General features: G+C 47.2%; 1 protein-coding gene across 1 annotated transcript; it reads right to left on the bottom strand.

The window, feature by feature from the left end:
- Positions 1-57,222: 57,222 nt before the first annotated feature.
- On the bottom strand, positions 57,223-141,316 carry LOC116972970 (xanthine dehydrogenase/oxidase-like). Its single transcript, XM_033020574.1, has 39 exons — positions 141,130-141,316; positions 139,376-139,448; positions 138,083-138,168; positions 136,910-136,967; positions 133,422-133,518; positions 131,328-131,436; positions 123,416-123,542; positions 122,061-122,122; positions 118,478-118,540; positions 116,759-116,836; positions 114,955-115,096; positions 113,441-113,533; positions 112,630-112,781; positions 111,423-111,516; positions 111,219-111,328; positions 108,995-109,179; positions 108,455-108,626; positions 99,712-99,801; positions 98,859-99,028; positions 96,983-97,109; positions 95,961-96,080; positions 93,883-93,979; positions 92,389-92,513; positions 89,862-89,995; positions 81,860-81,947; positions 81,313-81,399; positions 78,945-79,136; positions 76,366-76,511; positions 75,758-75,839; positions 74,391-74,486; positions 72,151-72,279; positions 71,025-71,099; positions 67,265-67,317; positions 65,870-65,984; positions 61,895-61,960; positions 60,251-60,439; positions 59,461-59,628; positions 58,131-58,374; positions 57,223-57,745 (listed from the first exon to the last, which is right to left on the bottom strand). The coding sequence occupies exons 3-38, from the start codon at positions 138,152-138,154 to the stop codon at positions 58,324-58,326; spliced, it is 4,014 nt and encodes a 1,337-aa protein (XP_032876465.1). The 5' UTR covers positions 138,155-138,168; positions 139,376-139,448; positions 141,130-141,316; the 3' UTR covers positions 57,223-57,745; positions 58,131-58,323.
- Positions 141,317-144,179: the final 2,863 nt, after the last annotated feature.

Below are 144,179 nucleotides of genomic sequence, written 5' to 3'. Positions count from 1 at the left end.
TAAGATTTTTAAGTTCCTCCTTAAGAAACGTTTTTAATTCTTCCAACTCAGTCTTTTGCTTCTTCTTCGAGATGTCTTCTCAGGATGCTGTTAAACCTGAGGCCGAGGCTTCAGTTGGGCCTACCTATTTAGTCTTGCCGTTTTTTGTCTTGTGGGGGGGAGTATGCTGAGTCGACTTACTGCCGGTGTCGCGCGCCTGATGACGTCACGGGCTTACTCCAAAACAATCGGTGCCGTTTTCTGCAGGTAGGATCTGTCTTTTCCCCCCGTTTTTTCGGTTTTTTAACGGAGCTAGTTGGCGCGAGTCTCTCCTACTCCATAGCGCCACCGGAAGTTCCACATGGCCATTGTTCTTAACCGGATCATAGATCCAATTGACTTTGAGTTGGACAATAACTCATGCAACACTGTGCAGAGTTCTATCTGCAAATATTGAGACATATTCAACCAAATTTATAATTTATTAACATGCACTATGTAGGCCTCTTGCTGTATGATGAAAGGGAACTATCCATTCTATTGGCTGCTAATGAGCCATCAGCAATATCTTGAGACTATTGAAGATAGCTCAGTGCACTTGTATACCTAATGACACCCCCAATCTCTGCTCTGGTGGGTATGTTGTCAACTTCAAATGTACGCAATCATACCCATGTCAAACTACCCTAATGTCAGTTATGACCCCGAGACCAAGCCAGAGATAAAGTAAAGACTGTGCTGAGATCAGTTACTGAAACATAATCATCTTAAAAATACTGCTCCCATTAGGAATACAGTAGAAGAATATTTGCATAATAATTTACTAATATACATCACACACTATAATGAGTATAGGCTATTAGAGTGGCCATATAAAAGACACCCTGCATAACGTTAGTGAACAGCGGGTAAATAACCAATCATTTATTGCCCCACTTATGGTACTATAGAGAATGACAAAGCAGCACAAGCAATGTCAATTGTGCTATCACATAAACGCTTCTCTAGGCTCAAACTAAAAGCCACACAAAACTTCTGTTACTTCAGTTTAAAAAATAACTCACATATTTTGTTCACAAATTTCCCATACAATCTTGCAGAGCTAGCTGCCCGAGAAGACAGGCTGCCCCAGCGTAAGCGTGTACATAGAATTTGCTTCAGTCACCTTACCATGGCCTGAATGAATAGACAAAATGGCACTATTAAATTTCATGTTGCCTCAAACCTAATATCACAAGAGGTATCTACTGATAACCCTCAAGTTTTATCAGCTGCAAAATTTTGCATATTATCTAAAACTCGATGCCACAATGCCCTTAGGTCTGAGTAGGGCTGCATTGGCTTCCACCACTTTCTTTGTTATCAAACACCAAATAATCTGTGCCTCATGTGAATAGATATGGCAAATTATGCATCTTCAAGATCGATTCTCTGAATCAGTTAAATTGCAGAAATGCAATCATCCATTTAAACTGGGTAACTAAACACATGATCAGATTAGCCAACTGCTAACCTGATTCGGCATGCTCCATGTTTTTGTAATCTTGAGAAGATCAGAAATATACCCCTCTAGTTCTTGGCCAGACCACTCATCCTCCGATGAGATGTCACTGATTCCCCCTCGGAACCACTGTTCCTCTGTTGACTATACGGACGGAAATTTTCTGGCTTCTCTTGCTGCGGAAGACGCATTATCTAGTTATTGATACATTTCGCTGATAATATATAATCAGAACCTTATGACTAGATCTGAAACACAGTCTCCCCTTGATGTGGGAATAAAAGTACCCTGTCAACTCTTGACTATAAGAGTCACCACGAATTCTCAGCGTTCTACCTCTGAGTGGAATTTAGCATAATGCAAACCTGAATCAGGAATTGCTTCGCAGTCCTCTGACTGAAACTACTTGTCTGAGTCACCAGAGTGCACAACCCAATCTCTTCGACCCGCCACTCAATCAGGAATACCGGTATTATTATAATTACATTGTTGATTCACAACACGAACCTGCAGGTCAGATAAAAATATTATATGTAGCTACCTATCCCAGAGAGGATGGCAATGATGATTCCAATGTACCGGCAACTCTACTAACTGAGTAGAAAATTAACCATGTGTTGAGGAAGACTTCACCTACTGAGCAGCCTGATAACCTCAATCACAGATGATGAGGCAGTGCTTCCCTGGCCAATATGACTCATATGGCCATCCAGTTCCATGATAGTCTACCCTGAACCAGAGTAACCAAGCTGTTCTTAAGTTACTTAAGTTATTCACAGAACATACCAGGAGAAAACTGAAGACTATGAGCGTCTCGCCAATGAATTCAAGAATGACTTGGAAAATGATCAGCGTTCCTTTTACAGCAACCGTGTCTATCTGGGAAGGTTCAACAATCGTGGGCTATTTCAGATTGGGTTCCAAAAAAAGTAACAACAGAATTTTTCTCAGATGTTCGGTTACATTTGCAGATTTAAAAACAGTGAGATGTGCTAAACTCTATTCTTTACTTTAACAAGGCTCTCCCAACCACTACAAGTAGGTGGGTATTTATAAGGCAGAGATTCACAGATTCTTGATCAGTACGGGTGTCAGAGGTTATGGGGAGAAGGCAGGAGAATGGGGTTAGGATGGAGAGGTAGATCAGACATGATTTAATGGCGGAGTAGTTTGAAGGACTGAATGACCTAATTCTGCTATGAGGATTTATGAACACGAATAAATTGTGGAGAGTGTAATCCCTGGGTGATGTAGGAAAAGCAACTCATTGACTGGAGGAGCTACTAGTGGGCCATTGCTCCTGTTAACACCAATCCATTCTCAGCTGTCCTTGCGGCATTAATAAGCCGTTGTCTTTAGATTATTTGCGTGTGTTTTGTTTTCCAAACTGCTGGGAATGTATTCTCACTGTGAAATAAAGAGGGTGATGTATCACAACACTGGGTCTCCGGGTCGATTCTTACTCAGAAACTGAACTGGTCACTGATCACATCTCCAGTCCCACAGTGACTCCTTGGCTCAGCACACAGTTGGGGAGACGCACGATATGTTGCCCTTCACTGAAGGAGGACAAAACCCACTTGCTCCAATTATACACAACTTTGTTGACAACACGATTCCTTGGACTCCAGTCAGAAGGAAACAAGCCTGTCCTCAAAATCACATCTCCTAATTTTAGTCTGCAGTTAATCAAACGGTACATTTAAACAAACAGTATAGATTTAATAAACAAGGAACTGCAGATGCTGGTTTAGTTTAAATAAAGACACAAAGTGCTGGAGTAATCAGCGGGTCAGGCATCATCTCTGGAGTTGACATTTCGAGTCAGGATTATATTTCAGTCTGATTGTGGGGAGGAGGGGGGGGGGGGAGCTGGAAGAGTGGAGGGGCAGGTAATGGATGAACACTGGTGAGGGGAGGGGGTTTGAGAGGCCGATGTTTGGAACAAAGGCCAGAAATGAGGGGGGTAAAAACAGAAGGCATGAGCCAAAGGGATTGAAGAGTTGAGAATTGTGAAGCCAGTGGATGTGAGTGGAGGGGGAGGGGAGAAATAGGCGTGAGTCCAGGTGGGGAACAGGAGGATGCAACGGGTCAGCTATCATCTCTGGAGGTCATGCATGGGCATTGATTCAGGTCAGGACCCTTCTTCAGGCAGTTTGTCCATTCCCTCCACAGACGCTTTCTGACGTGCTGAGTTCCTCCAGCACTTTGTGTCTTACTCAAGATTCCAGCATCTGCACTTCCTTCTTTCTCCAATTGCACCTCATGTGTAATTCTTAGCTTCGATTTACTAAAGCTTGTTTGGCTTCTAGTCATAAACAAGATATATATAAACATTGCAAAACATAGAACATAGAAGAGTACCGTGGGTGGCACGGTGGCGCAGCGGTAGAGTTGCTGCCTCACGGCGCCAGAGACCTCTACGGGTGCTGTCTGTACGGAATTTGTACGTTCTCCCTGTGCATTGTACATTCTCCTTGAGTTTTCTCCGGGATCTCCGGTTTCCACACACACTCCAAAGACGTAAATGTTTGCAGGCTAATTGGCTTGGTAAATTATCCCTAGTGTGTGTAGGATAGTGAGAGTATGCGGGGATTGCCGCTCGGCATGGACTCGGTGGGCCAAAGGGCCTGTTTCTGTGCTGTATCTCTGAACTAAACTAAAGAACAATAACAGCCCTTCGGCCCCCAGAGTCTGTGCCAAGGCCATCTTTTATCTCCCTGCACATGGTCTACATCCCTCCATTCCCTGCATATCCATGTTCCTATCCAAAAGGCTCTTAAACACCACTAACGAACCTGCCTCCACCACCACCCCTGGCAGCGTGTTCCACCTGGATGTTAAATACTTACCCCGCACATCTCCTTTAAACTTTGACCCTCCCGATTTAAAACTATGCCGTCTAGTCTTAGATTTTTTCCATCCTAGATTTTATATGCTTCTATCAGGTCAACCCTACTTATGAATCACATTAGAACTGATCCTAAGTTGATAAGTTTAGGGTCATCATTGTCACGCACTGGGCTGCAGTGGAAACATAGAAACATAGACAATAGGTACAGGAGTAGGCTATTCGGCCCTTCGAGCCAACACCACCATTCAATATGATCAAGGCTGATTATCCTAATCTGTACCCCCTTCCTGCTTGATTCTACCCCATATCCCTTGATTCTGTTAGCCATTGGAGCTCAATCTAACTCTCTCTTGAAAACATTCAATGAATTAGCCTCCACTGCCTTCTGTGGCAGAGGATTCCACAGATTCACAACTCTGGGTGAACATTTTTTTCCTCATCTCAGTCCTAAATGGTCAACCCCTTATTCTTAAACTGTGACTCCTGGCTCCGGACTCTCCCAACATCGGGAACATTTTTCCTGCATCTAGCCTGTCCAATCCGTTAAGAATTGTACATGTTTCTGTAAGATGCCCTCTCATCCTTGAAACTCCAGTGAATACAAGCCCATTCGCTCCATTCTTTCATTATCTGATGGTCCCGCCATCCCGGGAATTAACCTTATAAACCTCCGCTGCACTCATTCAATAGCAAGAATGTCCTTCCTCAAATTAGGGGACCAAAACTGCACACAATAATCCAGGTGTGGTCTCACTAGGGCCCTGTATAGAAACATAGAAATATAGAAAATAGGTGCAGGAGAAGGCCATTCAGCCCTTCGAGCCAGCACTGCCATTCATTGTGATCATGTCTGATCGTCCCCAATCAATAACCCGTGCCTGCATTCTCCCCATATCCCTTGATTCCACTAGCCCCTAGAGTTCTATCCAATGCCCCTGTCCCACTTAGGAAACCTGAACGGAAACCTCTGGAGACTTTGCGCCCCACCCAAGGTTTCCGTGCGGTTCCCGGTGGTTCCCGGAGGTGTTTGTCAGTCTCCCTACCGGCTTCCACTACCTCCAACCTCCGGCAACCACCTGCAACCTCCGGGAATCGCACGGAAACCTTGGGTGGGGCGCAAAGTCTCCAGAGGTTTCCTAAGTGGGACAGGGGCATAACTCTCTTAAATCCATCCAGTGATTTGGCCTCCACTGCCCTGTGTCGCAGGGAATTCCACAAATTCACAACTCTCTGTGTGAAAAAGTTTTTTCTCACCTCAGTCATAAATGGCCTCCTCTTTATTCTAAGACTGTGGCCCCTGGTTCTGGACTTGCCCAACATTGGGAACATTTTTCCTGCATCTAGCTTGTCCAGTCCTTTTATAATTTTATATGTTTCTATAAGATTCACCCTCATCCTTCTAAACTCTATTGAATACATGCCCAGTCTTTTCAATCTTTCCTCATATGACAGTCCCGCCATCCCAGGGATCAATCTTGTGAACCTACGCTGCACTGCCTCAATCACAAGGATGTCCTTCCTCAAATTAGGAGACCAAAACTGTACGCAATACTCCAGATGTGATCTTACCAGAGCCCTATACAACCGCAGAAGAACCTTTCTATTCCTATACTGAAATCCTCTTGTTATGAAGGCCAATATTCCATTAGCTTTCTTCACTGCCTGCTGTACCTGCACGCCAACTTTCAGTGACCTGTGTTTATAGAGCCAGACTTTTCTCTGTCTCATTGCTCAGACAACCAATGTTGAAACACAGATAGGGGACAAGTTTTGCATTGCACTGTTATTGAGGTCATTTGGGATTTTAATACTGGAAAATAAGGTGCCACGTATAACGAACACCTGCCAGGACATCGAGACTAATTTCCAGACAGGTTATGTCACTTTAATCCAGGTTAAACAAATTTAGCATCTTTGTGAAGATGTTTTTGATCCAGTGTTCTTCTGGCAGGGTTGAACAATGCCAATGAAATGGCAGCTGATACATTATGGAAATGCTGCTGGATTCTATCCCTGTGATGGACTTGGTGACATTAATTCTCTGTGTGCTGTTTCCATGGATGTCTGGACAATTGTATCAGGAAGTTGAGCATGGAAAGACCAATTATATTTAATAATCCCACTCCCTTTGAGGTATTCTGGCTTCCCTTATCTCATGTATGTAAAATGGAGGGGGGGGTAGGTGAGGGGGGTGTAGGGGAGGGGGTCCCCATCTACACTAGTCCCACCTGCCTGCATTTGGCTCTTATCCCTCTAAACCTCTCCTTTCCATGCACGTCTAACTTTCTTAAAATATGTGATAGTCCCTGCCTCAACAACCTCATCTGACAATTTGTTCCATACACCCACCACCCTTTGTATGAAAAAATGACCTCTCAGATTCCTATTAAATCTTTCCCCCTTCACCTTAAACCTCCGTCCTCTGGTCCTGGATTCCCCTATAATTTGATCGGGTGTTTTGAGGAGGTGGGTGAGGTGATCGATGAGGAGATAGCGGTGGATGTTGTCTACATGGATTTTATGAAGGCATTTGATCAAGTTCCCCATGGTTGGCTGATCCAGAAGATTAAGATGCATGGAATTAAAAGTGACTTGGTCATATGGATTAGAACTGGCTTACTGTTAGAAGACAGAGAGCTATGGTGAAAGGACTATGTTCAGGCTGGAGCTCTGTGACTGGTGGAGGTCTGTAGGGATCTGTGCTGGCACTTCTGCAGTTTGTGATATATGTAAATGATTTGGACATAAGTGTAGATGGGCTGGTTGGTATGTTTGAGGGAGACATTATGCAGCCCATCTACAGGTGCTGCTGCCATACATTTAAGCAGCCCTATTACAAGGCGCTGCTGGCGCGGCCTAGATCAATAGGCCGTTTATTGTGCAGAAACTACAGAGGGCTATAATAAAGGTACAAGAGTGGTCATATAAATGGGGATTCAAATTTTCTGTGGAAAAGACAAAGATAATGTTTTTTACTAGGAAGAAAATTGGTAGTGAGGTTAAACTAAAATTATATAACCAGGAATTGGAGAGAGTAAAATACTATAAATGTTTAGGTTTATGGTTTGATGAGAGGATTACATGGATGGTTCATATTCAGAAAGTAGTGGACAAATGTAAGAAGATACTTAATGTAATGAGATGTTTAGTTGGATGTGATTGGGGGGCAGGTAGAACAGCTTTGAAGGCTATATACACTGGGTTAATTAGATCTGTGTTAGATTATGGTTGTGTGGTGTATGGGTCCGCATCAAGTACTTCTCTTAAGAAAATAGACAACATTCAATATCAGGCATTGAGAATATGTACAGGTGCAATAAAAACAACAACAACAACAGCAGCATTACAGGTTGAAATGGGGGAGATGCCTCTAGAGATGAGAAGGATACAGCTTTCATTGAATTACTGGATTAACATACAGGGCCACAGTCAAGAACACCCAGCACAAGTTACTGTCAAACCATGCTGGGAAAAGGAGAGAAGGGAAACAAAAAGTTTTGGATGGACAGTGACCCAGAGAGCATTACAAATCAGCATAGCACAATTAAATGTGGTTCCAACGGTTCCATTACCTTCAATTCCACCTTGGATACTTCCAGATGCAACAGTAGACTTTACAATATTAGAACAGAAAAACAAGGATAAACATCATATGTATAATTCAGTCATCATACAGGAATACATTGACAGATACTACAGTTTTGTCCAAACTTATACAGATGCATCAAAAGATTCAGTAGATAAAGTAGGAGTAGCATTTATTGTACCAGAATTTCACATCAAAGTAGGGAAGAGGATCAATAATGAGGTCTCAGTATACACAGGTGAAATGATTGCAATATTGTTAGCGGTACAGTGGGTCGAGGATACTAGGCCTTTAAGGACAGTTATTTGTTCAGATTCAAGTTTAGCAATAAAGAGTTTACAGCACAGCCATTCAGACAGTAGACCAGACATTTTGATTGAAATACAACAAACACTATTCAGAATTCAAATGATGGGGCTTAGTCTTATTTTTATGGGTACCAGCACACATTGGCATTAGAGGAAACGAAATGGCAGATAAGGTAGCAAAAGAGGTAACAAAAAGAAGTAAGATTGATTTAAGTATTAACATAGGTAAAACTGAAATCAAAGACATTATTAAGCAAAGACTGAAGGAAAGATGGCAAAAGCAATGGGAGGAAGAGTGGAAAGGACGGTGGTTCTACAGAGTCCAGAGGAAAGTGGGAGAAATGAGATGTGCAGGAAAAAACAGAAAAGAGGAGACAGTAATTTCAAGAATTAGATTTGGACACACTGGTCTGAACAGTACACTTTTTATAATAGGCAAGCATAATACAGGCAGATGTGAATACTGTGGGCAAGAAGAGACAATAGAGCATGTCATTGTACATTGTGAGAGGTATGAGGAGGAGAGAGGACGGATGAGTGAGCAGTTCAAAAAAGAAAGAGTACAATTTGATTTGGTAGATATTTTGCAAGGGAGTTCATATAAGTGCTATCAAATCCTGTTGCTTTTTCTTAGGGTAACCAATTTGTTCGGAAGGATATAGGTTATTAGTATATGTAATGGTGTTGTTTGATCCACACTCCATGCCAGTTGGTGGCGGTAATGCACCAAAAAAGTTGTTTGCCAACCGCCAAAAAAGACTACATAGAAGAAGTAGCAATAGGGCAATAGGCCGGCACTACCATAGACTTGACATCCCCATTAAGCAGCCCTGTTACACGGCGCTGCTGGCACGGGCTCTTGCATCTGCCCAACACTGCCATAGACTCAGCATCCCCTTTAATCAGCCCTGCTGCTGGCGCGGACTCTCCCATAGTCCCGCACTGACACAACTCCTGCTGTTAGAGTGTATCTAGCTTGAGCCTCCTCTCAATAGGGGTCCATCCTGGCCAACCTCCACGTTTTTCATTTTACCGGAAGGGAACACTCCCGGCACCAGGGCGGACCACTTTGGTTGGGTTACCCCATATCTTGAGGACCTCTATCTAGGCACCGCATTGCTGGTGGATTTCCCCTCGCCCGGGAATCCCAGCACCCATATATATTACCGGAGGGAAAACCTTACCGGCACCAGGGCTGACCGTTCCGGTCCGTTTAACCCCTTTCCTGAGGATCCCTGCGGTCTGAGAGCCACATTACTACTGGATTCCCCTACCCGGGAATGCCAGCATCTATGCGTATATCGGGGGAAATACTCCCGACACCCGGCATCTATATTATATCAGAGGGAAAACCCTCCCGACACCCGGTCTACTGGAGGTCCCCTCCCCGGGAACCCCAGCATTTATCTTTATTATCGGAGGGAAACCCTCCCGGCACCCGGTCTACTGGAGGTCCCCTCCCCGGGAACCCCAGCGTCTATGTGCCTATCAGAGGGAAACCCTCCCGGCACCCGGAGCGCCTGGAAGTCATTGACCACCTTGTCAGTGATTGAATTCACGAAAACAGACATACACAGCTACCCGCTTCCGCGGCGAGAACCGGGGTTTCCCCACAGCCCACAGCTGGTTCCCTCGTCGGCCCTCGCTGCATCCGGCAGGAAAACCCCTTCAACAAGAGGTTCCTGCAAGAGAACAAAACAGGTAAGAAATACAAACTTACCTGAAGTTTAAACTTACCGCGCTGGAGGAGCTTCTGCTGCTCCAACCGGCTGCCTGCACCTGTCTGACGTAATGACGCACGTGCGGCTGTGACTCCGAAGTAAAATCACAGTGTAACAGTATTCACCCAGTGATGATCAACACCACAATAAACACAAGGGTGATTGCAAAGCAACAGAATGGTGCAAGAATGTGGTGTAATGCAATGTAGTTCAAAACATTATTCATGTACATTACCCAAATGAGATTGAGTTAGGAGTAAGAAGACAGGAACTTTTCTCTATGTTATAATATAAGATAACCAATAATGTCCAAGGCAACTCAACAGCCAATTTTCGCTGTGTAGGCAGAAACTGCTGATGCTGGTTCACATCAAATATAGACACAAAATGTCAGAGTAACTTAGCGGGTCAGGCAGCATCTTTAGATTAAATTCAGAGGGTGGTGAATCCTGTGGAATACTTTGCCACATAAGGCTGTGGAGGCCAAGTAAGTGGATATGTTTAAGGCCGAGATAGATAGATTTGCGATTAGTACAGGTGGCACGCATTATGGGGAGGAGGCAGGAGAATGGGGTTAGTAGAGAGAGAGGGATTAGCCAGAATGATGCCTACATTAGGGGGTACTAGCTGCGGGAAACATCACCCATTCCTTCTATCCAAAGATGCTGCCTGTTCTGCTGCATTACTCCAGCTCATTTTCCCTTGTTGACTGTTGTACCGTTTGACTATAAATGTCTGCAGTTCCAATGCAGACAAATCCTCCAGAATTCCACAATCCCCAAAGTCACAAAGGCTGCAAAGTGTTGTGACTTTCAATAACTCCCTGATGTAAGAGTGAGTGGTAAAGTGTGAGAAGTGGCAGAGCCTAGGAAACTATGAGCTACTGTGGCTTAAACCTTGCAAAGTCAAAGGGCAGTTTGCGGTACAGTCAAATAAGTGAGTTTGGAGAGTTGGCCCTATATAAAACACAGATTCAAGGTAGATGTGTTTATAGAGCCAGACTTTTCTCTGTCTCATTGCTCAGACAACCAAAGTTGAAACACAGATAGGGGACAAGTTTTGCATTGCACTGTTATTTAGGTCATTTGGGATTTTAATACTGGAAAATAAGGTGCCACGTATAACGAACACCTGCCAGAACTTCGAGACTAATTTCCAGACAGATTATGTCACTTTAATCCAGGTTAAACAAATTTAGCATCTTTGTGAAGATGTTTTTGATCCAGTGTTCTTCTGGCAGGGTTGAACAATGCCAATGAAATGGCAACTGATACATTATGGAAATGCTGCTGGATTCTATCCCTGTGATGGACTTGGTGACATTAATTCTCTGTGTGCTGTTTCCATGGATGTCTGAACAATTGTATCAGGAAGTTGAGCATGGAAAGACCAATTATATTTAATAATCCCACTCCCTTTGAGGTATTCTGGCTTCCCTTATCTCATGTATGTAAAATGGACAATGCAGATGATGGAAATCTGAAATAAAAACAGAAAATACTGGGGACATCAGGCAGGTCGGGAACATCTGTTGAAAATGAAAAGAAGTAAATGTTTCAGGTCAAAGATAGGACACAGAGTAATAAGCTTTTTTCCACATATGTAAAATATACTAGAGGGCATAGCTTTAAGATGAGAAGGACAAAGTTTAAAAGAGATGTGCGGGGCAAGTTTTTATACACAAGGTGTGGTGAGTGCCTGGAACTTGTTGTCGAGGGTGATGGATGAGAATGATATGATAGTGGTGTTCTAGGGACTTTTCAATCAACTTACAATGCAGGGAATGGAAGGATATGTATTATGTGTAAGAGTTGGTCTTAGTATCAAGTTCGGCACCTTAGCTTTAAAACAACAGGTCCACATCTTCTCATTGTGGGGTGAGGGTGGAGCATCAATTTTAGACATTTTTCATCTTTTTATAGAGATCACAGCAATGAAGGAGGAAATTCTATCCTGGCCTGGATCTCATAGGGAGCCAATGAACGGAGGGAGAAAAATACTGGGGTGAGGTTTAATTCAGGGGGAATACTTACTGATGGGCCGAAGGGACTCCTCCTGGGCCAGTACATGCCTGATGGGCCGAAGGGTCTCAAAAAAAAAATGTCATCTCAGTGAAAGGCACTTTTTGTGGACTTTTCCTGGCCAGGCACGGGCCTTTTTGGCCAAAATGCTCCTCCTGGGCAAATACGTGCATTTTGGGCAAAAGGGATTGGTTTCTGGACTAATAGGGGCCTTGTGGGCTGAAATTAGTGGTTTCAAGGAGGCCAAAGGTGGGCTAGCATTTCAAGCAGCGCACAGGCCAGCAAATTCAATTTCATAGCATTTCAAGCAGATTACAGGCCAGCAAATTCAATTTCATAGCATTTCAAGCAGAGCACAGGCCAGCACATTCAAATTCATAGCATTTCAAGCATGATGCCGGCCAGCAAATTCAATTTCATAGCATTTGAAGCAAAGTGCAGGCCAGCAAATTCAATTCCATTGCATTTCAAGCAAAGCGCAGGCCAGCAAATTCAATTACATAGCATTTCAAGCAGAGTGCAGGCCAGCAAATTCAAATTCATAGCATTTCAACCTCCTAATAAATCATTTATTGCAAGTACATTGCAGAATCACAGATCAGTTGATTCACAGTTTAGAATCACAGTCGTGGACTCTTCCTTGCGATCTTCCAGAGTTTTTTTCAGCGATCTTAAAACTCCTCGGGGCAGCCTCAGCGTAGGGGGACTGTGAGTAAGATGGCCAAAAGTCATAGAGATATAGGGTAGCGTTTTTTTCTAAAATCAATATACAGTGCAGACAGGAAGTGGTCAAGATGAGACTTTTAGTTATATAGATATCATTGAGAAGGAATTCATAACTCGTCAGTGCAAAAAGTTACACACTAATTAATTAAGGTAATTAGAAAAAGTAACAGCGGCCTCTTGTGCTCAATAATAGGTAGCTGTATATTACTCTATGGGGAGCTGTGGTAGCGCCGAGACTCGAATGGGAACATTGAATACTATTACGCCAATTACACGGGACGGGTAACCATTCGCCATGGGAATTTCAGTCTTTTAATCCATGATCTACGAGGAGAGGACGCTGGTGAATATGAGTTGAGTTTTGGATCAAGTTCAGGTGATGAAACTCAGGCAAGAGTCCGACTGTAGGTGTACGGTGCGTGAGACTGTCGCAGAGTTCCAGGGTTTCACTGGCTCCTGAACCCGCCTAATTAATGGGTGAGGGCGGATCCTATGCATTCCCCAGTTTACTGAACCCCACTGACTGCTAGTTTATTTCCTCTGGTAGACACACTTGCTGGAGCAACTCAGCGGGTCAACCAGCATCTCTGGAGAAAATGGATAGGTGACGTTTCGGGTCCAGATACCTTCTTTACTTTGAGAGTGAGGGGAGAGAGAAACTAAAGATATCTGTATCTCTCAGTCTGAAGAAGGGACTCAACCCCAAATGTCACCTATTCATTTTCTCCAGAGATGCTGCCTGTCCCGCCGAGTTACACCAGCATCGTGCATCTGCCAGAGGAAAGGAACTTTGTTTTTGGGACTTTGTACGAACCAGTGTCCAGGATCACTGGACTTGATTTGGATGAGTCAGTACACTGTTCATTAAGTCTTAGCAGCCTCAATCACTGCCTGACCTCGAGCTGTCTCCCTACCCATCTCGGAGAATGAAGCACGACCCGTGGTACATTTTGGGGTCACGGTGAGGCGTATCCCCTCTCTATACAGTGAGATCATTCCTCACTGCATTGCCAGGAACCTGTTGATTAATATCGATCCAACCAGCAACTCAGCTGTAACTGAAATGAACAGGCGGACATTTCCCATCCTTACGATAATCGATGAGATGTGTTGTATTCCTCACTCTCAGGTTTATATCAATTCAAACCTGGACACAATAAACAGCAAAAATAGACTGTATATAATCATTTATTTTCCTAATCTTTTGGTTTAGATTTCATAGGTGGGTGTGTCATGAATGGCAAGTTTACAAACAGAAACATTGTATTTTTATTTGTTTACTAGACCAACTGGTACCTGTTGGGTCCTCCCCCCACACGGGAGGGGGGCTTTAGGGGAGGGGGGTTTTAGGGGGTGTTGGGGGTGTAGGGGAAGGTGGGTGGTGTAGGTGTGGGGGATTGTAGGGGAGGGGGGTGTAGTGGAGGGTGGGGGGTGTAGGGGTAGTGGATTGTAGGGAAGGGGGGTGTAGTGGAGAGGGTTGTTTAGGGGAGGGGTGGGGTAGGTGAGGGGGGTGTAGGGGAGAGGGTGGTTTAGGGGAGGTGAGGCGGGGTAGGTGAGGGGGGTGTAGGGGAGAGTGGGGGTGTAGGGGTAGTGGATTGTAGGGAAGGGGGGTGTAGGGGCAAGGGTGGTTTAGGGGAGGGGTGGGGGGGTAGGTGAAGGGGGTGAAGGGGAGGGGGTCCCCATCTACACTAGTCCCACCTGCCTTCATTTGGCTCTAATCCCTCTAAACCTCTCCTTTCCATGCACGTCTAACTTTCTTAAAATATGTGATAGTCCCTGTCTCAACAACCTCATCTGACAATTTGTTCCATACACCCACCACCCTTTGTATGAAAAAATGACCTCTCAGATTCCTATTAAATCTTTCCCCCTTCACCTTAAACCTCCGTCCTCTGGTCCTGGATTCCCCTATAATTTGATCGGGTGTTTTGAGGAGGTGGGTGAGGTGATCGATGAGGAGATAGCGGTGGATGTTGTCTACATGGATTTTATGAAGGCATTTGATCAAGTCCCCCATGGTTGGCTGATCCAGAAGATTAAGATGCATGGAATTAAAAGTGACTTGGTCATATGGATTAGTACTGGCTCACTGAGAGAAGACAGAGAGCGATGGTGAAAGGACCATGTTCAGGCTGGAGCTCTGTGACTGGTGGAGGTCTGTAGGGATCTGTGCTGGCACTTCTGCAGTTTGTGATATATGTAAATGATTTGGACATAAGTGTAGATGGGCTGGTTAGTCTGTTTGAAGATTATATTAATATTGCTGGAGCTATCTGTGAAAGATATTATAATACTGGTGAGGGGTCATGAAAGGATTGTTCGGACTTCCCCTCTCCCCCACTGGAAACACTTTTCTTACCTTTAAACACCAGGTCACATCTTCTCATTTTATCTTTGAGCGAGGGTGTAAAATGGGCAATATCTGATCCACAGACTCTCTCCAATTGAAAAAAATCAGGTCAGAAAGTGGGGGAGATTGGAACTTCTCAGGTTAAAATTCCACCCTGGTCTATGATATTTCTCTGACAACCCTCTCCATCTCAGTTGGTGCATCGGCCTGTGTTGTGGACCTGATTCAAAGATGGGAAAGATCCCAGGCTGGGACTTGGATTTTGGTGGATGAAGAACACCACTCCACCACTCACCAACCGATGCCATTAATGACCATCCTCACTGCTGATTCCACCTTCCCCAGAGCTCGCCGTCCAGCAACAGTTAACACACACGTCCATTTAATTGTCTGCTGCAGGGTCTCAGGCTTCCTCAGATTCAGCACTCTGATGGGTAATGATTCCATTTGCTCTGAACAAAACAAGATTTGCATAATATATAACCTGACCATTTCTCAGCCAAGTTATTCAAAATCATCTTCATGAAACAGTATAAAAAGGTTTGAACTCAGGGCTCAGACAGTAGATCCAGCTGGAGGTGTGGAGAGTGACTGGGTGCATCCAACAGTGACCAGAGCGGAGCCCAAGATGCTGAGACTCTGTTTAACTCTCTCTGTCCTCCTGGGGCTGCAGGTTGCAGGAACAGGAGCAGATCACCGTGTGGGGGAAGCGTGCAAGAGCATGATTTGTCCTCCACTCACAAAACTCGTTGTTCATGATGTAAGTATCGTTGGAAAACTATAACCTGTGGAGGCGTTTGTAACCATTTATTTTCCGGGTGAGGGTGAGGTACTGTATACTGTACAATCTGATACTGAATTCAACACGTCCTCTCAGGGGTTAGTTTACTTTAGCTTATTATTGTCATGTGTAGCGTTGTACAATGAAAAGCATTTTGTTGTCTGCTATCCAAACAAAGTAAAATACTTGACATGATTACAATCAAGCTTGTGGGCAGCACGGTGGCGCAGCGCTAGAGTTGCTGCCTTACAGCGTTTTCAATGCCAGAGACGTGGGTTCGATCCCGACAGCGGGTGCTGTTTGTACGGAGTTTGAACGTTCTCCCCGTGACCACATGGGTTTTTTTCCGAGTTAATCAGTTTCCTCCCATACTCCAGACATGCAGGTTTGTAATTTAATTGGTATAAAATGTAAAGTGTCCCTAGTGTGTGTAGGATAGTGTTAATGTGCGGGGATCGCTGGTCGGTGAGCTGAAGGGCCTGTTTCCGCATTATATCTCTAAACTAAACTCAATTTGACAGAGGGTGCAGATACAAGATAAATGGTCTAACATTTAGTGCAAGATAAAGTCTGATTAAAGATAGTCCACAGTTCTCCAATGAGGTAGATGGGTGGTTAGGACCACACTCTAGCTCATGAGAGGTTGGTTCAGTTGCCTGATAACAGCTGGGAAGAAACTGTCCCTGAATCTGGAGGTGTGCGTTTTCAAATATCTGTGCCTTTTGCCTGATGGGAGAGGGGAGAAGAGGGTGTGACCGGGGTGAGACTGGTCCTTGATGATGCTGCTGGCCTTGCCGAAGCAGCGTGAGGTGTAAATGGAGTCAATGGAAGGGAGTTTGTGTGATGGTCTTTAGTACACTACCACCACCAACACCCTCCCTCTCCAGGAGATATGTACTCTGGGCTCTATCTACATCTCTCTAAAATTTCTCAATGTCTTGTATGGAGCTGTTCCCAAACCATGCTGTGATGCATCCCGATAAAATGCTTGCTACGTTACATCTGTAGAAGTCGGTGAGGGTTGTTGGGGACATGCCAAACCTCCTAAACCTTCTAAGGAAGTGGAGTGTTGGTGTGTTTTCTTGGTCATAGCTTCAATGTCTCTGGCCAATAGAACATGGAGACTGTGGACTGATCAGACACCCACGTCACGGGTCCCAACACACACGTTGCCCCTGAACTTCACCGCTGGGCCTTTGTCTCTTCTGTTTCCTTTCACCAGAGTTATGAAGAACTGTATCTCCCAGGACTGCAGTGGGTTTATACATTTATTAATGGAACAGATTTGAAGACTGCAACTGACATGGCCCTGGACAAGTTTTTTAATTATTCACGGTTCAACAACGCTGCAGGTACGTTAGATGTTTGTTCAATGTTACAGCACAGAATGTATCTTTCTGGGGGGGAGGTGAGAAGATCCTCTTGTGACTGAGGCGGGGGCTCAGTGGGAGAGAACTCCACTGCATAGCAAAAGACCTCCACCAATGTGCCATCCTGAACACTTTCCACGTACACTCTAATTGAGAATTGTTCTCTCCACAGATACGATTGTTCCCATCTCTGCTCCTTGGGAGGTTTCTGCCCCATTTGAAAATGGCATTATAAATCGGGAATATTCATTTCTCATTTCTCTGCCACTTGAAGTCCAAAGTCCACCTGAACCAAGTGACCCATCAGTTCATGTACATCGTTTGGATAAGATTGTTTACATCAGGTGAGATTTGTTGGTGTTTATCCTGTTGAATAGTTTATTGAATGTGGCTTCACAGATAGATAGATAGATAGATAGATAGATAGATAGATAGATAGATAGATAGATAGATAGATAGATAGATAGATAGAGCGGTCAAAAAGGCTATCGGCCAATTAGCCTTCATCAATTAGGATATTGTTCGAAGTTGGGACGTCATGTTGCAGTTATATAAGATGTTGGTGAAGCCACATTTAGAGTATTGTGTTCTGTTCTGGGCATCATGATATGGGAAAGATACTGCCAAGCTGGAAAGGGTGCAGAGAAGATTCATGAGGATGTTGCCAGGACTCGAGTGCCTGAGCCAAAGGGGTAAGTTGAGCGGGCAGGCTAGGACTCGAACCCTTGGATCGCAGGAGCTTGAGGGGTGATCTTACAAAGGTGTATAAAATCATTAGATACTGTTGGGTCACATGGGAAGCCTGGTCTCCCAATGCAACCCTTTCCCCAATGCAATATTCCACCATGGTGTGGGGGATGGAGGGTGGTGTGGGGGAGGGAGGGTGATGTAGGGGAGGGAAGTGTGGGAGAAGGAGGGTGAGGGAGGGGGTGGTGTGGGGGATGGGTGGCTGTGGGGGGGAGGGGGTAGTGGGGGTGTGGGGGAGGGGATGTGTGGGAGGAGGGGATGTGTGGGGGAGGGGGGTGTGGGGGAGGGGGTGTGGGGGAGGGGGGGTGTGGGGGAGGGGATGTGTGGGAGGAGGGGATGTGTGGGGGAGGGGGGGTGTGGGGGAGGGGGGGTGTGGGGGAGGGGATGTGGGGGATGGGGGTGTGGGGGAGGGGATGTGTGATGGAGGGAGGTGGGGGAGGAAGTGGTGTGCGGGGATGGGAGGAGGGGGAGGAACGGGGGAGGGGGTGTGTGTGTGTGGGGATGAGGGAGAGAGGGGGGTGGTGTGGAAGGTGTGTGTGTGAGGGGGATGGACTCCACTAAGCGACACCGGCCGCTGCACCACACAGCAACTTTCCCAACTCCACACAGCACTGCCCAACCACACAGCAACTTTCCCGACTTGCGGACTCAATCAGCACTTGTTTATACAACCCGCCTCCGGGCCTTTATTCTCCAGCGGGTGCCGGAAGGGGCGTTACCTTCATGGTGACTGACAGGTATTTTTTGATTTTTTAAACCTTCATAACTTTTGTATAATTCCACCGATCGGAACAAATGTTGGTGGGTTGGAGTAGAGGTGGACCCACACATCCCCTCCCCCACACATCCCCTCCCCCACACCCCCATCCCCCACACATCCCATCCCCCACACATCCCCTCCCCCACACATCCCATCCCCCACACATCCCCTCCCCCACACAGATTCTGGAGTAGTTCCTGAGGATTGGCGGGTAGCAAACATAACCCCACTTTTTAAGAAGGGAGGGAGAGAGAAAACGGGGAATTACAGACCAGTTAGTCTAACATCGGTAGTGGGGAAACTGCTAGAGTCAGTTATTAAAGATGGGATAGCAGCACATTTGGAAAGCGGTGAAATCATTGGACAAAGTCAGCATGGATTTACAAAAGGTAAATCATGTCTGACGAATCTTATAGAATTTTTCGAGGATGTAACTAGTAGCGTGGATAGGGGAGAACCAGTGGATGTGGTGTATCTGGACTTCCAGAAGGCTTTCGACAAGGTCCCACATAAGAGATTAGTTTACAAACTTAAAGCACACGGCATTGAGGGTTCAGTATTGATGTGGATAGAGAACTGGCTGGCAAACAGGAAGCAAAGAGTAGGAGTAAACGGGTCCTTTTCACAATGGCAGGCAGTGACTAGTGGGGTACCGCAAGGCTCAGTGCTGGGTCCCCAGCTATTTACAATATATATTAATGATCTGGATGAGGGAATTGAAGGCAATATCTCCAGGTTTGCGGTTGACACTAAGCTGGGGGGCAATGTTAGCTGTGAGGAGGATGCTAGGAGACTGCAAGGTGACTTGGATAGGCTGGGTGAGTGGGCAAATGTTTGGCAGATGCAGTATAATGTGGATAAATGTGAGGTTATCCATTTTGGTGGCAAAAACAGGAAAGCAGACTATTATCTAAATGGTGGCCGACTAGGAAAAGGGGAGATGCAGCGAGACCTGGGTGTCATGGTACACCAGTCATTGAAAGTGGGCATGCAGGTGCAGCAGGCAGTGAAGAAAGCGAATGGTATGTTAGCTTTCATAGCAAAAGGATTTGAGTATAGGAGCAGGGAGGTTCTACTGCAGTTGTACAGGGTCTTGGTGAGACCACACCTGGAGTATTGCGTACAGTTTTGGTCTCCAAATCTGAGGAAGGACATTATTGCCATAGAGGGAGTGCAGAGAAGGTTCACCAGACTGATTCCTGGGATGTCAGGACTGTCTTATGAAGAAAGACTGGATAGACTTGGTTTATACTCTCTAGAATTTAGGAGATTGAGAGGGGATCTTATAGAAACTTACAAAATTCTTAAGGGGTTGGACAGGCTAGATGCAGGAAGATTGCTCCCGATGTTGGGGAAGCCCAGGACAAGGGGTCACAGCTTAAGGATAAGGGGGAAATCCTTTAAAACCGAGATGAGAAGAACTTTTTTCACACAGAGAGTGGTGAATCTCTGGAACTCTCTGCCACAGAGGGCAGTTGAGGCCAGTTCATTGGCTATATTTAAGAGGGAGTTAGATGTGGCCCTTGTGGCTAAGGGGATCAGAGGGTATGGAGAGAAGGCAGGTACGGGATACTGAGTTGGATGATCAGCCATGATCATATTGAATGGCGGTGCAGGCTCGAAGGGCCGAATGGCCTACTCCTGCACCTAATTTCTATGTTTCTATGTTTCTATCCCCTCCCCCACACATCCCCTCCCCCACACTCCCATCCCCCACACATCCCCTCCCCCACACATCCCCTCCCCCACTCCCCCCTCCCCCCCAACAGCCACCCATCCCCCACACCACCCCCTCCCTCACCCCCCCCCTTCCTCACCCTCCTTCTCCCACACTTCCCTCCCCTACATCACCCTAAGGTGGCAACAAATCCTAGCGATAAAGGGTACCGTTTTTACACAAATTTAAAAAAAAAGCAAACCGGATGTGGTCAAGATGAGATTTTTACTAATAGTATAGATAGATAGATGTGTGGGGTAACAGTTTCATCCGGAGGGTGGAGGTTATATGGAATGAGTTGCCAGAGGAAGAAGCTGAGGTCGGCAGCATCACAATGTTAGTAAGAATTTCATTGTTCTATCTGAGAGAGATGACAATAAAACACTTTTGACTCTTGTCTCTTGAATTTTTAAGAATCATTTTGGACAGGTGCTTGGCTAGGATCGGTTTAGATTGGTATGGGCCAAATGCAGGCAGGTGGGATTAGTCTAGATGGGGCATGTTGATCCACTCTGTATCACTCTGTGACTCTGAGTCAGCAATTGGGAAAGGGTTACATCATTAATTTAACCGAGGAGCTATTCAATTTTTATTCCAAATTGTTCACAGAACATACCAGGAGAAAACTGAAGACTATGAGCGTCTCGCCAATGAATTCAAGAATGACTTGGAAAATGATCAGCGTTCCTTTTACAGCAACCGTGTCTATCTGGGATGGTTCAACAATCGTGGGCTATTTCAGATTGGGTTCCAAAAAAAGTAAAACAGAATTTTTCTCAGATGTTCGGTTACATTTGCAGATTTAAAAACAGTGAGATGTGCTAAACTCTATTCTTTACTTTAACAAGGCTCTCCCAACCACTACAAGTCGGTGGGTATTTATAAGGCAGAGATTCACAGATTCTTGATCAGTACGGGTGTCAGAGGTTATGGGGAGAAGGCAGGAGAATGGGGTTAGGAGGGAGAGATAGATCAGACATGATTTAATGGCGGAGTAGTTTGAAGGACTGAATTACCTAATTCTGCTATGAGGATTTATGAACACGAATAAATTGTGGAGAGTGTGATCCCTGGGTGCTGTAGGAAAAGCAACTAATTGACTGGAGGAGCTACTAGTGGGCCATTGCTCCTGTTAACACCAGTCCATTCTCAGCTGCTCTTGCGGCATTAATAAGCCGCTGTCTTTAGATTATTTGCATGTGTTTTATTTTCCAAACTGCTGGGAATGTATTCTCACTGTGAAATAAAGAGGGTGATGTATCACAACACTGGGTCTCCGGGTCGATTCTTACTCAGAAACTGAACTGGTCACTGATCACATCTCCAGTCCCACAGTGACGCCTTGGCTCAGCACACAGTTGGGGAGACGCACGATATGTTGCCCTTCACTGAAGGAGGACAAAACCCACTTGCTCCAATTATACACAACTTTGTTGACACCACGATTCCTTGGACTCCAGTCAGAAGAAAACAAGCCTGTCCTCAAAATCACATCTCCTAATTTTAGTCTGCAGTTAATCAAACGGTACATTTAAACAAACAGTATAGATTTAATAAACAAGGAACTGCAGATGCTGGTTTAGTTTAAATAAAGACACAAAGTGCTGGAGTAATCTGCTGGTCAGGCATCATCTCTGGAGTTGACATTTCGGGTCAGGATTATATTTCAGTCTGATTGTGGGAAGGAGGGGGGGGGGAGGAGGGGGGGAGGGGCAGGTAATGGATGAACACTGGTGAGGGGAGGGGGTTTGAGAGGCCGATGTTTGGAACAAAGGCCAGAAATGAGGGGAAAAAAACAGAAGGCATGAGCCAAAGGGATTGAAGAGTTGAGAATTGTGAAGCCAGTGGATGTGAGTGGAGGGGGAGGGGAGAAATAGGCGTGAGTCCAGGTGGGGAACAGGAGGATGCAACGGGTCAGCTATCATCTCTGGAGGTCATGCATGGGCATTGATTCAGGTCAGGACCCTTCTTCAGGCAGTTTGTCCATTCCCTCCACAGACGCTTTCTGACGTGCTGAGTTCCTCCAGCACTTTGTGTCTTACTCAAGATTCCAGCATCTGCACTTCCTTCTTTCTCCAATTGCACCTCATGTGTAATTCTTAGCTTCGATTTACTAAAGCTTGTTTGGCTTCTAGTCATAAACAAGATATATATAAACATTGCAAAACATAGAACATAGAAGAGTACCGTGGGTGGCACGGTGGCGCAGCGGTAGAGTTGCTGCCTCACGGCGCCAGAGACCTCTACGGGTGCTGTCTGTACGGAATTTGTACGTTCTCCCTGTGCATTGTACATTCTCCTTGAGTTTTCTCCGGGATCTCCGGTTTCCACACACACTCCAAAGACGTAAATGTTTGCAGGCTAATTGGCTTGGTAAATTATCCCTAGTGTGTGTAGGATAGTGAGAGTATGCGGGGATTGCCGCTCGGCGTGGACTCGGTGGGCCAAAGGGCCTGTTTCTATGCTGTATCTCTGAACTAAACTAAAGAACAATAACAGCCCTTCAGCCCCCAGAGTCTGTGCCAAGGCCATCTTTTATCTCCCTGCACATGGTCTACATCCCTCCATTCCCTGCATATCCATGTTCCTATCCAAAAGTCTCTTAAACACCACTAACGAACCTGCCTCCACCACCACCCCTGGCAGCGTGTTCCACCTGGATGTTAAATACTTACCCCGCACTCTCCTTTAAACTTTAACCCTCCCGATTTAAAACTATGCCGTCTAGTCTTAGATTTTTCCATCCTAGAAAAAACATTATGACTGTCCACCTTCCCGAGACGCCTCATAATTTTATATACTTCTATCAGGTCGACCCTACTTATGAATCACATTAGAACTGATCCTAAGTTGATAAGTTTAGGGTCATCATTGTCATGCACTGGGCTGCAGTGGAAACATAGAAACATAGACAATAGGTGCAGGAGTAGGCTATTCGGCCCTTCGAGCCAACACCACCATTCAATATGATCAAGGCTGATTATCCTAATCTGTACCCCGTTCCTGCTTGATTCTACCCCATATCCCTTGATTCTGTTAGCCATTGGAGCTCAATCTAACTCTCTCTTGAAAACATTCAATGAATTAGCCTCCACTGCCTTCTGTGGCAGAGGATTCCACAGATTCACAACTCTCTGGGTGAACATTTTTTTCCTCATCTCAGTCCTAAATGGCCAACCCCTTATTCTTAAACTGTGACTCCTGGCTCCGGACTCTCCCAACATCGGGAACATTTTTCCTGCATCTAGCCTGTCCAATCCGTTAAGAATTGTACATGTTTCTGTAAGATGCCCTCTCATCCTTGAAACTCCAGTGAATACAAGCCCATTCGCTCCATTCTTTCATTATCTGATGGTCCCGCCATCCCGGGAATTAACCTTATAAACCTCCGCTGCACTCATTCAATAGCAAGAATGTCCTTCCTCAAATTAGGGGACCAAAACTGCACACAATACTCCAGGTGTCGTCTCACTAGGGCCCTGTATAGAAATATAGAAAATAGGTGCAGGAGAAGGCCATTCAGCCCTTCGAGCCTGCACCGCCATTCATTGTGATCATGTCTGATCGTCCCCAATCAATAACCCGTGCCTGCATTCTCCCCATATCCCTTGATTCCACTAGCCCCTAGAGTTCTATCCAATGCCCCTGTCCCACTTAGGAAACCTGAACGGAAACCTCTGGAGACTTTGCGCCCCACCCAAGGTTTCCGTGCGGTTCCCGGTAGTTCCCGGAGGTTTTTGTCAGTCTCCCTACCTGCTTCCACTACCTGCAACCTCCGGCAACCACCTGCAACCTCCGGGAATCGCACGGAAACCTTGGGTGGGGCGCAAAGTCTCCAGAGGTTTCCGTTCAGGTTTCCTAAGTGAGACAGGGGCATAACTCTCTTTTAAATCCATCCAGTGATTTGGCCTCCACTGCCCTGTGTTGCAGGGAATTCCACAAATTCACAACTCTCTGTGTGAAAACGTTTTTTCTCACCTCAGTCATAAATGGCCACCTCTTTATTCTAAGACTGTGGCCCCTGGTTCTGGACTTGCCCAACATTGGGAACATTTTTCCTGCATCTAGCTTGTCCAGTCCTTTTATAATTTTATATGTTTCTATAAGATACCCCCTCATCCTTCTAAACTCTATTGAATACATGCCCAGTCTTTTCAATCTTTCCTCATATGACAGTCCCGCCATCCCAGCGATCAATCTTGTGAACCTACGCTGCACTGCCTCAATCACAAGGATGTCCTTCCTCAAATTAGAAGACCAAAACTGTACGCAATACTCCAGATGTGATCTTACCAGAGCCCCACACAACTGCAGAAGAACCTCTCTACTCCTATACTGAAATCCTCTTGTTATGAAGGCCAATATTCCATTAGCTTTCTTCACTGCCTGCTGTACCTGCACGCCAACTTTCAGTGACCTGTGTTTATAGAGCCAGACTTTTCTCTGTCTCATTGCTCAGACAACCAATGTTGAAACACAGATAGGGGACAAGTTTTGCATTGCACTGTTATTGAGGTCATTTGGGATTTTAATACTGGAAAATAAGGTGCCACGTATAACGAACACCTGCCAGGACATCGAGACTAATTTCCAGACAGGTTATGTCACTTTAATCCAGGTTAAACAAATTTAGCATCTTTGTGAAGATGTTTTTGATCCAGTGTTCTTCTGGCAGGGTTGAACAATGCCAATGAAATGGCAGCTGATACATTATGGAAATGCTGCTGGATTCTATCCCTGTGATGGACTTGGTGACATTAATTCTCTGTGTGCTGTTTCCATGGATGTCTGGACAATTGTATCAGGAAGTTGAGCATGGAAAGACCAATTATATTTAATAATCCCACTCCCTTTGAGGTATTCTGGCTTCCCTTATCTCATGTATGTAAAATGGAGGGGGGGTAGGTGAGGGGGGTGTAGGGGAGGGGTCCCCATCTACACTAGTCCCACCTGCCTGCATTTGGCTCTTATCCCTCTAAACCTCTCCTTTCCATGCACGTCTAACTTTCTTAAAATATGTGATAGTCCCTGCCTCAACAACCTCATCTGACAATTTGTTCCATACACCCACCACCCTTTGTATGAAAAAATGACCTCTCAGATTCCTATTAAATCTTTCCCCCTTCACCTTAAACCTCCGTCCTCTGGTCCTGGATTCCCCTATAATTTGATCGGGTGTTTTGAGGAGGTGGGTGAGGTGATCGATGAGGAGATAGCGGTGGATGTTGTCTACATGGATTTTATGAAGGCATTTGATCAAGTTCCCCATGGTTGGCTGATCCAGAAGATTAAGATGCATGGAATTAAAAGTGACTTGGTCATATGGATTAGAACTGGCTTACTGTTAGAAGACAGAGAGCTATGGTGAAAGGACCATGTTCAGGCTGGAGCTCTGTGACTGGTGGAGGTCTGTAGGGATCTGTGCTGGCACTTCTGCAGTTTGTGATATATGTAAATGATTTGGACATAAGTGTAGATGGGCTGGTTGGTATGTTTGAGGGAGACATTATGCAGCCCATCTACAGGTGCTGCTGCCATACATTTAAGCAGCCCTATTACAAGGCGCTGCTGGCGCGGCCTAGATCAATAGGCCGTTTATTGTGCAGAAACTACAGAGGGCTATAATAAAGGTACAAGAGTGGTCATATAAATGGGGATTCAAATTTTCTGTGGAAAAGACAAAGATAATGTTTTTTACTAGGAAGAAAATTGGTAGTGAGGTTAAACTAAAATTATATAACCAGGAATTGGAGAGAGTAAAATACTATAAATGTTTAGGTTTATGGTTTGATGAGAGGATTACATGGATGGTTCATATTCAGAAAGTAGTGGACAAATGTAAGAAGATACTTAATGTAATGAGATGTTTAGTTGGATGTGATTGGGGGGCAGGTAGAACAGCTTTGAAGGCTATATACACTGGGTTAATTAGATCTGTGTTAGATTATGGTTGTGTGGTGTATGGGTCCGCATCAAGTACTTCTCTTAAGAAAATAGACAACATTCAATATCAGGCATTGAGAATATGTACAGGTGCAATAAAAACAACAACAACAACAGCAGCATTACAGGTTGAAATGGGGGAGATGCCTCTAGAGATGAGAAGGATACAGCTTTCATTGAATTACTGGATTAACATACAGGGCCACAGTCAAGAACACCCAGCACAAGTTACTGTCAAACCATGCTGGGAAAAGGAGAGAAGGGAAACAAAAAGTTTTGGATGGACAGTGACCCAGAGAGCATTACAAATCAGCATAGCACAATTAAATGTGGTTCCAACGGTTCCATTACCTTCAATTCCACCTTGGATACTTCCAGATGCAACAGTAGACTTTACAATATTAGAACAGAAAAACAAGGATAAACATCATATGTATAATTCAGTCATCATACAGGAATACATTGACAGATACTACAGTTTTGTCCAAACTTATACAGATGCATCAAAAGATTCAGTAGATAAAGTAGGAGTAGCATTTATTGTACCAGAATTTCACATCAAAGTAGGGAAGAGGATCAATAATGAGGTCTCAGTATACACAGGTGAAATGATTGCAATATTGTTAGCGGTACAGTGGGTCGAGGATACTAGGCCTTTAAGGACAGTTATTTGTTCAGATTCAAGTTTAGCAATAAAGAGTTTACAGCACAGCCATTCAGACAGTAGACCAGACATTTTGATTGAAATACAACAAACACTATTCAGAATTCAAATGATGGGGCTTAGTCTTATTTTTATGGGTACCAGCACACATTGGCATTAGAGGAAACGAAATGGCAGATAAGGTAGCAAAAGAGGTAACAAAAAGAAGTAAGATTGATTTAAGTATTAACATAGGTAAAACTGAAATCAAAGACATTATTAAGCAAAGACTGAAGGAAAGATGGCAAAAGCAATGGGAGGAAGAGTGGAAAGGACGGTGGTTCTACAGAGTCCAGAGGAAAGTGGGAGAAATGAGATGTGCAGGAAAAAACAGAAAAGAGGAGACAGTAATTTCAAGAATTAGATTTGGACACACTGGTCTGAACAGTACACTTTTTATAATAGGCAAGCATAATACAGGCAGATGTGAATACTGTGGGCAAGAAGAGACAATAGAGCATGTCATTGTACATTGTGAGAGGTATGAGGAGGAGAGAGGACGGATGAGTGAGCAGTTCAAAAAAGAAAGAGTACAATTTGATTTGGTAGATATTTTGCAAGGGAGTTCATATAAGTGCTATCAAATCCTGTTGCTTTTTCTTAGGGTAACCAATTTGTTCGGAAGGATATAGGTTATTAGTATATGTAATGGTGTTGTTTGATCCACACTCCATGCCAGTTGGTGGCGGTAATGCACCAAAAAAGTTGTTTGCCAACCGCCAAAAAAGACTACATAGAAGAAGTAGCAATAGGGCAATAGGCCGGCACTACCATAGACTTGACATCCCCATTAAGCAGCCCTGTTACACGGCGCTGCTGGCACGGGCTCTTGCATCTGCCCAACACTGCCATAGACTCAGCATCCCCTTTAATCAGCCCTGCTGCTGGCGCGGACTCTCCCATAGTCCCGCACTGACACAACTCCTGCTGTTAGAGTGTATCTAGCTTGAGCCTCCTCTCAATAGGGGTCCATCCTGGCCAACCTCCACGTTTTTCATTTTACCGGAAGGGAAACACTCCCGGCACCAGGGCGGACCACTTTGGTTGGGTTACCCCATATCTTGAGGACCTCTATCTAGGCACCGCATTGCTGGTGGATTTCCCCTCGCCCGGGAATCCCAGCACCCATATATATTACCGGAGGGAAAACCTTACCGGCACCAGGGCTGACCGTTCCGGTCCGTTTAACCCCTTTCCTGAGGATCCCTGCGGTCTGAGAGCCACATTACTACTGGATTCCCCTACCCGGGAATGCCAGCATCTATGCGTATATCGGGGGAAATACTCCGACACCCGGCATCTATATTATATCAGAGGGAAAACCCTCCCGACACCCGGTCTACTGGAGGTCCCCTCCCCGGGAACCCCAGCATTTATCTTTATTATCGGAGGGAAACCCTCCCGGCACCCGGTCTACTGGAGGTCCCCTCCCCGGGAACCCCAGCGTCTATGTGCCTATCAGAGGGAAACCCTCCCGGCACCCGGAGCGCCTGGAAGTCATTGACCACCTTGTCAGTGATTGAATTCACGAAAACAGACATACACAGCTACCCGCTTCCGCGGCGAGAACCGGGGTTTCCCCACAGCCCACAGCTGGTTCCCTCGTCGGCCCTCGCTGCATCCGGCAGGAAAACCCCTTCAACAAGAGGTTCCTGCAAGAGAACAAAACAGGTAAGAAATACAAACTTACCTGAAGTTTAAACTTACCGCGCTGGAGGAGCTTCTGCTGCTCCAACCGGCTGCCTGCACCTGTCTGACGTAATGACGCACGTGCGGCTGTGACTCCGAAGTAAAATCACAGTGTAACAGTATTCACCCAGTGATGATCAACACCACAATAAACACAAGGGTGATTGCAAAGCAACAGAATGGTGCAAGAATGTGGTGTAATGCAATGTAGTTCAAAACATTATTCATGTACATTACCCAAATGAGATTGAGTTAGGAGTAAGAAGACAGGAACTTTTCTCTATGTTATAATATAAGATAACCAATAATGTCCAAGGCAACTCAACAGCCAATTTCGCTGTGTAGGCAGAAACTGCTGATGCTGGTTCACATCAAATATAGACACAAAATGTCAGAGTAACTTAGCGGGTCAGGCAGCATCTTTAGATTAAATTCAGAGGGTGGTGAATCCTGTGGAATACTTTGCCACATAAGGCTGTGGAGGCCAAGTAAGTGGATATGTTTAAGGCCGAGATAGATAGATTTGCGATTAGTACAGGTGGCACGGCATTATGGGGAGGAGGCAGGAGAATGGGGTTAGGAGGGAGAGATAGATCAGCCAGAATGATGCCTACATTAAGGGGTACTAGCTGCAGGAAACATCACCCATTCCTTCTATCCAAAGATGCTGCCTGTTCTGCTGCATTACTCCAGCTCATTTTCCCTTGTTGACTATTGTACCGTATGACTATAAATGCCTGCAGTCCCAATGCAGACAAATCCTCCAGAATTCCTACAATCCCCAAAGTCACAAAGGCTGCAAAGTGTTGTGACTTTCAATAACTCCCTGATGTGAGAGTGAGAGGTAAAGTGTGAGAAGTGGCAGAGCCTAGGAAACTATGAGCTACTGTGGACTTAAACCTTGCAAAGTCAAAGGGCAGTTTGCAGGTACAGTCAAAGAAGTGAGTCTGGAGAGTTGGTCCTATATAAAACACGGATTCAAGGTAGATGTGTTTATAGAGCCAGACTTTTCTTTGTGTCATTGCTCAGACAACCAAAGTTGAAACACAGAGAGGGGACAAGTTTTGCATTGCACTGTTATTGAGGTCATTTGGAATTTTAATACTGGAAAATAAGATGCAACGTATAAGAAACACCTGCCAGGACATCGAGACTAATTTCCAGACTGATGAGGTCACTTTAATCCAGGTTAAACAAATTTAACACCTTTGTGAAGATGTTTTTGATCCAGTGTTCTTCTGGCAGGGTCAAACAATGCCAATGAAATGGCAGCTGATACATTATGGAAATGCTGCTGGATTCTATCCCTGTGATGGACTTGGTGACATTAACTCTCTGTGTGCTGATTCCATGGATGTCTGAACAATTGTATCAGGACGTTGAGCATGGAAAGACTGATTATATTTAATAATTCCACTCCCTTTGAGGTATTCTGGCTTCTATTATCTAATGTATGTAAATGAAAAATGCAGATGATGGAAATCTGAAATAAAAACTGAAAATACTGGGAACATCAGGCCGATCGGGAACATCTGTTGAAAATGAAAAGAAGTAAATGTTTCAGGTGAAAGATAGGATACAGAATAAGAAGCTTTTTCCACATATATAAAAAAATACTAGAGGGCATAGCTTTAAGATGAGAAAGATAAAGTTTAAAAGAGATGGGCGGGGCAAGTTTTTTACACAAGGTGCGGTGAGTGCCTGGAATGTGATGTATGCAGGGGTGATGGATGAGAATGATTTGATAGTGGTATTCTAGAGACTTTTTGATCAACTAACAGATATGCAGGGAATGGAAATATGGATTATGTGCAAGAGTTGGTCATAGTATCAGGTTCGGCACCTTAGCTTTAAAACAAGAGGGCTAGTATGGACATTGTGGGCCGAATAGATTCTTGGGCTGGCAGCTCAGTCGCTCAGGCCTGGTATGCTGGCTGCTCAGTCACTCAGGCCTGGTAGGCTGGCAGCTCAGTCACTCAGGCCTGACGGGTGGCAGCCCAGTCACTCAGGGCTGATTGGCTGGCAGCTCAGTCACTCAGGGCTGGTGGGCTGGCAGCTTAGTCACTCAGGCCTGACGGGTGGCAGCCCAGTCACTCAGGGCTGATTGGCTGGCAGCTCAGTCACTCAGGGCTGGTGGGCTGGCAGCTTAGTCACTCAGGACTGGCGGGCTGGCAGATCAGAAACTGCCAGAAATTCTGCCCAAAACAGGTGAGAGACTCTGAGAGAGAGAAGGGGGTGAAGGTGGAGAATCAATTTTATACATTTTTCATATTTTTCTACAGATCACAGCAATGAAGGAGTAAAGTCTATCCTGGCCTGGATCTCACAGGGAGCCTATGAAGGGAGGGAGAAAAATACTGGGGTGAGGTTTAATACAGGGGGAATACTTACTGATGGGCCGAAGGGACTCCTCCTGGGCTAGTACATGCCTGATGGGCCAAAGGGACTCAAAGAAAGTGGCATCTCAGTGAAAGGCAGTTTTTTTGGACTTTTCCTTGCCTGGCACGGGCCTTTTGGGCCAAAATGCTCCTCCTGGGCACATGGGGCATTTTGGGCAAAAGGGACTGGTTTCTGGGCTAATAGGGGCCCTGTGGGCTGAAATGAGTGGTTTCAGGTAGGCCAAAGGTGGGCTAGCAGTTCACTCACTCACTGCTGGTGGGCTGGCAGTTCACTCACTCACTCATTTCAAGCAGAGCGTAAGCCAGCAAATTCAATTTCATAGCATTTCAAGCAGAGCGCAGGCCAGCAAATTCAATTCCATAGCATTTCAAGCAGAGCGCAGGCCAGCAAAATCAATTTCATTGTATTTCAAGCAGACCCCAGGCCAGTAAATTCAATTTCATAGCATTTCAAGCAGAGCGCAGGCCAGCAAATTAAATTTAATTGCATTTCAAGCAGAGCACAGGCCAGAAAATTAAATTTCATAGCATTTCAAGCAGAGCGCAGGCCAGCAAATTAAATTTCATAGCATTTCAACCTCTTAACATATCATTTATTGTAAGTACATTGCAGACCACAGTTTAGTTGATTCACAGTTTAGAATCACAATCGTGGACTCTTCCTCATGATCTTCCAGAGTGACTGACTCACATCCAGGAAATCCGGGGTTTTATAGTCCTGCCCCCCCCCCCCGGAAGGAGCATTACCTTCATCGTGGTGAATGACAGGCGAGAGGGCAAATCAGCTCATCTCAAGGTTTTTTATTTTTCATCAATCGTAGAACTCTTCAGGGCTGCCTCAGCGGAGGAGGAATGTGAGTAAGATGGCCAAAAGTCATAGCGATATAGGGTAGCATTTTTTCTAAAATCAATATACAGCGCTGTCAGGAAGTGGTCAAGATGAGACTTTTAGTTATATAGATATAATTGAGAAGGAATTCATAACTCGTCAGTGCAAAAAGCTGCACACTAATTAACTAAGGTAATTAGAAAAAGTAACAGCTCCCTCTTGTGCTCAATAATAGATAGCTGTATATTACTCTATGGGAAGCTGTGGTAGCGCCGAGACTAGAATGGGAACGTTGAATTCTATTACGCCAATTACATGGGACGGGTAACCATTCGCCATGGGAATTTCAGTCTTTTAATCCGTGATAGAAACAGAAACATAGAAAATAGGTGCAGGAGGAGGCCATTCGGCCCTTCGAGCCAGCACTGCCATTCATTGTGATCGTGGCTGATCATCCCCTATCAATAAGCCGTGCCTGCCTTCTCCCCATATCCTTGACTCCACAAGCCCCTAGAGCTCTATATCTACGATCTACGAGGAGAGGACACTGGTGAATATGAGGTGAGTTTTGGATCAAGTTCAGGAGGTGAAACTCAGGCAAGAGTCCGATGGAGGTGAACGGTGAGTGAGACTGCCGCAGAGTTCCCGGGTTTCACCAGCTCCTGAACCCGCCTAATTAATGGGCGAGGGCGGATCCTATGCATTCCCCAGTTTACTGAACCCCACTGACTGCTAGTTTATTTCCTCTGGTAGACACACTTGCTGGAGCAACTCAGAGGGTCAACCAGCATCTCTGGAGAAAATGGATAGGTGACATTTTAGGTCCAGACCCTTCTTCAGTTTGAGAGTGAGGGGAGAGAGAAACTAAATATATATGTGTCTCTCAGTCTGAAGAAGGGACTCGACCCCAAATGTCACCTATTCCTTTTCTCCAGAGATGCTGCCTGTCCCGCTGAGTTACTCCAGCATTGTGCATCTACCAGAGGAAAGTAACTTTGTTTTTGGGACTTGTACGAACCAGTGTCCAGGATCACTGGACTTGATTTGGATGAGTCAGTACACTGTTCATTAAGTCTTAGCAGCCTCAATCACTGCCTGACCTCGAGCTGTCTCCCTACCCATCTCGGAGAATGAAGCACGACCCGTGGTACATTTTGGGGTCACGGTGAGGCGTATCCCTCTCTATACAGTGAGATCATTCCTCACTGCATTGCCAGCAACCTGTTGATTAATATCGATCCAACCAGCAACTCAGCTGTAACTGAAATGAACAGGCGGACATTTCCCATCCTTACGATAAATCGATGAGATGTGTTGTATTCCTCACTCTCAGGTTTATATCAATTCAACCTGGACACAATAAACAGCAAAAATAGACTGTATATAATCATTTATTTTCCTAATCTTTTGGTTTAGATTTCATAGGTGGGTGTGTCATGAATGGCAAGTTTACAAACAGAAACATTGTATTTTTATTTGTTTACTAGACCAACTGTACCTGTTGGGTCCTCCCCCCACACGGGAGGGGGCTTTAGGGGTGGGGGTTTTAGGGGGTGTTGGGGGTGTAGGGGAAGGTGGGTGGTGTAGTGTGGGGGATTGTAGGGGAGGGGGGTGTAGTGGAGGGTGGGGGGTGTAGGGGTAGTGGGATTGTAGGGAAGGGGGGTGTAGTGGAGAGGGTTGTTTAGGGGAGGGGTGTGTAGGTGGAGGGTGGGTGTAGGGGAGAGGGTGGTTTAGGGGGAGGTGAGGCGGGGTAGGTGAGTGGGGTGTAGGGGGAGAGTGGGGGTGTAGGGGTAGTGGATTGTAGGGAAGGGGGGTGGGGTAGGGGCAAGGGTGTTTAGGGGAGGGGTGGGGGGGTAGGTGAAGGGGTGAAGGGGAGGGGGTCCCCATCTACACTAGTCCCACCTGCCTTCATTGGCTCTAATCCCTCTAAACCTCTCCTTTCCATGCACGTCTAACTTTCTTAAAATATGTGATAGTCCCTGTCTCAACAACCTCATCTGACAATTTGTTCCATACACCCACCACCCTTGTATGAAAAAATGACCTCTCAGATTCCTATTAAATCTTTCCCCTTCACCTTAAACCTCCGTCCTCTGGTCCTGGATTCCCCTATAATTTGATCGGGTGTTTTGAGGAGGTGGGTGAGGTGATCGATGAGGAGATAGCGGTGGATGTTGTCTACATGGATTTTATGAAGGCATTTGATCAAGTCCCCCCATGGTTGGCTGATCCAGAAGATTAAGATGCATGGAATTAAAAGTGACTTGGTCATATGGATTAGTACTGGCTCACTGAGAGAAGACAGAGAGCGATGGTGAAAGGACCATGTTCAGGCTGGAGCTCTGTGACTGGTGGAGGTCTGTAGGGATCTGTGCTGGCACTTCTGCAGTTTGTGATATATGTAAATGATTTGGACATAAGTGTAGATGGGCTGGTTAGTCTGTTTGAAGATTATATTAATATTGCTGGAGCTATCTGTGAAAGATATTATAATACTGGTGAGGGGTCATGAAAGGATTGTTCGGACTTCCCCTCTCCCCCACTGGAAACACTTTTCTTACTTTAAACACCAGGTCACATCTTCTCATTTTATCTTTGAGCGAGGGTGTAAAATGGGCAATATCTGATCCACAGACTCTCTCCAATTGAAAAAATCAGGTCAGAAAGTGGGGAGATTGGAACTTCTCAGGTTAAAATTCCACCCTGGTCTATGATATTTCTCTGACAACCCTCTCCATCTCAGTTGGTGCATCGGCCTGTGTTGTGGACCTGATTCAAAGATGGGAAAGATCCCAGGCTGGGACTTGGATTTTGGTGGATGAAGAACACCACTCCACCACTCACCAACCGATGCCATTAATGACCATCCTCACTGCTGATTCCCACCTTCCCCAGAGCTCGCCGTCCAGCAACAGTTAACACACACGTCCATTTAATTGTCTGCTGCAGGGTCTCAGGCTTCCTCAGATCAGCACTCTGATGGGTAATTGATTCCATTTGCTCTGAACAAAACAAGATTTGCATAATATATAACCTGACCATTCTCAGCCAAGTTATTCAAAATCATCTTCATGAAACAGTATAAAAAGGTTTGAACTCAGGGCTCAGACAGTAGATCCAGCTGGAGGTGTGGAGAGTGACTGGGTGCATCCAACAGTGACCAGAGCGGAGCCCAAGATGCTGAGACTCTGTTTAACTCTCTCTGTCCTCCTGGGGCTGCAGGTTGCAGGAACAGGAGCAGATCACCGTGTGGGGGAAGCGTGCAAGAGCATGATTTGTCCTCCACTCACAAAACTCGTTGTTCATGATGTAAGTATCGTTGGAAAACTATAACCTGTGGAGGCGTTTGTAACCATTTATTTTCCGGGTGAGGGTGAGTACTGTATACTGTACATCTGATACGAATTCAACACGTCCTCTCAGGGGTTAGTTTACTTTAGCTTATTATTGTCATGTGTAGCGTTGTACAATGAAAGCATTTGTTTGTCTGCTATCCAACAAAGTAAAATACTTGACATGATTACAATCAAGCTTGTGGGCAGCACGGTGGCGCAGCGCTAGAGTTGCTGCCTTACAGCGTTTTCAATGCCAGAGACGTGGGTTCGATCCCGACAGCGGGTGCTGTTTGTACGAGTTTGAACGTTCTCCCCCGTGACCACATGGTTGTTTTTTTTCCGAGTTAATCAGTTTCCTCCCATACTCCAGACATGCAGGTTTGTAATTTAATTGGTATAAAATGTAAAGTGTCCCTAGTGTGTGTAGGATAGTGTTAATGTGCGGGGATCGCTGTCGGTGAGCTTGAAGGGCCTGTTTCCGCATTATATCTCTAAACTAAACTCAATTTGACAGAGGGTGCAGATACAAGATAAATGGTCTAACATTTAGTGCAAGATAAAGTCTGATTAAAGATAGTCCACAGTTCTCCAATGAGGTAGATGGGTGGTTAGGACCACACTCTAGCTCATGAGAGGTTGGTTCAGTTGCCTGATAACAGCTGGGAAGAAACTGTCCCTGAATCTGGAGGTGGTGCGTTTTCAAATATCTGTGCCTTTTGCCTGATGGGAGAGGGGAGAAGAGGGTGTGACCGGGGTGAGACTGGTCCTTGATGATGCTGCTGGCCTTGCCGAAGCAGCGTGAGGTGTAATGGAGTCAATGGAAGGGAGTTTGTGTGATGGTCTTTAGTACACTACCACCACCAACACCCTCCCTCTCCAGGAGATATGTACTCTGGGCTCTATCTACATCTCTCTAAAATTTCTCAATGTCTTGTATGGAGCTGTTCCCAAACCATGCTGTGATGCATCCCGATAAAATGCTTGCTACGTTACATCTGTAGAAGTCGGTGAGGGTTGTTGGGGACATGCCAAACCTCCTAAACCTTCTAAGGAAGTGGAGTGTTGGTGTGTTTTCTTGTCATAGCTTCAATGTCTCTGGCCAATAGAACATGGAGACTGTGGACTGATCGACACCCACGTCACGGGTCCCAACACACACGTTGCCCCTGAACTTCACCGCTGGGCCTTTGTCTCTTCTGTTTCCTTTCACCAGAGTTATGAAGAACTGTATCTCCCAGGACTGCAGTGGGTTTATACATTTATTAATGGAACAGATTTGAAGACTGCAACTGACATGGCCCTGGACAAGTTTTTTAAATTATTCACGGTTCAACAACGCTGCAGGTACAGTTAGATGTTTGTTCAAATGTTACAGCACAGAATGTATCTTTCTGGGGGGGAGGTGAGAAGATCCTCTTGTGACTGAGGCGGGGGCTCAGTGGGAGAGAACTCCACTGCATAGCAAAGACCTCCACCAATGTGCCATCCTGAACACTTTCCACGTACACTCTAATTGAGAATTGTTCTCTCCACAGATACGATTGTTCCCATCTCTGCTCCTTGGGAGGTTTCTGCCCCATTTGAAAATGGCATTATAAATCGGGAATATTCATTTCTCATGTCTCTGCCACTTGAAGTCCAAGAGTCCACCTGAAACCAAGTGACCCATCAGTTCATGTACATCGTTTGGATAAGATGTTTACTCAGGTGAGATTTTGTTGGTGTGTATCTGTTGAATAGTTTATTTGAATGTGGCTTCACAGATAGATAGATAGATATAGATAGATAGCTAGATAGATAGATAGATAGATAGATAGATAGATAGATAATAGATAGATAGCTAGAGCGGTCAAAAAGGCTATCGGCCATTAGCCTTCATCAATTAGGATATTGTTCGAAGTTGGGACGTCATGTTGCAGTTATATAAGATGTTGGTGAAGCCACATTTAGAGATTGTGTTCTGTTCTGGGCATCATGATATGGGAAAGATACTGCCAAGCTGGAAGGGTGCAGAGAAGATTCATGAGGATGTTGCCAGGACGTCCGAGTGCCTGAGCCAAAGGGTAAGTTGAGCGGGCAGGCTAGGACTCGAACCCTTGGATCGCAGGAGCTTGAGGGGTGATCTTACAAAGGTGTATAAAATCATTAGATACTGTTGGGTCACATGGGAAGCCTGGTCTCCCAATGCAACCCTTTCCCCAATGCATATTCCACCATGGTGTGGGGGATGGAGGGTGGTGTGGGGGAGGGAGGGTGATGTAGGGGAGGGAAGTGTGGGAGAAGGAGGGTGAGGAAGGGGGGGGGGTGAGGGAGGGGGTGGTGTGGGGGATGGGTGGCTGTGGGGGGGAGGGGGTAGTGGGGGTGTGGGGGAGGGGATGTGTGGGAGGAGGGGATGTGTGTGGGGGAGGGGGTGGTGGGGAGTAGTGGGGGGGGGAGGGGGTGTGGGGGAGGGGGGTGGGGGAGGGGGGGGTGTGGTGAGGTTGGAGTTGTGGGAGGGGGGCTGTGGGGGAGGGGGGGCGATCTGGGGGGGAGGGATGTGGGGGGATGGGCACCGGGGGGGTTCTTGGGGGGGGGAGGGGATGTGTGGGAGGGAAGGTGGGGGGGGAGGAAGTGGGTGCGGGGAGGGGAGGAGGGGAGGACTGGGGGGGGGGTGTGTTGTGGTGGGGATGCGGGGGGAGAAGAGGGGCGGGGGTGTGGAGGGTGTGTGTGAGCGGGGATGGACTCCACTAAGCGACACCGCCGCTGCACCACACAGCAACTTTCCCAACTCCACACAGCACTGCCCAACCACACAGCAACTTTCCCGACTTGCGGCCTCAATCAGCACTTGTTTATACCAAACCGCCTCCGGGCCTTTATTCTCCAGCGGGTGCCGGAAGGGGCGTTACCTTCATGGTGACTGACAGGTATTTTTTGATTTTTTAAACCTTTCATAACTTTTGTATAATTCCACCGATCGGAACAAATGTTGGTGGGTTGGAGTAGAGGTGGACCCACACATCCCTCCCCACACATCCCCTCCCCACACCCCATCCCCCACACATCCCATCCCCCACACAAATCCCCTCCCCCACACATCCATCCCCCACACATCCCCTCCCCCACACAGATTCTGGAGTAGTTCCTGAGGATTGGCGGGGTAGCAAAAGTAACCCCACTTTTAAGAAGGGAGGGAGAGAGAAAACGGGGAATTACAGACCAGTTAGTCTAACATCGGTAGTGGGGAACTGCTAGAGTCAGTTATTAAAGATGGGATAGCAGCACATTTGGAAAGTCGGTGAAATCATTGGACAAAGTCAGCATGGATTTACAAAAGGTAAATCATGTCTGACGAATCTTATAGAATTTTTCGAGGATGTTAACTAGTAGCGTGGATAGGGGAGAACCAGTGGATGTGGTGTATCTGGACTTCCAGAAGGCTTTCGACAAGGTCCCACATAAGAGATTAGTTTACAAACTTAAAGCACACGGCATTGGGGGTTCAGTATTGATGTGGATAGAGAACTGGCTGGCAAACAGGAAGCAAAGAGTAGGAGTAAACGGGTCCTTTTCACAATGGCAGGCAGTGACTAGTGGGTACCGCAAGGCTCAGTGCTGGGTCCCCAGCTATTTACATAATATTAATGATCTGGATGAGGGAATTGAAGGCAATATCTCCAGGTTTGCGGTTGACACTAAGCTGGGGGGCAATGTTAGCCTGTGAGGAGGATGCTAGGAGACTGCAAGGTGACTTGATAGGCTGGGTGAGTGGGCAATGTTTGGCAGATGCAGTATAATGTGGATAAATGTGAGGTTATCCATTTTGGTGGCAAAAACAGGAAGCAGACTATTATCTAAATGGGGCCGACTAGGAAAAGGGGAGATGCAGCGAGCCTGGTGTCATGGTACACCAGTCATTGAAAGTGGGCATGCAGGTGCAGCAGGCAGTGAGAAAGCGAATGGTATGTTAGCTTTCATAGCAAAAGGATTTGAGTATAGGAGCAGGGAGGTTCTACTGCAGTTGTACAGGGTCTTGGTGAGACCACACCTGGAGTATTGCGTACAGTTTTGGTCTCCAAATCTGAGGAAGGACATTATTGCCATAGAGGGAGTGCAGAGAAGGTTCACCAGACTGATTCCTGGGAGGTCAGGACTGTCTTATGAAGAAAGACTGGATAGACTTGGTTATACTCTCTAGAATTTAGGAGATTGAGAGGGGATCTTATAGAAACTTACAAATTCTTAAGGGGTTGGACATGGCTAGATGCAGGAAGATTGCTCCCGCTGTTGGGGAAGCCAGGACAAGGGGTCACAGCTTAAGGATAAGGGGGGAAATCCTTTAAAACCGGAGAGAGAAGAACTTTTTTCACACAGAGAGTGGTGAATCTCTGGAACTCTCTGCCACAGAGGGTAGTTCGAGGCCAGTTCATTGGCTATATTTAAGAGGGAGTTAGATGTGGCCCTTGTGGCTAAGGGGATCAGAGGGTATGGAGAGAAGGCAGGTACGGGATACTGAGTTGGGATGATCAGCCATGATCATATGAATGGCGGTGCAGGCTCGAAGGGCCGAATGGCCTACTCCTGCACCTAATTCTATGTTTCTATGTTCTATCCCCCCCCACACATCACCTCCCAAACACTACAACTCACACCACATACCTCCCCCCAACATCCCCTACCCCCACCTCCCCCTCCCCACCAAACCCACCCATCCACCACACCAACCCCTCACCGCAACCCCCCCATTCCTCACCTCCTTCTCCCCACACTTCCCTCCCCTACATCACCCTAAGGTGGCAATCAAATCCTAGCGATAAAGGGTACCGTTTTTAACAAATTAAAAAAAAAGCAAACGGATGTGGTCAAGATGAGATTTTACTAATAGTATAGATAGATGAGGTTGGGGTAACAGTTTCATCCGGAGGGTGGAGGTTATATGGAATGAGTTGCCAGAGGAAGAAGCTGAGGTCGGCAGCATCACAATGTTAGTAAGAATTTCATTGTTCTATCTGATAGAGATGACAATACAAAACACTTTTGACTCTGTCTCTTGAATTTTTTAAGAATCATTTTGGACAGGTGCTGGTGGATCGGTTTTAGATTGGTATGGCCAAATGCAGGCAGGGGGATTAGTCTAGATGGGGCATGTTGATCCACTCTGTATCACTCTGTGATCTGAGTCAGCAATTGGGAAAAGGGTTAAATCATTAATTTAACCGAGGAGCTATTCAAATTTTATTCCAAATTGTTCCAGAACATACCAGGAGGAACACTGAAGACTATGAGCGTCTCGCCAATGATTCAAGAATGACTGGAAAATGATCAGCGTTTCTTTTTACAGCAACCGGGTCTATCTGGGAAGGTTCAACAATCGTGGGCTATTTCAGATTGGGTTCAAAAAAAGTAAAACAGAAATTTTTCTCAGATGTTCGGTTACATTTGCAGATTTAAAACAGTGAGATGTGCTAAAATCGATTCTTTACCTTAACCAAACGGGGGCCTCTCCCAACCACTACAAGTCGGTGGGTATTTATAAGCAGAGAGATTCACAGATTCTTGATCAGTCGGGAGTCAGAGGTTATGGGGATAAGGCCAGGAGAATGGGGTTAGGAGGGAGAGATAGATCAGACATGATTTAATGGCGGAGTAGTTGGAAGGACTGAATTACCTAATTCTGCTATGAGGATTTATGAACACGAATAAATTGTGGAGAGTGTGATCCCTGGTGCTGTAGGAAAAGCAACTAATTGACTGGAGGCGTACTAGTGGGCCATTGCTCCTGTTAACACCAGTCCATTCTCAGCTGCTCTTGCGGCATTATAAAGCCGCTTTCTTAGATTATTGCCTGTGTTTTATTTTCCAACTGCTGGGAAGTATTCTCACTGTGAAATATAAGGGTGATGTATAACACCACACTGGGTCTGGGTCGATTCTTATCAGAAACTGAACTGGTCACTGATAAAATCTCCAGTCCCACAGTGACGCCTTGGCTCAGCACACAGTTGGGAGACGAACGATATGTTGCCCTTCACTGAAGAGAGGACAAACCACCTGCTCCTAATAAACGACTTTGATGCAAAACGATACTTCGGACCCGGAGTCAGATGAAATACAAGCCTGTCCTTAAAATACAGCTCAATTTTAGTCGCAGTTAATCAAACGGTAATTTAACAACAGTATGTTTAATAAACAAGGAACTGCAGATGCTGGTTTATTTAAATAACGGCACAAAGTGCTGGAGTAACTGGGTGGCCTCATCTCTGGAGTTGCAAATCGGGTCAGGCCATATTCATCTGAGTGTGGAAACGGGAGGGGGGAGGGAGGAGGGGGGGAGGGAAGCGTACTGTTGAACACTGGTGGGGACAGGGTTTGAGAGGCCGATTATTGGAACAGGCCAGAAATGAGGGGCAAACCAACTCGTTAGGCATGAGCCAAGGGATCGAAGAGTTGAGAATTGTAAGCAGTGGTTGTGCGTGGAGGGGGAGGGGAGAAAAGGTGATTCCAGATGGGGAACAGGAGGATACAACGGGTCAGCATCAGCTCTGGAGGTCATGATGGGCATTGATTCTGGTGGAACCATTCTTCAGGCAGTGAAATTCCCTACAGAAGCTTTCTAACGTGCTGATCCTCCACAATTTGTTCTTACTCAAGATTAAACATGCGCTTCCTTATTTCTTCAAAATTGCAACCTGGTAAATTCTTAGCTTGCGATTTAAAAACTTCTTTGGCTTTAGTCAAAAAAAATAAATAAACATTGCAAAACTAGAAAGAGAGAGTACTGGAGGGCATTAAAGCGGTAAAGTTTCTGCCTCCCGGGCCAGCCCAGATGGGCTTGGGTGTGTCTTCTAAGGAATTTGTAATTCTCCCTCTGGTATTAAATGGTCAATGATTCGATTAAGAATAACAGGTTTCCGAAGCCCCTGTATGAGGCAAATATATGTGTCCTGTTAATAAAAGACAAGTCAATGGCATGTTAGCATTCATAGCAAAAGGATTTGAGTATAAGAGCAGGGAGGTTCTACTGCAGTTGTACAGGGTCTTGGTGAGACCACACCTGGAGTATTGCGTACAGTTTTGGTCTCCTAATCTGAGGAAAGACATTCTTGCCATAGTGGGAGTACAGAGAAGGTTCACCAGACTGATTCCTGGGATGGCAGGACTTTCAGATAGGCTGTGGGCCGAGGAGCTTTATTCTACTGTTTCGTGACCCAAGTCACCAAACTACATGAAATGTTCACATATTGTGTAAAATAATTATATAAATCACCCCTGAAACTCGTCATGAACAAGACTTGCACATTTTTATTAAATTAGAGAAAAACCGAAAAGCACGTTTAACATTGAGTTGTCTGCCAGTTGGCCAATCACGCGCTTTGCTTCAGGCTAGCACACAAAATGGCTGAGGGGGCTTCACTGATGCCTGTTTTACTGGAGATTCCGATTTGTTGTTCTGTAGAATACATGTCGTGGAAACTTGCAGCAGGGTAATTGAATTTAGTGAGAAAAGCATTAAAAACGCTGAAGAATGTGCTGCTAAGTGGAAGAAAGCCTTGAAAGCAAAGTCGCTGCTGATGTGCTGGAACACAAAGAAGACAGCCAGGAATCAACTCTAACTGAAAGGTAAGATCTAAAATCGGAATTTATGAAAATCTATCTATATAATTAATTTAATTGCACCCTTTTATAATGTGAATAAATTCATTCATTCATTCATTCATTCATTCATTCATTCATTCATGAAGTTGAGGGCCTAAACTGTACAAGGTAAATTAAACATTTTCACTAATGCCAGCTTGTAGTAGAATAATAAGTCTTTAACAGCTAATCTCGGAGCTGCCTGCGATAACTTACCAGGGAAAAGTGCTCCGACCGCGGGGCCTAGGTACTTAATATAGTGAAACCACGGTCTCAATTAAGAAGCGGCCGATTCGCGAACGCGGAACCGCGGATCATCTCCGCGGGCGGGGGGGGGGGGAGGCTGTACATAGTGCCGTCTGTAGCGGCCGTTTCCAGCCCCCGACCACGGGAGAAAAGCGGAGGGATATTGATCGCACTTTATAGGCTTCCATTGCAGTGAGAAATGGTCAGAAATGATTGATGTTTCTGTAGAAATGAATTGGTGATATGTGAACTTGAACTAGTTTTTCTATATTTATTAATTGAAGTCCATGCAGACTTAATGACTATGAGATATTTTTTTCTGTAGCCTCTACTTAAACTTGAACTAACTTATCAATTGTAGTAAATTACAGTGTAAGTCTCATTGACATTAAATAGAGGTTGACACTTTATGAATGGTAGTCCATGCAGACCTAGGTACTATGAGATGTTTCTTTCTCTAGCTATTATGCACCCTCTGCTCCTGCACTTGAACTTGAAGTCTTATCTATGGCAGTGTAAGTCTCATTGACATTAAGAAAAGATTGACATTTTATGAATTGAAGTCCATGCAGACCTAAATAATATGAGAGGTTTTTATTCTGCAGCTTCTGCCCCTCCACTCTTCAGAGCTTGTCCACACAAAAGTGTTTTGTGTGGACATGCACTGTGCTTTAATGAACACTAATTTGATAATTTGCAGACTTGCCATCCCATCTACCTGGACATGCATACATGTTTAATTTCCTCATTGATATGTCGATATTGTCTTACATAATATAAAACATGAAAAGATGTAAAATACTCCCTGAGACATATTATCTTCTATTATTAGGAGGCAGCAGTGTATCCCGGGTTATCATGCAGAGTGCTATCGTCACTTCTGCAACATAACAACAATAAATCGAGCGATAGCAAAGTCTAGAAGGAAGAAAGGTAATGATAGGACTCAAACAACAAATCTTTTTACTTATGGTCATATGATGTTACTTTGAAATATGAAAAATATATTTGAGGATGTTGATTTATTTTACTTTTCATTCCATTTCTGTTTTCTTTTTCCTCGTTCAATTGAGTTCAAGACGCTGAAAAGCCTGAAGCAGGTGAATCACCTCAAGAGGCAGTTCCTGATGGTGAAGCAGATGAGCCGGCCCCAAAGAGACTGCTTCGATCCATGACAAGTCACAGTCAACAAACAGCAACTATCGAGCACACTGACCGCAGGCATGTCCTACCAGTGCATTGCATCATTTGTAAAGGTTCAAAGTACACAAAAGAAATAAATTGTGGAAAAAAATTATTATATAAAGTTTTATTTTAATGTGGATCGTTTCACTGTTTATTTGGTCAAATTATTTAAACAATGAGTGAATTACTTATGATAATGGCGTGCCGGTGAATGACTGCGACAATCCACCCACCGATCCACACATACATACATACGCACATCCACACACACACATCCATCCATACGCAAACTTCCATGCATGCAAACACACACATACATGCACACATAAATCCGCACACACACACACATCCATTCACACGCAGACATACATGTACACATCCAAACATACATGCACACACTTACATCCACAGATAAACGTTTGAAAGGCATACACAGACACACACACAAACTAGAGTTAAACAATGCAACACTTTTAGGGTTCTTTTAGGTCAAAGGTAATAGCCCTCATTTGCAAAGGCACCATCGTGGGGGTGTGGTCTATAATATAAATATAAGCTCATTGTAGCTTAAAATGAATATTCATAGAGCAAACATCAGAACATTCGATTCTTGGCCAGGATGTGACATTTACATCAGAAATAAGACAGTTCTCTTACAGGTCTGGCACTGCCCCAGTCCCACTATGACCGTTACCCCCACTCTCCCCACTTTGGCAGTCAGCGGGGTTCAGTAAATGGGGAAACCTAGAGGATCTGTCCTGACCCTTTAATTAGGCAGGTTCATGAGCCATTAAAACCTGGGACATCTGCTGCAGTCTCATTTAATTTCCTATTAAAGCGACTGGAACATGCCTGCCTGGCACTGCCCGTCCCACTATGGCCGTCACCCCCACTCTGCACACTGGCAATCAATGGGGTTCAGTAAAGGGAGGAACCCACAAGAACTGCCCTAACCCATTAATTAGGCTGGTTCAGGAGCAGGACCTCTGCGACAGTGTCATTAAAAAAAACACACTCACAATTATATTCATCATATTAGAAACATAGAAACATAGAAAATAGGTGCAGGAGTAGGCCATTCGGCCCTTCGAGCCTGCACCGCCATTCAATATGATCATGGCTGATCATCCAACTCAGTATCCCGTACCTGCCTTCTATCCATACCCCCTGATCCCTTTAGCCACAAGGGCCACATCTAACTCCCTCTTAAATATAGCCAATGAACTGGCCTCAACTACCCTCTGTGGCAGAGAGTTCCAGAGATTCACCACTCTCTGTGTGAAAAATGTTTTTCTCATCTCGGTCTTAAAGGATATCCCCCTCATCCTTAAGCTGTGACCCCTTGTCCTGGACTTCCGCAACATCGGGAACAATGTTCCTGCATCTAGCGTGTCCAAACCCTTAAGAATTTTGTAAGTTTCTATAAGATCCCCCCTCAATCTTCTAAATTCCAGCGAGTATAAGCCGAGTCTATCCAGTCTTTCTTCATATGAAAGCCCTGACATCCCAGGAATCAGTCTGGTGAACCTTCTCTGCACTCCCTCTATGGCAATAATGTCCTTCCTCAGATTAGGAGACCAAAACTGTACGCAATACTCCAGGTGTGGTCTCAACAAGACCCTGTACAACTGCAGTAAAACCTCCCTGCTCCTATACTCAAATCCTTTTGCTATGAAAGCTATCATAGCATTTGCTTTTTTCACTGCCTGCTGCACCTGCATGCCTACTTTCAATGACTGGTGTACCATGACACCCAGGTCTCGTTGCATCTCCCCTTTTCCTAATCGGCCACCATTTAGATAATAGTCTGCTTTCCTGTTTTTGCCACCAAAGTGGATAACCTCACATTTATCCACATTATACTGCATCTGCCAAACATTTGCCCACTCACCCAACCTATCCAAGTCACCTTGCAGTCTCCTAGCATCCTCCTCACAGCTAACACTGCCCCCCAGCTTAGTGTCATCTGCAAACTTGGAGATATTGCCTTCAATTCCCTCATCCAGATCATTAATATATATTGTAAATAGCTGGGGTCCCAGCACTGAGCCTTGCGGTACCCCACTAGTCACTGCCTGCCATTGTGAAAAGGACCCGTTTACTCCTACTCTTTGCTTCCTGTTTGTCAGCCAGTTCTCTATCCACATCAATACTGAACCCCCAATACCGTGTGCTTTAAATTTGTATACTAATCTCTTATGTGGGACCTTGTCGAAAGCCTTCTGAAAGTCCAGATACAACACATCCACTGGTTCTCCCCTATCCACTCTACTAGTTACATCCTCGAAAAATTCTATAAGATTCGTCAGACATGATTTACCTTTCGTAAATCCATGCTGACTTTGTCCAATGATTTCACCACTTTCCAAATGTGCAGTTATCCCATCTTTAATAACTGACTCTAGCAGTTTCCCCACTACCGATGTTAGACTAACTGGTCTGTATTTCCCCGTTTTCACTCTCCCTCCCTTCTTAAAAAGTGGGGTTACGTTTGCTACCCGCCAATCCTCAGGAACTACTCCAGAATCCAAAGAGTTTTGAAAAATTATCACTAATGCATCCACTATTTCTGGAGCTACTTCCTTAAGTACTCTGGGATGCAGCCTATCTGGCCCTGGGGATTTATCGGCCTTTAATCCATTCAATTTACCCAACACCACTTCCCGACTAACCTGGATTTCACTCAGTTCCTCCATCTCCTTTGACCCGCAGTCCCCTGCTATTTCCGGCAGATTATTTATGTCTTCCTTAGTGAAGACGGAACCAAAGTAGTTTTTCAATTGGTCCGCCATATCCTTGTTCTCCATGATTAATTCACCTGTTTCTGACTGCAAGGGACCTACATTTGTTTTAACTAATCTCTTTCTCTTCACATATCTATAAAAACGTTTGCAGTCAGTTTTTATGTTCCCTGCCAGTTTCCTTTCATAATCTATTTCCCCTTTCTCCGGTAGACCGCTACCTCACAGTCCACCATGTAGGATCGTGGCTCGTTAGTCGGGCAGACAACAGTGCCCAGACGGGAATGTCCAGTCGAAGTTCGTAGACGGACGACCTGGCCCGGCAGTAGAGGCTTCAGTGGTCTGCTGGAACTGTCGTATGATCGTTTCTGGATGCTCTGCCTCTCTTGGAGACGTCTCTGGATAGTGGCAGACTCCAACGCACGAGGAACCAGCTGCTGTTGTGCGGTGGGGACCGGAGACCTCGTCAACCTCGTCAACCTCGACATCAGGCGCTGTGCCGGCGATCCCAGGGTACCGTCCCTGGCAATGTTTCTAAGATTCAGGAGATCGAGATAGACGTCCGACTTGGCGATGCGTGCTCACTCCAGCAAGTGCTTGGCACTCCTGACAGCGCATTCAGCGAGTCCATTACTCTGCGGATATTCGGGGCTGCTCGTGACGTGCTGGAAGTTCCATCGGTCTCCGAAAAGCTGGAACATGTGGCTGGTGAACTGCCGACCGTTGTCAGTTCTCAGGCAAACAGGAATGCCATAGGCGGAGAAGTGTCTCTTCAGCTTCTTGATGACCATCTCAGACGTGAGGGAGGTCAGTTTGTCAAGTTCAAACCAGTTAGAAAATGTGTCGACCAGAACGAGATCGTGCTTTCCGCACCATTCAAAAATATCTGCCGCCAGCGACGTTCTGGGCAGTGCTGGTGGCGGTTGTTGCAGAAGGGGCTGCCGCTGCTGATGAGGCGCAAGGTTGTTGCAAATGGGGCAGGAGGCTATGCGGTCCCGAATGTACTCGGCCATCCCCGGCCAGTAGAACAGACCACGAGCGCGTGCCAGTGTAGAATCAGCCCCTGGGTGACCGCTGTGTGCCTCTTTGAAGTAGGAAGTACGGCTGTACCTCTGTGGGCATGTCGGATCGTTTGTCTGGCCAGCCTGTTTTGATGATGGAGGAGAGGGTTTGAAGCGTAACGTCAGTGGCAGTGTGCGCAGCCAGGGCGCGCAGTTGCTTACTGGGGACGAGGTCGACGCCGAGGACCATGAAATCCTCCTGTTCATGGGGGTGTTGTTCGCAAGATGCCCGAGGTGCACGGGAGAGAGTGTCAGCAACGTGCATGTCCTTACCCTTCTTGTAGGTAATGGCGAAGTCGTACCGCTGCATCTGCAGCATCATGCGCTGCAAGCGAGCTGGCGCGGCATGGATGGGCTTGTTCAAGATTGTCACCAGCGGTTGATGGTCCGTCTCGACCGTGAATGTGTTGCCAAGGACGAAATCACGGAATTTGGTGCAGGCAAAAACGACAGCCAGCAGTTCCTTTTCGATTTGCGCGTAGCGCTGCTCCGTGTCGGTCATGGTGCGGGAGGCATACGCGACAGGTAGTAGAGTGCCGTCAGCAGATGGTTGCAAGCAGGCTGCGCCGAGCCCAAATCTCGAGGCATCACATGTGATCGTCACAGGACGGTTCAGGTCGAAAAAAGTCAGAACATCAAAGGCAGCCTGATGTTGCGGGAACCATGACCATGCAGTGTCCTTTTTGGTCAGCTGCCGCAGTGTGGAGCTTATTTCACTGAGGTTCGGTATAAACTTTCCGAGATAGTTTACCATGCCCAGAAAACGTTGCAGGCCTTTTACATCTGTGGGGGCAGGCATCTCTGTGATGGCAGCAGCTTTCTTCGGATCGGGTTTAAGGCCATCAGGAGTAAAGATGTGGCCAACGTAGGAAACCGCTGGAACCCGGAACTTACACTTGTCAGGATTGAGCTTGAGGTTTATCTTGCGAGCGCGCTCCAAGATGAGCCTGAGATTGTGATCGTGTTCCGCTGCGTCTTTGCCATATACGAGGATATCATCGACAATAATGGCACAAGGCAGGCCCTCGAATAGATGCTCCATGGCTCTCTGGAAGACTTCACTTGCAGAGTTGATTCCAAACGGCATTCTCAGGAACTTATATCTGCCGAATGGGGTGGCAAATATAGTGAGGCTTGATGACTTCTTGTCCAGCGGTTTCTGCCAGAAAGAGTTCTTAGCATCGAGAACAGAAAATATGGTGGCCATTCTGACCTTTGCCGCAACATCCTCCACGGTCTTCATGGCCGCATTCAATACGGTCATCCCAACCAAGCTCACCACCAAACTCCACCAGCTAGGCCTCAGCTCACCGATATGCGCTTGGATCCTGAACTTTCTCACGGAGCGACCGCAGGCAGTGAGACTGGGCCCGCACCTGTCCTCCACCATCACCCTGAGCACCGGCACACCACAGGGCTGTGTACTAAGCCCCATGCTCTACTCCCTCTTCACTCACGACTGTGTCCCTGCGTTCGACACCAACACCATCGTGAAGTTTGCAGACGACTCAACAGTGATTGGGCTGATCACCAACGGTGATGAAACAAAATACAGAACGGAGGTGCAGAACCTGGCGGTCTGGTGCGCCAATAACAACTTGGCACTAAACACCTCCAAGACCAAGGAGCTGATTATTGACTTCAGGAGGTCCCATTCTGGAGAATACGCCCCAATCTCCATTTACAGGGAAAGTGTGGAGAGAGTGTCCAGCTTTAAGTTTCTGGGCACTCACATTTCAGAAGACCTCACATGGTCCACAAACACCGCCGCGCTGGTCAAGAAGGCACAGCAATGACTGTTCTTCCTGAGGACATTAAAAAAGACTGGTCTGCCCCAACAGCTGCTGACAACGTTCTACTGCTGCACCACAGAGAGCATACTAACGTATGGCATCTCTGTGTGGTATCTCAGTTGCACGGAGGCGGAGAGGAGAGCTCTTCAGCGCATCGTCAACAGAGCGCAACGGATCATCGGGATAGAGCTACCAGCCTTGGAGGGCATCTACCACACGCGGTGCCTCAGGAAGGCCCTCAGCATCCATAAGGACTCATCACACCCCTGCCACGGTCTGTTTCAACTACTTCCCTCCGGCAGACGTTACAAGGCCTTCTACGCCCGAACCTCTAGACTCAGGAACAGTTTTATCCCAAGAGCTATAGCGGCTCTGAACCGGCCCTAATGAGTGCCCCCCCCCCACCCACCCCCTTTGGACAGTCTCCCTCAGATGGTCACGTCAATCAATTCAGCTTGCTTATTTATGTATTGTATTTATTTACCTTTCTTGTACATCAGTGGAGCTGCACACTAAATCTCGTTGCACTGACGTGCAATGACAATAAAAGATATATTATTATTATTATTATTATTATTATTATTATTATTATTATTATTATTATTATTATTATTATTATTATTATTATTATTATTATTATTATTATTATGTAGTGGGCGCTTAATGGCAGTATTCAGGTGTTTCGGGTTGATACACAGACGGATTTTGTTCTTTCCCTTCTTGAATGTGGCAATCATGGTCGAGACCCAGTCGGTGGGGTCGCTGACTGCTTCAATTACGCCCATGGAGGTCATGTCCTTCAGCATAGAGTGAACCCTGTCAGTCATGGCAAATGACAATCGGTGTGGGGCTCGGATGACGGGCGTCACATCGGGGTCAGTAATAATCCTGTAAGTCACGGGCAACCTGCCTAGGTTGTTGTCGAAGAGATCAGGGAATTCACTCAGCGGGTCAAACAAAATTTGTAGCTTATGGACGGTTTTTTTCAAAGGAAATCAGCCCCAGCTCCTGACAGGCACGATTACCAAGCAGGGTGGCTTAGTCAAAGTTCAGGATGTAAAAGGTTAAAACCCTTGTGGATCTTTTCAGTACACATCTCAAGTTGGTTTTGCCCAGAGGAACCAATACCTCCCCTCCGAAAGCATGTAAAGTGGACCTGTCCTTGATAAGAGGCTCGTTAGTTCTAATCTTGTTGAAAAGATTGATTGACATTGTGTTTACCTTGGACCCCGTGTCTAATTTCACGCCAAAGACCACATTGTTTACAGATATCATTACGGTCGGTTCTGGATTCGTCGTGGCTAATTGCAGCAGAGAGTAGATTGGGTAAACAGAATCATCTTGAGAATTAATTGGGCTGTGGGCTGGAACAGCTGTGAGCTGGTAATTGTTGGGAGTAACATTGTTGCTGTCTAGTCACAAAGAATTGAGATTAGACTTGGAGCTTGGCCAATTCCTCCCCCGAGCCCGGATTGAGGCCCTACACACTGAAGCAAAGTGGTTCAACTTTTTGCAGTAATTGCATGTTTTCCCGAGGGCGGGCCAGGCTGACTGTCTGTTGTGTAAGTAATTGCAGTTAGGACATCTCTGCTGCGGACCGCTGCGAACCGCCTGACTAGCTTGGGTCGTAAATCACCTGTTATCTGTGTTTGTTCGCTGCCTAGTGAAGCCCATCTCATTGATTGTTTTTGTTTCATGCGAGCCTTCTATAGGGTCGATGAATTCAGCAGTTCTGCATGCGTGCACAGCTTCATCAAGCGTCAAACCTGTCCGTCTCAGAAGCTCTGATCTGAGCTTTAAATCGCTCATGCCATTCACTAATATGTCCCTCGTTAGCTGATCAGTTAGCTGATCAATAGGAATTAGTTCGAACCAACCACGTTGGGCTAAACACATCAAATCAGATATAAACGAGTCTTCCCGTTCGCCAGGGAGCTGACGATGAGAGAAGAACCTTGCCCAATCCAAAATGTGGTTTGAGGGCAGGTCACAGATCTGGCTCAGTTTACGTAGCAGGACATTGGGGTCGTCAGGAGATTCTGCTGGGGTTATTACCTGACCGTTAGCATCGCGGACCGCTGGAGCATAGCGGAATGTTCTTGACCGACGAAGGGCAGCTGGACCCGCAAGGTTGAGCAGGAGAGAAGCCTTGACAGCATCTGGTTCATTTCGGTGTGCAATGTTCATGTAGTGCTGGTAGTCGAGTACAAACGTAGCCCAGCGTTCGCTGATATCCACATCAAAGACAAGAGGGCCAGGCTTTCGACAAGAGGAGGCCATCGTAAAGTAAGACAAAACTCCCCAAAATGATAAAAATAAAAAACCGTTATACAGAAAATGAGGGTCAGACCACTTCTGACGCCATGTAAACAATAGCCAAAGTCATTGCGTGGTTTAAACACGTCTTTAATAATCACTTCGCAGCACTAGGATAACTGGTCGCCAGTACACCCTAGCTGCTCGAACCCAAGTGCCCGGGGTGGGGCGTTAGTAAGAGTGTTAGTATGGGTGTTGTGAAGGGGTGGAGTTAGTGGTGCTGGCTTGTGTGTGATTGGTTCACATGCACACAATCTACAGATACTATCCCTGATTTCCCTTGTTATCCACGGATGCACTACTTTCCCTGATTTATTCTTTTGCCAAACTGGGATGAACAATTTTTGTAGTTCATCCATGCAGTCTCTAAATGCCTTCCATTGCATATCCACCGTCAACCCTTTTAGAATTAATTGCCAGTCAATCTTGGCCAATTCACGTCTCATACCCTCAAAGTTACCTTTCTTTAAGTTCAGAACCATTGTTTCTGAATTAACAATGTCACTCACCATCCTAATGAAGAACTCAACCATATTATGGTCACTCTTGCCCAAGGGGGCACGCACAGCAAGACTGCTAACTAACCCTTCCTCATTACTCAATACCCAGTCTAGAATAGCCTGCTCTCTCGTTGGTTCCTCTACATGTTGGTTTAGAAAACTATCCCGCATACATTCCAAGAAATCCTCTTCCTCAGCACCCCTGCCAATTTGATTCACCCAATCTATATGTAGATTGAAGTCACCCATTATAACTGTTTTGCCTTTGTTGCACGCATTTCTAATTTGCTGTTTGATGCCATCCCCAACTTCACTACTACTGTTCGGTGGCCTGTACACAACTCCCACTAGCGTTTTCTGCCCCTTAGTGTTTCGCAGCTCTACCATACCAATTCCACATCCTCCAAGCTAATGTCCTTCCTTTCCATTGCGTTAATCTCCTCTCTAACCAGCAACACTACCCCACCTCCTTTTCCTTTCTGTCTATCCCTCCTGAATATTGAATATCCCTGGATGTTCAGCTCCCAGCCTTGGTCACCCTGGAGCCATGTCTCCGTGATCCCAACTATATCATAATCATTAATAGCTATCTGCACATTCAACTCATCCACCTTATTACGAATGCTCCTTGCATTGAGACACAAAGCCTTCAGGCTTATTTTTACAACGCTCTTACCTTTTTTACAATTATGTTGAAAAGTGGCCCTTTTTGATTTTTGCCCTGGATTTGTCTGCCTGCCACTTTTACTTTTCACCTTGCTACCTATTGCTTCCACCCCCATTTTACACCTCTCTGTCTCTCTGCTCACCCATTTAAGAACCCCACCACCTCTTATTCTCTGTTTATTATTGTTTTCTTCTTTCCCCCCTACATGTTGGGTCTGAGTGCTTTCCTTCTCTGCCTCCTGCCTCACACACTGTCTACTAGCTTTCTCTATTTGAGTCCCTCCCCCCAACCGTTCTAGTTTAAAGTCTCCACAGTAGCCTTTGCAAATCTCCCCACCAGGATATTGGTCCCCCTCGGGTTCAAATGCAACCCATCCTTTTTGTACAGGTCGCACCTTCCACAAAAGAGGTCCCAATGATCCAGAAATTTGAATCCCTGCCCTCTGCACCAGTCCTTCAGCCACGCATTTATCCTAGATGGCGCTTATTTTCCCGATCTCATTTTCTAATTAGTTAAATTAATTAATGTGCAACGTTTGGCAATGATGAGTTATGACATCCTTCTCAATTATATTTCATCTACATCTGTGGAAAATTTCATGTGGTTTGGTGAATTGGGTCACGAAAACCTATTTCTAGACACATTTTTGATGCTCCGCCCACAGCCTAATTTGATGAAAGACTGGATAGACTCGGCTTGTACTCGCTAGAATTTAGACGATTGAGGGGGGATCTTATAGAAACTTACAAAATTCTTAAGGGGTTGGACAGGCTAGATGCAGGAAGATTATTCCCGATGTTGGGGAAGTCCAGAACAAGGGGTCACAGTTTAAGGATAAGAGGGAAGTCTTTTAGGACCGAGATGAGAAAAACATTTTTTACACAGAGAGTGGTGAATCTCTGGAATTCTCTGTCACAGAAGGTAGTTGAGGCCAGTTCATTGGCTATATTTAAGAGGGAGTTAGATATGGCCCTTGTGGCTAAAGGGATCAGGGGGTATGGAGAGAAGGCAGGGATGGGATACTGAGTTGGATGATCAGCCATGATCATATCGAATGGCGGTGCAGGCTCGATGGGCCGAATGGCCTACTCCTGCACCTATTTTCTATGTTTCTATAAAACTAAACCTGGCAGCTATAGGCCTATTGCTCTCCTCAACCTTGATCAAAAGGCTGTCACAAAAATACTAGCTAATAGACTGGGGAAGCATATTTCATCAATTATACACCCTGACTAAACAGGGTTTATTCCAGGTAGATTTTCGTTTTGTAATGTGCGTTGACTCCTGAATAATCTATATAGCTCCACCAAGAGGGGGGATTCCGGAGCGGCCATCTTATCCTTAGACGCCAAAAAAGCGTTCGACCAGATAGAGTGGGCCTATGTGTTAGAGGCACTTAAATGATTTGGGTTTGGGGATTCCTTTATTGCGTGGGTCAAAATGATGTATCTTTGTCCGACATAATAATATAATAATAATAATAATGTCTTTATTTATATAGCACATTTTTAGTCAACTTGCATTGACCCCAAAGTGCTTCACACAATTACTTCCATACAGACAGGCAAAGGTGGGTGAAGTGTCTTGCCCAAGGACACACACAGGCAAAGGTGGGTGAAGTGTCTTGCCCAAGGACACAACGACAGTATGCACTCCAAGCGGGATTCGAACCAGCTACCTTCCGGTTGCCAGCCGAACACTCAGCCCATTGTGCCATCTGTCGAGGACATCATCCATCCTCACTAATAATGATAAATCCGGACCTTTTGACTTACAACGTGGGGTCAGACATGGAGATCCTCTATCCCCCTTACTCTTTGATATTGCTCTGGAGCTCCTCGCAATAGGTATCAGGAGTCACCCAAACATCAGGGGTATTAAGGTGGGGAACGTGGAAAGTCGTGTGGGGCTTTATGCCGATGACACATTATATCTCTCCTTTCCAGAAGCCTCTGTTCGTCCCTTGTAACATTTTATTAAATCATTTGGCAAGCTTTCTGGATACACAGTCAACTAGAATAAGAGCAAGTTTATGCCTTTATCAGACAGTATAGATTCAGATTTCCTTGAGGCTCTACCATTTAAGATAGTATATGACCATTTTACATATCTAGGACTAAATACCCCTAAACCCCAAACTTATATTCAAACTCAACCACGCTGATATGATTACAAAGTTAAAACTGAACATAGAGAAGTGGAGGATTTTACCCGTGTCTATTGTGGGGCGTATTAACGCTTTCAAGATGGTATCTCTTCCTAGATTTTTATATTTATTCCAAAATATTCCAATTTTTCTTACTTCATCATTCTTTAAAAAACTGGACTCCATTATCCTTCCATTTATTTGGGGCTATAAAGCCCACTGTATAGCAAAGGCACATCTTCAAAAGCCAAAAAATGAGGGAGGCAAGGGCCTTCCTATATTTAGGCACTACTATCAGGCAGCCAATGCTAGAGCTCTGATTTACTGTCAATGGGGATTCCCAGATGAACCTTTGAAGAATATTAATAATGACCACTTGTGGCTAAACATTGAAAGCACAGCAGTGAAAAATTCCTCCCTTTGTACTTTGCTTTTTTCCAAAACAGAATTCCCACACAAGTTGGTTGGTGAGAATTTTATGTTAAGAAATTCGATTCGAATTTTAAATCAGATAAGAAGTTTCAGTACATTGTCGAATGTCTCTATTTACACCCCCATATGTCAAACCACTCCTTTTTGCCATCACAGCCGGATGGGGTGTTTGCTGTCTGGAGGGACAAGGGCCTTGCGACCCTCAGAGATCTATATATAGACAAAAAGTTTGCTTCGTTTAATCAGCTGAACTCAAAATTGAACCTTTTTTTCCACTATCTCCAAATTAGCCACTACGTTAAAGACCAAATTCCAAATTTTCAAACCATGCCTGACAGTTGCCCACTCTATGAGCTCCTGCAGCTTCCTCCGGACTCCAAACATCTAATATCTCGCTTTGTGTGTCTATTCACCACCTCTGTATCCACTACCCATCTGAAAGAAGCCTGGTCTACTGAGCTGAATTTCGAGGTGTCTGACGACATTTGGAATGAAGGTTTAACCAGAATCCAAACTTGTTCGATCAATGTCAGGTATAAACTGATTCAGTTTAAAGTCATCCACAGACGGGCTAATAATGGGAAAAAAGCTCATACTTAAATTCTGGAAAAATGCGCCTACACCAACAATAAAAATGTGGATATCAAATATGTTTGAAACACTACATCTGGAAGAGATGAGATTCCTCTTAGCAGGCAAAGCAGACCACTTCCAAAAGACGTGGTCTACGTTTTTGGAACTATTATAAGCATAAGGTGCAATAGTAATTAAAAAAAAAAAAATAAAAGGTACCAGGATCTGGTAACGGGGTGTAAAAAAAAACAAAGAAAAAACAAAACAACAAAAACACACTTGGTTGGTAGTCCCCTTTCTGCGGAGTTTAATGTTATAATAGAGCGATTGTTTCTCCTTTCTTTTTTCTTCTTTTCTAGGGTCTTCTTTCTTTCTTTACTTCCTTCTCTAACTTCTTTTCTAAGGGGCTTTCTTTTCTCAACACTCTCCTGCACCTTCACGACTCTTGCGCACTTTCTTTACTTTCTTTACTTCTATCTTTTTCTTAAAGCTCAAAAAATGAAGTGGTACAAAAAATGTATTAAGACATATGTGTTGTGTAGTATTGTAATTTATCGTACTTCTAATTTAAAAAAAAAAAAATAATAAATAAATTTAAAAAAATAAAAATAAAAAAAAAATAAAAAGTCATCCACAGACTCCATTACTCAAAGACCAAATTACATCGAATCTACCCAGCTATTTCTCCATTATGTGACAGATGCAAAGGTGCAGATGGTTCTTTAACACACATTTTCTGGCTCTGTCCTCATATACAGTACAAAGATACTGGTCTGGAATATTTAAATGGTTCTCTGCGGTTTATGGAAAAGATATTCCCCCTGATCCAGAGCTGGCACTTTTTGGATGCTCAGAGACTGCTTTGTACTTCACGTCTGAAGAACACCAAGCACTGATGCTTGGTATGGTGGCAGCCAAGAAAATGATCCTAACAGACTGGAAATTATCCACACCCCCCTGCTTCAAAAAATGGCTCAATTAAATGATAATAGTCATACAGATGGAAAGGATACGCTTCCACAACTCCAAGGTACCCAACAACTTTTTAAGTGTTTTGGGACCATTTATCAACCATCTCAAAGACCAATAATTTCATATTATCTGTAGTGATGTAGTCCTGTGCTCTTTACTTATGCTCTTGCAATGCCTGACTGTGTAGCACCATGTGAATTGCACCAATACTGTTATGTCTGGCCACTTTTTTTCTGTTGTCTTTTGTTTCTTTCTTTTCTTTCTCTTTTTTGTTTTGTTGTGTTAAAAACATTGGGGGGGAAAAAAAAAAGCGCTTTTAGTTTATTTTATTTTAGAGATACAGTGTGTAAACGGGCCCTTTAGTCCACCCAGTCCATGCAGACCGTTGATCACCCATACTCCAGCACTATCCTCCACACCAGGGGCAATTTACAGAAGGCCAATTAACCTACAAACCTGCACTGAGGAAACCGGAGCACCTGGAGAAAACCCACAGGTCACAGGGAGAACGTGCAAACTCCACACGGACAGCACCCGTAGTCAGGACGGAACCCGGGTCACTGGAGCTGTAAGGCAGCAACTCTACAGCTGCGCCACCGTGCCGCTCTAGAACCTCTGCTGGAGAGCTCGCGGGTTGTGGATGAAGATTTTGGCAGACGTGGAAGAGTTCGGATAAACGACAAGCCTCTGCTGCCGAGGAGGGAGAGCAGCTACATCACCATCAGACGCTCCCTTATTCACTGATTATTCAGCTCGGGCTACACCTCAACGTTCCAAGGAGTAAAGGTTCCCGGTTCCGCTGGTGGGCACTGGGGAAGGAAGGACAACCAAGTCCATTGTTACTTTCACATGCACAATGAAAATCCACACTGCAGTTGAAGAGGGAAGTACGGGTGAGTTCTAATTGTGGTGATTCCCAGACACTATGCGTTCGGTTTAAACATTCACACACAAGCTCAAAGACCCCAGGTGTTTACAAGGCAGCACAGTGGCACTGCGGTAGAGTTGCTGCCTTGCAGCGCCAGAGACCCGGGTTCGATCCTGACTATGGATGCTGTCTGTACGGAGTTTGTACATTCTCCCCGTGAACGAGTGGGCTTTCTCCGGGTGCTCTGCTTTCCTCTCACACTCCAAAAATGTACAAGTTCGTTGGTTAATTGGTTTGATAACATTGTAAATTAGTGCTAGTGTGTAGGATAGTGTGTGTGCAGGTATCGCTGGTCGGTGCGGACTCATGGGCTGAAGGGCCTGTTTCCGCGCTGTATCTCTAAAGACTAAAGGATGCCTCAGAATCTACACATCATCTCTGAGAAGGCACAGGCATTGACAGATGATGTTCTGGGAGTGCTTTACTGTCTGCAGAGGGTCCTGGTTAGTGTAGATGCGTTTACACATCAAAATACATGTGAATCACTTCACAAAGGATACTTGAGGATGTATCAGTAGTTATGGGGAAGTTGCATTTCTGTGCCTCTATTTACGGAGGGATACAGCTGGAAACAGGCCCTTCAGACCACCAAGTCCACGCTGACCAGTGATCACCCGTACACTAGTTCTAGGGACAATTTACAGAAGCCAATTAACCTACAAACCTGCACGCCTTTGGGATGTGGGAGGAAACCAGAGCGCCCGGAGAAAACCCACGCGGTCACAGGGAGAACGTACAAATTCTGTACAGACAGCACTCGTAGTCAGGATTGAACCTGGGTCTCTGGCGCTGTGAAGCAGCAACTCTACCGCTGCGCCACCCCCTGTGGATTGGAGGCATCACCACCTGTGCAGGCCTTGAGTGACAAGGCCGAGTGCGTGGGCAATGTTGGCATTGGGACGGTGAGGAAGGTTCCAGCCCGCCCCCTCTGTCCGCTCGTCCCGGCCCTACGGTGGGAAGCCCTTACCATCTGGGTGAGGAAGTCGGTGCAGGCGAGTCGTATCCTGTCTGGCGAGGCCGGGCTGTCTAGACGGAACGGCTCCGTGACTCCGGTCCCAGTCCTGGTGGCGGCCACGGCATCCTTGATGGCAAAGAATATGGAGGCGGCAAGAAACAGAGGGGGCTCTCCGACGGCCTGTTGGAAACACACCAGATCCCAATGGATCACTCACATCCCAACCAATAAACAGACCAGATCCCAGTGGATCACACACCAACCCCTCCAATAACCACACCAGATCTCAGTGGATTACTCACATCCGAATAAACACACCACTGGATCACTCACCCACCCCTCCAATAAACCAATGACACCCCTGGAGAGTGGATCCCTCTATTTTGAGGGTTTGGACTTCTCCGATGGGGGCCAGCATTTATTGCCCATCTCTGGTTACACTAGGGTTGGGCAGCTTGCTGGTCCATGAAAGATCCATCCACCTATATGTACAGGACTCACACACACACAGCCCACAACGTCAGGAGATGACACGAGGGGTGGATTGTTACAAGATCCCATGACTTCAGGGCAGTGGAAGGTGGGCTTTGCAAACATAAAGATGCCAGATTCTTCCCGGCTATTAAAGCCGACTGCTGCCATGGTGGGACTGGTACTCTGCACGTTGGATAACGGCCCTGCACCACTGGTTTCCTCGCTGTGATTCTAGTGACTTTCACCTGATGCTGAACAAACTCGTGCAGTTTGTACAGATGGTACCTGGATCCCTCTGTCGGTTAAGCAGCAAATGTCCTGCAGTCACCTTGGATGAATAGATGGCTTTCTTGTTGGGAGCTTCCCGAAGCAGGGACACGTTGAACCGGGCAGGAATGTCGCCAGCCGTCGGGATCTTGTAGGTGCCCGGACCCCGTGTGTACAGAACTCCATCCGGAGAATAGCGCAACTCCTCCAGAGTGAAGAGACCCAGACCCTGGGCAAAGGCTCCTTCCACCTGGCAGACGGGAGAGGGAGGGGAGAGAGGGGGGAGTGAGGGGGGGAGTGAGAGAGGGGGAGAGAGGGGGGAGTGAGAAAGGGGAGAGAGAGGGGGGAGGGAGACAGGGAGAGGGGGGAGGAGGGAAAGAGGGGGAGGGGGGGGTGAGAGGGGAGGAGTGAGGGGGAGAGAGAGGGGGGAGTGAGAGAGGGGAGAGGAAGGAGTGAGAGAGGGGAGGGAGTGAGAGAGGGGAGGGAGTGAGAGAGGGGAGAGGGCGAGAGAGGGGAGGAGTGAGATGGGGAGAGAGGGGGGAGTGAGAGAGGGAGGAGTGAGAGGGGGAGTGAGAGGGGGAGTGAGAGAGGTGGAGAGGGAGGTGAGAGAGGGAGAGGGGGAGAGAGGGGGGTGAGAGAGAGGGGGAGAGGGGGGAGTGAGAAAGGGGAAGTGAGAGAGGGGGGAGAGGTGGAGTGAGAAAGGGGAGAGAGAGGGGGGAAGTGAGAGAGGGGGAGGGAGAGGGAGAGGGGGAGGGAGAGAGGGGGAGAGAGGGAGATAGGGAAGGGAGAGAGAGCGAGAGGGAGAGCAGAAGAGAGAGCAGGAGAGAGGCAAGGAAGAGGTGGAGGTTGTGGGAGGGAGGGGGAGGAGAGGAGGGAAGAGGTGTAGAGGAGGGAGAGGTAGAGGGAGAGAGGGGGATAGAGGGAGAGAGGGGGGAATGAGAGGGAGGAGAAAAAGAGACAGAGAATGGTGTGAAAACATTAAAGAGATAGAGAGAAATATAGAGACAGACAGAAAGAACGAAAGAGAGGGAGAGAGGAATGCGAGAGATACTCAGTGAGAATAGAGAGAAGGAGAAAGGAGAAACAGAGTGGGAGACATAGAAAGAGAAAGACAAAGAATGAGGTTGAGAGAGAGAAAGAAGATAGTGAGCGCAGAAAACCTTCAGTAAACTGCCCGTGAACCTCTCACCTTTCCCCCTTTGTCTTTCACAGGTTGTGGCAATCTACACCCAGGGGTCACAGTTTAAGAATAAGGGATAAGCCATTTAGAACGGAGATGAGGAAACAGTTTTTCACACAGAGAGTTGTGAGTCTGTAGAATCCTCTGCCACAGAAGGCAGTGGAGGCCGGTTCACTGGATGTTTTCAAGAGAGTTAGGGGCCTGTTAGAGGTAATTCAAGAGTTCTCCCGAGTTTCCCCTGAAACAAAGATTTAGATTGAGCTCTTTGGGCTAAGGGAATCAAGGGATATGGGGGGAAAGCAGGAATGGGGTACTGATTTCCCCCGGGTCTCAGTTTTCTTCCCAGTGCAGGTTTGTAGGCCAATTGGCTTCAGTAACATTGGTCTCGGAGGGCCGAAGGGCCCGCTTCCGTGCTGTATCTCTAAACTAAACTCAAAGTTAGTGACAAAATGGCTATAAACCATTCCTGGACAGGTTGAGATTCAGGAATTACGTCTTTCCCCACGTTTTCATCAGGAAGCTCACCTGCCCGATGTCCACCGCTGGGTTCAGGCTCAGACCCACGTCCATGACAATATCCGTGCGCAGGTTCTGAAATCAAGGACAGTCCGGAGTGAAGACAAGTTAATCGACTGTGCATCATGCAGACTCACGTAGCTGATATGCAAAGGTATAGTGGTGCAGCGGTAGAGTTGCTGCCTTACAGCGCCAGACACCGAAGTTCCACCCTGACTACGGGTCCTCAGTTTAGTTTCGAAATACAGCGCGGAAACAGGCCCTTCGGCCCACCGAGTCTGCACCAACCAGTGATCCCCGTTCATTAACACTGTCCTACACACAAGGGACAAATTTCAATTTGTACCAGGCCAATTAACCTACAAACCTGCACGTCTTTGGAGTATGGGAGGAAACCGGACATGCCGGAGAAAACCCACGCGGTCACGGGGAGAAGGTACAAACTCCATACAGACAGTACCCGTAGTCGGGATCGAACCCAGGTCTCTGGCAAGAAACTCTACCATTGCTACTGTAAAGCAGGAACTCTACCCTGCACCACCGTGCAATCTGTCTGTATGGAGTTTGCAGGGTCCACCTGTGACTGTGTGGGGTTTCGCTGGGTGCTCCGGTTTCCTCCCACACCCCAAAGATGTGCAGGCTTGTAGGTTAATTTCTCTTCTGTAAATTGTAAATTGTTCCTAGTGCGTAGGATAGCGCTAGAGTACGGGGTGATTGCTGGTTGGTACGGACCCGGTGGAGGGGCTTGTTTCCACGCTATATCTCTAAAGTTTAAAGTGTAAAGCTAACCGAGGAAATCCATTCTCCCACTGAATGAAAACTTTATTGTCATTCAGATATACACCTAGACACAGTGCACCTTGAACGAAATTTCGTTGCATTTGACTCTCCAATCAGGTAAATAGTAAAAGTAAAAGTGCTAGGTGCGTCCATAAAAATGCCTCATGTGCATGGTTCTGTAAAATAAATATATAGAAAAAGTTTTTAAAAAGTGTCGATATTTAAAAAGTTCTAGCCTCGGTTTTGTTGATTGTTCAGTAATCTTATGGCCTGGGGGATGAAGCTGTTGCAGAACCTGGTTGTCCCGCTCTTCATGCTGCGGTACCTCCTCCCAGAGTTAAGCAGTATAAACAGTCCGAATTGTGGGTGTGTGGGGGCTCTGGTAATGCCCTTAGCTCTAATCAGACAGCGCTTGTACCCCATGTCCATGATTGAAGGAAGAGAAGTCCCAATGATTTTTTCCGCTGTCCTCACCACTCTCTGAAGGCACTTCCAGTCCGCAGCTGTACAGCTGCCGCACCACGTAGAGATGCAGCTGGTCATGACCGACTCAATTGTGCTTCTGTAGAAAGTGGCGAGGATGGGAGGGTGGAGGTGTAAACTTCTCAACCTGCGGAGGAAGTACAACCGCTGCTGTGCCCGTTTTGCCAGAGATGTAATGTTTGTGGGCCAGTTTAAGGTGTCCGTTATATGCACCCCCAGGAACTTGATCTTTTTCACCTGCTCCACTGCTGAGTTGTTGATGCAAAGTGGAGTGTGACTGGGCTGAATTTTCCTTCTGAAATCGACGACAATCTCCTTGGTTTTGTTCACATTTAGGAGAAGGTTGTTCCTGCTGCACCAGCTCACGAGCTGTTCCACCTCCTCTCTATATGCCTGGTCGTCGTTATTGCAAATGAGGCCCACTACTGTTGTGTCATCCGCGTATTTGATGATATGGTTAGTAGTGGACCTGGCGACACAGTCATGTGTCATCAATGTGAAGAGCAGCGGACTCAGGACACAGCCCTGAGGGGATCCGGTGCTCAGTGTGATGACCGAGGAGGTGTTCTTCCCCACCCGCACAGAATTCTCCCACTAATTCTAAATTCCTGCAATCTATTCTCTGCACATTCCCAATTCCACCAGGTGGCGCCACCGTAGTGGCAGCCTCGCCAACAGTCTGTGTGTCCATTCTACCGTTTATATTATTTTAAGTATGTTCTAATAGTTTGTTTCAATGTTTCTTGGTTAGTTTATGTGGGGGGTGGGGGAAGGGGGGGGGTAATATGGGGCAACTTTTTTTCAGTCACATACCTGAACGGAGATGCGATTTTTTCCGTGTCGCATCACCCCCCCCTTTGCAGCCTAACAACGTGGAGTGGTGCGGCCTTTCCTGGAGACCTTCAAGCCACGGGCATGGCGCGTACTTACCATCGCGGAGTCGGGGATCCTTTGCCGAGGATCACCAGAAGAAAAGCTCCGAATGCGGGGCCTGTGGACTTTAACACCGTGAAGCCCGCGGTCTCCGGTAAGAAGTGGCCGACTCGGGAGCTGCGGGGCCAACGGGAGTGTTCCAATCCGTCCCGATGCTGGAGTTTCGATCATCCCGACGAGAGGGCTTGGACATCGGACCATCAGCAACGGCAAGTGCAGATGGTTCAAGGCCCCGACCACGGGTGACCAAAGGAGGAAGATGACTGAACTTTATTGCCTTCCATCACAGTGAGGAATGTGGATTCCACTGTGGTGGATGTTTATGCTAAATTTATTTTATGTGTGTATTGTGTTCTTTTCACTTAGTAGGGTTGTATGGTAACTCAAATTTCACTGCACCTTAGTTGGTTAAGTGACAATAAACGTGAACTTGAACTCACTCCCGATTCTACACTCACTGGTATACTCTGGTCAATATACAGTGGCACAGTTAACCCAGCCACTCAGGGAAGCGTAGAGCTGTGCAGCAAAGATTGCTCCCAACATTTGAGGTCTGGGAGGAAACCTGAACACTCGGAGTTTGGAAGAGAGGGAAGACTTGACTGAAAGCTTCCAGATCCCTGAGGTTCTCTTAACAATACGGATGTGTGTAGAAGATGGTTCTTCTTGTGTGTACTTTTAGGGGTCACTTTTTCAAAAGTAAGTGTTTGCCCATATAAGGGGGGGGGGGAATATATATTCACTCAGAGGGTTGCGAGTGTTTAGAACCTTTCTGCAATCGTTATTGAAAGCAGAGCCTTTCAATGGCGATAAGGCAGGTAGATAGGCATTTGGTAAGCGGAAGATTACTGTAGAAGGCTACATCAAGTCAGACACCATTTTAGGAATATTAGGTCTGAAGAAGGGTCCCGACCCGAAAAGTCACCCATCCTTTTTCTCCAGAGATGCTGCCTGAATGACTCTCCGGGGCCACAATCTGACCTTCACCGCCTCTCCAGTGCCTCTGCTGGTCTTACTGCCTCCCTGGGGCTGCCGGCGACCTTCACCGCCTCCCTGGAAATTGTCTGACTGGGACTACCGATGCTTCGTCCTCCAGTCCCCCGCGGGCCTCCACCAGCAACTCCGCCGACCCTCACCACTCCACCGCCCACCACCTCCACCCTTGACTCCATCAAAGAACCTCAACAGTCTTTCCAGGTGAGGCAGAGGTTCACTTGTACCTCCTCCAACCTCATCTACTGTATTTGCTGTTCAAGGTGTTCAACGGCGATCGTTTCACTGAACACCTCCGCTCAGTCCGTCTCAACCTACCTGATCTCCCGGTTGCTCAGCACTTTAACTCCCCCCTCCCATTCCCAATCTGACCTTTCCTGGGCCTCCTCCATTGTCAGAGTGAGGCCCAGCGCAAATTGGAGGAACAGCACCTCGTATTTTGCTTGGGCAGTTTACACCCCAGCGGTATGAACATTGACTTTTCTAACTTCAAGCTCTTGCTTTCCCTCTTTGTCCTTCCCAGTTCTCCCACCAGTCTTACTGTCTCCGACTAGATTTTATCTCTGTACCGCCCACTCCCCTGACAACAGCCCGAAGAAGGGTCTCGAGCCGAAATATCACCCATTCCTTCTCTCTAAAGATGCCGCCTGTCCTGCTGATTTACTCCAGCATTTTGTGTCTTTCTTTGGTGTAAACCAGTATCTGCAGTTCCTTTCTACACGTGATCTTGTTACACATTGGGACAGGCTGGAGGGGCCGATTGGCCACTCCTGCTCCTCTATCAGTCGTTCTTACCTTGTGGTCCCCGGTGAGACAGTCAACTTCTACCTCTGAGCTGGCCACGCCATAAGTGAAGTAATTGTAAGGTCTTCCCCTGTTCTCTTTCCAATTGTGGTTCAGATCAGGAGTCCTGTCCAGAGAAGATGGATCTGTGTCAGCACCATTTCCGATGAAGACCTTTCACTACCAGCACAGGCCCGGAGCAAACCTCACCACCAACTGAAGGCACCTGGTCGATATGTCCTCCTCAGTGTGAGATCCCTCCACAGTTTGGGTATCTAATAGTTAGGGGCTCACTCATAGTCATAGACTGATAGAGCGTGGAACCAGACCTCCTTGGCCTAACTTGCCCACACCAGCCAACATGTCCCAGCTACTCTAGTCCCACCTGCCCACGTTTGGTCCATATCCCTCCAAAACTGCCCGATCCATGTACCTGTCTAAATGTTTCTTAAACGTTGGGATAGTCCCAGCCTCAACTACCTCCTCTGGCAGCTCGTTCCATACACCCACCACCCTATGTGCGAAAAAGTTACCCCTCAGATTCCTATTAAATCTTTCCTTCCTCACCTATGTCGTCTGGTCTGAAGAAAGATCTTGACCCAAAATATCACTTATTCCTTTTCTCCAGAGATGCTGCCTGGCCCACTGAGTTACTCCAGCATTTTGTGTCTATCTTCGAGCCAAACAGTTAGTTCTGCAATATGCATTTGCTGATTGCAGCAGAAATGTTTTAGAGATATCTTGATAGCTTGTGATTAACTGACCAGATTACTGTGTGTTTACTGCTGAAGTAAACACATTTATAGCTTTTGTGACTGGTATCCCAGCAAGCAGTTTGCCAATTGCCATGATACTTTTCTACAATTGCCAACCCTCCACTGACTCTCCTGACTGCACTCCCCCCCCCCCCCCCTAAACTGCAACCTCTACCACCAAGGGTAAGGGCAGTACATGCAGGTGAACACCACCACTCGCAGATTCCCCTCCAAGACACACACTATCCCCATTTCAATATGGCGGCGCGGTGGCACAGCGGTAGAACTGCTGCCTCACAGCACCAGAGACCCAGGTTCGATCCTGACTACGGGTGCTGTCTGTTGCGGAGTTTGCATATTCTCCCCGAGACCGCATTCGGTTTTCTCCGGGAGTTCCGACATCCAAAGACGTGCAGGTTTGTAGATGAATTAGCTTCTGTAAATTGTCCCTAGTGTGTGTAGGATAGTGCTGGTGTACGGGGTGATCGCTGGTCGGCGCGGACCCGGTGGCCCGAAGCACCAGTTTCCACGCTGCATCACACGTCCTGGCACTAGATTTAATCCGCCAAATGTCTGATTGATGTCCTGCTCTGTTTATCCCCGAGCCCAACTCGCAGTCACCCCCAGGTTGTGACCGGACATAAAGGTTTACCTGTAAAATCCCGTCGCTGACAGACCCACTCTTCCCATGTACGCCGAGGAGACCTGAGGGACAACAAGGAAGATTAACGATCCATCACACTAGCTTCATGTCCACCCCTCCCATCCCTCACTCCACTATTACCCTCTCATACCCCCTCAGAACCAAAACATCACTTGTCCATTCCCTCCACAAATGTTGCCTCTGCTTAAAGTTCATGTTTACTTTACTTTTGTTGCGAGATGCAGTGCGGCAACAGGCTCTTCAGTCCATCGACTCCGCACCGACAAGTGATCCCGCACACTAACACTATCCTACACACTCAAGGGAGAGGCAGTCATGGATCTGAGTACAAGTGGGTGGGTGAGGTTGAGATGAGGAGAGAATTATTTGGAGAATTACTTGGAGGATTGTGAACCTTTGGAATTGAGGGAGCTGGGGAAACACAGTCCTTGAGAAATAAGTGTACAGATTAAAGGATGTGTAGGAAAGAACTGCAGGTGCTGGTTTAAATCGAAGACAGACACAAAATGCTGGAGTGACTCAGCGGGACAGGCAGCATCTCTGGAGAGAAAGCATGGGTGACGTTTCGGGTCGAGACCCACCTTCAGATTTAAGGATGCAATGGGAATGAAGGGACTAAGCATAAAAGGCAAGACAACAAAGTCTATTGTGGCATCAGAGGTAGATGGTGATGAAAGTCTGGCTTTCATCAGTTAGGGTATTAAGTACAAAAGTAGGTCCATGATGTTACAGCTTTTGTTTCACCCTGCTGTAGGACAGGTGGCATTAAACTGGAAAGAGTGCGGAGAATATTTACAAGGATGTTGCCAGGAATGGAGGGCCTGAACTATTGGGCAGGCTCGGATTTTGGATAGGCTAGGCCGAGGTATTGATCTTATAAAGACGTATAAAATCCTGAGAGTAATAGATAGCGTGAATGATATTTTTTATCCCAGGATGTGGAAATCAAAGAGAGCATGGGTTTAAGGTGCGAGGGGAAAGATTTAGTAGGATCCTGAGGGGCAACCTTTACACACAGGTGGGTGTATGGAATGAGCTGGGTAGTTGGGCTGAAGGGCCCATTGTCATGCTGTATGATTCTATAACTTTAATATATTAGATCTCTGGTAGGTTGGAGAGAATCGAGACTAATATCTCTTTTTAAAAGTAAGGGATTGGCCATTTAACACAGAGATGAGTTGGTTATTCTTACTTTTGGGGGTCATTGGTTTAGGAACTCTTCCTAAATGGCTGGTGGAAGCAAAGTCTTTGATTACTCTTGTTAGATATATCATCAATAAGCGAGCAATTAAAGATTAGTGTGGGTGGATAACTCATAAGTTTACACTTTAGAGATACAGTGCGTAAACTGGCCCTTCAGCCCACCGAGTCCACGCCGACCAGCGATTCCTGCACAATAACATTGCCCCACAAAACCAGGGACTATTTACACTTTTTACCAAAGGCAATTAACTTACAAACCTGTACGTCTTTGGAGTGGGGGAGGAAACCGGAGCACCCGGAGAAAACCCACGTGGTCACGGGGAGAACGTACAAACTCCGTATAGACAACACCCGTAGACAGGGTCGAACTCGGGTCTCTGGCGCTGTAAGGCAGCAACACTCCCGCTGCGCCACCTTGCCGCGCAGAGTTGCAGTGACAATCAGGGACACAGGGCTTACTCCAGATCCTAATTCACGCATGCAAATGCATGCAATTGGAAGAAATCAGGGTAACAGGAGAATCTCTCACATACTTCCAGACAGGCAATGGAGACTGATTCAGGAGAACACTGTGTTCAACCTACTGCATGGAAGGTCACTTTCAGCCATTATCAAGCAACTGAACCATTCTTTCACCAACTAGAGAGAAGTCCTCATAGGTCGTAAAGTCATAATTGATAGGAGCAGAATTAGGCCATGCGGCCCATCGTCTACTCCACCATTCAATCATGGCTGATCTATCTCTCCCTCCTAACCCCATTCTCCTGACACCCCTGACACCCGCACTAATCAAAAATCTATTTATCTCTGCCTTAAAAATATCCCTTGACTTGGCCTCCACAGTCTTCAGTGGCAAGGAATACCACAGATTCACCACCTTCTGAGTAAAGAAATTCCTCCTCATTTCCTTCCTAAAGGAACGTCCTTTAATACTGAGGCCATGACCTCTAGTCCTAGACTTTCCCATCAGTGGAAACTTCTTCTCCACATCCACTCTATCCAAGCCTTTCACTATTCGGTAAGTTTCAATGAGATCCCCTACCCCTCATCCTTCTAAACTCCAGCGAGTATAGGCCCAGTGCCATCAAACGCTCATTATATGCTAACCCACTGATTCCTGGGATCATTCTTGTAAAGCCCCTCTGGACCAGCACATCCTTCCTCAGATATGGGGCCCAAAAGGAGGTCCTGACCTCCTACCTACCTCATTAGAGACTGTTGGATTTTAATCGGACTTTACTGGACTTTATCTTGTACACCCATGTCTGTATCTGTACACTGTGGACAGCTTGATATTAATCATGAATAGTCTTTTCGCTGACTGGATAGCACACAAACAAAAGCTTTTCACCTTACCTTGGTACAAGTGACATTAATAATAAGCGAAACACATGCCTTCGACACAAACCGTTCACTAAATTTATATTCACCAGATGCTGCCTGACCTGCCATGTTCTCCAACATTTTCTGTTTTTATTTCAGATTTCCACCATCTGCGGGTTTTTATGAAGTTTTCTGATATTGGAGCTTCTGATATTCTCCCATTGCCGAAACAATACTTACCCTGAATGAACGGAATAATCAATCCAAACACAAGGAACTGCAGATGCTGGTTTATGAAAAAAGGACACAGAGTGCTGGAGTAACTCAACGGGCCAGGCAGCATCTCTGGAGAACATGGGTAGGTGGCGTTTTGGGTTGGGACCCTACTACAGACAATTGAGTATAGAATTTTTTTTTAAGAAGGAACTGCAGATGCTGGAAAATCGAAGGTACACAAAAATACTGGAGAAACTCAGCGGGTGCAGCAGCATCTATGGAGCGAAGGAGATAGGCAACGTTTCGGGCCGAAACCCAATTGAGTATAGAAGTTGGGAGGTTATGTTGCAGTAAAAAAAAACGTTTTGAAGGCCGCATTTAGAGTATTGTGTTCAGTTTGGTCACCTTGATATAGGACAGATGTGGTCAAGCTGGAAAGAGTGCAGGGAAGATTTATGAGGATGTTGCCAGGATTCGAAGGTCTGAGCTAGAGGGAGAGGTCGAGTAGGCTAGGATGCTCTTCCTTGGAGCACATTAGAATGGGGGATAATCTTATAGAGGTGTACAAAATCATGAGAGGAATAGATTAGGTAGACGCACAATGTCTCTTGCCCAGAGTAGGGGAATCGAGAACAGGTGGACATAGGTTTAAAGTGAGGGGGGAAAGATTTAATAGGAACCTGAGGGGTAACATTTTCACACATGATGGTGGTGGGTGTATGGAACGAGCTGCGGGAGGAGGTAGTTGTGGCAGGTACTATTGCAACGTTTAAGAAACAGTTAGATAGGTACATTGATCGGACAGGTTTAGAAGGCTCTGTGCCGAACGCAGGCAGGTGGGTCTAGTGAAGATGTATCATGTTAGTCGGTGTGGGCAAGTTGGTGGTTTACAAAAGAAGGACACAGAGTGCTGGAGTAACTCAGCGGGGCAGGCAGCATCTCTGGAGAGAAGGAATAGGTGACGTTTCGGGTCTAGACCCTTCTTGACTGACTTTGTTGCACGTACCCACTGCTCCCAGCTTCCTGTTGGATTGGCTGATTTAAATGGCTCCAATCTTTCCAGAAGAGTCTGACACGCAATCTGTAGAGAAAGAGAGGGAGGGGTTGCCGGTAATTGATGTGAAGAGTGGTTTACAATATACAGCCAACGTATGTTTGGTATCCGGACGGGACGTTGAAGGACGAGAAGCCGCAGCAAAGAAATGGAAGCCAAGATACTGAAAGGAAAAGACGTGGAAAAGCCAAGATACCGAACGGGCATGACGAAAAAAGGTTACGAAGCCGAACAGACACCACGCCAAACGGACAAGACGCAGAACGGACATGATGTCTCCGGGGATGAGATTTGTCCGAGACCTTGTCAGCGATTGGTCCAGACCCCCCAGTCCATCACATCACTGGCTAGGAGGGGTAAACGGGAGGGTGGGGAGGAGCTTGAGCTTGCATTTGTAAAATGGTGGAAGTGACTCCAAGCTGCTGCGATTGCCACAGAAGATTTTCAACATCATGTTCGTTCCCCGTCAGATTTTAAGCCAAAAAACAATCTGACGCCGAACACGCGTGAAGCCGGAATGATAAATAGGTATGAAACACTGAAACACTTTTTAAAAAATCTATATTTGCTGCAAGAATAAACAAAAAAAAAATTATTTAACTATTTTAAAATGTAACAAGGTACAACAATTTATCTATTTATGAACATGACATTGAAAATCCTGGCAATCGCAGCAGCTTGGAGTCACTTCCACCATTTTACAAATGCAAGCTCAAGCTCCCCCCCCCCCCCTCCCGTCTCCCCCCAGCCAGTGATGTGATGGACTCGGGGGTCTGGACCAATCGCTGACAAGGTCTCGGGCAAATCCCGTCCCTGGAGATGTCACGTCCGTTCGGCAACTTTTCAACGTCATGTCCGTTCTGCGTCTTGTCCGTTCTGCGTCTTGTCCGTTCTGCGTCATGTCCGTTCGGCGTGGTGCCCATTCGGCTTCATATCCTTTCGGCGTGGTGTCCGTTTGGTATCTTGGCTTTTCGGCGTGATGTTCGTTCGGCATTTTGGCTTCCACTTCTTGGCTACGGCTTCTCATCCTTCGATGCCCTGTCCGCACACGGTGTGTTTACTGGGTTTGGTCTCTTACCTTAATTGCCATTCCGTTCATATCGGAGCTGACAGAGGCTGCAGTTGGGCTTGTGTTCGGAACCGTATTGGTGCTTGTCTCACAGATGTGTAGCCGGGAAACTGGAATTCCCAGCACTTTACTAGCAACCTAGATAAACCACAGCGTTCATTCACACAGCTCATTAATGCAAGCTCAGCACAAATGGGAGGCTGATGGTTGGTGCGGACCCGCTGGGCCGAAGGGCCCGTTTCCGTGTCGTATTTTTGTTTAGCTTAGTTTAGTTTAGAGATACAGTGCGGAAACAGGCCCTTCGGCCTTTCGGCCTTTCGGCCCACCGAGTCCGTGCCGACCAGCGACCCCTGCACATTAACACTACCCTACTCACAATGGGGACAATTCATATTTCTACCAAACCAATTAACCTACAAACCTGTACATCGTTGGAGTGTGGGAGGAAACCGAAGCTCTCGGAGAAAACCCAGGCGGGTCATGGGGAGAACGTACAAACTCCGTACAGACAGCACCCACAGTCGTGATCGAACCCGGGTCTCTGGCGCTGTAAGCTCTGTAAGGCAGCAACTCTACCGCAGCGCCACCGTGTCGCCCCATGTCTCTCCGTGTCTTTGTGGACGGCTTCTTAGTCAGCGTGGGTTCAATTCCCGCTCCAGATAACTGAGGACAAAGCCCAGTAAGATATTCCTGTGCCATGAGGCAGTAGTTTATCAGACGCGGACCTGGAATGGGCGGGTTCTCTCCTGGGGAAGGTGAATTATGGAGGATGACTTTATAAATCTAGTCATGCATGAGTCCTTGATGGGCAAACCATTGGCCCATTAATCTGCCACATCTTAACAGGGAGGTTTGAAACAAGGCATTGCAGGCACTACCACAATATCCCTCCTCCCAACCCTGGATCCAAAGATCTGAAGGTCTGAAGAAGGGTCTCGATCCAAAACGTCACCCATTCCTTCTCTCCAGAGATGCTGCCTGTCCTGCTGAGTTACTCCAGCACTTTGTGTCTATCCTGGATCCCATGAGACAGCCGAGAAACTGAGTATAGATCTATTCTGGTGAAATGTCACCAACCTGAAACTTATGGGCCTGTCCCACTTACGCGACATTTTTGGCGACTGCCGGCACCCGTCGTAGGTCGTTGCAGGACTCGTAAATTTTCAAAGTTGAAAAATCAGCGGCGGCCAGAAAGACGCTACGAATCTTTGGGCGACTGAAGAAACTAGTCACGACCATACAGGCGACACCCTGGTGACACGTCCCGTGAGTAGTCGCCCAAAGAGTCATACCTTATAACCATATAACCATATAACAATTACAGCACGGAAACAGGCCATCTCGACCCTTCTAGTCCGTGCCGAACACGTATTCTCCCCTAGTCCCATATACCTGCGCTCAGACCATAACCCTCCATTCCTTTCCCGTCCATATAACTATCCAATTTATTTTTAAATGATAAACACGAACCTGCCTCCACCACCTTCCCTGGAAGCTCATTCCACACAGCCACCACTCTCTGAGTAAAGAAGTTCCCCCTCATGTTACCCCTAAACTTCTGTCCCTTAATTCTCAAGTCATGTCCCCTTGTTTGAATCTTCCCTACTCTCAGTGGGAAAAGCTTATCCACGTCAACTGTCTATCCCTCTCATCATTTTAAAGACCTCTATCAAGTCCCCCCTTAACCTTCTGCGCTCCAAAGAATAAAGCCCTAACTTATTCAACCTTTCTCTGTAACTTAGTTGCTGAAACCCAGGCAACATTCTAGTAAATCTCCTCTGTACTCTCTCTATTTTGTTGACATCCTTCCTATAATTAGGCGACCAAAATTGTACACCATACTCCAGAATTGGCCTCACCAATGCCTTGTACAATTTACCTTGTACAGATACCTTGTTCTGGTCGCCACTGGATATTCAACATGTTGAAAATTATCGGCGACCAGTAACAACCTATGACGGGTGCCGGGAGTCGCCAAAAAAGGTGCGTAAGTGGGACAGGCCCATTAAACTGCCTTTTTCTCTGTTCAGCGACTGCCTGATGGCATTTTCAGTTTTATTTCAGATTTCTCGCATCTGCAGGTTTCTGGCAGTCGGGCAACCCCCTGGGCTAAAAGCAGATTCTATCCTTCTCATCTGTAGATGTCCACACATTTACAACTTTAAGAAACATAAAGTCACAAACTGCCCGGTTCTTCTGCAGAAATGGACCCCAGTCCTGTTTCCTGGGAGCAAGGACATTGAGGGTACCTGCACCATCTTGGTGTGGAGCCCTTGGCCCATTTCCGTGCCTCCGTGGGTCAGGAGCACCGAGCCGTCAGTGTAAATGTGAACCAAAGCTGCCGCCTGAAACAGAACACAGGGGAAGGGTTTAACTTGAAGCCTCCACCCCACTCCCGCTCACACCCCTCAGCCCTTCCCCTCCTGCACCACCCCAATGAAACCAGGGTCACCTCAGGGAAAACCACATCTCATCGCCCAGGCTGGCAACATCCCAACTCAACATCCAACTCAACCGTGTAGGGTGGACTGCACCACCCAAACAGTTGGCTTTCATTTCCTGCGAAACGTTCCTGTTTTGGAAGGAACTGAAGATTCTGGTTTAACCCAAGAACAGACACGACCTTTTGGAGTAACTCAGCGGGACAGGCAGCATCACTGGAGAGAAGGAATGGGTGACGTTTCGGGTCGAGACCCTTCTTCAGACTGAGGTCCAGGGAAGAGGAAGACACAGAGATAAGTGTAAGGTTGACTTCTCTAACTTCAAGTGATCCTTGCTTTCCCTCTCTCTCCATCCCTCCCCCTTTCCCAGTTCTCCTACTGGTCTGACGGTCTCTGACTACATTTTATCTCTGTTTGCTTTGTTGTTACCTTCTCCCAGCTAACAATAGTCTATTCAACATTTTCCTTGAACTCCATCCCTTGTCTCATTTTCACACTTTACACTTCCTTATCTCTGTATCTCCCTCTCCCCTGACTCTCAGTCTGAAGGAAGGTCTTGGCCCGAAAAGTCACCCATTCCTTCTCTCCAGAGATGCTGACTGTCCCGCTGAGTTACTCCAGAATGTTGTGTCTGTCACAAGTTTTCCATATTCACTCCTCCCTCGGATTCATTTCTCCGTCTATTAACCATCAGCACTTATCTCCATTGGCAACATCACCCACTTCTTCCTTCCTGATCTCCACCTCAACATGGACCCTTTCCTTTTCCTTTTGCTCTCTCTGCCCCTCCACTTTCCTCTGCAACTTGTTTCATGTTTAACATTTTTACGGGGTGGCACGGTGGTGCAGCGGTAGAGTTGCTGCCTTACAGCGCCAGAGACCTGGGTTTGATCCTAACCACGGGTGCTCTCTGTATGGAGTTTGCACGTTCTCCCTTTGACCATGTGGGTTTTCTACGGGTACTCTGCTTTCCTCCCACATTCCAAAGATGTACAGGTTTTTAGGTTAATTGGCTTTGGTAAAATTTGTAAACTGTCCCTGGTGTATAGTAACGGGGGTCGCTGGTCAGCGTGGACTCAGTGGGCCACAGGGCCTGTTTCCGTACTGTGTCTCTAAACTCTAAACCCTCCCACACCTCTCATTATTTACTCCCCCCACCCTCACTCCTTCTGTACCTGATTGAAGAAGGTTTGGGAGAAGCTAATTCCAAAGATGGTGGGGATTAACGCCAGCCCCCTCTTCTTCCAGCGATGCTGCCTGGCGGAAAGATGGGAGACCGTTAGTTCCTGTGGGCCAGAGTGGTAGCCGTGGAAACCGCTGGAGGTCGCGACCCAGTGACCCCCCCCCCCCCACGTCAGAACCCAGGTACAGAGGAGGCCAACGATCCCTCGAGCCTGGTTCTACCCTTCGATAAGATCATGGCTGAGCAGACTGTAACTCAATCCCATGCTTCACCCCACCATCCCACCACCCCCAGTAACATCTGCCACTTAAACACTCAAAGAGTCTGGAACAAGAGGACCTTTCAACCTTTTCTAATTTGTTCCATTTACTCATTCGATCGACTCCAAAGTTCCATTCTCCAATATCACTCTGATATCCTTCCCCACCAAGCTGCTTGGAGTTTGGTTGTTGAAGAAAGTTGTTGAAATGCAGGCAAGTGGGACTGGTGTAGACGGGGCATGTTGGGCGGCGTGGACAAGTTGGGCTGAAGGGCCCGTTTCCACGTTGAATTACTCTAATACTGTTATTCAGACGCCATGCACCAAAGCATCCACCCGACCTGTTAAATTCATCCACCGCTTTCCTCCTGCTGTGGTAGGACGAGCTCTCCACACATTCATCCCAACATTTCCCAATGTTTACGTCTTCCATCTTTTGGCTGAAGTGGCTGATGTCTCCCTCTTTGTACAGGTTCAACCTCCGCACCTCAGGAATGGAAAGGGGTTCATTATTGTCACGTGTACCGAGGTACAGGGAAAAGGTTTGTTTTTGCATGCTATACCAATCCGATCAGACATGCCATACGTAAATGCAATCAAGTCGAACTCAAACACAATAGGTAGAGCAAAGGGAAGGATACAGTCCACAATATATAGTTCTCAGCTCATCATAGTGCAACAGCTCCAGAGACAAAGTCCAATGTCCGCAATGGGGTGGAGGTGAATCGGACAATACCCGACCTTATGGAAGGACAGTTCAGAAGTTGAGTTTAATTCAGATAGATATGAGATGTTGCATTTTGGTAGGACAAAACTGGGCTGGACATCTATCTATCTATATTACTAAAACTCTGTTCTTGACCGGTTTTGGCGATCTGTGCTGCGATTTCCGAGAGAACGCCGCCACCTACGGCCGTCATTTTTGGCCACCTCGCTCAGAGCCCCCCTCCGCCATATGTGTGCCGAGGAATTTTCCCGTCGATGAAATATGACAGAGATATTAACGATTTTACAAAATTCTCCATTCTCTCTGCTGCCCCCGCTGGCAGCAGGGGGGAGGGACTATAAAACCAGGAAGTGGTGTGCCTCAATCAGTCTCTGCAAGTGGTGTGCCTCAATCAGTCTCTGCAAGTGGTGTGCCTCAATCAGAGCTCTGAATGACACTGACAAATGTCTACAGCACTGTGAGTACCCTTAATTTGGTTTGAAAATGAAAATATGGTTAGAGGTAAAAAAGCACTGCCTGCAAATGGTTGTTTGGGTTTGGGTTGAAGTAAAAAGGCACTCTCTCTCCTCCCCCCCCCCTCTCCCCTCCCCCCCCCCCCTCCCTCCCCCCCCCCTCCCCTCCCCCCCCCCCCCCCCCCCCCTCCCCCCTCCCCCCCCCCCTCTCCCCTCCCCCCTCCTCTCTCCCCCTCTCTCTCCCCCCTCTCCCTTTCTCCTCCCCCTTTCTCCTCCTCTCCCTCATCTCCCTTCTCTCTCTCCTCCCTTCTCTCTCTCCCTTACTCCCCCCCTTTCCTCTCCTTCTCTCCCTCCTCTCCTCTCCCCCTCCCCCCTCTCCCCTCCTCCCCCCCTCCCCTCTCCCCCCCCTCTCCTCCCCCCCCTCTCCCTCCCCTCTCTTCCCTCTCCCCCCCCCCTCTCCCCCCCCCCCCTCTCCTCCCCCCCTCCTCCCCCCCCTCTCCTCTCCCCCTCTCCTCCCCCCCCCTCTCCTCCCCCCCCTCTCCTCTTCCCCCCCCCTCCACCCCCCCTCCTCTTCCTCCCTCTCTCTCCCTCTTTTTCTCCCCCTCCTCCCTCCATCCCCTCCCCTAAACCCCCTCCCCTCCACACACCCCTACCCCCTTTCCCTCCCTCCCCCTCCCTGCCCCCCCCTCCCTCCTCCCCCTCCTTTCCCCTCCCTCCCCCCCCTCTCTCTCTCTCTCTCTCTCCCCTCCTCTGGGGGGGGGGGGTAGTTAGTGTGTGACGCTGCATGCCGCCGCCCCCCCCCCCACAACCGCACTTTGGGGGAACAGACCCAACGGGTCTGCACTTGTCTGGTACACAATAAACGGCTGGGACCTGAGGTGTGTTGTGAACGGTGAACTCGGTGGGTGCATGTAAACCATGGTGGTGAAGACTTGCCTTCATCAGTTATGGTAAGGGGCAGAGGAAAGTTGTTGTGAATGTCACGTTGCAGCTGTACAAGACATTGAAAAGGCCAGATTTAGAGAACTTTGTACCACTCTAGTTGTCATGATATAGGAGGAGTGTCATTAAACTGGAAAAGGGTGCATAAAGACCATTGCAAGAAAGGTAGACACAAAATGCTGGAGCAACTCAGCGGGACAGGCAGCATCTCTGGAGAGAATTGTAAGTGTTGGTTGTTAAGCAGGGAGGTGACAGGAGTTAAAACCCCATTTAAAGTGAAACGATGACTATAAATGGAGGGGCGGCAGGAATTAAAATCATGCCTGGGTTTGAATGCTGATCTTGAACAATAGAGCATAGGAAAATACAGCACAGGAGCAGGTCCTCCGGCCCACAATGTCCAAGCCGAACATGACGCCAGGTTAAACTAATCCCCTCTGCCTGCACGTGATCCATATCACTCCATTCCCTGCATATCCACATGCCTATCCAAAAGCCCCATAATCACCACTATCGTATCTGCCTCCACCACCACCCCTGGCAAAGCATTCCATGCATCCACCACCCATGGGTGTAATAAACCTGCCACGCACATCTCCTTTAACCTTTGCCCCTCTCACCTTTATGCCCTCTTTGTGATTTCCACTACAGGTAAAAGGCTCTGACTGTCTACATTGTCTGTGGCTCAAGGAGCTGCAGCCCAACCTTTCCTCCCAGGCCCCGAGATATTATGAGCCCTTATCCCAGCAATGGAGTCTTTGCCTCCCCACCTCCCCCCGACCCCTCGCTCTCTCCATACCTGATCTGCAGGTAGTCCGCTTTTCCGGATAACAGCGTCCATCCAGGTCTCAGCGATCAGCATTCCCTGAGGGCCCCCGAATCCCCGGAAGGCCGTGTTGGAAGGCAGGTTGGTCTTGCAGACGTGGCCAACTCCCCGGATGTTGGGGATCTTGTAAGCGTTGCTCATGTGGAACAGTGCCACCGTCAAGATCTGACGAGAGTGAGTGTGAGAGTGAGAGAGGGAGGGAGGGAGGGGGAAGGAGAGGGGGAGAGAGACAGAAGGGGGATGGAGGGAGGGAGAGAGAATGAGAGAGGGAGAAAGAGAGGGAGAGGAAGAGAGGGAGGGAGAGAGAGCGAGAGACAAAGTCACAAACTACACCAAACCCGTTGCTTTCAAATCATCCCATAATCTCATCATTTATTCCTCTAAAGCCATTGACTTAAGGGCCTGTCTCACTTACGCAATTTTTCCGGTTACTTGCCGGCACCCGTCATAGTCGCAGCAGGTTGCCCGAACATTTTCAGCATTCAGCGGCGATCAGGAAAAGGTACGACTCTTTGGGCGACATGTTTGGGGGTGAGCAGTCGCACAAAGAGTCGTACCTTTTCCTGCTCGCCGCTGGATTCTCAACATGCCGAAAAGGTTCGGCAACCTGCTGCGACTATGGCGGGTCCCGGCAAGTTGCCGAAATAATCGTGTAAGTGGGACAGGCCCTTTACGGTCACACATCACCAAAGCAGGCCCTTCAGCCCACCACGGCCATGCTGATGGTTACACAATCTAAATCAATTTCATTTGGTCTTGAGCCCTTTAGCCTTGGTGAGATAATGCTCATCTAAATGCTCCTTCCTTGCTGTGGCTGAGAGTACATCTTCCCACTCAGGCAGCCTATTGCAGATACAAGTTCATTTTGGGTGATTTTCTTTTCACTCAGACCCCCCCCCCCCCCCCCCCCCCCCCCCCCGAACAAAATGCCTTTCTGGTTTTAGACACCTCATAACTCCAACACATCTCCCCTCAGCCTCCTCCATCCAACTACAACCATCTCCACCCATTCAATCTCTCCTCATAACTGGAACATTTCATCCCAGGTAATATCCCGGCGAATTTCCTCCACACCATCGTCTTCCCTCAAGTCTGGTGATGTTGTGACCAGAATACTAAACTCCAAGCGCCATCTAAATAAAGTCAGCTGACGTTATATGTAGGAAGGAACTGCAGATGCTGGTTTACACCAAAGATAGACACAAAATGCTGGAGTAACTCAGTGGGACAGGCAGCATCTCTGGAGAGAAGGAATGGGTAACGTTTCAGGTCGAGACTGAAGTAGTCTGAAGTAGAGAATCGACCTGAAACGTCACTCATTCCTTCTCTCCAGAGATGCTGCCTGTCCCGCTGAGTTACTCCAGCATTTTGTGTCTATTCTAGATAAAGTTATACCGATACTTACAGCGCATGCTATCATATTATATGCCCGGGATAATAAAACCTAGCATCCCATATGCCTCTTCACCTACACCCCTCCAGACCTTTCCCCTCAATTGTTACCTACCCTATCACAACCCTCTTCTTCTCTGCAGTATCACCCCTCGTATCAGTTCACTTCACCTACACACCCCATCATCGCAGTATGAGTTTCTCAACTCATCTCTTTTAGACCTACATTTCAAACCTCTCTCGCTCACCATTTCCAAAAAGTTTAGTTTAGTTTAGCAGAAACAGGCCATTCGGCCCACCGAATCCATGATGACCAGTGATCCCCGTACACCAGCACTGTCCTACCAACTAGGGACAATTTACCAAAGCCAACTAACCTGCAAACCTGCACGCCTTTGGAGCGTGGAAGGAAACTGGAGCACCCGGAGAAAACCCACGCTGTCATAGGGTGTACAAACTCTGTACAGACAGCACCCATAGTCAACATTGAGCTTGGGTCTCTGGTGCTCTACCGCTGCACCACCGTGTCATCATGTCTATTGACATTTGATTGACCTTAAACATTAACGCTTTTTCCCTCTCCACAGACACTGCTTGACCTGCTGAGTATTTCCTCCATTGTCTGCTTTTATCTCAGACCTCCAACATCTGCAGTACTTTAGTTTTTGGTGACCATGACAGATCGTTTTATTACTCTGTGCGCTCTCTCTCTCTCCTCTCTCTCTCTAAGTTAAAACCTGCCTGTTCACTAGCTTTCCCTAGATCTGATGAAAGGTCGTCATGTTGAACCATTAGCCCAGTTTCTTTCACCAAAGACGCTGCCTGACTTCCTGGGTACTTCCTCCATTCTTTTGCTTTTGTTTGTTGTTCTCTGTGGAAAGGGCTCTAGTCACGATTATAAAACAGGGCACTTCTCCGTGGTAAGGTGGTGAATCCTGGTCTCACGTACGGAAGATGACAGATCCAGGCTATTTCCTGCATTGCAGTAAAGTGTCTGGTCCACAGCCACGATTTCCCCACTCTTCAGGAACCCCACCTGTGTGTGTGAACGCAGGGAAAGAGTCAATGAACAATTCCAGCAAGACTTCACGCTGCCTTGGGAGAGCAGCCAACATCATCAAAGACTTGTCCCACCCCGATCATTCCTTCTTCTCCCCGCTCCCGTCCAGCAGAAGGTTCAGAAGCTTGAAAGCGCGCACCACCAGACTCAGGAACAGCTTCTTCCCCTCTGTTAACAGGCTTCTGAACATGTCCTTCCATAAGCTAGTGTACTGTCTGATTCACCTCTACCCCATTGCGGACATTGGACTTTGTCTGTGGAACTGGTGCGCTACAATGCTGAGAACTATATTCTGCACTTTGTATCTTCCCCTTTGCTCTACCTATTGTACTTGAGTTTGATTTGATTGTATTTATGTCTATCAGTATATCTGACAATAATAAACTTAATGCTAAATGTAATTCCCTGCAAGTGGCCGTCGCTGCTGAGACCTTACCTTGTAACGTCCCAGGAAAGGATTCCTTCCTCCGGTCACCAACATGTCCACATCACGACTGAGTGCACATCGCACGGGGCACTTGGTCCTGTCGGAGAGGGAAGGATGAGGAGATGGGACGGAGCAGGAAGAGAGAGAAGCATTGAGGTTCACCTTCATTTGTCATCAGACCAACATTAAGCCACTTGCATCATTGACTCTGCTCCATCATTCAATAATGGCTGATCTAGCTTTCCTTCTCGGCCCCTTTCTCCTGCACTTTAAAAATACGCAATGACGGGCTCCACAGCCCAATGTGGCAATGAATTGCACAGATTCACCCCCCTCTGGCTAAATAAACTCTTCCTCATTTCCTTTCTAAAGGTGCGTCCTTTTATTCTGAGGCTGTGCCCTCTGGTCCTTGACTCTCCCACTGGTGGAAACATCCTCTCCACATTCACTCTGTCCATGAAACCTTCGCCATTCTCACTGTGATGCTCACACCTCCTGGAACCAGTTTATGAGGAGCTGAAGATAGACACAAAATGCTGGAGTAACGGGCCAGGCAGGCAGCATCACTGGAGAGGTGGAATAGGCGACGTTTCTGGTCGAGACCCTTCTTCAGACTAAGCGTCAGGGGAGAGGGAGTTATAGGGTGATTTCACGAAAGATCACTGGAGCGTAGATCCGCACCCACGTGACCGAAAATTTTAACTGGGGGACAAGCGTCACTTCCGGTACATGTTAGTGAATGGGAAAACACGCACTTTCACACCCGTTAAAACATCGAAAACGGCCAGGTTTTGAGCTGCAAATTACTGAGCCAGTCGGGGTGACCGTGAGGCACAGCTACCTAAATTTACAGTTAAAAAAAAGATAGAAACTAAGGTAAATACAAGAGGGAGCTGAAGGGGCAAAATAAGCGGAAGTTGATAGCGGACATTTTTCGTGGAGATTTAAAGATCCAAAATATCGGGAATTATCGCGTTTGCTCGATGCATTTCATCAAAAGTAAGGCATTATGACTGTAAAATGACTGTAAATTTAGGTAGCTGTGCCTCACGGTCACTCCGACTGGCTCAGTAAATTGCAGCTCAAAACCTGGCCGTTTTCGATGTTTTTAACGGGTGTGAAAGTGCGTGTTTTCCCATTCACTAACGTACCGGAAGTGACGCTTGTCCCCCAGTTAAAATTTTCGGTCACGTGGGTGCGGATCTACGCTCCAGTGACCTTTCGTGAAATCACCCTATAGAGATAAGGAAATGCAAACGAGAACCTGAGCAGGTTTGGGATGAGCACACTTGGTGGTCACCCAATTCTTTCAGTTCCCTCTTCCCACTGTGCCTGGACTGTTGGAGAAACTAAGCGGGTGCAGCAGCATCTATGGAGCGAAGGAAATAGGTGACGTTTCGGGCCGAAACCCTTCTTCAGACGTAAATTGTTACAGCCGGCCGACAAAAGACTACAAAAATGGCCACCACTCACAAATTTACCGGCAACAGCGCCACCGTCAGGTCAGCTGCCGTCACTGCAGCCTGACTACTGGCCACAGTTCCATCTAATAATAATAATAATGGATGGGATTTATATAGCGCCTTTCTAATACTCAAGGCGCTTTACATCGCATTATTCATTCACTCCTCAGTCACACTCGGTGGTGGTAAGCTACTTCTGTAGCCACAGTTGCCCTGGGGCAGACTGACGGAAGCGTGGCTGCCAATCTGCGCCTACGGCCCCTTCGACCACCACCAATCATTCACACACATTCACACACAGGCAAAGGTGGGTGAAGTGTCTTGCCCAAGGACACAACGACAGTATGCACTCCAAGCGGGATTCTATCCACAGTGCCATCTACTGGTTGGATGCCGTCACTGCAGCCTGACTACCGGCCACAATGCCATCTACTGGTTGGATGCCGTCACTGCAGCCTGACTACCGGCCACAGTGCCATCTTCTGGTTGGATGCCGTCACTGCAGCCTGACTACTGGCCACAGTGCCATCTTCTGGCTGGATGCCGTCACTGCAGCCTAACTGCCGGCTACAGTGCCATCTTCTGGCCGGATGCCGTCACTGCAGCCTGACTACTGGCCACAGTTCCATCTTCTGGTTGGATGCCGTCACTGCAGCCTGACTACCGGCCACAGTGCCATCTACTGGTTGGATGCCGTCACTGCAGCCTGACTACCGGCCACAGTGCCATCTGCTGGATGGATGCCGTCACTGCAGCCTGACTACCGGCCACAGTGCCATCTTCTGGTTGGATGCCGTCACTGCAGCCTGACTACCGGCCACAGTGCCATCTTCTGGTTGGATGCCGTCACTGCAGCCTGACTACTGGCCACAGTGCCATCTTCTGGTTGGATGCCGTCACTGCAGCCTGACTACCGGCCACAGTGCCATCTTCTGGTTGGATGCCGTCATTACCAACTTAAGGTGAACCACAAGGAACAAAGGGGAAATATGTAGCCTATCTGGAAAACCAGCTGAAAAGGTGGAGAGTTGAAAATGAACAAGAAATAAAAGGCAACCAGTTGATGAACATTATATTATGAACTATTGTGGTGGAAGTCATTCTTCTTAAAGTCAAGCAGAATTTAAGGAGGTGGTGGGAAGGTGGTGGCCAAATGTTGTGCCTTGTTTATGTATCTATGTTTGTGTTACAGTTTTATTGTGGTTGTGTGTTCTTTATTATTGTACTGCTGCTGACAACCCAAATTCCACCGACCCTGGTTGTGTGGCAATAAAATTATATCTATCTATCTATCTATCTATCTATCTATCTATCTATCTATCTATCTATCTATCTATCTATCTATCTATCTATCTATCTATCTATCTATCTATCTATCTATCTATCTATCTATCTATCTATCTATCTATCTATCTATCTATCTATCTATCTATCTATCTATCTATCTATCTATCTATCTATCTATCTATCTATCTATCTATCTATCTATCGTCATTTATTTCCAACCCCCGATTCAGCAAACAGTTGGTCTCTGCAGTCGATGTCAATGAACAAAGGACCTGGTTGAAAAGACTGAAATAAGTGATGAACTGACAAAAGTGAGTCCTATGACGGAACCAAGCGGGGCCAGAGAATTACATGCCAATAATACATGTCTTGGGGAACTTTTCCTCGAAAAGTCTTATCAGGAGTGAAATTAATCTGGAGATAAGCCCTAACAGGACTGGGGTCCCCAAGAGAGAGAAAGGGATTTAAAGGAGGATGTCAAGAAAGGCTAGGATGAGGCTTTGACTTCGACTTCAGGAGAGGAATGGAGAGCAGGGGAGAGCCAAGACTTTGCCTTCCATCACAGTGAGGAGGAGACTCACTGTGATGGATGTTTGTGTAAATTGTGTTGGTGTGTGTCTTGGTTCTTTTCTTGTATGGCTGAAGAAACCAAATTTTGTTTGAACCTTATGTGAGGTTCGAATGACAAATAAAAGGTATTGTATTGTATTGTATTGTATTGTATTGTATTGTAGGGTTTATTTTTAATTAGATGATAAAGGCAGAGTTGGAAGGTATACCCTTAGAAAGTATTTGATGATGTGGACAATTTGTTGGTTTGTTCCACAAGTGAAGAGAGAGAGAGAGAGAAATACTTCAGAATATAAGACAGCGGATGATGACCTTGGGAAAGGCAGGATATAGTTCAGACTAGATTGAAATATGTTGAGATTGTATGGTGAAACGGAAAAAGTACATGTCAAAGAAGTTAAATTAAAATGCAGACAAAGCACCGGAACAGCCTCTGGAAGATATGCCTAGGGTAAGTCTGAATCAATTTAGGTATGAGCACTGTAGTGTCGTTTATGATGAATAAGGTAATTAAGAGGTTTGGTAAACCTACAGAAATCAGCTTTGACAACGGATTGTTTTCATTTGATGAAAAGAATAAATGGAACATTGAAGGTTAAAATAAATAAGATTTGTGTAATGCTCCGCCATTGGCACTGAAGAAATGTTGCATGGAAACTAACCAGCAGGTGGCACAATGGAGAAGTCCCTACAAGGGACCGAGTTTGGAACAGTTAAAGATAGAATTTAAAAAGTATATGAAATAGTTAATTATGATATACAAGTCTATTTATGAACAGGTAAAGTAAATGCTGTCGGAGATGGACCAGGAGGAAGGACCCTTTAAACCTGAAGACAAGGTGTATGTATGAGTTTTCTAAATCACCGACCGATGTTCGTTTAGAAGGTTGAGATACCTAGTACCATTTCAATAATTACATGAGGGCTGTCCTGCAGGTACGAATAGATAATAACCCTGAGGTAAGTGAACAGGAGGACAAAGAAGAGTAGAGTATTAACAAGAACTTGTTTGACATCAGTGATGGGAAATAATGGAAAGGATACTAAAGGCAATATTTATAGGGATTTGGATAAATAGGGTAGGATTAGGAAGAATTAGCATGGATTTGTGATTGTGATATTTGACTAATCTTGATTTTTTTCCTTAAAAAAGAGGGACTGAAGTTTAGGGGTAACATGAGGGGGAACTTCTTTACTCAGAGAGTGGTAGCTGTGTGGAATGAGCTTCCAGTGAAGGTGGTGGAGGCAGGTTCGTTTTTATCATTTAAAAATAAATTGGATAGTTATATGGATGGGAAAGGAATGGAGGGTTATGGTCTGAGCGCAGGTATATGGGACTAGGGGAGATTATGTGTTCGGCACGGACTAGAAGGGTCGAGATGGCCTGTTTCCGTGCTGTAATTGTTATATGGTTATATGGTTATATGGTTATATGGTTATTAGGGAAATTGATGAGGTTAAAGTGGTGAACTTCAGTAAGGCCTTTGACAAGGTTCAAAAAGGAAATAAGGTTGGTTAAGAAGAGGTTAGTAAGGAATAGCAAGATGGATTAAAAAGTGACTGTTGGGAAATGTCAGAGAGTAATGGTGGATGGATGTTTGTCAGGTTAGAGGTCAGTGACTAGAGGGGTACCTCGGGGATGTGTGTTGGGTCCACTGTTGTTTGTCATGTGAATCAATAATATGGATGTTGGTGTGGTAAGATAGATTAAGAAATATGTAGATGATACTAAGATGGGTGGTGTTGTGAATAATGAAGTAGATTTTAAAAATGTACAGAGAGATTTAGGTCATTTGGAAGAGTGGGTTGAAACATGACAGATGGGTTTAATGTTGATAAGTGTGAGGTAATACATCTTGGCAGGACAAATTAAAATTAGACTTACATGGTAAATGATTGTGAATTGAGGAATGAAGTTGAACAGAGGGATCTAGGAATAACTGTGCATAGTTCCCTGAAGGTGGAATCTCATGTAGATAAGATGGTAAATAAAGATTTTGGTGTGTTGGCCTTTATAAATCAGAGCATTGTGTATAGAAATTGGGTTGTAATGTTAAATTGTACAAATGTTTGGCAGATGCAGTATAATGTGGATAAATGTGAGGTTATCCATTTTGGTGGCAAAAACAGGAAAGCAGACTATTATCTAAATGGTGGCCGACTAGGAAAAGGGGAGATGCAGTGAGACCTGGGTGTCATGGTACACCAGTCATTGAAAGTGGGCATGCAGGTGCAGCAGGCAGTGAAGAAAGCGAATGGTATGTTAGCTTTCATAGCAAAAGGATTTGAGTATAGGAGCAGGGAGGTTCTACTGCAGTTGTACAGGGTCTTGGTGAGACCACACCTGGAGTATTGCGTACAGTTTTGGTCTCCAAATCTGAGGAAGGACATTATTGCCATAGAGGGAGTGCAGAGAAGGTTCACCAGACTGATTCCTGGGATGTCAGGACTGTCTTATGAAGAAAGACTGGATAGACTTGGTTTATACTCTCTAGAATTTAGGAGATTGAGAGGGGATCTGATAGAAACTTACAAAATTCTTAAGGGGTTGGACAGGCTAGATGCAGGAAGATTGCTCCCGATGTTGGGGAAGTCCAGGACAAGGGGTCACAGCTTAAGGATAAGGGGGAAATCCTTTAAAACCGAGATGAGAAGAAATTTTTTCACACAGAGAGTGGTGAATCTCTGGAACTCCCTGCCACAGAGGGTAGTCGAGGCCAGTTCATTGGCTATATTTAAGAGGGAGTTAGATGTGGCCCTTGTGGCTAAGGGGATCAGAGGGTATGGAGAGAAGGCAGGTACGGGATACTGAGTTGGATGATCAGCCATGATCATATTGAATGGCGGTGCAGGCTCGAAGGGCCGAATGGCCTACTCCTGCACCTAATTTCTATGTTTCTATGTTTCTATGTAAGGTATTGGTGAGGTCAATTGTGGAGTATGGTGTATAATTTTGGTAGGCATAATTATAGGAAAAAGGTTAACAAAATAGAGAGTACAGAGAAGATCAATTAGAATGTTGACTGGGTTTCAGCAACTAAGAGAAAGGTTGAACAAGTTAGGTCTTTATTATTTGGGAAAGATAGAAGGAATACCCACCATAGAGGGTAGTGATGTTTTCTTACAATGGCCCCTGCTGGAATTTATCCCCTACATCAGCCACGTCCCACCAAACTTGTCATGAAGAAGGATACCAACACGAAACATCACCTATCCATGCTCTCCGGAGCTGCCTCCTGACCTGCTGAGTTACTCCAGCATTTTGTGTCTTTCTTTGATGTGTCCCTTTGTTCCTTTAACCTCCACACAAATGTTCAAAACTCCCCCATGCACAGTCCTTATTGGTTTATTGATTTCATGTGTGATGTGTAGCACTTGGGGAGGTGAAACATGAGGGGAAGGAATACAGTTAAGGGGAAGACTCTTAACAGTATTGATGTAAAAATGGGATCTTGCAGTCCAAGTCCATAACTCCCTGAAAGTGGCAACACAATTATATTGAGTGGTAAAGAGCGTGTGTGGTATGCTTGTAGGTCAAGGCAATGAGTACAAGGGTCAGGAAGTCATGAGTAGGAAAGAACTGCGGGTGCTGGTTTAAACCGAAGATAGACACAAACATTTAGAAGAAGGGTCTCGACCCGAAACGTCACCTATTCGTTTTCTCCAGAGATGCTGCCTTATCCGCTGAGTGACTCCAGCTTTTTGTGTCTATCTTCAGGAAGTCATGATACAGCTTTATAGGACTTTGGTTAGGCTGTGTTTGGGGTTATGTGTAAGTTCTGATCGCCTCATAATGTGGAGAATGGGGAGATCGAAGACGTTTACCAGAATAATGTCTGGATTAGAAGGGATTAGTAACATGGAGGGGTTTGCCAAACTTGGATTGCTTTCTCTGCAACCTTGGAGATTGAAGAGAGACCTGTTAGAAGAATATTAAATGATGAGAGGCATAATAAGGTCGACAGTCAGAACCTTTTTCCCCCCCAGGTGGTAATGTCAAAGACTTAGAGAGGGCATAGCTTAAAGGTGGAAGGGTACAAGTTTGAAGGAGATGTGTGGGGCAAGTCTATTACACAGAGAGTGCTGGATGCCTGGAACATATAGCCAGGGGTAGTGGTGAAGGCAGATACCGTAGTGGTGTTTAAGAGGAGTTTGGAGAGGCACATGGATATGCAGGGAATGGATCCATTGCAGGCAGAGGAGTTTTGTTTCATTTGGCATCATGTTAGGTGTGGACATTGTGGGCCGATGGGGTTGTTCGTGTGCTGTACAGTTTTATGATCCATTTCTCATTTGTGCTGGGGAGCTTCACACTGTGATCTGTTATACTGGGGGGCTCTGAGGCAGTAGAGCCATCGCCTCACTGTGGCTGTGACCCAGATTCTATCCTGACCTTCTGCCGCTGTCAACGTGGAGTTTGCACGTTCTCGCAAGTCCCTGTGACCGCATGGGTTTCCTCCGAGTCCTCCGGTTTCCTCCCACATCCCAAAGATGTGCGGGTTAATTGGCCTCTGCAAATTGACCCTAGTGTGGGTGGGGGCTAGAATCGGGGGGGGTATAAGAATATGGGATTGGTGTAATAGGGAGCTTTATTGCCAGCATGGACTCGATGGGCTGAAGGACCTGTTCCCGTGTTGTACGACTCTGTGACGCTAGCGTTTCCAGAGATCTGTGCCCATGCTGACACCTACTTGTGGGCAGCGACTGCCACCACCGTCGCCAGCAACGTGCTGCGTGACGCCTTCCCGCCAAAGCCCCCTCCGAGACGCTTCACTCGACACACAATCCTGTTGGCAGGGACCCCGAGTGCCTTGGCAACAAGAATCTGCGGGAACACAGCAAGAGGTCAAAACACACACACACGCGCACAAGAAACTGCAGGTTCAAGCAGGACTTAACGTCATGTTCCATCCCACCCTGGTTAGTCTAACCCGATTCCATGTCCTCCCGTTTCAGTCGACGCCACAGCGATGCAGCGGGTAGAGCCACTGTCTCACAGCTTCAGAGACCAGGGTTCCATCCGTCCTCGAGTGCCGTCCGTGTGTGGAGGTTGCATCTTCTCCCTGTGATGCCATCTGCTTCCTTCCGATGCTCCCGTTTCCTCCCACATTCCAAAGGTGTGCGGGTTGGTAGATGAATTGACCCTAGTGTTGTTGGTTGAAACGTAGAAACTAGATGCAGGAGGAGGCCATTCGGCCCTTTGAGCCAGCGCTGCCATTCAATATTTGGTTCCTGATTTTTCCCCATATCATAGAAACATAGAAACAGAAAATAGATGCAGGAAGAGGCCATTTGGCCCTTCGAGCCAGCACCGCCATTCATTGTGATCATGGCTGATCGTCCCCTATCAATAACCCGTGCCTGCCTTCTCCCCATATTCCTTGACTCCACTAGCCCCTAGAGCTCTATCAAACGCTCTCTTAAATCCATCCAGTGACTTGGCCTCCACTGCCCTCTGTGGTAGGGAATTCCATAAATTCACAACTCTCTGGGTGAAAACTTTTTTTCTCACCTCAGTCTTAAATGACCTCCCCTTTATTCTAAGACTGTGGCCCCTGGTTCTGGACTCGCCCAACATTGGGAACATTTTTCCTGCATCTAGCTTGTCCAGTCCTTTTATGATTTTATATGTTACTATAAGAACGCCCCTCATCCTTCTAAACTCCAGTTTGATTCCATTAGCCCTAAGAGCTAAATCTAACTCTCTTTTGAAAACATCCAGTGAATTGGCCTCCACTGCCTTCTGTGGCAGAGAATTCCACAGATTCACAACTCACTGTGACCCCTGGTTCTGGACTCCCCCAACATCAGGACCATTTTTCCTGCATTTACCTGTCCAGTAAGAATTTTATATGTTTCTATAAGATTCCCTCTCAATCTTCTATATTCCAGTGAATACAAGTCCAGTCGACCCATTCTACAGCGCAGAAACATGTCCTTCGGCCCACCAGCTCCCCGCCGACCAGCGATCCCCGCATATTAACACTATCCTACACACACTGGGGACAATTACACTTATACCAAGCCAATTAACAGACCAACCTGCACGTCTTTGGAGTGTGGGAGGAAACCGAAGATCTCGGAGAAAACTCACATGGTCACAGGGGAGAACGTACAAACTCCGTACAGACAGCACCCGGGGTCAGGATCGAACTCGGGTCTCTGGCGCGTAATGGCAGCAACTCTACCGCTGCGCCACCGTGCGGCCCCTTGATCCATGGATGAATGGAATCATGTTTGAATGGAATGAGTATGGGCGGAGGCAATGGCCAGCAGAGACATGGTGGGCTGAAGGGTCTGCGTTGTGACGTATGACCCCCCACGACACTAATACATGCCAGGGAAGGTTAGTGAGGAGCGGGATTGCTCACTGAACCATCAGAGACTTGATGGGCCAAAATCACCTCCTTCTGTGTCATGGGGCAAAACAGGATCTAATTCCATGAGGTCGGGCTGAGGTGGATGGGCCACGTAACCTAGAATAAAAGGGGACCTAACGTGGGGGCGGGGGGGCGCTGAGAGCAAAGGGGGTCCAGCGTGGGGGCTGAAGAAGGGATGAGCACTTTATGTATCTTGTGGAAACTCTGTTGTGTACATTGTATAAAAAGATTGTCACTGCACCTCGTGAGGGACAAATGCTGATAAGGTTATAAGGTATCATCATCATCAATTGAAAGAAAGAACTCTACTTATATCATGTTACCCATGATTAGTCACCGTTTCCCTCCGTCTAAGTACATGCAATGCGTTTCCTCAAAGCCCTCTCTGTTCAACTCGGATTGTCCACTCCACACACCCAGACGTTCCTCTGTGTGCATGAATGAACTGCAGATGCTGGTTTAAATCGAAGGTTAGACACAAAACACTGCGGTAACTCAGCGGGACAGGCAGCATCCCTGGAGAGAAGGAATGGGTGACGTTTCGGGTCGAGACCCTTCTTCAGAATCTGGATAAGTCTGAGTAAGTCTGACTGAGTCTGAAGAAGGGTCTCGACCCGAAACGTCACCCATTCCTTCTCTCCAGAGATGCTGCCTGTCCCGCTGAGTTACTCCAGCATTTTGTGTCCACCAATGTTCTTCTTTGTTGGAATCAATCCAATAGATTCTTGTTGCTCCCTCTGTAGAATGTCAATATCTTAACAAAGGTGTGTCACTTAGTTTGTGGGCTGGTGACACCTACTCTGGTGCACTCGTCCTGTTACCGGTGAGGAAGACTTACCTGTGTCTGTGATGGGGCCTGTGTTGATGAGAAGATCTCCATCTCTCCGTCTTCACCCCTGGGCACCGCCACTGTGCACTGGGTCTCCAGGTAGAAGTGCTCCTGGCCTCCAACGTGCATTTCCCCTGCAGAACATTTGGAGCATCGTCAGCAGTTCTGGGCCCCGTATCTGGGGAAGGACCTGCTGGCGCTGGAGAGGGCCCAGAGGAGGTTGACGGGAATGATCCCAGGGGTGAGTGGGTTAACGTATGATGAGTGTTTGACGGCACTGGGCCTGTACTCACTGGAGTTTAGAATGATGAGGGGGGTCCTCATTGAAACTTACCGAATAGCGAAAGGCCTGGATAGAGTGGATGTGGAGAGGATATTTGCACTAGTGGGAGAGTCTAGGACTAGAGGGTACAGCCTCAGAATTAAAGGATGATCCTTTAGGAAGGAGATGAGGAGGAATTGCTTTTCTCAGAGGGTGGTGAATCTGTGGAATTCATTGCGACAGAAAGCTGCGGAGGCCGTCAATGGATATATTTAATAATGGATGGGATTTATATAGCGCCTTTCTAATACTCAAGGCGCTTTACATCGCATTATTCATTCACTCCTCAGTCACACTCGGTGGTGGTAAGCTACTTCTGTAGCCACAGCTGCCCTGGGGCAGACTGACGGAAGCGTGGCTGCCAATCTGCGCCTACGGCCCCTCCGACCACTACCAATCACTCACACACATTCACACACATTCACACACAGGCAAAGGTGGGTGAAGTGCCTTGCCCAAGGACACAACAACAGTATGCACTCCAAGCGGGATTCGAACCGGCTACCTTCCGGTCGCCAGCCGAACACTTAGCCCATTGTGCCATCTGTCGTATTTAAGGCAGAGGTAGATAGATTCTTGATTAGTACAGGTGTCTGGGGTTATGGGAAGAAGGCATGAGAATGGGGTTGGGAGGGAGAGATAGATCAGCCATGATTGAATGGCGGAGTAGACTTGATGGGCCCAATGGCCTAGATCTGCTCCTATCACCTATGACCTTATGGAACACCATGGACACGAGCTTGATGCTGCCTCTGTCGGGGCCTGTCCCTGACGGGGGGGGTAACTCTGCAAGTGCAGCTGCACAGTGCACAATACAGGCAAACGGAGCACTGAAACCTGCTGTGTAGATCACAGCTGTACAGCACACATTGGCTGGGGTGCTGAATCGCGGGGCTTGGGTGGTAATAAACACACGAGGCCAGACTCACGTACAGGTAGAAACATGCAGAACCACTCCATTACACCCCAGTCAGTAACCACCCCTGTATCCGTTATTCTCCATTTATACCACATGAACCACTCAACAATATTACTACCCATTGTTATTTTCAGTATTTAAACCCTCTGTAACCCGCAATAACACTCCGGAGTTCATGCTCTCAGTCCCAGCACTCTACAGACTTGGTGACTAGTTTTCTCATGAATTCAGTCCACATTTAAAACTCGAGCCAACTACAGACCCTCAATGATGTCATCGGCTTGTTCAAATCCGCTTTCGATGTCTCCATTCTCAAGCTTGAGGGGCGGAATGTGGTACGAACTGTGGCTGATGGCCTCCTGATTGGGAAGAAACCTCTGGTCAGTGGTTGGAAGCAACACAGGAGTTATGAAGTGGGACATTTCACTGAACCAGCCCACTCTGGGGAATACAGGGTTTGTAGCACCAGCAGGTAACTTGGACAATGCATTAGTATCACTGTACATGGGCGGAAATCCTGGGGGGTGGGGGAACACGTAGTCCCCCCCCCCCCCATGTTTTGAGAGGTGGCGGATAATCCACCCCCAGTTTTGTAATCCTGATTTTGAAATTAGGTGAAAAAAAAACCTATGAAAATCTCCGCTTTCTGCGAGACAGTCACTTTTAAGTGCTTGTTAAATGTCTCTATTAACACCGTATTAACACGATGTGTCACCAATTGTTTTTTGACCTTCCAAAGCTATCTGATGTGGGTACAATTAAGAAATCAAACTGCTGCATCAAGGCGATCGAGGCTCCCGATGTTGAAGTCCCCTACGGCTGATTTTAAGCCGCGCCGAGCGATGAAAGGCCCCGTGAACGGGCCGATTCAAGCCCCACGATTCGGGGAAGATGAAGCTGCTGTTGCTAGGGTTTGGAGTCGGTCACCAACCAGGTCAGCTCCCAATGTTACTGTCCGCAGGGCCCACAGCCGAAGCCTCCGAGGCTTTGTGTGCGTGTGTGTGTTTGTGTGCGCGCGCGCATGTGCGTGAGCGGCCGCCAAGAAATTGTGTCCCCCCCATGTTTTGATAGCGATTTCCACTCATGTCACTGTTGGTTTAATATTGTCACATGTACATTGTTGCAACATTTTAAGAAACATTTAGACAGTTACATGGCTAGGACAGGTTTAGATATTGCGCAAACACAGGCAGGTGGGACCAGTGTAAATGAGACATGTTAGTCGGTGTGGGCAAGTTGGGCCCAAGGGCATGTTTCCATATTATATGATTCAATATAATTCAATGTACCAAGTAACAGTGAAAAACTTTGTTCCGCATGTTATTCTGACAAATCTTACCACACACACACAAATACAACAGGTTGTGCAATTGAGAAAATAAGCAGACAGCACAATATAGTGTTACAGCTACAGAGAAAGTGCAGGTTTAAAAAAGTGCAGGGGTTCCATTGAGGTAGAATGGAAGATCTGGAATTCATACAAGAGGTCCATTCAAGAGTCTGGCAACAGCAGGGAAGAAGTTGTTCTTGAATCTGGTGGAAGGTGCGTTCAAGCTTTAGCATCTTCTGCCCAACGGGAGAGGGAATAATGAGCAGGGTGTGAATGGTCTTTGATGACGTCGGCTGCTTTCCCGAGGCAGCGTGAAGTGTAGGTGGAGCCAATGATGGGAAGGATGATTTGTGTGGACTAGAATTAATTCACAACTCTGTGCGATTTCTTATCTCAGGTATGGTAGTTGCCAAATCAAGCTGTGAAACATCAGGTCAGGATGGGTTCTGTGGAAATTAGCTGTAGATGAGAGGTGTTGATAATGGAAATATTCCCAGATCTACCTATTGAAACATAATACAGACATGCACGGGAATGATGCCACCCACTTGTGTGTCGTCTACAACATACTAATCATGCTCATTCACATCCAACATTGTTGACACAGGTATCTGTCTCCAGTCTAGATCTCCCTGATCCCAGACCCATCTAACTTTCCAGAGCAGCCCACCATGTGGAACCTTATCAATTTCCTTGCTCGTATCTGTAATTGATGTTAAATAGTGATTTGAGAAGCAAACGCCAGTCATCCTGTAGGTGACATAAGACACACACACACACACATTACACATTGGCGTGGTGGCGGCAGGTTCGTTGGTATCATTTAAGAATAAATTGGATAGGCATATGGATGAGAAGGGAATGGAGGGTTATGGTATGAGTGCAGGCAGGTGGGACTAAGGGAAAAAAATTGTTCGGCACGGACTTGTAGGGCCGAGATGGCCTGTTTCCGTGCTGTAATTGTTATATGGTTATATGGTTATATGGTTATTACAAGGTGGCGCAGGTACCTGTATGGTGATGATGGGCTCCAGCTTTGTGTAGGTGACCTTGACGGCCTTTGCTGCCCTCTGGGCATGAGCTTCTGTATCGGCAACGACTGCCCCAATGATGTGACCCACACACGTGACCTGCACAGAAATAACACCCTGGTTACAGAGTGCACACACACACGCACACGGACACACACATACGGACACACACACGGACACACACACACACGGACACATACAAATGAACATACACACGCACACACACACAGACACACATACGGACACACACACACACGGACACACACATGGACACATACGCATATATCCGCACACGTACACACACGGACACACACACACTCACATATCCACAAACGCACACACATGGACACGCACACACATATCCACACCCACACACATGGACACACACACACGGGCACACACACACGGACACACAAACGGACACGGATGTGCACACACACACACACACACACACACGGACACACACACACGGACATACACTCACATATTCACACACTCATGGGGGTCGCACGCACACACATATTCACACACTCACGGGGTCACACGCACACACAAGGACACACACACTCACATATTCACACACACACAGACACACATACATGGACACACACACTCGCATATCCACACACACACGGCCACACACACATGGAGACACACACAGACACACACACACACTCGCATATCCACACACACACATGAACACGGACACATACACGGGTTCACACGCACACACAAGCACACGTGCTCTTTGCACAGACCAGGCCTACGGCCAGAGATGGTGGGGGGAGATGGTGAGGGGATAGGGCGGGGGGATAGGGTGGGGTCAGATAGTGGGGGGAGAGGGTAGGGGTGGGATAGTGCGGGGTGGGGGATTGTGCGGGGAGATGATGGGACAGAAGTGGATGACCCTCAGGGCTTCATTGAGCACCCAGCATGTGATATTCAAGGGAGATCCCGTGCTACAGGAATAGATCTTGTCACTGACACGGGTGAGCACTCACCACACCATCAGCAAACACCGTCTCGTCCAGTGCGATGTGTCCCGTCACGTTGCTGCCTGGGATGTCCTTGGCGGTGAGGAAACAGGTGACTCCAGCCATCTGCAGAGCTTGGCTGCTGTCAATGGAACTGCAGAGTGGAGAGGTGGAGATGGGAACAAGAGACACGACGTGCTGAAGTAACAGTATGTTAATGCTCTGGTGCACCAGCAATAAGGAGGCAAATGGTGGCCTTTGGTGCAAAAAGGTTCAGAGTAAAGAATGGAGCTGTCTTGTTTGAATTCTGGATCAATGCTCCAATGTCCTTTATTATCTCATGTATCTAGTGAAATACAGTGAAATCCTTTATTCTGCACACAGTTCAGTAGCATCATCCTAGACATCAACACAATCAGAATCAAGTGCCGGAGTGCCACGATTGTAGTGTAAGGTGAGTAGATTACACAAACAGGGCAGCACGGTGGCGCAGCGTTAGAGTTGCTACCTCACAGCGACAGAGACCCGGGTTCCATTCTGACTACGGGTGCTGTCTGTGCAGAGTTTGCACGTTCTCCCTATGACCGCGTGAGTTTTGCCCGGGTGATCCGGTTTCCTCCCACACTCCAAAGACGTGCAGGCTTGCAGGTTAATTGCTTTCTACAAATCGTGAATTGTCCCTCGTGTAGAATAGTGCTAGTGTAGGGGATGAAAGCTGGTTGGCACAGTCTCGATGGGCCGAAGGACCTATTTCCACACTGTATCGCTAAAGTCTAAAGAGTTGCCTCATTTCTGGTGCCATATTGTAGCTTCAAGTTTCAAGTTGTTAAAAGAGACTTTCATCTTGTACAGCTTTGATGAGACTAAATCTGGTCTGTCACAAGGAAGGGTACTTGTGTGTTAGAGGGCAAGTAGGAAATGTTCACCAAACATGCCAGGGATGCTCGGCACAGGGGGGTTTGTCATTTGAGGTGGGATTGAAGAGACTGAGCCTCTCTGGTCTGGAGTTTAGGAGACTGTGTTGTGGTCTCAATGAAACGTACAGGACTTGTCAGAGATGATGTTCCCTACAAGGCATGTCAGAGATGATGTCCCCTACAAGGCTTGTCAGAGATGATATCCCCTGGCAGAGGTATGTAGAACCATGGCTCACCATCTTGGAACAATGACACAAAGTGCTGGAGTAACCCAGTGGGTCAGGCTGCAATTCTGGAGAACATGGATAGTTCAGGTCGAGACCATTCTGGTTCTTCTTCTTGCGTATGGCGTGCACATCCTAAAGTTGTTGGACAACTTGTTCTATTTGATCTTATTTGCTTGTGCACGCCGGGTTAATTGCATTCGTCAAAACAGGGCGGACCACGTGAAGGTTGCAATCTCCCACTCCCACTCTACTGGTAGCCAGATGGGTCTGGAAGAGACCCCAGACGTATCGTGACCTGAATCATCACCTATCCATGTTCTCCACAGATGCTGGCTGACCCGCTGGGTTACTCCAGCACTTTGAGTCCTTTTGTCTTTTATCCAGCATCTGCAGTTCCTTATTCCTACACTCACTATCTTGGAACAGGGGCCATTTGGGAGAGACATGGGAAAAGACATCTCACATCGGGAATGGGAAGGGAGGATTTTTGGGAACCAATGCCAGGATTGATGGAGGTAGACGATCAGCTGTGAATGGTGCAAAAGGCAACAGGGGCCGAATGGCCAATTCCTGCTCCCATATCTGTGGTCCTGATGTATAATGCTGCATGGTAATGCTCTGTATGTCTGAACCTGCTATATAGCCACAGATGTCAAGTCCCATGCTGATTGAAGCATGTGATGTACGTGTAACACGCATGCTCAGTGGCATGTTGTCCATCGCCTGCGTGACTAGCACAGGAGCAGAAGCAGAAGTTACCTGATCTGGGCGTGAGCTTCTGTGCTGGTCACCAGAGCCAGGTACAGCTCCCTCTCCAGGCGTGGCAGGTCATCGCAGTAAATAGCCTCCCCCGTGGCCTGCTGGAAGCTGGACAGATGCGGCAGAGGCTGGCCAACCATGTCCGAGGAGACCTGGTCAGGAGGTGCTCCCTGTGGAATGACATCGAGAGTCCAGCTGGGAGATGGGACGGGCAGGATGCAGGGAAGCTGATGCCATCTCTCCCGTGGGTCCTCACAACATGGCAGCTCAGTAGGAGACCGGCAACCAATGCTAGACCTTTGAGAAAACCAACTTGGTCCAACCCCAGCTATTTCCCAACGCCCATGAAAATCCCGTTTGAGTTCAAGTCCAAGTGCCTTTTGAAAATGTCCATGCTGTTTGTTTCCAGCATCCATTCTCTGAGGTTCTGGGATCTCAACTTTCCTCCACCTGAGGTTAGATCGCCCCATTTCCCCTTTTGCTCTTTTCCCCAAATCTGGAGGCTGTTCCTATCTATCCCGACCCACCTATCAAGCCCTCACTCACGCAACATCTCTTTTCTTATTTACTTTGACCTTCTCCGCTCCAAGGAGTCGAATTCCATCTTCACCAACTCTAACTGTCGCTCAGCCTCCAGGCATCTACTCGTGACACCTCCTCTGTCTACTCCCCAGGCCATTGTCTACCTTGCCCAGGTCTTGGTGCCCAGCATCAGCTGGTTGACCAAGGATGAAGGTTGCCTTCAAACAGAGCGTGGCCAGACTGGACAGGAGTTCAGGAAGGTGGGACAACCTCAGGGATGCAAGGTGGGCATCTGGGGAAGGTCGAACATTTAACCGTGGGATTCACTAACCTGGAACAGTTGCACAGACGAGGGGGGTTCCTTGTGGAATAACTCGGTGGCACTGACGTATTCCGGTAAGACGGGTTCAACTTGAAAAGCCTAGGGATAGAGAGAGGGGTTAATGTGGGGCAGAGAATCTCAATCAGTGAATATAATAGTAAGATTAAACGAGAACTTACCTGTTTGAAGTTTGATCTTTATTTTATGAGGAGTAACGTTGAGGGATTACGTGAAGACCCCGTCCAGTACGCATGCGTGTCAACCTTCAAAGCAGCGGTGTGAAATCACAGAAAATAGTTGTTGAACTGAACATAGTAAGATAAGAGAACCGTAATACCAGTTGAACTTTATGATAGAGGGCTGGGAGCGGAGGGCACGTAATCCCTCAACGTTACTCCTCATAAAATAAAGATCAAACTTCAAACTGGTAAATTCTCGTTTAATCTTACTATTTTACTTCGGAGTCACGTGCGACTACGTGAAGATTTTAAAGCTCTGTGATTTCATGCCGTGGAACCAAGTCCAGGCGTCATACACTGCATCAGTAGGCCAATGATGAGTGAACATTAAGAATGAATTCAGACAGATCGATATCCATGGCATTAATGGAGTTAATTGAAGACATTACCAGTTCTATAGATAACAAGAAATATGCAGTGGGTGTATTTATAGATTTGAAAAAAGCATTCGATACAATTGATCATCATTTGCTAATCAAAAAACTGGAAAAGTATGGAATCAGAGGGGTTGTACTAGAGTGGATGAGAAGCTGCATAAGTAAAAGACATCAGTTTGTGGAAATAGGGGACTGCAAATCAACATGCTTAGAAATAACTTGTGGAGTCCCACAGGGGTCGGTTTTGGGCCCCAAATTATTTATTTTGTATATTAATGATATATGTAGGGTGTCAAACCTCTTGAAATTTGTGTTATTTGCAGATGACACTAATATTTTCTGTGATGGGGACAATTTGCAGCAGCTTTTGGAGGTGGTCACAGCAGACATGAGTAAACTAAAAACATGGTTTGATTTGAATAAATTATCATTAAATTTAAACAAAACCAAACTTATGCTGTTTGGAAAACGCAAAATAAATACACAAGTAAAAGTAATGATAAATAATGTTGAAATAGAAAGAGTGTATGAAAATAAATTTCTGGGTGTGATTCTTGATCACAAAATCTGCTGGAAACCCCATATAAAACATGTGAGAGCAAAAGTAGCACGGAGTATTGGAGTGATGGGGAAAGCAAGGCATGTTTTGAATGAGAGAGCACTGTATATTCTGTACAGCTCACTTGTGTTACCGTATTTAAATTACTGTGTGGAAGTATGGGGCAACACCTACAAAACCACCTTACAATCACTAAGCACACTACAAAAAAGAGCTATTCGTATAGTAAACAATGTAGGATATCATGAACACACCAATATACTGTATTTAAAATTACACACCTTAAACATTAAGGATCTGGTAGAATTTAAGACTGCACAAATAATTTATAAAGCAAAAAATAAACTGCTACCTGTAAACATACAAAAACTGTTCAAAGACAGAGAGGGGGGTTATAACTTTAGAGGGAAACTAAACTTGAAACAGCATTATGCTCGGACCAATTTAAAAAGTATGTGTATTTCCATTTGTGGGGTGGTTTTGTGGAATGGTCTTGATGAAACGATTAAACAAAGTATGAATATAATGCAATTTAAAAAATGTACAAAAGATATATCTTTGAAAAGTACAGTAATGAGGAAGGAGAATGTAAATCTCACAGATGTTAATGATGCTTGTTCTTTTTGTTCTTTTCTTTTTTTGTTCTTTTTTTCTTAATAGCTTGATTGGAGTAGTTTTATTTGAATTGTCTGTTTAGTTTATTTTATTGAATTTTGCATTTGTTAATGGTGAAGAATGGTGTTGGACTTGACAAGCATAGGCTTCTTCCTATCCCTTTTCGAACAAGTCTAATGTGTATTATGTTGAAATTGGCTTTTGATTTTTTTAATTTATGTATGTACATATATGTTATGTATATGTGTATGTGTGTATATGTGTATATGTATGTATGTATATATGTACATGTATATGTATGTGTGTATGTATATATATATATGTATATATATAATTTTCCTTTATTTATTCATTTTCATCTTTTCTTTTCTTCTTTTTTTTTTAATCGTTCAAAATAAAGACATATATATAGACATGTTGACGCTATTAATGAATAATAGTGGCAATAGTAACCTCCCTCAACCTGGAGGAAGTATGAACCATACCTAACATTGTTGGCAAATACCCCTGATCTGGCAATAGGTTTATTCTGAATATTTGGACAGATCAATAGTTTGACCATCCTGCAACTGCTAGGATGTGGTCCATCCCTGCTGCTGAGGTATAGCGGTCCTGGTGGAGCGAGAGTCAATGTCAATGTACACTCCTGTATATGCCAGACTCATATAACCATCTGGAGAAGGTTCGTAGTGATTCCTTCTAACAAGATTATATGTAACTAATAATATTGCTGTCAGTCTATAAAGCTCTTAGGAACCTTGACATACTGGTGTAAATGCGTGATCACACGCAACCCAAGGTCCATGGGATATGCAACTCTAGTTTGGTCTTGTGTCCCTGTCTAATCTGCTTGATTAATCATAAACAAATCATGTTATTATAGCCCGCAGATATGATCATCCTATCCAGTGTTGCAATGACTGGACCCATAGCGCTGAACTCAGTGCCATGGCGTAATCACTAGTACGTGAGTATGACCATGGGCAGGGATGTTGCTGGTGCCCATCGGTGAAGTGACGTAGTACAATGTTAACAACTCATATCTCTGCGTCCCTAAACCTGGGAGGTTTTAAGCTGACGATACCTTCATTCTCTGGATATCAGAGGGTGAGACCGGACAGAGTGGTTTATGTACTCATCAGCCAAATGATTAGGAGGTACTTAAGGCACAGTAATGGAATAGTAACTTAATGTTATAATCCCATAAAACTGAATTTTAATGTGTCAGTCATCCGTGCCGAGTTAAACGTAAGGAAGCATAAACAATGCTTCCCATCTCCTATGCAGAATGTCCCTAGTGGCGGCGCGGCTCTGGCTGCAGCGGCTCTCCGGCAGTCCTGTTTGTTTTGTGTTTTTTGGGTTGTTTATTTTCGTTTTGGTTAGTCTAGTTTTGGTTTTTAGTTTGTGTTTTGGGGGGGGGGGTTGAAACGGGGCTTGCTGTCTCTCCCTGCGGGAGAATGCGACTTTTTTGTCGTATTCCCCTTCTCTGCCTCCGTCTGCGCTGAGGCCTAATGGCGGAGCTGGCGACCTCGAGGCTCAGGAGGCAGAGCCCGCCAGGACTCGCACTGAGCTCGCTCCCGTGAGGACGGCCCGGCTCGGGGCTGGAACATGGCTTTCGTGAGGGGCTGTGACGCTACCGTGAGGACGGCCGGCCCGAGGAAGGAACGGTGCTCCCGTCGGAGTAGCCGAGCTCGGGGAGGTACGGCGTTCCCAGCCCGAGGGAGGAGCGGCGCCCGGTCGGGGCGGCCCAGCCCGAGGGAGGAGCGGCGCCCGGTCGGGGCGGCCCAGCCCGAGGGAGGAGCGGTGCCCGGTCGGGGCGGCCCAGCCCGAGGGAGGAGCGGCGCCCGGTCGGGGCGGCCTGGCGCGAGGGAGGAGCGGCGGCCTGGCGCGAGGCTGAGACGGTGGCAGTACTCACGTGAGGGCGATCCGGCTCGGGGCTGGAACGATGCTCCGGGGGCTGGGACGGCAGTTCTGGTGGCGGTGGCCTGAGACCGGGGGTTCGGCCGCGGGCCAGCGGCTGCGTCAGCAGGTCTGGTGAGCGGCAGCTTCGACTACCCCGGGCCGCGGTGTTTGAGCCGCAGGACAGGTTTTAACATCGCCCGGGGGGTATCGCCTCAGCGCAGAAGGAGAAGAGGAGGGAAGAGACTGCAGCCCTAAGACTTTTGCCTCCATCACAGTGAGGAGATGTTGGGTGGACTCACTGTGGTGGATGTTAATATGTGTTTATTTTTGTTTTTTATTGTATTGTATTATATGTATGACTGCTTAAATTTCGTTCAGACTTCGGTCTGGAAGACAATAAAAGGCTATTCTATTCTATTCTATTCTATGCTATATGGTGCTATCCCTGCAATCTGTAGTGAGCACTCTTAACGCTCATGGTTTGACAACCCAAGCCGCAGAAACGATCTCTCAGGGTCTGTAAGTCTATGATTGATTATATCATGCAGAGGATGGTTTCAACATCACAACTGAACCAGCATCCTTTTATCCGGAATTAACCATGTAAGGTTTTATGTTCATTCTTCGCCTCAGCAGGAGCCATACGTGTATAACCCAGGCAGGCACTATGAAAACCCGGAAACGGGAATCTTGCTGAATTTTGCAAAACACGTCTATTGAGGCCAAATGGAGGAAGACATAAAAGAACATTCCTTCATAGTGTAGTGAGAATGCACCCTTCGCCACTCTATGCCTCGTTCTCTGTTGATTGAAACTGGATGCAAGCAACTCAATAGTTAGTGTTCTATCAATCCACATTGTCATTAAATACTTTGTGATCACACATTCATTCTGTGTTGTCATTGATTTTGCATAATAATACACCAGTGCTAAATGTTGTTTGGTAAAACTATCACCGGATACTTTGATTTGATTGTACCTTTGTGATTAACATATACCACCACCAAAGTGTATCACCTTGGACTTGTGCATGCCGTATATGCATATCCACACACTCTTTAATGCACAGAATGCACCTGGTGTCCATTGGCAGTTGATACCATGACTGAACACTTGATAACTCATGATAATTTGGGACAACAGATGGCACAATGGGCTAAGTGTTCGGCTGGCAACCGGAAGGTAGCCGGTTCGAATCCCGCTTGGAGTGCATACTGTCATTGTGTCCTTGGGCAAGACACTTCACCCACCTTTGCCTGTGTGTGAATGTGTGTGAGTGATTGGTGGTGGTCGGAGGGGCCGTAGGCGCAGATTGGCAGCCACGCTTCCGTCAGTCTGCCCCAGGGCAGCTGTGGCTACAGAAGTAGCTTACCACCACCGAGTGTGACTGAGGAGTGAATGAATAATGCGATGTAAAGCGCCTTGAGTATTAGAAAGGCGCTATATAAATCCCATCCATTATTATTATTATTATAATCCCATCTGCCTCCTTAACTAGAGATGGTATTAGTAAATTACCCATCTTTGGGCAATAGCATCAGTTTGGAAATGACTGAAGATTTACGAATAAGAGGTTTTAGTGGAGCAAAGCTGTCCATCATTGTGACTTTGATTGTTTCAGCTAAAAATAGCAGAGGTCTAATTTTTTGTCTCAGAGCTGATCCCAGACCAATAAATGGATGATTGTATCCCAACGATCAATAGTTTCAGTTGGTATCAACTTAATTTAAAATTTAACTGGACGGGTGAGAACCAATTCCTCAAATATAGCTATGTGGCTGATAAGGCTAATTTAGTAAAATACAGTATGTTTAATATCATCCAGATTGGCCATGCTACTTATTTGTTAGCTCTATGCAGCCGAAGCACTGATAGTAGTGATTTGGTAAATAATCTGGAAACTGGAGTTAGCCCATTGTAACGCTACTGAGTGAATCGTTGCCTCATCCAGTTAAATTTCAAATTTCTTCAACCCTGTGAGCGGAAATGATCACATGGAAGTTGTTCAGAAAAGTCTATACTGCACATGCGGGTTGAGGCTGTTGACAATGATCAGTCCACATCCCATTATTGTGAGCCTTGTCTTGAAAGGCAACTCCAACCATACCTGTGTGCAGTATAAACTAATCTAGTGTTATCCCAAACCAGTGTAAATATTCAAGCCAGTTTAATATTACCAACTTGTATCCATGACTGGAGACATCATCGATGAGGTTCCATACCTTTATCCTAATGGGAGGAGTTATGCAACCCGACCAGGAGCTGCCTCAAACAAGTGTGCATGATTTTACATCTGCTCCTGGGGGTAGAGGAGCTCGCGTACGCGGTTGGCGCATCTTCCAGGAAGGTCGTTCTGGGCTGTGGCCTAAAAAAGACCTTTCTCCTGGTTGTACGGCCTTCAAGCTTTCACCAGCTTCAGTTCATCGTGGTTTGCTGGTGGGTGTGTAGGGGTGCTGCCGTCGAAGATGTGAGGTCTTGCGTGATGATGTGGCCTTCCTGAACCCGACGACCACTCGTCGAGCTCCTGCTGCTGGTAGTGTTGTTCCTGCACCCCCTGCACACTTGTGGTTTCTTCAGCCAAACCCCTGTCTTCAGAGTCAGCCCAGAAGTGACTCCTAATGCACCCCTCTGTCGAGGGAGTTGCATTATGCAGCCCTCAATAAGGTGCTGCTATGGGCATCCCAGGACCCCCTGGTGACTAGGCTCCATATATCGGAGCATGTCACATTGGAGCTTCTGATCCATCAACCGCTCCATGCGGGATATGCGATCACAGTTGCTCCCGCCGGCGTCCATTCCTGTAACATATCCTGTAACATATTCACACGAGCCTGGTCTCGTGGTCATGGTTTGTTACAGGTGGGGTTCCTCTGTGGTCCTTGTAGAAACACTCCATTGCGGGTTATTTCTCCCTCCCGCTTTTTCTCCGCGGTCCCTTATAACAGGGCTTCTCCACGGTATTCTCCAGCTGGGGCTTTCTTCCCCCCCCCCCCCCCCCCCCATCTGGGTATCCCCGCAGTAACTGCAGCCGGGATATCCCCGCGGTCCCTATCAATGGGATAGCCGCGATTTACAAAGTCGGGGGGGGGGGGTTATCCTGCTTCGTGGGGGGGGGGGGTATATGAAGCCGCTGGTTTAACTGCCAGCGGCACAGTACTTACTGCCGTCCGCTCCTCACATCCCGCAGTCTACGGAGCGGGTTCTCAGGTCGCTCCCCATATTCCGCGGTCTCCGGAGCGGCTGTCCAGGTGCCCCCGGCACCAATATGAACCGCTGGCTCCACAGCCAGCGGCTCGAAGGCGAATCCGCCGCCATCCGCTCCCCGCTTCCCGCGGTCTCCGGAGCGGCTGTCCAGGTGCCCCCGGCACCAATATGAACCGCTGGCTCCACAGCCAGCGGCTCGAAGGCGAATCCGCCGCCATCCGCTCCCCGCTTCCCGCGGTCTCCCGAGCGGGTTCTCCACCAATATGAAGCCGCTGGTTTTACTGCCAGCGGGTCAATGGTGAATTTACCGCCGCTCGCTACCCGCATTGCGCGGTTCCGAGCGCCTAGGTCCGTGGGCGGGATTCCCCGTGACCGGGGTTCCCTGAAGTCCGAGACTGGGGTTTCCCCTCCGTCCCGACTTAGCCCCGGACTTTTAGCAGGACCTTTAAGTAGAGGTTCCTGCAAGAAGATTTTAAAATCTGAAAGTATTTTTAAAAACTTACCTCAGGTCTGTTGCTGGCAGGAGAATCACTTCAACCTGCCAGTCGTCACGCAATGCGATAGACGATATGACGCATGCGTGCAGGACGGGGTCTTCACGTAGTCACTAACGTGACTCCGAATTAAAATGTACAAGCTTTACACACTCCAGTGGGGCAGCAAGCAATGCCCAGAGTGCGAGGCCCGTCAGATGCTCTGACTTTAGCTCAGTTTCAAGATACAGTGTGGAAGCAGACCCTTCAGCCCATCGAGACCACACCGACCAATGATCCCCGTGCATTAACACTACCCTACACCCACTAGGGACAATTTGTACACTTATACCAAGCCAATAAACCTACACACTTGTAGGTCTTTGGAGTGTGGGAGGAAACCGAAGATCTCGGAGAAAACCCACGCAGGTCACGGGAGAACGTACAGACTCCGTGCAGCCAGCACCCGCAATCGGGATCGAACCCGGAGCTCAGGCTCTGCTAGCACTGTAAGGCAGCAACTCTGTCCGTGCGGAGATTCCACCTTCTCCCGATGACTGTATGGATTTCCTCCGGGTGCTCCGGTTTCCTCCAACACCACAAAGGCTGGCAGGTCAATAGATTGCTGTAAATGACCCTTGTGGAGGTGGGGCTGGAGGGAGACAGGGAGGGCGGGATGAATGGACATGTCGACAAGGGGAGGTTGCAGTGAAATAGGGAAGGGAATGGGAATGCTCTGAGAGTCAGCAGAGACCTGAGAGGACGAATAACCTTCTGTGGTATTAGGAGATATGATAATATGTCCACCTTCAATAAACTTGAGCAGAACTGAATGGCAGGACAGTTGACGGGAACAGCCTCATATCTGCACAACTGGACTGGGAAGAGAGAGCTGGGAGAGAGAACAGGTTTTCTTTTTTCAGAGTGTGAAAAAAACCCCCGTTTTCACCCGTTTACAGTAGTTCCATGTTATCCAACTTTCTCATCCACGGCCTACACACTGGCGGCAATTTTATTGAGGGCCGATTACCCTACAAACCCGCACGTCCTTGAGATGTGGGAGGAAACCGGAGCACCCGGAGGAAACCCACGCAGTCACAGGAACAACGTGTAGACGCCACACACAGACAGCGCCCGAGGTCAGGATCGAACCCGTGTCTCTGGCTCTGTGAGGCAGCAGCTCTACCCGCTGCGCCACTGTGCCGCCCCTAAGATGCTGAACACTTGGAGCACCTTCTGAGCTCAATGGTCGACCATCACCAGTGAGCAGATTCACGGTTCACTCCGATGGAGATGCCACGCACGGCCTGTGACGCCCAGAGGGGGGACCGTGACCGTTGAGATGGGCCAAGTGTCGGGGTCGGATGTGCCACGGTTACGTACCTCCTGGAAGTCTTGTCCCAGTTTCTGGAGGACGCTGAGGTAGAACTTGAAGAAGAAGCTGAGGCTGAGGGTCCGTCGGAACTGCACCATCCCACCGGGAGCAGAGGGAGAGAGTGCGAGCTCGGACACGAGCAGTGAGCAGCCGTCATGGAGAAGCTCGGCGTTCCACCGTCTAAACGGGAAGAGAGAAGGTTAGAGAATGGCCATCATTGATGGATCTACACCCTTGACAACATTAGTTTGGTCAGTTGATCAGTACGGGGGTCAGGGGTTATGGGGAGAAGGCAGGAGAATGGAGTTAAGAGGGAGAGATAGATCAGCCATGATTGAATGGCGGAGTAGACTTGATAGGCCGAATGGCCTAATTCTGCTCCTATCACTTATGATCTCATGACCTTATGATCTACAAACACCTCTCACCCCCTCATTCTATGTCCGCTCTTGTGTTCTTGTGTTTCCACAGCTCAGAAGACATCTCCTGGGCTGTTTTCTGTGGGGTTCTTTGGTTCGTTGGAATGCCGGATTTCGGCTGAGACGTACCTGCCGATAAGCTGCCGACAGGACCTCTCTGCTGACACGGTTGTGGGCCCCATGCCTCCGTAGCTCAGCCCCATCTCCTCCACCACACTGCTGCCCTCCCTGAAGGCAACTCGCATCCCACCGTTCACTATGGCAATGTCATCCTCCCGACGCTGGGCCTGTTTGTACGCTGAGCAGTACTCACCCTGAATGAGAGGGGGGGGAGATCAGGAGAGAGGGAGGCAGAGGGAGAGCGGGGGAGAGAGGGGGGGAGAGAGGGAAGGTAGAGGGAGAGCGGGAGAGAGGGGGAGAGAGGGAAAGAGAGGGGGAGAGAGGGGGAGAGAGGGGGAGAGAGGGGGAGAGAGGGGGATTGAGGGGGAGAGAGGGAAGGTAGAGGGAGAGCGGGAGAGGGGGAGAGAGGGGGAGAGGGGATGAAAGAGAGAGGTAGAGAGAGGGAGAGGGAGAAAGGGGGAGAGAGGGGGAAAGCAGGAGAGGGAGAGGGAGGGAGGAAGAGAGGGAGAGAGGAGGAGAGAGGGATAGAGGAAGAGGGAGGGAGAGGTAGAGAAGGAGGGAGAGAAAGAGAGGGAGAGAGGAAAAGGGAGAGAGAGGGAGAGCAACAGGGAGAGGGAGGGAGAGGGGGAGAGAGAAGGAGAGGGAGAGCGGGAGGGAGAGGGGGAGGGAGGGAGAGAGGGAGGGAGAGAGGGAGTGAGAGGGAGAGAGAGAGAGAGAGAGAGAGAGAGAGAGAGAGAGGGATATTAAGACACAAGAGACTGCAGATGCTGGTGTACAAAACAAGACACAGAGTGCTGGGGTAACTGTGGGTCAGGCATCATCTCTGGAGACCATGGATAGGTGACGTTTCAGGTCGGGACCCTTGATCAAACTGATTATAAAAGACCACCTCTTTTCCAGCTTTCCTCCCCCTATTACAATCTGTCTGAAGAAGCCTAAACCTAATATAACAACAAGGAACTACAAATGTTGGTTTCTACCAAAGATAGACACAAAGTGCTGGAGTAACTCAACTGGTCAGGCAGTATATCTGGAGACCATGGATAAGTGATGTTTAGGGTCAGGAGCTTTCTTCAGATCTAAACCTAATAGAGATTGTCTCTGGTCTTGACCGAGTATCATCTGTAGATCTGTTACAGAGGGGATGAGGAATGAGCTCAGTGCAATCTCAACTCCCCCACTCCAAGGACAAAGTTCCCAGATAGAGCAGGGGTGGGGTATTGGGACCAGGGGTGTGTGTGCGTGTGGGAATGGGTTGTGGACGGCTAGGGAAAAAGGGAGGGGGTCATTATTGCCAGGAATGTTCACACCACAGTCAGTCCGCGTGGACACAGGCCACTCGGCCCATTCAATCCCTGCCAACATCCAGCATCCAACCCCACTCTTCCCCTTTTACTCTCTATCCCACCAACCTCCGCCAGATTCAACTCCTTGTCCACACAACTGGGGAGTTTACAGAGGCTAACGTGGAAGTCTTTGGGAGACACAAGGAACTGCAGGAGCTGGTGTACAAAAAAACATACAAAGTGCTGGAGGAACTCAGCGGGTCAGGCAGCAACTTTGGAGGACAAGGACTGGTGATATTTTGGATCAAACCCTTCCTCAGACATCTTCGGCTTTGGGATGCGGAAGGAAGCCGGAGCACCCGGAGGAAACCCACGCGGTCACAGGGAGAACGTACAAGCTCCACACAGACAGCATCTGAGGTCAGGATTGAACCCGGGTCTCCGGCGCTGTGAGCAGCCCTCCTTCAAGATGGCGGCCAAACTAGGTGACTCTGTGCGTGCTGGTCCCAGAAGTAGATCTGCAATCAAGCATTACAATCTCACCGCTGTTTTAAACCTCTACTCCAACAGCAGATGTACAGTCTGAAGAAGGGTCCTGACCCAAAACGTCACCCATGCCTTCTACACCAGAGATGCTGCCTGTCCCGCTGAGTTACTCCAGCATTTTGTGTCTATCTTACAGGAGGTGTACATTGTGGACGGCTTGATTGCTGACTGGTTAGCATGCAACAAAAAGCTTTTCACTGTATCTCGGTACATGTGACAATAAACTAAACCAAGCTACGATGAACTAAACTAAATTTAGCTGAGCTAAATTAAACTAAGCTATACTACCTGCTGCGCCACTGTGCCGCCCCTATACCAGGGCACTGATGTGGGCAGTTGAATGGCCTGTAACTCAGTGAGATTGTACACGTTACTCTGTGCCGAGAGAGGCCACTCCTCACCTTCCTAGTGAAGGGGATCTCCACAGTCAGCAGCACCTCCTGTGGCGATACGGCCGTCTTCCTGTAGCCGGTAAAGAAAGCTCCGTCCATCTTCATCACCCTGGTCGTCCCTGTGAACAGCGGCCAGAGAGGGTTACCCAAGGTGGGGGGTGAGGGGGGAGAATCGGCACTGGAGACTCGGGAAGCAGACTGGGTACAACCTACCTGAGGAGGCCAGGGTGAGGAGACATCCTGAGGCCACAAACAGAGGGTTGAGGTCCGAGATTGGGCTAGCCGTCATGATGTTCCCTCCAACGGCCTAGAAAGGTTCATGCAGACCATGAGTTTTGTTACTGCCACGTGCTCAGGGCTACAGGATGGACGTCAGTGAGCTTGGAAGAGCCCAGACAAGATTTACCATCATTAGTTTAGTTTAGTTTAGAGATACAGTGCGGAAACAGGCCCTTCGGCCCACTGATTCCACACCGACCAGCGATCCCCACACATTAACACTGTTCTACACTCGGGACAATTTTTACATTTATACCAAGCCAATTAACCTCCAAACCTGTACGTCTTTAAACTGTGGGAGGAAACCAAAGTTCTCCCAGAACATTCACGCAGGTCACGGGGAGAACGTACAAACTCCGTACAGACAGCACTCGTAGTCAGGATCGAACACTGGTCACTTTGGCTGTAAGCGCTGTAAGCCCTGTTAGGCAGCAACTCTACCGCTGCGCCTCTGTGCTGCCTGTTGTCAGGACTCAGTCAGAGTATTGAGTATAGAAGTTGGGAGGTCATGTTGCAGTTGTATAAGACGTTGGTGAGGCCGCATTTAGAATATTGCATTCAGTTCTGGGCACCATGTATTGGAAAGATGTTGTCAAGCTGGAAAGGGTGTAGAGAAGATTTACGAGGATGGTGCTAGGACTCGAGGACTTGAGCTATAGGGAGAGGCTGGACAGGTTAGAACTTTATTCCTTGGAATTCAGGAGGATGAGGGGTGATCTGATAGAGGTGTACAAAATCATAAGAGAGTGAATAGATAGGATGAAAGCACAGCGTTTTTTATCCAGTCTAGGGGAATCAAGAACCAGAGCATATAGTTTAAGGTGAGAGGGGAAAGATTGAACAGGATCCTGAGGAACAACTGTTTCACTCCGAGTGTGGTGTGTGTATGGAACGAGCTGCCAGAGGAGGCGTTATAACAACATTTAAAAGACATTTGGACAGGTACATGGATAGGACAGGTTTAGAGGGATATGGGTCAAACCTGGGCAAATGGGACCTGTGAAGATGGGGCATCTTGGCTGACATGGACGGGTTTTGGACCGAAGAGCCCGTTTCCGTGTCGAATGATCCGTTCATCTCCCCGTCCCCACTTGCTGCCTCCATTCCCACCGGAGCCCCTGCCCCCTCCCCATCTCCTCACCGCCACATTGCGGATCTGTGGCCCGGCAAACCAGCGCAGCTGCTCCAACACGGCCCTGAAGATCTCCGTCCTGTAACCGGGGAGTCCGCGCGCCGCTTCCTTCAACACGTCCCCCACGTGGCTCAGGCTGCACGCTGCCCCGAACACGATCCCTGGGAAAACGCCAGAGGGGTGAACGCAGAGATAAGCCCCGGCATTCCATCCTAAACTCAGCACAGACACAGGCCTTTCGGCCCAACACCTCCATGCTGACCCTTTTGCCCAGCGGTTCTCATTCCATTTGCCCCCACAAAGAGGTGAGGATGCGGAAAAGTCTGGCAAGTGATAGGTGGAGAGAAGTGAGGTGGGGGGGGGAGTTGATTGGTTAGTGATAGGTGGATACAGGAGAGGTGGGGGGTTAATGGGCAAGTGATAGGTGGATACAGAAGAGGTGGGGGGTTAATGGGCAAGTGATAGGTGGATACAGAAGAGGTGGGGGGTTAATGGGCAAGTGATAGGTGGATACAGGAGAGGTGTGTGGGGGGTTAATGGGCAAGTGATAGGTGGATACAGAAGAGGTGGGGGGTTAATGAGCAAGTGATAGGTGGATACAGAGGAGTGGGGAGGGGGAGGGGAAGTTGATTAGCAGATGGGTGGAGTAAGTGACAAAGGTTTGGTCTCCCTTACCAGCAAGGCCCATGTCCCATTGTAGATGAGGAACAAGTGCCGGGGATAATTTCACCGTGGTCAGTGTGGAATCTACCCTCCCCACCAATACGTCACCGATGGTGTACAGCAGGTGATAGAGGGCTAAGACCTGGGCCTCACCCACCTGTATCCGTGAGCCGGGTGAAGTTCAGTTCTGGGATGTGAGCCGGGGCCAGAATCACCGGATACAACATGTTCTTCAGCTTCATCTCGATGCCTGTGGAGACGGCAGAGAGAGAGATGGTCAGAGTGTGCCGTTCCTGTACTGCCAATGCTACTCTCGCCACCCATTCCCCATCCCCTTTAGCTTCAGTTTAGTTTAGAGATACAGCGCGGATAAAGGCCCTTCAGCCCACCGAGTCCGTGTCGACCAGTGATCCCCGCACGTTAACACTATCCTACACACACTAATAATACTAATAATGGATGGGATTTATATAGCGCCTTTCTAATACTCAAGGCGCTTTACATCGCATTATTCATTCACTCCTCAGTCACACTCGGTGGTGGTAAGCTACTTCTGTAGCCACAGTTGCCCTGGGGCAGACTGACGGAAGCGTGGCTGCCAATCTGCGCCTACGGCCCCTCCGACCACCACCAATCACTCACACACATTCACACACAGGCAAAGGTGGGTGAAGTGTCTTGCCCAAGGACACAACGACAGTATGCACTCCAAGCGGGATTCGAACCGGCTACCTTCCGGTCGCCAGCCGAACACTTAGCCCATTGTGCCATCTGTCGTCCCAAGGGAGAAGTTACAATATTACCGACGCCTATTAGCCTCCAAACCTGTACGTCTTTGGAGTGGGGGAGGAAACCGGAGATCCCGGAGAAAACCCACAGAGGTCATGGTGAGAACGTACAAACTCTGTACAGACAGCACCCGTAGTCAGGATCGAACCCGAGTCTCTGGCGCTGTGAGGCAGCAACTCTACCGCTGCGCCACTGTTGTTAATATAGAATTCTAATCAATTGACTCCTGCCCTTCAGGGAGGGAATTACTGGGCCCACCAGTCCTCAACTCTAACGACGCCTACAAACGTCTACAGCTGCACTGCAGTAAGCACACTGTCGGGCTGCATCACGGCTTGGTTTGGGAACAGCTCTACCCAACACCACAAGAAACTACAGAAAGTTGTAGATGTAGCCAAGTCCATCACCCAGACCAGACTCCCCACCATCGACTCCATCTACACTAGACGCTGCCTTGGAAAACCAGCCGACACAGTCAAAGAAGAGGGGTATTGTTGGGAATTTTGAGAATTATAAGGAAGATAAGATTTTCAAAACAACAAGAAACGCAAGCTTAAAGTTAACTCTTGGGAAAGACAAAGGTGGAAGGTTAGAGAGACATTGATTAATGGTTTATTTCACAATTAACTATTGTGTCATGAGGGTATAAACAATGCACAGTTATGTTATCTTGTTGAAGCAGTTTGGGCTTGCTCACACTGTTTCCCAATGTGCATCACTAAGGTCTTTTAGTAAACCGACTTGTTCGATAGACTCACCACTGATCTACAAGCTGTTTTATTTTGTGTCTGGGCCTATCAGAGTAAAGTCAGATATAGAGTACCGGTATAGTTACAAAATTCTCTCCTCCAAGGGGTAAGGTCCACACTGCCTGCATCTTACCCACTTCCGTGTTGCCAACAACCAGCCTGGCCTCAGGGTGTTTGGTCTTCAGGGCCAGCAGCTCCTCCAGGGTTGTGGGCTGAATCCAGGTGACCCTCTCCCCTCTGAAGACCAACGTACTCCGAGGAGATTCACAAAGTGCCTGAGAAACACAAGGGTGAGATGCGGAGACAGCACGTCTGAGTTTGTTCGCTTTCTACAAAGGCTAACCTCTCATGGAGTTTGAAACAAGCTGTAATAACAATGAGGTTTAGTTTAGTTTACAGATACATTGTGGAAACAGGTCCTTTGGCCCACCGAGTCCAAGCCGACCAACAATCATTAATTCTTTCCTACACTCTAGGGCCAATTTACAGAAGGCAATTAACCTACAAGCTAGCACTTCTTGGGAGGAAACCGGAGCACCCGGAGAAAACCCACATGGTCACAGGGGGAACGTACAAACACCACATAGACAGCACCTATAGTCAGGATTGAACCCAGGTCTCTGGCGCTGTGAGGCAGCAACTCTACCGCTGCATCACCGTGCTGCCTGAGCTAGGAGTTGGTTGGGAGCCAAGGTAGCTCAATAGAGACAAGGGTGATAGGGACCCAGGACTTGGTGTGCACTAGGACAGGCAGCAGAGTGGTGGATGAGCTTAAAGACCAGGACATCATCATCATTATCATCATCAACCTTTATTGTCATCTTGCAAAGCAACAGTTGTACAGTGCAAAATGAGAATATGTTTCCCTGGGAATACCGGAGCATCGCACATGAAACTTAAACATTTCACACATAAATAAAAACAATAAAAACAATCCAGTCCCTGATAAAACAGTATGAATAGTTAAAAAGTGCAGGTGAAAATAGCAACATTAAAATACAAGTAAAAACAGTCATAAATTGTCCAGGGCAGCTGATTTAAGTGGCCAGTGCCAGAGTTATTAAATTGTCAGTGCAAAAAGCAGCAGAATCAGGTGGAGTGACTGTTTAGCAGCCTCACAGCCTGTGGCAGGAAGCTGTTTAGCAGTCTAGTTGTCCGGGCTTTGATGCTACGGTATCTCTTGCCTGATGACATGATGTGGAGATCGATTCATTCTCACATGTTGTCTGTTCCATCTGCCCAATGCTTCCCAAAGGGGGGGTCACCCAGAAAAGGACGCAATGTCCAATGCAAGACAGGGCACCTGACCTGAGGAGCGTTGGCCAAATATCCTTCCCCGTGTGAGTGAGTGAGAAGATTGACTTGTTGGGCAGCACGGTGGCTCAGCTGGTAGTGCTGCTGCCTCACAGCGCCAGGGACCCGGGTTTGACCCTGACCTCGGGTGCTGGCCCAGCGTGGTGTTATAGACAATAGACAATAGGTGCAGGAGTAGGCCATTCGGCCCTTCGAGCCAGCACCTTCATGTGTTCAAACCTTCTCTCTGTAACCACATGTGTTTTCTCAGGGTGCTCCGGTTTTCTCGCACATCCCAAAGACGTGCAGGTTTGTAGGTTAATTGGCTTCTGTAAAATTACCCCTTTGTGTAAGGAATGGGTATGAACATGGGATAACATAGAACTAGTGTAGAAGGGTGATGTACGGCTGGTGTGGTCTCAGTGGGCCGAAGAGCCTGTGGGGTCTTTGCTCTCACATAAACTAAACTAAACTAAACAGATTAGTGCGGGTGTCAGCGGTTATGGGGAGAAGGCAGGAGAATGGGATTCGGAAGATGAGATAGATGAGCCATGATTGAATGGCGGAGGAGACTTGATGGGCCGAATGGCCTAATTCTATTCCTATCACTTATGAATTTGATGATCTTATGAACCTGCGCCTACCAGTTGCGGAGGGAAGATGGGCTCCTGAGTGGGATCCAGAGGCAGGAACTCGGACGATTCGAAGAGTTTGGGTGATTTCTGAGAGAGGGAGAGAAAGTGTGTTAAACAAAGCAGCAAATGTCTAAAGACGGTCAGAGCCGTTCCCCATGATGGAGAAATCAAATTCTACATGGCACAGCTTTAGGCTGAGGGGGGTCAAGTTCAAGCTAGTGTCCAAGGCAGTGTTTTCACACAGAAGGTGGTGTGTGGCTGGAACGTGCTGCCAGAGGTGGTGGTGGAGGCAGATACGATAGTGGGGTGTAAGAGGCTCTTAGACATGCAGGAATGGAGGGATATGGATTATGTGCAGGCAGTTACAAGATGGTCTTGGTATCATGGTCGGCATGGACACTGTGGGCCGAAGGGCCTGTTCTTGGGCTGTCCTGTTCTAGGTTCTATGAAACACAAGAGCCTGCAGATGCTGGAATCTGGAGAAAAACACAAAGTGCTGGAGGAACTCAGCGGGTCAGGCAGCATCTGTGGAGGGAATGGACAGAAGATATTTTGGGTCAAGACCCTTCTGCAGAAAATGTTGAACATTCAGCCATGCAGGCAGTGGCAGTGAAGATAGTTTCAGCACAAAAGGTCCATTGAAGGTGGAAGTTGATGAATAATTGAACAAGTGTGGAATTGAGGTGTTGAGGAACTGGTACAGGAGAGGAATGGAGGCCATCAATGGTCAGACAAGATGATATTGAAAGGCAGGCCCGGCTTGAGGAGTCAGGGACCTTCATCTGCTCCTATTCTCTTGTGTCTCCCAACAAAAATATTCACTGTTTCTTTCCTTGGCCTTGATTGATAATATTACCTGATTTAATTAGATAGCCAAAGTGAAAGCTTTTCACTGTACTTCAGTACTCGAGACAATGGTAAACCCTCATGTATATACACACGCACAAACACACACACACACTCTCTTACACACACTCACATATACATTCACACACACACACTCTCACACACACACTCTCACACACACACTCACACACACACACACACACACACTCTCTCACACACACACACACACACTCTCACACACACACACAAGCGCACACACACACGCGCAGAGACAGGAGACCACAGACACTCACACCGACACACACACACACACACACACACACACACACACACACACACACACACACACACACACACACACCAATGCACACCCACACGCTTACACACAGCACACAGCACGCACAGATGACCATTCACACACACAACTCACATCGACATTCACCCACGACACCCACACACACACACAAACTCCTCACTCTCACACTCACACACAACGACACACACTCAACACTCACACACACACACACTCTCCCCTCCTTTCTGTCTGTCTTTCTCTCCCCATTCTATCTCCTCTCTACCCCCTCTGTCTCTCCTCTCCTCTCACCTCCTCTCCCGCTCTCCCCCTCCCTCCTCTCTCTGTCCCACTGTCTATCCCTCCCTCTCTCCCTCCCTCTCTCCCTCTCCGTCTCCCTCCCTCTCTCCACTTCCCTCTCCCTCCTTCCCTCTCTCCCTCCCCCTCCCCCTAACTCTCACCCTTGCAAAGGTGTACAGGTGCCATGCATGGAAGGAGCCATGCACAGCATGCGGGTGTGTGCAGGACTGTCAATGCGCCCATGCAGATGTGGTGATGGTGATGCAGGACTTGCTGCAACAGTTCCTCACCTCTCCCGACAGCTCCTTGCAGCATCTCCCGTCAACACCAGCTCCTCCACAGCAGCTCGATGTCTACACGGGAAAATCCAACATGTCTTTAGCATCGCTGGTCCCAACATTCAGTTTTATAAAGCAGCCTATGAACTTTGCTCTGTGTTCAGGAAGGAACTTGTCGAAGTCAAACTCTTCACTAAGACTCGTGGACGACTTGATTAACCGTCAGCAGTGAGTTTATTTTACTTGCACAAGGAGAGAGTGTCACAGTCAAAGGCTGTGATCACAACTCTAAATTAAGTCAGTACAATAGAGCATTTATACTGCGAAAAGATAATTACTGAGAAAGCACAAGGGTGAGGTAGACTGATATGTTAATTACAGAATCTATACTTCACTTTTACATTACACAAGGGTCTAGACTTCTTACTTAACCAGGTACCAAAGGTTTTTTAGGATAATTATGGGCCTGTCCCACTTAGGTGACTCTTTAGGCGACTGCCAGGGACTAGTTTGAATGGAATTCACCTACGACACCTGGCGACAACCTACGACAGCAATAATTGTCACCACTGTCGTCGAAAATCTTTCAACATGTTGAAAATTTTGCAACAGTCGCCCAAAAAAAAAATGCCTAGGTGGGACAGGCTCATTTGTATGTTAATAGTTCTGAGACTCGATCGCAACCTGGACCTACATGATACATGGATAATGAAGGTATGTGCTCAATAGTGGTTGCTCAATCTGTGAGCTGAACAATGAGTATGTTCACTGACCGTAATTAGTTGGCATCTTTGGAGTTTGATGCGTAACGGAACACAAAGGTGAGGGAACAATGTGTTAATGGCCTGTGCGTCAGGACCGGTGCGTAGTGGAGATAGCATGGGTGTAAGAACTCATAGCAGAACCCAAGAGACGCAGCAGAGGTTGTAGCGGTGTTGGAAGTGGTCTTGTGGCAAGGATGGTGCTCGCTGGTGACTTTATGAAATGTATTTAATAAATAAAACACCTTCAACAGTGTTGGGACTATCACAAACTGCAGATGAGAGTTTACACCAAAGATAGACACAAAATGCTGGAGTAACTCAGCGGGACAGGCAGCATCTCTGGAGAGAAGGAATGGGTGACGTTTCAGGTCGAGACCTTTCTACAGACAGTGCTGGTCCCAACAATTACTTTCCTGGAGCACTCTTATGAACTTCACTCTATCTTCTATGTACTTTTTGATTGATTGAAAGATACAGCACGGAAACAGGCCCTTTGGCCCACTGAGTCCAAATGTTCATACTGGTTCTATGTTATCCCAGTTTCTCATCCACTCCCCACACACTAGGAGCAATTAATCTACAAACCCGCACGGCTTTGGGATGTGGGTGGAAACCGGAGCACCCGGAGGAAAGCCACGCGGTCACAGAGAGAACGTACAAACTCCACACACACAGACAGCACTGGAGGTCAGGATCGATCCCGGGCCTCTGGCGCTGTGACACAGCGACTCTACCCACTGCACCACCGTGCCACCAATCCTGAGTTTGTTTCCTCGCCCGCACTGATGCCACCTAACACCTCTGCCACCCTGATGAATAAATGTGTCACTGGCCCTCTATCACCACTGGCCTTCTATCACCAGAAGTATCGTGGGGAGGGGGGCCACCAACACCAGCGGGCAATAAATGTCACCCCTGCCCCCCCACCCCATGCCCTCCATGACGGGAAACTGCCAATAGACAATAGACAATAGGTGCAGGAGTAGGCCATTCGGCCCTTCGAGCTAGCACCGCCATTCAATGTGATCATAGCTGTTCATCTCCAATCAGTACCCCGTTCCTGCCTTCTCCCCATATCCCCGGACTCCGCGATCTTTAAGAGCCCTCTCTTGAAAGTATCCAGAGAACTGGCCTCCACCGCCCTCTGACGCAGAGAATTCCACAGACTCACAACTCTCTGTGAGAAAAAGTGTTTCCTCATCTCCGTTCTAAATGGATTACCCCTTATTCTTAAACTGCGGCCCCTGGTCTGGACTCCCCCAACATCGGTAACATGTTTCCTGCCTCTAGCGTGTCCAAATACTTAATATACTTATATGTTTCAATAAGATTCCCTCTCATCCTTCTAAACTCCACAGTATACAAGCCCAGCCGCTCCATTCTTTCAGCATATGACAGTCCCGCCATCCCGGGAATTAACCTTGTAAACCTAAGCTGCACTCCCTCAATAGCAAGAATGTCCTTCCTCAAATTAGAGGACCAAAACTGCACACAATACTCCAGGTGTGGTCTCACTTTGCTCCTATATTCGACTCCTGTTATAAAGGCCAACATGCCATTCGCTTTCTTCACTGCCTGCTGTAACTGCATGCTTACTTTCATTGACTGATGAACAAGGACTCCCAGTTCCAGTTGTACTTCCCCATTTCCCAACTTGACACCATTTAGATAGTAATCTGCCTTCCTGTTTTTGATACCAAAGTGGATAACCTCACATTTATCCACATTAAATTGCATCAGCCATGCATCTGCCCACTCTCCCAACATGTCCAAGTCACCCTGCATTCTCATAGCATCCTCCTCACAGTTCACTCTGCCACCCAGCTTTGTGTCATCTGCAAATTTGCTAATGTTACTTTGAATCCCTTCATCTAAATCATTGATGTATATTGTAAATAGCTGCGGTCCCAGCACCGAGCCTTGCGGTACCCCACTAGTCACTGCCTGCCATTCTGAAAGGGACCCGTTAATCCCTACTCTTTGTTTCCTGTCTCCCAACCAATTTTCTATCCATGTCAGCACTCTACCCCCAATACCATGTGCCATAATTTTGCCCACTAATCTCCTATGTGGAACTTTATCAAATGCTTTCTGAAAGTCTAGGTACACTACATCCACTGGCTCTCCCTTGTCCATTTTCCTAGTTACATCCTCAAAAAATTCCAGAAGATTAGTCAAGCATGATTTCCCCTTCGTAAATCCATGCTGACTCGGAACGATCCTGTTACTGTTATCCAAATGTGCCGCTATTTCATCTTTTATAATTGACTCCAGCATCTTCCCCACCACCGATGTCAGGCTAACTGGTCTATAATTCCCTGTTTTCTCTATCCCGCATTTCTTAAAAAGTGGGATAACATTAGCTAACCTCCAATCCACAGGAACTGATCCTGAATCTATAGAACATTGGAAAATTATCACCAATCAATCTACGATTTCTAGAGTCACTTCATTAAGTACCCTGGGATGCAGACCATCAGGCCCTGGGGATTTATCAGCCTTCAGCCCCATCAGTCTACCCAATCCAATTTCATGCCTAATGTGGATTTCCTTCAGTTTCTCCATCACCCCAGATCCTCTGGTCACTAGTACATCTGGGAAATTGTTTGTGTCCTCTTTGGTCTTTGGTCCAGGGAGTGGTGAGGAAATAAGTCTGTAAAACCATTCATAGATGGACAAAAGATGCTGGAGTAACTCAACGGGACAGGCGGCATCTCTAGAGAGAAGCAATGGTATCGTTTCAGATCGAGACCCTTCTTCAGACTGAGAGATCTGTGGACTGAGTGTGATTACAGGCCAGTTACCTGGCTCCAGCCGTCAGTATTCCTTACCTGGGCAAAGGTGCGGTATCCCTCCACGATGGGTCGGTAGCCCGTGCAGCGACACAGGTTTCCTGCAAGGCCAAGACACAAGAGAGAGTGGGGAACAGGCTCTGTCCCAGGAATGCAGGAGGGAACAGTGCGGGACGGACACTGAGAATCCATCACTCCAAGGACACTTAGTTTCAGGCGTGGGGCCCACAACATGGTACACACGGGTCACTGAGCTGTATTGTTGCATCTGCTTCTCCCCACAGATGCTGCCTGACCTGCTGAGTGTTTCCACAATTCTTCCATTCTGTGGAAAATACCCAGCTGTAGTCTGAGAGGAGATTTAAATGTGAGAGAGACAGACACACACACATGCACACACACACACAGATGCACACATGCAACGCACAAATGCACATGAACACACATACACGAATGTACATGCACACACACGCACTCACACACACGCACTCACACACACACACGCACACACACACACACACACACACACGCACACACACACACACACGCACACACACACACACACACACACACATGCACACACACGCACACACACACACGCACACACACACACTCATACACACACATGCACACACACACACACACACACACACATGCACACCAACGCACACACCAACACATACAAACATGCACACACATGCACACACACATACATACATACATACATACATGCATGCACGCACGCACGCACGCACATACACACACACACACACACACACACACACACATACATGCACACACGCACATGCACATTTGCACGCGCACACACATACACACAGACACACACACACAAACTCACATACACATGCATGACATGCACACACACGCAAGGAACTGCAGGTGCTGGAATCTTGAGTAAAATAACAAAGTGCTGGAGGAACTCAGCAGCTCAGGCAGCATCTGTGGAGGGAATGGACAGGCGATGTTTTGGATGGGTCCTCGATTCCCCTACACTGGGCACGAGATTCTGTGCATTTACCTGATCTACTCCTCTCTAAGATACACCACTATAAGATCACCCCTCACCTCCTACACTCCAAGGAGTAGAGACCCAGCCTACTCCTCCTCTCCCTATAGCTCACACCCTCTATACCTGGCAACATCCTCGTAAATCTTCTCTGAACCCTTTCAAGCTTGACAATATCCTTCCTGTAACAAGGTGCCCAGAACTGACCACAATCTGAACTGAACACAAACACTTTCAGTGACTGATGTACAAGGACACCCAGGTCTCGTTGCATGACCCCTGTTCCTAATCTGACGCCATTCAGATAGCAATCCGTGGACAGGATGGATGTCCAGGGTGGAAGTGAGCCACAAGGAGCAGACTTTACCTTGGAGAGTGTCTTCGATGTCCTCCAGCGTGGGGTTGAGGTGGTTCCGTAGCAAGGTGTACATGGACATGACCATCCCGGGGGTGCAGAATCCACACTGGCTGCCGTGGGCCTTTGCGATGCGCTCCTGGGGTGGGAATGAAAGCAGAGATGTCATGCAGGTAGCTCGATCACGCACGGAAACTTGAATAGAGTGGAGGTGGAGAGGATGTTTCCACCAGTGGGAGAGTCTAGGACCAGATACCACAGCCTCAGAATTAAAGGACGTTCCTTTCGGAAGACGATGAGGAGGAATTTCTTTAGTCAGAGGGGGGGCAATTCTTTGCCACAGAAGGCTGTGGAGACCAAGTCGGTGGATATTTTTAAGGCTGAGATTCTTGATTAATACGAGCGTCAGGGGTTGTGGAGAGAAAGCAGGAGAATGGGGTTAGGAGGGCGAGATAGATTAACCATGATTGAATGGCGGAATAGGTTTGATGGGCAAAATGGCCAAATACTGCTCCTATCGCAAGACCTTATGAAATTCTCATCTACATTAAAGTACGGGGACTGGACCACTCGGGTAGTGATAGACACTTAAACCGATTAGATACGATGAAGAGGTTGTGAGCCGTGCAGACAGAGATCCTGGTACAGAATGGTGAAAGGCAATTATTACACCTCTGGAGTTTTATTGGAAGTCCTGGGACATTATTACATGTAAGCATTTCATTGTACAAAGCATACAAAGAAATACAAAGCATTTCATTGTTCATTGTTCCATTTCAAGGCATATGACAATAAAACCTGAGCCGACAATGTGTGTGTCAAACACAAGGCTTCGATACACATCTGCCCACACATGATCCTTATCCCTCTATTCCCTGTATATCCATGTGCCAGAGGCTGAATTATTCAACTAATCCCACTCTGCCTCCTTTTCACCCTTTCCTTTTCTGGCATTCACAAATTCCTTTCTTAAATTGATGGTATAATCTGTCTTTGTTGCTTATAAGGTCATAAGTGATAGGAGCAGAATTAGGCCATTCGGCCCATCAAGTCTACTCTACCATTCAATCATGGCTGATCTATCTCTCCCTCCTAACCCCATTCTCCTGCCTCCTCTCCATAACCCCTGACACCCATACTAATCATGAATCTATCTATCTCACCCTTAAATATCTCACCCTTTGTGGAGGCCATTGACTTGGCCTCCACAAAGAATTGGCGAAGAATTCTGTGGCACAGATTCACCACCCTCTAACTAAAGAAATTCCACCTCATCTCCTTCCTCTAATTTTGAGGCTATGCCCACTGGTCCTGGACTCTCCCACTAGTAGAAACATCCTCTTCACATCCACTCTATCCAAGCCTTGTTCTCGGTCATATCTGCTGGCTGTGTAAAATAAGCCCTTCTCTTTACTCCCCCATTGAGTTGAGTTTAGTTAATTGTCATGTGTACCGAAGTACACTGAGGTACCAGGGTTTATTGTCACGTGTACCAAGGAGGCATCCATCTGCTTCCTGATACTGCCTGCATTGGAAACGGTTTACAATTATGTACTGCACTTTATTCATGATTTTAAGAGAGCCGTAATGATTGTGTCACGGTGACAGGAAAACAACCTAGCTCTTAACATCTGGGTGACAAAGGGGGCAGTTGTTGAGGTGGTGAACACAAAATGGACACAGAGTGCTGGAGTAACTCAGCGGGACAGGCAGCATCCCTGGAGAACTTGAACTTGGTGATGTTTGGGTCGGGAACCTCCTTCAGTCTGATTGTGTTTGGGGAAGGACAAAGCTGGAAGAGATGTGGGGCTGGGACAAAGAAGGGTTTCGGCCCGAAACATTGCTTATTTCCTGCGCTCCATAGATGCTGCTGCACCCGCTGAGTTTCTCCAGCACTTTTGTGTACCTGGGGCTGGGGCAAAGCCTAGAGAGTGATAGGTGGATACAGGAGAAGTGGGGGGGGGGGGGGGGGGGGGGGGTCTGAATGGTAGATTGTTTTGTTCAAAGGCCAGAGATAAAAAGACAAAAAAGTGTGAGATAAGGATGAGGCAGGAATATAGCCATAGAGTGATACAGTGTGGAAACAGCCACTTCCACCCAACTTGCCCACAATGACCAGCATGTCCCAGCTACACGTTCCACTTGCCTGCGTTTGGCCCATATCACTCTAAACAAGTCCAATCCATGTACCTGCCTGATTGCTTCTTAAACATTTGGATAGTCCCTGCCTCAATGACCTCCTCTGGCAACTCGTTCCATACACCCACCACCCTTTGTGTGAAAAAGCTACCCCTCAGGCTCCTATAAAAGCTTTCCTACTTCACCTTAAACCTATGCCCTCTGGTCCTCGATTATCCCAGTCTGGGCAAGAGCCTTTGTGAATATGGGTGGATATAGAGTACAGGAGAATATAGGTGGATGGGGACGGGAGGAAGGGGGAAGGGAGAAATAGGTGCACATCCAAGTGGAGCACAGGAAAGAGAAGGAGGGAAAAATTCAATCATTACACCATTGTGTTGTAAGCTAGCCTCGTGCTAACAATGGTGAACACAGCCCTGTCCTCATCAACAGTGACACGGTGGCACAGCGGTAGAGTTGCTGCCTCACAGCGCCAGAGACCGGGGTTCAATCCTAACTTAGGGTGCTGTCTGTACGGAGTTTGCACGTTCTCCCCGTGACCTGCGTAGGTTTTCTCAGAGAACATCAGTTTCTTCTGACACTCCAAAGACGTACAGGTCTGTAGGTTAATTGGCTGGGTTTAAATGTAAAAATTGTCCCTAATGTGTGTAGGGTAGTGTTATTGTGTGGGGATTGCTGGTCGGTGCGGATTCGGTGGGACGTAGGGCCTGTTTCAGTGCTGTATCTCTATACTAAACTAAACTAAACTAAACTAAACTAAACTAAACTAAACTAAACTAAACTAAACTAAACTGAACCAAACTAAGCAGCCACTATAGAGATGGTCAATAGCTTCAGGTTTCTGGGCATCCATATCATCAGCAAACTAACCTGGTCCCTTCACACTGATAAGCGATCAGTTTATTTACATTTATCACATATAATGTAGAACAGGGCAGCATAGGAGCAGGCCCTTCGGCCCACAATGTCTGTGCTGAACATGATGCTGTCCAACTAATCTCTCCTGCCTGCATGTGACCCCTATCCCTCCATTCCCTGCATATCCATGTGCAGACCCAAAAGCCTCTGACATGCCACCATCGCATGCTAGGCATCTGAAGAGATTCAGCATGTGCACCAGGATTCTCTTTACCTTCTACAGATGCGCTACAGAGAGTATTCTGACGGGATGTATCTCAGCCCTGGTGTGGCAACTGCTCTGCTCCTGACTGCCTGATCCTGCAGAGAGCGGTGAACACGGCCCAGTCCATCACAGGCTTGGCACTCCCTACATCCAGTTCATCTTCATGGTGCGTTGCATCAGGAACGCTGGACATATCGTCAAGGATACCTGTCCCCCACCCTGGCCATTCCCCTTTCTCTCCTCTACCTTCAGGAAGAAGATGCAGCAGCTTGAAAGCTCGGATGACCAGAATTAAGAACAGCTTCTTCCCCACTGCTATCCGCAGTAGAGTTGCTGTCTCACGGTGCCAGAGACCCGAGTTCGATCCTGACTGTACGGAGTTTGTACGTTCTCCCTGTGACCGAATGGATTGTCTCTGGTTTCCTCCCATGCCCCAAAGACGTACAGGTTTGTAGGTTAATTGGCTTTGGTAAAGATTGTAAGTTGTTCCCAGTGTATAGGATAGGGCGGGTATAAGGGGTGATCGCTGGTCGACGTGGACTCGGTGGGCGAAGGGCCTGTTTCCCTGCTGTATCTCTTGAGTCTAGAGTCTATTCAGCTCTTGAACTGGTCGCCTCTTTCACTCCCCATTCCCCAACGTGCTGCCACCTACTGGTAGTCTGAGCTCGTACGGATATTCGGTTATTGCAGGCTTGTGTTTATTTTACACACAGCTTCAGATTGCACTACGACCTTTGGCCACTCTGCTGTTTGTGGATTTGCCATTATGCTGATTGTTGATCATCGCGTATTGTTCACTCTGTGAGTTTCCTGCAACAAGGAATGGCTTGGCACCCTGAAATGCAGCCTGGATTTGACTCGCAATCTGCACCTCAGTTAAATAAGCGATAGGAAGTTCAAACACACAGTGCAGAGGGAGGTCCTTCAACTCATTGTGCCCGTTTACGAGGATGTTGCCAGGACCAGAGGGTCTGAGCTCTAGGGAGAGGTTGAGTAGGCTGGGACTCTATTCCCTGGAGCACAGGAGGATGAGGGGTGAACTTATAGAGGTGTATAAAATCATGAGAGGAATAGATCAGGTAGACGCACAGAGCCTCTTGCCCAGAGTAGGTGAGTCGAGGACAAGAGGACATAGGTTTAAGGTGATGGGGTAAAGAGTTAATAGGAATCCGAAGGGTAACTTTTTCCACACAGTGGGTGGTGGGTGTATGGAACAAGCTGCCAGAGGAGGTCGTTGAGGCTGGGACTATCCCAACGTTTAAGAAACAGTTAGACAGGTACATGGATAGGACAGGTTTGGAGGGATATGGGCCAAATGCAGGCAGGTGGGACTAGTGTAGCTGGGATATGTTGGGCGGTGTGGGATAGTTGGGCTGAGGGGCCTGCTTCCACACCCTATCACTCTATGACTCCATGACCTCTGTGCTGGGACTCCAGGAGCAAGCTTGATCTTGTCAGATGTTCAGCAGACAACCATGGACATGTTGCAGCATTGTCAAAGGCCATTTGGCCCAAGCCATGTACAGTGCATTCAGAAAGTATTCAGACCCCTTCACTTTTTCCACATTTTGTTATGTTACAGCCTTATTCTAAAATGGAATAAATTCATTTTTTTTTATCAGCAATCTACACACAATAGCCCACAATAAAAAAGCGAAAACAGGTGTTTAGAAATTTTTGCAAAATAATTAAAAATAAATAACTGAAATATCACATTTACATAAGTATTCAGACCCTTTACTCAGTACTTTATTGAGGCACCTTTGGCAGCGATTACAACCTCGTCTTCTTGGGTATGACGCTACAAGTTTGGCACACCTGTAACCATATAATAACCATATAACAATTACAGCACGGAAACAGGCCATCTCGACCCTTCTAGTCCGTGCCGAACACATAATCTCCCCTAGTCCCATATACCTGCGCTCAGATCATAACCCTCCATTCCTTTCCCATCCATATAACTATCCAATTTATTTTTAAATGATAAAAACGAACCTGCCTCCACCACCTTCACTGGAAGCTCATTCCACACAGCTACCACTCTCTGAGTAAAGAAGTTCCCCCTCATGTTACCCCTAAACTTCAGTCCCTTAATTCTCAAGTCATGTCCCCTTGTTTGAATCTTCCCTACTCTCAGTGGGATAAGCTTTTCCACGTCAACTCTGTCTATCCCTCTCATCATTTTAAAAACCTCTATCAAGTCCCCCCTTAACCTTCTGCGCTCCAAAGAATAAAGCCCTAACTTGTTCAACCTTTCTCTGTAACTTAGTTGCTGAAACCCAGGCAACATTCTAGTAAATTTCTCCCATTCTTCTCTGCAGATCCTCTCAAGCTCTGTCAGGTTGGATGGGGAGTGTTGATACACAGCTATTTTCAGGTCCCTCCAGAGATATTCGATCGGGTTCACAGACTTGTCACAAAGCCACTCTTGCGTTGTCTTGGGCGTGAGCTTTAGGTCGTTGTCGTGTTGGAAGGTGAACCTCCGCCCCAGTGTGATGTCCAGAATGCTCTGGAGCAGGTTTTCATCAAGGATCTCCCTGTACTTTTCTCCGTTCATCTTTCCCTCGATCCTGACTAGTCTCACAGTTCCTGTCGCTGAAAAACATTCCCACAGCATGATGCTGCCACCACCATGCTTCACCGTAGGTATGGTATTGGCCAGGTGATGAGCGGTGTCTGGTTTCCTCCAGATGTGATGCTTGGCATTCAGGCCAAAGAGTTCAATCTTGGTTTCATCAGGCCAGGGAATCTTGTTTAGGTGCCTTTTGGCAAACTCCAAGCGGGCTGTCATGTGCCTTTTACTGAGGAGTGGCTTCCGTCTGGCCACTCTACCATAAAGGCCTGATTAGTGGAGTGCTGCTGATATAGTTGTCCTTCTGGAAGGTTCTCCCATCTCCACAGAGGAACTCTGGAGCTCTGTCAGAGTGACCATCGGATTTTTGGTCACCTCCCTGACCAAGGCCCTTCTCCCCCGATTGCTCAGTTTGGCTGGGCGGCCAGCTCTATGAAGAGTCCTGGTGGTTTCAAAGTTCTATTTAAGAATGACGGAGGCCACTGAGCTCTTCGGGACCTGCAATGCTGCAAAAAATGTTTTATACCCTTCCCCAGATCTGTGTCTCGACACAATCCTGTATCGGAGGTCTACAGACAATTCCTCCGTCTTCATGGCTTGGTTTTTGTTCTGACATACACTGTCAACTGTGGGACCTTATATAGACAGGTGCGTGCCTTTCCAAATCATGTCCAATCAATTTAATTTACCACTAGTGGACTCCAATCAAGTTCTAAAAACATCTCAAGGATAATCAATGGAAACAGGATGCACCGAAGCAGGATTTTGAGTGTCATAGCAAGGGGTCTGAATACTTACGTAAATGTGATATTTCAGTTATTTATTTTTAATTATTTTGCAAAAATGACTAAACACCTGTTTTCACTTTTATATTATGAGGTGTTTTGCGTAGATTGATGATAAAAAAAATGAATGTAATCAATTTTAGAATAAGGCTGTAATGTAACAAAATGTGGAAAAAGTGAAGGGGTCTGAATACTTTCTCAATGCACTGTAGCTGGGGTCTGATGGGAACAGCCCAGTTACTCCAATCTTTCTCGGCTGCCTCCTAGTCTTTTACTTCAACAACTTGTCCATTTGAATTTCATAAATTGAGTTTGGGACTTTCCCTGCCTGAACATTGCTCTCCTCATAAGATAGACACAAAGGTGCTGGAGTAACTCAAATGGTCAGGCAGCATCTCTGGAGAAAAAGGATGGAACAATTTGGGTCAAGACCCTTCTTCGGACTGTCTGAAGAAGGATCCCGACTGTCAACGTCACCCGTCCATGTTTTCCAGTGGTGCTGACTGACTTGCTGAGTTACTCCAGCATTCTATCTTTGGTGTAAACCATCATCTGCAGTTCTTTGTTTCTGCATAATCTTATTACGACTACATTCTGCACTCTGCATCTTCCCCTTTGCTCTACCTATTGTACTTGAGTTTGACTTGATTGTATTTGTGTATAGCATTATCTGATCTGACTGAATAGCATGCGAAACAAAGTTTTTCACTGTACCTCGGCAGAAGGATACAACACAGGAACAGTCCATATCATCCATATCCTGCATATGTATGTGCCTTTTCATCAACCTGTCTAAAGTGCCTCTTAGTTTAGTTTAGTTTATTTCAGAGATACAATGTGGAAACAGGCCCTTCAGCCCATCGACCAGCGATCCCCGCACAATAACGCTATCCTACACACACTAGGGACAATTTTACATTTATACCAAGCCAATTAACCACAAACCTTTACATCTTCGGAGTATGGGAGGAAACCGAAGATCTCGGAGAAAACCCATGCAGGTCACAGGGAGAATGTACAATCTCCATACGGACAGCACCTGTAGACAAGATGGAACCCGGGTGTCTGGTCCTGCAAGGCAGCAACTCTACCGCTGCGCCACCGTGCTGACCTTAAAGACTACATTTGCTGGCATCCCTCTCCACCACCACCCCGATCTGTTTGGATAGCATGGGACACCAAGCTGTTGACTGTACCTCAGTACACGTGATAATAATAATCCTAAACCCACACTTTCATTCCCGCCTCCATTGTTCCCACTCTCTCCGGGCAGAAGGAAGACTCGGCACCGGCATGGCTCACCTGGACTGGATGGAGCCGAGTGGCGGTGCTCCCGATCCCCTCCACGGTGGTGATGGCGGTGCGGTGGAGAGAGCAGAGGGGGGCCAGGCAGGCGTTGATGGCAATGTGTCTGGCGAGACAGAGTCAAGGAGGGACGGACCAAGCCATGTTGTCCCCACGGATTGGGAAGCACGGGGTGGCTGTGAACCAAGGAGCGGATCGTACGGAGAACGGGCACAGAGGCTTGCAGGAAGGGGGGGGGGGTCACAGGATACGTGTGGAGACACCCCTCCTTGTCCCAGTGCTCGTCCACACAGCACCATAATAACTTATACATCTTGTCGTAGGTGTCACAAATTACACACACGACAGGGCACGGGTTTAAGGTGAGAGGGGAAATGTTTAAAGGAGATGTGCGGGGCATTTTTGTTACACAGAGGATGGTGGGGGCCTGTAACGGGCTGCCAGGGGTGGTGGTGGAGGCAGATGCGACAGTGGTGTTTAAAAGGCTATTATATACGTACATGGAGTTGCAGGGAATGGAGGGATATGGTGAGAGATATGAATCATTATTGGACACAGGTGAGGAGCCGATACTGGTGGACGGCTAATGTTGTGTCTTTGTTTACAAAGGGTTACAAGGAAAAGCCTGGGAACTATAGACCAGTGAGCCTGACATCTGTGGAAGGCATGTTACTGGAGAGTATACTGAGGGGTAAGGTATATATGTAGATGGATAGACAGGGGGTGAGTAGGGATAGTCAGCATGGTTTTGTGAATGGGTGATCGTGTCTTATGAATCTGATTGAGTTTTTTTGGAAGAAGCAACCAAAAAGGCCGGTGAGGGTAAAGCCATAGATATTGTTTATCAGGATAAGTGTGATCACAAGGAACCAGTGTGAATGGGGGACCAAAGGTCAGAATGGACTCGGTGGGCCGATGGGCGTTTACATGCTGTAACTCCAAAACGGAAACAAAAAAACTTGTATCCCCCAGGTCTCTCCATTCTATACCACTCTCCCGAGCCCTGCCATTTACTGTGTAAGTCCTGCCATGGGTTAACTTACCAAAATGGCACACCTTGAACTTATCCAGGTTCAAATCCATCCTTTCCCTACTTCCCTCATTCATCTGGATCCTGCTGTGATCTTAGATAGCCCTCTTCACTGTCCATGACACCACCAATCTTGGTGTTATCTCCAGACTTACTACCAATGTTAACAACACTGTCTTTCAGATGGTTAAAGCCGATGACAAACCACAATGGAGCCAGCACCAATCCCTGTGACACTCCACTGGTCACGGACCTCCAGTCTGAATAACCACCCTCACAGGTACCTTTCCTCTCCTGCCACCAAGCCAACGTTGGATCCATTTGATTTAACCCACCTTGGGTTCCATGTAAACCAACCTTCCATACCAGCCTACCATACGAGACCATGTCCAATGCCTTGCTGAGGTCCATGTAGACAATGTCCACATGCCCAGCCCTTGTCAATCCTCTTGGTGACCTCAATGGTCACAAATGCAACCAAATTTGTGTTTTTTGGGGAGTGGTAGAATCTGGTGGAAGGTCACGTGTACGTGGAGACAATAATTAGTTGGGATTAACATAGGATTAGTGCCAATGCAGGTTGCTTGTACATGGGATTCCTGATTAGTGCCAATGCAGGTTGCTTGTACATGGGATTCCTGATGTCCAGGTCTGGTCAAGAGAGTGAAGAATCTCAATAAACAGCGAGCTCTGGAGGATCTTCCCCCTTTCTCCATAAAATTATTGACAGATCATAAAACCTTGGTCAGAGGAGCAGAATTAGGCCATTTGGCCCTTCGAGTCTGCTCCAACATTTGATCGCAGCTGATGTATTTTTCCCTCTCAGTTCCATTCTCCTGCCTTCTGCCCACAACCTTTGATGCCCCTACTAATCAAGAACCTTTCAATCTCCGCTTGGCAAATACCCACTGACTTGGCCTCCACTGCCCTCTGCGGCAATGAATTCCACGGTGATTTCCACCAACCCTCTATCCCTTGCATTGATAACGTTGAACATGTCCCACTGAATTCCACGGTGGGGAAGGTTTCCTCGGTTCAGGAGCTGGTGGGTGAAAGGATACTCGATCTTCCCCTGGAGGGCGTTGTACTTGGAGGCCATCACGGTGCAGGAGCCGCATCCTCCCTCTCCACAGCCGAGCTTGGTCCCCGTCAGGCCCACTGACGCTCGTGTTAAGGAAAGCCATGGTGTACAGGCAGGGCCGGCGGCTGCCCAACGTGGGTGGGTGGGCATCACCGGACACATGGGGGAGAAGGAGCAGCCCATCGTGGGAATGGAGATGGTGGAGTAGATTGTACTGGACTCAGCTGCGTCACGACACACCGACAACGTAAAGAGAAAACTGGTCGTCGAAGGAGATGGTCAGATGGTTTTCACTGGAGATACCTCATCCAGTGGAGCCTGTGGGTGAGCCAGTCATTTACAGAGGGTCTAGTGGCCAGTGGTGGAGTTTACAGATGGACCAGTGAACCAGTGGTGGTTTACAGTTGGGCCATTGAACCGGTGGTGGAGTTTGCAGTTGAACCAGTGATTGAGTTTACAGTTGGACCAGTGAACCGTGAAGGTTTACAGATGGTCCAGTGGACCAGTGATGATTTACAGAGGAACCAGTGGAGCCAGTGATGGAATTTCACGGAGTTTCCAAAACCAGTGGAGCCAGTGTTTAAGAAGGAACTGCAGATGCTGGAAAATCGAAGGTACACAAAAAAGCTGGAGAAACTCAGCAGGTGCAGCAGCATCTATGGAGCGAAGGAAATAGGCAACGTTTCGGGCCGAAACCCTTCTTCCAGTGATGGGGTTTATGGAGAAACCAGTGGAGCCAGTGATGGGGTTTATGGAGAAACCAGTGGAGCCAGTGATGGAATTTACAGAGGACCCAGTGGGCCAGTGAAGATGATAATGAGCAATGGGTTGATGAAGTTTACAGTGCTGGAGTTTGTGGAGCTGGTTCACTGTGTATTTGGTGATGTTTCGGGTTGAGACCCTTCTTCAGACAGAGAGTCTGGGGAAATGGGAATAAGAGATATAGACAGTTATGTAGATGTAAATGAATGGAAGACGGTTGTGTAAGCTTTAAACAGGATATAGATCTGATGGGAACATGGACAAGGCAGTGGCAGGCAGCATTTAACTCGGTCAAGTGAGAAGGGATACAGTTTGTCAACTCAAAGCAGGCAAAGACACAGTGAATGTCAGAGGAGTGGAAGAGAGAGAGAGCTTGGGCTACAAGTACATCGCACACAGTACGAAGTACAAGTCAAGTCAAGTTTATTCGTCACATACACATACGAGATGTACAGTGAAATGAAAAGTGGCAATGCTCGCGGACTTTGCTGATTGTTATTTAGGTGAATGACTCGGATGTGATGGGTATGGTTAGTAGGTTTTCGGATTAAACCAGTGAACCATGAAGAAGGTTTATCTATTATTACAATGTAAACTTGATCCATTGGTCAAATGGGCCAAGGAAAGGCAGCTGGGGTTTAGTTCACATAATGCAAAGTGTTGCAGATAATGTGGGAATAAATAGGGCGGGATTTACACAGTAAAATGGGGAGGGTTGCAGAACAGAGAGAGCGTGAAGTGCAGGGGCAGGGTTGAAACAAGATGGTGACACCGGTTGACAGGGTGGCAAAGAAGGCATTGGACATGCTTTCCTTCATTGGTCAGGGCATTGAGCACAGAGTAACACAAAGAAGGAAAGATGCAGGTTTTACAAACTAAGACACAGAGTGCTGGAGTAAGTCAGCGGGTCAGGCAGCATCTCTGGAGAACATGAATGGGTGACGTTTCAGGTCGGGACCCTTCTTCGGACTGAAGAGAAGTCCCGACTCAAAACGTCAGCTATCCATGTTCCCCAGAGATTCTGCCTGACACTCTACATTACTCCAGCACTTTGTGTTTTTCACTGGGTACAGGAGTAGGGCGGCATGGTGACACAGCAGGAGAGTTGCTGCCTTACAGCTCCAGTTGAAGATTGGTGCCGACCTGTAGGGGGTATGGCTGCCTAGCCTGCAGCTGTCTGTTTTTCATTTCTTTTTTCTTATTTTTCTTATTTTTAGTTAGTTTAGTGTTTTGTTTTTAAGGAGTTCTAGCTTTTTTATGTATGGGGGAGGGGGGGGGGAAGGGGGAAACGAATTTTCAGGGTCCCTACCTGGTCGGAGATGCAGCTTTTCTCCGGGCTGCACTTTTGACCCGTCCTCGCGGCCTACCAGCGGGCCTGGAGCGGCATTTCCTGAGAGGACCGCCCGGAGCCTCGGCATCGGCATCGGCGGCGGCGGCATCGGCGGCGGCTGCGGAGCTGCGGGTCTGAGGAGCGAGGGGACCGCCCGGAGCCTCGGCATCGGCGGCGGCAGAGCTGCGGGTCTGAGGACTGCGGTGCAGCGCTGGAACGCCATTGCGGGGCGGGCGGTGCCTTGCCTGGGTCGCCGCGCTGGAACTCCGGTGAGCTGGGACCGGCGTTTAAAACATCGCGGAGCTGCGGGCGGCGGCGCTGAACTTTACACCAGGAGCCTGGGATCTCGCGACGAGATCGCCAGTTGAGCTCCATTCGGCGTGGCCTTGTCGGCTCCGGAAGCCACGGTCTCGAGTAGGGAGGCGGCCGTTCCAGGGTTCCCATGCCGCTGAGAGGACTCTCCCGACGCTGGAACATCATCACCCGGCGAGGACGGCCTGGAACATCGGGCCTCCGTAGAGGCAACTGTGGAGGCCTCAATAGGCCCGACTATGGGTGGACATTGGGGATGGGACTGGACTTTGTGCCTTCCCCCATAATGGGAACCATTGTGGGGGGATGTTTTTATGTTAAAGCTATTTATTATTGTTATGTTTGTATTCTTTTTTATGTGCTGCATTGGCAAAAAGAATTTCACTACATCTAGGTGTATGTGACAATAAATCAACCTTTGAACCTTTGAGACAACTGGGTTCAATCCTGACTACATTTGCTGTCTGTACAGAGTTTGTACATTCTCCTTGTGACCGTGTGGGTTTTCCCCGGGAGCACAGGTTTCCTCCCACACTCCAAAGATGTGCAGGTTTGTAGGTTAATTGGCTTTGGTAAAATTGTAAAATTGTCCCTAGTGTGTGTCGGATAGTGTTAGTGTGAGACGATCGCTGGTTGGCGCGGACTGGGTGGGCCAAAGGGCCTGTTTCCATGCTATCTCTAAACTAAACTAAATTAAACTAAACTAATCCAAACTAAACTACAGATAGACACAAAATGCTGGAGTAACTCAGCAGGACAGGCAGCCTCTCTGGAGAAAAGGAATGGGTGATGTTTCGGGTCAAGATCCTTTTTCAGAGTTCTTCAGAGCTAAACTACAGCTGTACATATCATTGCCAAAGCCACATTTGAGGAAGTACATACAGTTCTGGTTGCCCTGTTGTAGGGAAGGATGCTAATAAACTGGAAGGGCTGGGGGAGGATCAGTATCCAAATGTTCAGCTGGACCCTGAGTGGGACCTGTAAGGAGGGTCTAATCCCGCATCTCCCCCTCTCTTTCCACATCCGTAACCGCGGGAGACGCCAATAGCAAGAGGGAAGGATACATTTCCTCCTCAGGTAGGTTATCAGGTTGAGTTCAGGGTCCACATTCCTCTCCACCACCTGCAGGCAACGAAGCATAAGCAGCAGAACAGATGAACATGCCTTAGCATCGAGCAAACATTCTTTATTACATTCAAGGTTCAAGGTTCAATGTTCAAGGTTCAAGGTTCAAGTTGATGCCACATGCACCAATTAATGTACAGTGAAATGAGTTACCATGCTGCCATACAATCAAAAAGAACACAATACACAATAGAATTTAACAAACATCCACCACAGTGGAATCAACATTCTTCACTGTATTGGTAGGCCATAACGTTCAGTCAATCATCCTTTGTTTCCCTCTTTCTTCCCTCTACATGCCTTCCCTCTTTTAGGTTACACGCCAGCTAAAGAATGGCACGCTTAAGATGGCCGCCACGCCTCTTTGAGCAAGTGAGTTGAAGAGGCTCACAAACCTTCCGCGAGGAAAAACGAACGCTGCGTTTCCTCCTTAAACGAGTGACCCGCTTAGTTTGAAAAGGTGGCCAACTTGTTTTACATTATCCGCACCAGAGGAGCAAGTGGGATGGTCTAGAACAAGGGGAAGTGAAGGAAACGTATGAGGAACATGTTCTCATATCCCTCTGTTACAAACACCAGGATCTTACGTTTCAATCATGAGAGGAATAGATCGGGTAGATGCACAGAGTCTCTTGCCCTGAGTAGGGGAATCGAGGACCACAGGACATAGGCTTGTGAAGGGGAAAACATTTAATAGTAATCTGAGGGGTAACTTTTTCACACAAAGGGTGGTGGATGTATGGAACAAGCTGCCAGAGGTGGTCATTGAGGCTGGGACTATCCCAACGTTTAAGAAACAATTAGACAGGTACATGGATAGGACATGCTTGGAGGGATATGGACCAAACACAGGCAGGTAGGATTAGTTTAGCTGGGACATGTTGACCGGTGTGGGCAATTTGGGCCGAAGGGCCTGTTTCCACGCTGTATCACTCTATCTCAGTCCGAGCTTCAACCTCTGAACATTAGAGCACTGGAAGTAATCAGAGAGATGGGGAGATTCGATAGGAATTGGAAAACAAGATGTCATTTTGAACCATAATACATCCAAGTCAGGACCCAGAGTAAACATTTCATCTGTTATTGATTCAGGACCCTGTTGCTCCACCTACCTTGTGTCCATTAACATAGAAAACCAGTTCATCGCTCTCCGATGTTGTGGAGCTCCCCCCACCGTCGTTCATTCTCCGAGTTGTTTCTAAGAATAATACAACAGGATATTAGTTTGCAGACAACATCGCTGCGGAGGGCCAGATCACAAACAATGATGAGACGGAGTATAGGAAAGAGGTGGAGAACTTTGTAACATGGTGCCATGACAACAACCCCTCCCTCAATGTCAGCAAGATGAAGGGGCTAGTTATTGAGTTCAAGAAGCATGGTGGAGTTCGTCCCAATCAGCATCGATGGTACCAAAGTGGAAATGGTTGAGAACTTCAAGTTCTTTGGCGTTAATATTACCAATGATCTGTCGTGGACCAACCACATTGATGTGACAACCAAGAAGGCCCACCAACGCCTCTACCTCCTGAGGTCATTGGGCGTCTCCAGTGACTCTTACAAACGTCTACAGAAGCACCGTAGAGAACGCGGTGTCGGGTTGCATCACAGCTTGGTTTGGGAACAGCTCCGCCCAAGACGGCAAGAAACTACAGAGTTCTAGATATAGCCCAGTCCATCTCACAGACCAGACTCACCGCCAGTGACTCCGTCTACACTTCACAATGCCTCGGAAAAACAGCCGACACAATCAAAGACTTGTCCACGACCCACCCCGGTCATTCCTTCTTCTCCCCGCTCCCGACCAGCAGAAGGTACAGAAGCTTGAAAGCGCGCACCACCAGAGTCAGGAACAGCTTCTTCCCTTCTGTTATCAGGCTTCTGAATGGCCCTTCCATACACTAGGGTACTGTCCGATTCACCTCCACCCAATTGCGGACATTGGACTGTCTGTGGAACTGGTGCGCTACAATGCTGAGAACTATATTCTGCACTCTGTATCTTCCCCATTGCTCAATCCTATTGTACTTGAGTTTGGCTTGATTGTATTTATGTCTAGTATTATCTGATCTGTTTGGTAGCATGCAGAACAAAGCTGGACCTCGATACACGTTTGCCAAGATTGAGCCACCTTCGATATTTCCCCGGCACCTAGGAATGAACAATTATTGAAGTTCATTCATACTGTCCTTCAATACTTATTAAGGCCCATCTTCTGTCAACAGTAACATAGGTACCGTAGAGTCATAGCATTATATAGCACAGAAACAGCCCTTCAGCCCATCACACCCTTGCCACACAAGTTACGCTAGTCCCATTTGTCTGCGTTTGGGATTTTTTTCACTCAAGTAAACCTCTATTCAGTCATCTCTCTCCCCCTGTAATACAGCTCGCTTCCATCTCACCTGCGCCACAATCTGGTTCTGAACCACCGTCGTTGTTTGTTGCCTCAGAGGCAATTGGACCTGTTCCTTGTTCCTGTGGAGAGGGACAGAGTTAATGTTTCAACTCAGTGACGTTTTGTCAATACTCCACGTATGACCTTTCCCATCCTGAACGTTCCCCCCGTATGCTATGTAACCAAAACTTGTTCTCTCTCCACAAATACAATCGTTCCCATCTATTTCCCTTTGGTTGCTTACACCCCTTGAAAATGGCACTCTAAAGCAGGAATATTCATGTTTAATGTTCCTGGCTTTTGAAGTCTAAAGTCCACCTGATCCATCAGTTTGTGTCATCCACCGTATGGAGAAGATAGCTTTCTTAAGGTGGAATTGTTGGTGTTTACCATGTTGACACGTTTCCATGTGGTCTTCCCGATAACACTACACTCAGGCACGGTGGAACTGTGGTGAGTGGGCTGGTTCACACGGGTAGGGATCGTGACCATCATTGTGGACCTAGTGTCACTCAGTCCGCTCCTTGGGACAGGCCATGTTTAGTTTCATTTAGTTTAGAGATACTGTGTAGATCCAGCCAGCCCGCAATCCATGCTAGTATCTTCCCTTTTAATACCATGGCCGCTCATCTTCCCTAGCAGCCTGGCATGCGGCACCTTATCGAAGGCCTTCTGAAAATCTAGGTAAACCACATCTATAACCTTCCCTCTTTCTATCCTGCTATTAACCTCCTCAAAGAACCCGCAGATTCACCAGGCAAGATCTCCCCTTCCCAAAACCATGCTGACTTTGGCCTGTTTTATCGTGAACTTCTAAGTACTGCGTAACCTCATGGGACGACAGATGGCACAATGGGCTAAGTGTTCGGCTGGCAACCGGAAGGTACTGGTTCGAATCCCGCTTGGAGTGCATACTGTCGTTGTGTCCTTGGGCAAGACACTTCACCCACCTTTGCCTGTGTGTGTCCTTGGGCAAGACACTTCACCCACCTTTGCCGTGGTGTGTGGATGTAATTATGTGAAGCACTTTGGGGTCAATGCAAGTTGACTAAAAATGTGCTATATAAATAAAGACATTTATTTTAATTTTATAATTGACTCTAAAATCTTACCAACCACCATAGGCAGGCTAACCGGCCTATAGTTTCCCCTCTTCTCCTTTGCTCCCATCTTGTACAACGGGGTGATATTCACAATTTTTCAATCTTCAGGAACCACTCCTAACTCTAGAGATTCTTGAATTATCACAACTAATGACTCCATAATCTCTGAGGCCACCTTCTTCAGAACCCTGGGGTGCAATCCATCCGGTCCAGGTGACTTACCCATCCTCAGACCTTTCAGTTTTCCTAGCACCTTCTCCTTAGTAATCGCCACTACACTAGCTTCTGCCCCCTGACTCTCTAGGATTGCAGGCACACTGCTGGTGTCTCCCACTGTGAAGACTGATGCAAAAAAGTTATTAAATTCCTCTGCCATTTCTTGATTTCTCGTTAACACATCTCCTGCATCATTCTCCAGTTTCCCAACGTCCACTCTTGCCTCTGTTTTACTCTTTATATATCCGTAGAAACACTTGCAATCCTCTTGGCTAGCCTACATTCGTACTTCATCTTTTCTCTCTGTGTTGTCTTTTGTTGTTCATTAAAAACATTCCAATCTGTTAAAGCTCGCCCACGCTCTGGAATAATAAAGCCGTCAGACACTGATGCTCACAGTAACGACACACTACACTCACTGTAAGCTTGGTCACATACTTACCAGCTCCTCGCGGTCCCACTCAATTATATTGTGCACAGGCAGTATATTTATACATGAGTAGTTACAGGTCCAGTTAATCACACAGTTAATCACACAGCCATCTGCACTGGTTCTTATCGTCTCTGGAACAGACTTGTTTTTCTCTGCAGTTCTACTTGGGATCGGGCCCCTTCCCTTTTTAGTCACAACAGCCTTTGCAGTTCTGTAATTCATTAGCTAGCAATTCTAGATAAGTGAAGCAGGCTCACCAGGCGCAAGATGCAATCTGCCATGAACACATTAACACTTAAACCCCCATCCTCCTCTACAAATCTCCGGACACAAATCCTCTGGTTTCCCACAAGTCTTGGCAATATTATATGCCTTCTCTTTGGCTTTTATGTTGTCCTTGACCTCCCTCGTCAGCCATGGTCGTCTTAAGGGCCTGTCCCACTTTCCAGAGTTATTCACGAATTCTCCAGAGTTTTCCCCTTGATTCAAACTCACAGAATGTTCGTAACGAGTCCGTAGGAGGCGTAGGACTCCGTAGATATATCGTAGCGGCTCGTTAAGCCAGTCGTAGATACTCGGGGCATCAGGTAAGTCGGGACGTTTTTTGCAGCCTGATATAAAATGTCCACCAGTAAAAAAATAGCCCGAGTACCTACGGCTGGCATAACGAGCCGCTACGATATATCCACGGACTCCTACCGCCTCCTACGGACTCGCTACGAACATTCTGCGAGTTTGAATCAAGGGGAAAACCCGGGAGAATTAGTGAATAACTCGGGAGATTTCATGAATAACTCAGGAAAGTGGGACAGCCCCTTTATTCTCACCCTGGAATCTTTCATCCTCTTTGCAATGAAATGATCCTGCACCTTCTGAATTATCCCTCATGCCTCGGCAGTCCCCTTTGCTCAGCTGTAGTAACGACACATCCAATATCACCTTCTCCCTTTCAAATTGTAGGTTAAATCTTATCATCTTGTGGTCACTACCTTCTCATGGTTCCTTTACCCCAAGTTCTCTTATTAAATCTGGTTCATTACTAGTGTGAGTGTTGGGAGCCTGGAGTTCCACTAGTTCCACAGTGGATGAGGATGAGGATGGAGGATGAGAGGGTCTGAGGATGTGAGAGTGAGTTAGGCCATCAGCTTTTCACTGTCCCTGCCTCTCACTATGTGGGAACCACACCAAGGACCCATCTCACCCCAGTCACTCCCTCTTATCCACTATCCCATCAGTTTCTGTGCAGTGTCCTATCATATAACCATATAACCATATAACAATTACAGCACGGAAACAGGCCATCTCGACCCTTCTAGTCCGTGCCGAACACGTATTCTCCCCTAGTCCCATTTACCTGCGCTCAGACCATAACCCTCCATTCCTTTCCCGTCCATATAACTATCCAATTTATTTTTAAATGATAAAAACGAACCTGCCTCCACCACCTTCACTGGAAGCTCATTCCACACAGCCACCACTCTCTGAGTAAAGAAGTTCCCCCTCATGTTACCCCTAAACTTCAGTCCCTTCATTCTCAAGTCATGTCCCCTTGTTTGAATCTTCCCTACTCTCAGTGGGAAAAGCTTATCCACGTCAACTCTGTCTATCCCTCTCATCATTTTAAAGACCTCTATCAAGTCCCCCCTTAACCTTCTGCGCTCCAAAGAATAAAGCCCTAACTTGTTCAACCTTTCTCTGTAACTTAGTTGCTGAAACCCAGGCAACATTCTAGTAAATCTCCTCTGTACTCTCTCTATTTTGTTGACATCCTTCCTATAATTAGGCGACCAAAATTGTACACCATACTCCAGAATTGGCCTCACCAATGCCTTGTACAATTTTAACATTACATCCCAACTTCTATACTCAATGCTCTGATTTATAAAGGCCAGCACACCAAAAGCTTTCTTTACCACCCTATCTACATGAGATTCCACTTTCAGGGAACTGTGCACAGTTATTCCCAGATCCTTCTGTTCACCTGCATTCTTCAATTCCCTACCATTTACCATGTACGTCCTATTTTGATTTGTCCTGCCAAGATGTAGCACCTCACACTTATCAGCATTAAACTCCATCTGCCATCTTTCAGTCCACTCTTCCAACTGGCATAAATCTCTCTGTAGACTTTGAAAATCTACTTCATTATCCACAACCCCACCTATCTTAGTATCCTCTGCATACTTACTAATCCAATTTACCACACCATCATCCAGATCATTGATGTACATAACAAACAACAATGGACCCAACACAGATCCCTGTGGCACCCCACTCGTCACTGGCCTCCAACCTGACAAACAACCATCCACCATTACTCTCTGGCATCTCCCATTCAGCCACTGTTGAATCCATCTTGCTACTCCACCATTAATACCCAACCATTGAACCTTCTTAACCAACCTTCCATGAGGAACCTTGTCAAAGGCCTTACTGAAGTCCATATATACAACATCCACTGCTTTACCCTCATCAATTTCCCGAGTAACCTCTTCAAAAAATTCAAGAAGATTAGTCAAACATGACCTTCCAGGCACAAATCCATGTTGACTGTTCCTAATCAGACCCTGTTTATCCAGATGCTTATATATATTAGCTCTAAGTATCCTTTCCATTAATTTGCCCACCACTGACATCAAACTAACAGGTCTATGATTGCTAGGTTTACTCTTAGACCCCTTTTTAAACAATGGAACAACATGCGCAGTACGCCAATCCTCCGGCACTATTCCCGTTTCTAATGACATTTGAAATATTTCTGTCATAGCCCCTGCTATTTCTACACTAACTTCCCTCAATGTCCTAGGGAATATCCTATCCTCTGCAATGTGGAGAGTGTAATCCCTGGGTGCTGTATGAAAAGCAACTTATTGACTGGAGGAGCTACTAGTGGGCCATTGCTCCCGTTAACACCAATCCATTCTCAGCTGCTCTTGCGGCATTAATAAGCCCTTGTCTTTAGATTATTTGCATGAGTTTTGTTTTTCCAAACTGCTGGGAATGTATTCTCACTGTGAAATAAATAGGGTGATGCATCACAACACTGGGTCTCCGGGTCG

Source organism: Amblyraja radiata, chromosome 5 (assembly GCF_010909765.2).
Source record: "Amblyraja radiata isolate CabotCenter1 chromosome 5, sAmbRad1.1.pri, whole genome shotgun sequence".
Taxonomy (NCBI): domain Eukaryota; kingdom Metazoa; phylum Chordata; class Chondrichthyes; order Rajiformes; family Rajidae; genus Amblyraja; species Amblyraja radiata.
This window is presented reverse-complemented; position numbering and strand designations above follow the sequence as displayed.

Coding starts and splice junctions, on each gene's coding strand:
- LOC116972970 (XM_033020574.1), bottom strand. CDS start 138,154: ATGAACGACGGTGGGGGGAGCTCCACAACATCGGAGAGCGATGAACTG. Junction 111,517..112,629: donor CACAGATCCGCAATGTGGCG/GTGAGGAGATGG, acceptor GAACCTTTCTAG/GCCGTTGGAGGGAACATCAT. Junction 61,961..65,869: donor GTCTCACCGGGGACCACAAG/GTAAGAACGACT, acceptor CCTTGATTTCAG/AACCTGCGCACGGATATTGT.